At 38.6% G+C, this 144,179-nt stretch overlaps 3 long non-coding RNA genes across 3 annotated transcripts; 1 reads left to right on the top strand and 2 right to left on the bottom strand.

Moving 5' to 3' along the window:
* Positions 1 to 45,477: 45,477 nt before the first annotated feature.
* On the top strand, positions 45,478 to 106,451 carry LOC147578154 (uncharacterized). Its single transcript, XR_015254211.1, has 4 exons — positions 45,478 to 45,579; positions 51,111 to 51,161; positions 95,641 to 95,690; positions 106,241 to 106,451. It is a non-coding gene; the product is annotated as an uncharacterized LOC147578154 (long non-coding RNA).
* LOC147578153 (uncharacterized) lies at positions 48,328 to 106,511 on the bottom strand. Its single transcript, XR_015254212.1, has 5 exons — positions 106,379 to 106,511; positions 106,063 to 106,287; positions 91,213 to 91,355; positions 78,188 to 78,295; positions 48,328 to 48,390 (listed from the first exon to the last, which is right to left on the bottom strand). It is a non-coding gene; the product is annotated as an uncharacterized LOC147578153 (long non-coding RNA).
* Positions 106,512 to 114,306: 7,795 nt separating this feature from the next.
* LOC147578152 (uncharacterized) lies at positions 114,307 to 114,874 on the bottom strand. The gene is made up of 2 exons (XR_015254210.1): positions 114,610 to 114,874; positions 114,307 to 114,518 (listed from the first exon to the last, which is right to left on the bottom strand). It is a non-coding gene; the product is annotated as an uncharacterized LOC147578152 (long non-coding RNA).
* Positions 114,875 to 144,179: the final 29,305 nt, after the last annotated feature.

Genomic DNA, 144,179 nt, shown 5'->3' with positions numbered 1-144,179 from the left:
TAGCCTCAAGGAAACCCAGGTACTTCAGGCTATGTTAGGGCCTTCTGTTGTGTGTGCATATACCACCTTGGCTTTTTGTTTTGTTTTGTTTTTTTTAGCTCAGTTATCACAATCATTACCTAAATGATCATTTATGTCATTTGTTTAATGTCTACTTTCACCATTAGGCTCTAGTGGATTGGTAACATTGGCAACTGGAGTTTTGGGAATTTGTAATTATTTCTCAGTAGAAAGACTTAAGGGATAAATGAAATAAATGGCATTGGTTTTTATATTTTTATGAAGGAAGAAAGGTATGAAAATGTAGCCATGATGTTGATTCCATAGAGTGGGGAAATATGTTTATAAAATAATGAAATAGCTGAATAAAGAGCTACAAAAACATGAAGTATAGGTACTTTTTAATTGTAACTTTAGTTTTTAAAAGACAATTAGGTTAAATTCTTGAATTGTGGATTGACCATTAAGGGTAGCTATGTGAGATTTGATATTCAAAACTCTCCTTTAATCCCATATTATAAAAAAGATTTTCTTGTTAAGGGAGTATATCAAGGAAAGATTGCCACTCTGATTATAACTGTTTAAAGTCAGATTCCCTGGAAAGAAAATTCTGAGATCAGCATGCCGAAAGTTTACTGGGGAGTATTCTTGGGTTAACACCTGTAGGAGAGTGAAGAATGCAGGAGGGGAAGAGGGAAAATGAAAGCTCTGATGTCGAAAACAGACTGCAGCTGACTCTACAGGAGTTCTGGATCTCAAATGGCTGTAAACAAAGGGGATGGGACTTTATACCTTCTTTGATTAGTCAGTGAACCCAAGCTGAAGTCCAATCCTTGTGCCACTCAGGTCTATTTGCCTTGTGTAAGTTCTAGAGATAGCATTTTCAGGGTTTTGGTGGGCCTCTCTTCGTGGGTGGATACTTTGAAGAAGAAAGTAGGATGAACCACAGCTCCCACTGTTGCAGCTGGACAAGGGCCAGTTCATGGTGGGCAGTCCTGACAGCAAGGTTACTATTGCCCTATAGTCAGGCATTCCATTTCTACCAAGGCCCCGTAGCACGCTAAGAGCTGTTTTTATGCTAAGAGCTGTTTTTTTTTTTTGTTGTTGTTGCTATTGTTATTGTTTGTTTTGGTTGTTTTTTGGAAAGATGTCTAATTTTTCACTCCTGATAGGGTGGCTTTGCTTCAGAATCCTAGGACCCTCATACTGGAGTTTCTCATAGACTCCGCAGAGCATCTCCCTCACTCTCCCAGATACCTGTAAACCCACAAGGTCTGTTGTGTCCTCTGGCCTCAGTGGTAAGACTGCTTGTACCATGACCTAGGATCTGCGGCACAGCCTTTCGCAGCTCTGGGATGCACTCAAAGCTGGCAACCTTTCATGTTTCCTGGCATAGGGGTCAGAACAATAGTGCAAGAGTGGATTATGCTTTTCAGGCCTTCAAATACGCCTTCTGGGCATTTTGCCTTTCTTATCTTTACTCACCTGAAGGTTTTGTTTATTACTAAAGCCTCCAACACACTGCTGATTCTCAACATCCAGTCCGATTTGCTTATCACTGATATGGTGGACCAAATGTGATGTTTTGCAGCTGTGCCCAGGTGATCTGGGTCCCTTTAGATCACTTTATGATTAGGGTGAGAGAGTTAGCGTAGCCCTGGGGCATGACTGTGAATGTTCATTGTTGTGAGAACGCTTTCTTTTTTTCTTTCTTTCTTTCTTTCTTTCTTTCTTTCTTTCTTTCTTTCTTTCTTCCTTCCTTCCTTCCTTCCTTCCTTCCTTCCTTCCTTCCTTTCTAACATTTATTTATTTTTGAGAGACAGAGAGAGAAAAAGCACAAGCAGGGAAGGGGCAGAGAGAAAGGGAGACACAGAATCCGGAGCAGGCTCTAAGCTCTGCCTGTCAACACAGAGCCGGATGGCGGGGCTTGAACCCATGAACTGTGAGATCACAACCTGAGCTGAAGTTGGGTGCTTAACGAACTGAGCCACCCACGTGCCCCAGAACCGTTCCTGACAGAGATGGAAAGAATGCATAAGCCAGATCAGTGGCTGCATACCTTGTACCTGAGGCTGTGCTAATGTGCTCTAGCAAAGCTGGCACAGTAACTACAATTGAGATTGCTTGGTTCAGTTTGTGGTAGTCTACTGTTTGATCCTCTGGGATCTATCTGCTTTTGCAGGGACCAGACTTGCAAATTAAATAGAGATATGGTAGGGAACCTCCCCCCCCCCCCCCCAGCCTAAGTCTTTAGGTCTTTAAGGGTGGCACCAACTTCCACCAGTTCCCTCAGGATGTAACGTTGAAGTCTATTTTGGTTTACTATTTTGTCTGGCCAAGAAACCAATGTTGGGGTTGCACCAACTACCAAGAAAGTTTCTTACAATTAGAGGACCTTTTGGTGGGTCCGTGAACTCAGTAGATCTTCTGAGTTGGACCTTTCCTTTCCTTTCCTTTCCTTTCCTTTCCTTTCCTTTCCTTGTGATGTAAATACCCTAAGTATTTAAGGACAATTGGACCTGCCAAATGGTTTTATATGCTTGGCAAATATGAGGCACTAAAGAATTGTTTGTTGCATAAATAGATGAACAAATGATTAAGTGCCTGCTGCATACCTGTGGTCTGTCATGCCCCTAACCACAATGATTGGTGGAGAGCTGAAATTAGATTCAGAAATCATCCAAATAGAGTTATTTGATTTTCAACTCTTCCCTGAGTTAGAATGAAAACATGGAAAGGAAGGTGACTTTGGACTCATTAAACCTGGTTACATGCTTTGACTGTGTTATTCACAAGTTGTGGGAACTGGGGAAAACAGCTTGACTTCCATGAGTTTTGGTCCTTTTATACATATATTCAATATAATAATCCTGTCTTCACAGTTTCTTATGAGAGTGAAGCTGAAACATTAGCAGCTAAAACATTGACAGCTCTAAAACATTATGTAGACATCGGGTATTTATTATTATTATTATCATTATTACTACTAGCAGAATTAGTAGTTCCTTTGCCAGTCATCAGAAGAAGCAGGAGTATGTTGGGGAGCACTATAATAGATAAAACTGGAAGAAGAAAATGAGCTGGGAGTTTGCAGAAGTAACTACAAACTGTGAATCATAAAATATCAGCATGCAAATGTATATTCCTGGCAGATGGTTTCGAGGCCATTTGTTATGTGTTAAGCTCTGTACTAGTGATAAAATAAAAGGATGACCAAATTCCTGATTATTTGGTTAAACACATAGTTGTAATATTTATCTCTGTGTTAGATTGAAATCTTTCACAGTATTTTCTTTTAGGTCTTCTTTATTATTCTCAACTTCTGTTTCTCTCAAGCATCATATATGAGACCTATTGTCCAAAGGGTGTTTATCTGGTGTTGATTTTTATCAGTCTCATTTAATTATTCAGAGATGAGTGTCCCATGCCTGTGTTATGGTACATTATTTCTTTAAACCACACTATTAAGGTTATGGATTTGGGTATCACTGAACATAAAACACCCTCATTGGGGAGGAACTGTTTTATATCCTTGCACAAAGACCTTATGCCATGCAGTAGCAAGTAACAATAAAAATCATTGTTCCAAAAATACTTTTTTTGACCCTGAAGCATAGATGATCTTTGAATGGTCAGTATTCCAAATGTTTTCTTGTTATCTTGTGAGTGTTCAAATTCAACTCATTTAAGCTGTTAGTTGCATGATGGAGCTATAAATAAAACCATATATATATATATATAAAATCATTCATTGCCACGTGTCTGGATTATTAAAAGAAAATTTCTAGAGTCACCTTTTCTGTCCTTGCCCATGTTCCCCCCTTTTGTTCTGAGATGCAGAAATCAGGTGGGAGGACAGAGCTATTCAGTTCGAGTTACAAGCTGGCAAGCTCACTTCAGCCACAGAAATGCATCAGCAACATATCTATTTTCTCAATTTGAATTCCTTCAACCTAAAACGTTCCCTGAAAAAGGAACATGTTCAGTGCAATTTAAGTTCATCACCTATCATGAACACAAACACTAGGAGAGACTGAAAAAATGGGAACTACATGTTCCTATCCTCAGGACCTTAAAACCTGGTAAATGACTAATAAATAACTACAAGGATTGGCAGGGTGATGAGTGCCTTCGGAGGGAGTTTCAACTAATTGTTGTTGGGTTTAAGCTGGAAGGAGTTATTAATTTAAACCATGTGTGGTAGGGGTGAGTGATCTGGGAAAACTTCTTAGTGGAGGTAGAATTTGGGATAAACTTAAAGAGGCATCCTTAGCCTTTTCTTATCCATATTGATCCATTCTCAGAATAATGTTTTGAAACATATTAAATAAGACACAAAAGATTACAATAGAAACCGATTTTGTTGAAATACGGTTGTTGAAATATCAAAAACAATTGTGAAATCGTAATAGGTGTACTTCTTTATAAAGGTATTAAATAGGGGCATCTGGGTGGCTCAGTCAGTTGACTGCTTGACTCTAGATTTTGGCTCAGGTCACGATCCCAGGGTTGTGGGATTGAGCCACGTGTTGGGCTCTGCACTGAGTGTGGAGCCTGCTTAAGATCGTCTCTCCCTCTGCCCCCTCCCCTCATCTTTCTCTCTCTCTGAAAAAAAAAGTTTTAAATAAAAAAAATTCCAATTGCATATCTAATAACTATTGTAATTTTGAAGTAGTGATGAGCATACGTGGTAATTCAAGATATTTGGAGCAACCATAATGTGATGTGGATAGGTCTGATTTCTATTTTACAGAGTCACATGTACTTCTAATGGTTCTATAGTTTGTTCCCTAAATTCATGATAGAAGGAAATGCTACATTTCAGTTAGGAATTAGTGAGAGTCAAGATGTAATTTTTCTTTAATTCAAGTTCACAAATCCCCTTATTTGATCACTGGCCTTTTAAGGATCTGGAGTACAGGTTAAGAAATGCTGGCTTAGAAATATGAGTAAGACATTGACCGGGACATGGAGAGAGAGGAGAGAAGTGAGAGAGGGAGGACTTTCCAGGTAGAACAACTTGAGCAAAGACTTTAGGGATAGGGCATGGAGGGGATTTGAAGAGTAGGTAGGTATGGCTACGTGTGTGTGTGTGTGTGTGTGTGTGTGTGTGTGTGTGTGTGTGGTGCATGCACCATGTGGGATAAAATGAAAAAACGATGGATGACAGGAAAAGGAGAGATAGTGAGGGGCTTGGGGTATCAGGCTGAGGAGTTGGATCAGTGGGGAGCCATCAGTGTTGTTTTAAGCAGGGGACTGATAGGAATATATTTTTGTTTTAGGAAAGTAATTTGCAGCATAGTGGGAATTGGGTTAAAAATGCTGGAAGCAGGAAGCCTTTTAGTAGCTTATTGCATTGGTTAGGAGAAATATATTGAGAGCTTGAAGTAATTCAGTAGAAATGGAAAAGAGAAGACCCACGTGAGAGAGAGAGAGAGAGAGAGAGAGAGAGAGAGAGAGAGAGAGAGGATGGGCAGATTGAAAGGACTTGGCAACCGAATGAACAGGGTAAATAATAGAGTCAGAAAGCTGACTCTAGGTGTTTAGCTTGTCATATGGGGCAGTGGTGGTGGTGGTGGTGGTGGTGACGAATCCAAGCAGAGGACACAGCAAGATGGGTAAATTTGTGGAAAAGGAATTAAAAGGTTTTTTGGGGGGGTATATTGAAATTCAAGGTATTCATGGGCTATTCATGTGGAAATAAATGTTCAGCTGGCTGCTGGGGATGCAAGTCTAGAACTTGGAGAAAAGTTCAGGGCTGGAGTAGATATGGTAATCAGAAGAAAAACAGCTGAAATCAAAGAACTGAAAGAAATTGCCCAAGGAGACTAAGGGTGCTGAAGACCGAATCTTGTGTGACTTCTCAGGCTGTGCAGAGTGCGTTCTAAGAACTGCTTGGCAGTTTTGCATATTTAGTTCTTGCTTCTTCAATGCCACAATGTGAAAAACATAACCTGTTACGTCTCCAATATTTTACTTCCTCAAAGATCAATAAGGCATTGGCCTGCTTTCGAGGAATTCATATTTCTGGTAGAGAAGTCGACATATGGACAAATGAATACAACTTGGTAGAAAAAGTGCCATAACAGAACTATGTCCTCAGTACAGGGAAAGGAATGATTAACTATAACTGTGATGAGGCATAAGGACAGCTTCTTAAAGAAGGCGACATCTGATCTGGGTTTTGAGGGATTAATAGTAGTTTGCCAAATGGGAAAAGCATTTTAAGTAGTGGGAATAGAATGTGCAGAAGCCTGGAGTGCTCAAGAAACTGCCTTCCTTGCATTGTTTTCTATGGTTAATCTTTTCCTGTGTCCTACAACAAGATTTGAGTGTTTACAAGACTTGAAGTCTTATCTCTGTGTGACTCCTTTCTTCTGCTTAAACTTTAAAGAACCCTCAAATTCAACCATGAAACTTTGCTTTATGCTTAATCTAAATCTTTTCAGTTGAAATTTAGCTCTACTTTCTCTGGTTTTATTCTTTTAAATATGGAGATAAGTCAGCAATCATCCTTTGTTAAAAACAAAATTGGTCTGTAAAGTGCCCAGGGAGGGCAAAATTAAAAGTAATGCTATGTTCCATGGAACATAATTTTACCAAGGTCCTCTGTGCCCCAGCTTTTTTTTTTTTTTTTTTTTTGGGTCCTTTCATAGAAATTAAGACCATGTCCGAGCCCCTGTGTTTAACTGAAGCATGTCAGTACTGCTTACGACATATGCCAGCCGGGTAAGCTGAGTTTCAAGATAGAGCCACTGAGTAGTATTTGTTAGATAGATGTTTAATATTAAAACATGAGAAATCCCATCATAAAGTCATAAAACATATTACTTTTGCTACTTTATATCTTTATATTATTGCATCAAGACAAAATTTTCGCCTCCAACTCTTTTGGGCTGGGGTTCTAATCATACTTTCTGGAGCCCTGGCACATACCTATTAATGATGACAGAAGATATTCTTTGGAAAAATAAACAAATCAAAAAGACTCTATAAGCATAACAATGGAGTTCTGCTTTAATATGCAATCAACCACAAGGGAGACTCGTCTTTTACATGTTTAATTCTGAGCTTAGACTAGGAGTGGTTATTCCCCTTCATCTTCTCAATTCTCCTGGAACTGCTAGAGCCATACACAGCTCTAGTGGAGAGAAAACTGCATGGGACCATTTGACTAAAAGCCCATGTCCAAGGCGAAGAGGAAAAAGCCAGGACACTGTGTAGAAGAAGAGTGAGGCATAAATGGAAGGTAAGACAGAGGGACATCACAGAGGAGAGACTCAATTATAGACAGGAAATTCAAGGAGGAAAATGAGTTTTGCAACAACTTCTAGACTTCATGTATAGACCTGTCTATCTTAAAAGATATATAAATTATATATATTACTGTATGTCAGGTATTTTCTTGTTTAGGGGAGACCAGTGCACAAATGCCAATACTTAGAAGGTAGAGAGGAGTGGAATAACTAGCTAATATTTAGGAATAAGCATTCTGTTGCATTTTGTACAGGCCTTGGAGAGAAGAAAATAGCTTTCTCCTGGGAACTCTTTTTTCAGAGATGCAGGGAGAGCCTAGAAATGGACCTTCCTGAGTCCCCTGGTCTGAAATGCTAAACGAGTGGTTCCCATGTTGCTAGAACTAACCAGAGTCTAGTCTAGCTTCTTACTGTCTCCTGTCTTGAATTGATTGATTAAATAATTAAACATTTGTTGAGTTACTCAGCATTCTCCATGTCCCATGTGTACTGTGGGGGCTGGGGGAATAAGGATGGGAATAAACAGAAGAACCTTTTCTTGAGGAGCTCAGGGGTATTCAATATGTAAATGATACCAACTACGCTTCTACCCACTGCAAACAAGAAAAAAATGAAAAAGCCACAAAGCCTTTAGGAGGTGATGCTTTGCAGTGATTGGCTTTTTACTAGTGGGATGCGTAGCTAATAAAACTTCAGATAAGTTTAGAAATCCTAGTATGACTCTTCCTAAGGTCTAGACTTGACTCATTGCTGCTCTCTGGTTCTTAAGTTCTATTAAACAACCTTTTCTTTGCCTATTGGAGATTTTTGAAATCCAAAGTTTAGGCTGCTAGCACTCTGATCTTCCTGGAAGATAGTGACCACTACAAATTTATTTCGAATCATTTATTTCCCCCTCTCCACACCAATACCACTGGAAGGAATTGCATTTACCCCCACTTGTTGGCAAGGATAACAGTGAATGTACGCACTCTTTTGACCCTCATTTCTAGGCCCAGAATCGGGCTTCCTACGTCCAGTTGGTTCTTTCTCTCATCTACCTTATCCACTGCCAAGGTTTCTTAAAAGTTAGGCCCAGTTAGGTTCTCCCATGGGGAATGATCTAATGTCCTTAGCATGGCCTCTGTGCTTTCTACAGTCTGTCTTTCCAGCCTCATCTCCTTGTCCATTGGCCACTCTGGGATACTTGTGCTTTTCCGAGTTCTTTTATGATCTTCACATTTGCTGTTGCTGTTCCCTCCACCTGGAGCAGGCCTCCCTTCTTGGGCTATTAAACACGTCAGGCTGTTAAAGTCCGAGTCATCTTTTAAAACCTGATTTAAGTATCACAAATATTTTGGAAGAGACTTCGTTATTTCCTTTCTTAGTATGAATAACTTTTCTCTGGGTTTTCATCACATTTTACTTATGTTTTCCATAACATTAAGGTAGTACACATTAAACCAAATAGTGTAAAGCACCGTGTTCACCACAGTGAAAGTGTTCAATAAATGTTAGCAATTAGTTTTACTTATCACATTGTCTAAGAGAAACATTTCTATATATGTATAAGTAGTATATAAATAAGTCCTTCACTAGCCCATTAGCTCTTTAAGAATAAAAAAAGACAGTAATTGGGGCACCTGGGTGACTCAGTTGGTTAAGCTACCAGCTCTTGGTTTTGCCTCAGGTCATGGTATCACAGTGTGTGAGTTCGAGCCCCACATGGGACTCTGCCTTTCAGTGCTTGTGATTCTCTCTCCCTCTTTCTCTGCCCCTTCTCCACTGTGTGCATGCGTGCACACACTCTCTCTCAAAATAAATAAATTAAAAAAAAAAATGACAGTAACTCATTTTCGTGCTAAGAATCTTAGACTTGTGCCTTGTTACCTAGAAGTGCAAAAGCATTTGTTGAATACTGACTGCATGAACATTGCTAGAATCTGGAAAAAAAAAAAAAACAAAAACAGAGTGGAACAGCTTTTGACCCTGCTATGTGTCAAGGCATTCTGTTGGGCTTTATATACTTTACCTTATTCAAACTTCAAAACCACCCTGTGAAACATATTGATCTCACTTTACACAGGAGGAAATTGAGACTCAGGGGATTTAAATAATGTACCCTAAGTCAACAGCCAGCTAGAATTTGAGGCCATTATATTTATTTTTTTAATTTATTTTTAAACATTGTTTAATGTTTATTTATTTTTTGAGAGAGAGAGAGACAGAACGTGAGCAGGGGAGGGGCAGACAGAGAGGGAGACACAGAATTTGAAGCAGGTTCCAGGCTTTGAACTGTCAGCACAGAGTCTGATGCGGGGCTCGAACTCACAGACTGTGAGATCATGACCTGAGCGGAACTTGGACACTCAATCGACTGAGCCACCCAGGCACCCCTTTTTGATTTTTTTTAATGTTGATTCATGAGAGAGAGAGAGAGAGAGAGTGAGCAGGAGAGGGGCAGAGAGAGAGGGAGACACAGAATCCAAAGCAGGCTCCAGGCTCTGAGCTGTCAGCACAGAGCCCAACGCAGGGCTCGAACTCACAAACCACGAGATCGTGACTTGAGCCGAAGTCGGAAGCTTAACCGACTGTGCCACCCAGGTGCCCCAAGGCTGTTGTATTTCTCATTCTAGTTCCCAAGCTCTGCTCCCATGCTGCTCTGACACTCAGTGATATCACATTGTCCCTTTAGGGGCTAACATGTGGATGCCAAAATGGCTCTTAGCAAAGATTACTGATATAGTTCTTAGATTACAGGAGGAAACCAATTTGACAATAAATTTCATATTAAAAAAGAAAGAATGATTATAGGCAATTAAAAGAGAAATTAATCATTCTAACCCAAAATTAAATTTCTAGGTTTTTTTTTTTTTTCAGAGATGTCTCCACTCCCTTCAAAACATGTCTTTGGAATGGACCATAAAATGGCATTTAAACTGTAAATTCCCATGGGAACAAATCGACCATTTAGATAGTAACATGAATGAATGTGTTGTCAGAGGACTCTAGATGTGTATAAATCCTTTAATTACCATTTCCAATGCTAATGTATATACTTTAATTAGAGGTATGTAGTAGGCTTCTTTGTTAAAGAAACAAAAAAAAAAAAAAAAAAAAAGAACCCTGGAACCATATGGATATTGCCTCATTTTCATCTGAGCCTTCCAGGGACTGTAAACCTTAAAGTGATGTTGGAACCCAACACTTTTCCATCTGCCAAAAAAGGTGAGAACAATAAGTCTTTGTGCAAAAGCTGCATATACATAAGAGAAGTGTAGCCCTAAACCGCTCTTTCCTTCTACATGCTTTTGCCCCACTTTGCTTTGACTAATTATATAATCTGCCAAGTAGGAAAGCAAGTGATTTTTCCCTAGCTTACTGATGACATGGCTTGTAGTAGGGATGCTTTGGTATGAGGCAGCTTTGAATTTGTCTTAAATGTGGAGCTATAAGGGACTTAAATGTGGAACTATGTCTTAAATGGGAGCCTCCTGAGAGAGAACTCTTGAGAAGCCCAGAGAGAGAGAGAGAGAGAGAGAGAGAGAGAGAGAGAGAGAGAGAAAGAGTGGAAGGGATTCACTTATGGCAATGGCTCAGGCTCTGGGTCTGAATTTCGGTCTGCCGCATACTAGCTCTGCAGTGGGCCTTCAGCAAGGTTTGAACCTCTCTGAAGCTTGGTTTTCTCATCTATAAAATGGGAGTAATAACTACTTCCTTGCCAGGTGATGGTGAGATTCCAAGATAATGTGTGTAAAGTGCCTGGTACTTAGCAGGTATGTGAGAAATATCTGACATAGTTATGATAGATTTTATTTTGTATGGAAAGAGTTTGTCTTCCAGCAGTGTGAGGTCAGAAAAGAATCAGGATGCAGGACAAATCTGATTCATGTTGATGATAACTCTTTTGATGCGTTTTTCTTGTTTCTTTGCCCTTCTCCTGTCCCTGGCTCTCTGCAGGTTAACTTAATGTTCCCAACTCACCCTATCTGCCCCTCTCTTTTGTTTTTTCCTTTTCATTCCTTTAGACAAAGAAACCGGCAGAGCTAGTCAGACCCCATAGTTACAGGCGGGCTTTGTTTGGAAGTCAAAAATTGCTTCTCTTTCTTTTGCCCTGCCCGACTTTCCTCCTCTGGTCTTTTACTCTGTACATGTCAGTAATAAAATGTATTGTGAGACAGATCAACAAATGCATCACCTTGACACGTCGGTGAGTGAAGCATAGATTTGAATAATAGACTTAGCTGAAATGTCTTTCTGGGGGTGTCTAGTTGTGTTATTCACAAAACAATTGCTGTATCGGAAAACAACTGGTAGACACCTCCCCCAAACTGAGTATAATTCTCATAGATGTGGACTAAGGAAGCTATTTTCCTGAGGGATTCATTAGATTTTGATTAGCCTCCAATACATTTGTTCTGAACCACATAGAGGATTTCCCCCAGGCCAGGCTGGGGTTGCCAGCTGTGACAGAGATGGACATTTAATTTGTTTGTGATTGCGTTGTCAGGGCTGGACATTTGTCATCTGAGATTTCTTCTTTACTCCTTTCCCCCAAATCTACTCCTAACAAGGGAAATCTTAAAAATAAGGCAGATTAAAAATTGATGATATGGAGTGTGTACCGGGTTGTTTTCAATTTTATTTTACTTAGTGAAAATCATAATTTTGGGGCCAGCGATTAAAATTCCTGACTATGCTACAGGCAAAGCTCACACTGCTCACAAAACACCCCAGCAATCTCATCCCATTTTTTAGGGAAGATTTAATAGCAGGCCTGTTCAGTGAGGCACACAAGTTCATTACCTTTATAAAACACTCTACAGGAATTTTACTAGTGTCCAAGGCAGTGCAGCTAGTGGTTTCTGGCTACACATTTCTACAAAGGAACAAAAGACAACCTGTCCTGGGTTAGCCTTGCTTTTTGGTCTTTTTACTTCCTTGATAATTTCCTAAATTCAATTATTTATACTGACTCTTGTAATCATTTGTTTTAGTTAGCAACCTGCTCCTACTGTGGTATTTCACCGTCCTTATGGTGAGGGTTGTTTTGAGAATATATTGTCTAAGCTGGAATCTGATCCCATGTGCTTGGTTCATGCAACATTTCCGCTGAGATACAAGCATAGGTTCTGACTTTTATGCTACTGTACAGAAGGTCAACTGAGGTGTGTGTTACTCGGATGTAATTTCTCAAAGGCAAACTGGGCAGGAGCAATGCTGGATGTTTGTTTTAAGGGTCTCTCTGGCCTTCAGCTTGCGTCTTTGGTAGTCTCATGTCAGATATTTATTTGATGAGGTATTGTAGTTTCAGTATCCATATTATTTTTATTTATTTTATATTTTTAGAATTTTAGTATTAGTATTAGTATTTTTGTGAGCTCTACACCCAACGTGGGGCTTGAACTCATGACCCAGAGATCAGAAGCCGCATGCTGTACTGACTGGGCCAGCCAGGTGCCCCTCACCATCCATATTCTTTTCAGAGATTAGACCACGCCTCAAGGAACTTTTAAAGCTGTGATTCTATTTGGAGCCCTTTTTATGGACATGACTTGATGGGGATTCACTCAATGTGCTCTGGGACTGGAAACTTGAGACAGTCACTTCTCTCCCACTCCCTGCTGCCCTGGCATCTGTGTACGTTGGTTCTGAGCTCTGTGTGGAAACGTTTTGAGTTGTAATACTTTTCTTAATTTCAGGGTTTATATTAAGGTTGGTCTGGTTAGGATGGAGGTACTAAATTAAGTAAATATAATTTTAATCTTGCTAGTTTGGAGAAGTTGGCTCTGTGTGGATATCCATATAGAATATAAATGGCCAATCTTTGGCTCCATCACTAACCATTTGAGCGTTCACAGGGCCTGTGGATTTGAAGTATGTACTCAAAGGTCTGGAACCCAGTTTGGTTCCAGACTCAGTCTTCAAAAGAAGAATTTGGCCGAGTTGTAAGCATATATAACAAAGAGCACCCGTGCACACACTGAAATGAGCACATGAGGATGTTACGGTGAGCCCGTGCATATTTTTGCTTCACAAGCAGTTGCTGCAGTGGTGTAGTGGAGGAACATTTCACCTGGAGAAGGAAGTTTCTAGCCACAGCTTTTCCACTAACTAGGTGTGACCTTATATAAGTCATTTAATCTTTCTCAAGCACAGGCTAGATATCTGCCAAGGAGCAAATCTTACTCGATGATTTCAAAGGTTCCTTCTAGCTCTAAAAAAAATCCTATGATATAGGATCATAAAGGGATGTTTTATTTGATTGTGACATTTCATTTGGCACCTAATTCTGTATAGATGTCTTCACTCAGAGTATTTGGTTTTTGTAGATTGACTACACGGAATTTATCATTCTATTAATGTACCTTAGAGTAAAATGCATGCTTGTGTATCTACCTGCTCTCACATTTATAATATATATTACATCTTTTTAATGTACATCATGAGAAATGCCAGTGGATCTAAATGAAATATTACTATTGTTGAATTCATTCTTACCAACTCTGTCAGGCTCGATGAATTAAATAAGGCACGATGTGTGCTACTGAAACTACATTTACCATATACTCAAGTGTCTGCATACAGCATAAACACAGATATTGAATATGCTTTGGGTTTTCTTTACCAAGAGCCAGAAAAGTTCCTAACTTGAAAATAAATTGAAAATCAAATGGATGATTTGATTTTTAAACATGAGGCTGAGCTATTGTTATAGCACCCATTGTCTCGGGCAGACAGCACAGCTGGGGACTTCTCAGTTCCTTTTGTCCTATACTTGGTGATTAAGCCAGTGAGGGGGGGGGGGGTGAGGTAGATGTGAGAGGTACAGGTTATAAGATTATGAATAGTGGTAGGAAGGGTGAACAGAGGATCAAGAAGCCTGTGGGGCCTCCTGAGGATAGAAAAACCAGGGATCTTTGATCTCTATCTCTGTATATCCTTCAGAACATTTTATTTTTCCCCTTTCCTCTGTACCACCATCCCCCCTGCCTTTTTTTTCCCCCCTGCCAGTTGTCCAGACAAGTTCTCATCTTATTTCTTCTCTATAAAAACACTGTAGTCTTTTTTGGAAATCTCACTTTAGCATGCGTGATTCTGGATTTGAAGAGTAAATGCACACCGGGAAAATTCTACCTTGACATCTTTCCACGGGAAGAATGTGAAAGGACTCAGGAGGCAAGGGCCAGAGAGCACAGCATGGATCTCCATTTTGGGAAGTGATGCTTAAAGTTCGCATTAACAGCCCCTGTCCTAGGCTGTCACCTGAAAAATTACGTAGTGATGTCAGAATGTTTTTTTTTTTTCTGCTTTGCGTTTTAACTTTTTAAAAAAGTTGCAAAATAATGTATAGAGAATAAAGCATACAACTCTTAAGTGTGCAGCTCTATAATTACACACACACACACTCCTTGTAATGACTATCAGGTAAAGATTTAGAGTATGATCAGCACCCAGAGGCTACAGTGTGACTCTTCCCAGCATATAAATCCACCGGTGTATATTTCTTAATCTCTTGCAACGTGTTTAAAGGAAGGCTTATAGTTGTTTGACAGACATCGCTAAGAAAAATATACCCCATAGCTTCATTTTAAGAAGCAAAATTCAAGAGGCTCCTGGGTGGCTCAGGTGGTTAAGCATCCAACTCTTGATTTAGGCTCAGGTCATGATCTCAGGATTTGTGAGATCGAACCCTGTGTGGGGCTCTGTACTGACAGCGTGGAGCCTGCTTGGGATTCTCTCTCTCCCTCTCTCTGCTTCTCTCCTACTCAAGCTCTCACTCCCTTTCTCTCTCTCTCTCTCTCTCTCTCTCTCAAAAATAAATAAAAAGCGTTAAAAAAAAAAGCAGCAAAATTCAAGCCCTTGAAAACTTATTTGGATAGCATTGTAAGTGTGGGTACTAGCGATTCACTCTTTCCAGATAGTTCCAAGGGAAACTATTTCCATGATCTACAGGTATCTCTTTATTGAGGGTCATTGCGAGCCACAGAAGAATTCCAACAGACTCATTTACCATCACACTCATCTTCAATAGCCATATTTGTACCTTCGTGTGTAATGAGGTGATTTATCATGGAATGTCAGCCATAGAGAGTTCAGTATAAATGAATTTGGTTTCTTAAAAAAAGGTATTTATATCTAAACACTTTTACAATAATCTGACATTGCCCTTTAAGGGTAAGCACATATTATGTGATTTGCATATGAAGAAACCAGGCATTACTCTTACTTGACTGACTGTCAGCTTCAGCAGCTGCACCTGGTAGTCCCCAGGTCTGTCATTGTTTCCATGATAGAGCTCATTTTTCAAGGGTTAATAACATAGACCTTAACATTCACTTTGGGTTGAAACTTGGCAACTACTATGAGTATACAGCCTACAGAGCTGATTTTAAACAAAAATGGCTTAAATTGATTTACCCTTTTCAAATTAGAGTATGTCACAATAATGGTACTTTGCATCAGCTCTAATGCTTTACATTTATTGAATGTTAAAATTTGTAAGCCGTTATTCCCAGGTAGTGATTTGGGGGAGGCCAGTTATAGGACAAGTTAAATAGAGATTGGTTTCCATTTCCATTGAGAACTCCAAAAGAAATTTGCAAATTTTGACTATTTTTCTTTTGTAATATCATTGCTGCTTTAAAAGAAGAAATGTTATTGCCCTTACCTTTAATAGAAGAGAGCAGTTGTGGGAGTAAGTGCAGTTTGAAAAGAAAGGTGGAGACAAAATGTTGGAAATCACATTTAGTTGTATAACGCCTTGATCTCAGGATGGATTCCTCTCAGCTCAGCTCCTCTGAGTGGTTTTTGAAATGGGCTGAGCTGGGGTGTGTGTAGTTGTTCATGGTCTTTAGTTTTTCAGTTTTAAAAACTCCACATGGAAAAAAAGAGGGAATATTTGTATTCCCACCATCATATAAATTTTTGCTACTGTCTATGCGCATGTCTATTTTATATACATTTATTAAAAGTATGAACTCTTCCATCCTTCTTCCATCCTTCTTACTGAACCAACAGAAGTTAAAACTCCACATTCATTTCTCTTTTTAAAATGACTTAGATGTCAGCATATTTGTATATTTAATGTATAGCCCCATTCTAAGGAAAAAATGCTTCTGGCTATTTCTATACCGAAGGCCTCTTCTCAATGAGAGAAGAACTGGACTAATGAGGACATCGTACTGTCAATTTTAAACTTTGATCAGTTTTTGACTGAGCGTGATATAGACAGAAATTTGGAGAAGAAATTCTCATATGTATTAGATAGTAAGACTGAGTTATCATGCGTCAAAAGATGCAACTTCATTCTTGTACAAAGACATGGCTGAGGAATAAGAAAAGCCTTAAAGTGGTTAGTATTATAGAGTGGAGTGTAATAAATTAAAGACATGAGTTTTGAGGAATGTAGTCTAGATATAGTCATGTTCAGAGGAAATAGCATTCCCCTTGGAGAGGGGCATTTTGGGATTTGAATTATGTTATCATTTATTAGGTCATTTGTGCAGTCTTGAGCATGCTCACTATACCTGTTGATACTCAACAAAGTGTTAACTAACAGCGGGTGCCTTCCAGCCTTTTGGTAAGAATGAAAAATAATGTCTGTAAAGTATTTGTCACATAGTAGTTGCTTAACAAGTGGAATTATTATGATGGTGTTAATTATAAGGATTTAAAAAGAGAGTTCCTGCCAATCATATTATCTCCTTCTGAGAGGTCTCAGGGTACACTTATATCTACAATCTTCTTGGTGGTAACTTCTTCAGAAATCTTCATAATTTCTCTATGTGACTCTCACACCCAGGAAAAGACACTTTACACCTATAAAATAGGCAAAGGGGACAGTGCTGCCCAAAGAAGTATCTATGGTACCTATACAGATGGCATCTGGCCAACCAATCTGATCCTCTCTATGAGAAGTTTACATTCTAATCATATAGAAAATGGTAAGGCAGGAGAGTGGTAAAAGCAGAAAGATGTACAGATGAGAAGGCAGTAAGCCCCTATGGGCTAAAAAGAAGAGTAGAGAGAAGCCATAATATAGTGATAGTAAACAAATCAGTCACGGCAGAAGCACTGAAGCAAAAAACTGGGTCACTGAAATGGTGGAACAATTGAGCCATAAGCAATAGACGCATCTTCTGGAGGAGAAACTGTGAGGATAGTGGAGTGTTCTAGGAGTAATCCTACTCGAGTTGTGGCTGTACTTGGAATGATATTTCAGTTCTCCCACAAACCTGGTTCTATGCTGCCTTTAGAGGGTTTCTGGTTGCTTACTTCTCCAGTTATGTTACAATAAAGGCCCTTTCACTGAGGTAATTTGAGTGTATCTTCCAAAAAGCTCAATAAATACATTGCTTGATCTATAGATCAAAGTCAACTTAGAGAGAGGACCCTAGGGATTTTCCCTAGAGTGCAAGTAAAGTCATGGATGTGTGAAGCAGTGTGGTATTTGAAGAAACTGTGAAAGGTTTGGTGTTCCTGGGCCATAAAATGTGAGTCAGGGAGAAGTGAGAGATGAAGCTGGGGAGGTCAGCAGGGGCAAGCTCTTTAAGACAAAGTAGGAAATGTGAAGGAGCTTGCAAAACATCTTATGGCTGAGGGAGTCACTTAAGAATTTCTAAGAAGGGAAATGATATGATTAGATTTTCTTTAGGCAGAGAAAAAAGGTTGTTCTGTGGAAGATCATTTGAAGGTGACAAGGCTAACTAACGGGAGACAGATGGGGGAAGTACTAAGTGGATGGGCTTCTGATTACCAGGGCTTTAAATAAGGAAGTGGCAGTAGGAATGGAGAGGAGGATATGGTATTCAACAGAATTTTAATTAGGTCAGAAATACTTGGTTAATGTAGAGAATGAAGGGGTCAGTCAAGGGTGGTTCCTAAATTTCTAGTTTGGGTGTCTCCAGGGATTGGGGTGATACCAATGTAGAAAGAGAATACAGGAGGATGAGATGGATTTGAGAGAAGATGGTACACACTATTTTGGACGTGCTGTTTATGATGTCTATGGGACATCCAGGTAGGGTTGTTTAAGAGGTAGTTATATGTATAATATGAAATCAGGGAAGAAGTCAGTGCTGGGGACAGAGAACACATCCCTTTTATGAGGTAGTTGGAGTCACAAGGATGGAAGAAGATATGGAAGGGCAGGGGAGGAATAGCATTCAGAAGGTGAAGAAACACCATGGAAAGGGTAGGCAGAGGAAGGGGAGCCGACATCAAAAGGAGAGAAGGGATAGTCAGAGTGGAATGAAGAAAGTCAGGAGAGGATGGTGGAATTGCTGTCAAGAGAGGATAGAGTTCCATTAAGAAGGAAGTAATGATCAACATAATTTGCTGTGGCCATGAAATACAGAAAGAAGACTACTGAAACGAGGGAAGTTCTGGTGGGAAGGAGGGTTTGGAAGACATTGCAATGGAGCCCCGACCAGAAATGAATGGATACTGCTGTTTTGACAAGTTCAGCTGGAAATACGGTGGGGAGGGGCGAGAGGCTGGGCCGTAGCTGAGGGAGATATGGGGATGAGAGAGATATAGAATCGAGGTAGATTTTCTTTTTCAAATAATGAGAGTTTATAGGCAAAAGAGAAGAGAGAGGAGCTTAATTCGAGATATAACTGAGAGTTTCACTCATTAAATGAGGTCTCAAAGAAGAGAGATGAGTCTTAAAGGTAAAGTCATCTCATTCTCTGAGAATGAGGGAAAGTGTCAATGTGTGTGGCCACTGACACACTTGGCTGTGGTGGCCATAGTGGCGTGGAAAGCCAGAGGGTGAGCTCATGCCTGTGGATTCCATTTTCCCAATGAGGAGGGAGGCAATGTGGACTGCTGTGAGTGAGAGGTACAGGGCTGAGCCTCTAGGGAGACTGGAGAAGGTCTGGAATTCGCAGTTACATTCAGGAGGAAGAGAAGGAGCTGATTATAAGGTGATAAAATGCTTATCAGAGCCTGAAGGCAGAGAAATTCAGAGACCGTGAATACGTGTAGTGATGCCCTTCTGCAAGGTTATAGGAGCTTTTCTCAGGCAGTGCTCAGCTGCCTATAATTAAGTTTATATCTTAAAACTGCATTCAAGTTTTTCATGTGTGGTCATTCGAATATGCATGGTCCTCTTTGGGTTCATTCTGAATGCATTGAAATGAGAATCAGGAGGGCTTCATACTGAGATGGTGGCATTTGGTCTGGACACTGTGGAGTGATCCTTAACCCTATCTCATATTTTGTTTGGTTTTCCAATTCAAGCCACATTCTCTTGGAACGAGAGCACATATATTTGTTTTTTTTTTTTTTTTTTTTTTTTACATAAAGCAAATTCACTTTTGGGGGGAGATATGTTAAAGAATCTACTGTCACTTCTTGGGCACCTTGGATCATCCAAGAACCAAAATCATGGCTGTGGCTGTCTCTGCTTCCTTCCTGCCAGAAAATGTATTCAAGCATTAGCTCAGGCACAAATGCCTGAAACAAGTGGATTTACAGTGTTTAACACTTGGGCCCCACTGATCTGCTGGCTGCGTCATCCTCATTATCTGTGCTAACTCCTAAAGACTTGAGAAGCAGTTTTGTATAAAATAAAGGCTTATCTGAAGCTTTGCTCCCAGCTCCAACTGAATGCCAAATTTCTTTGAGTATGAAAATGCTGGCAGAAATCTTTTCTTGTCAACATGTATCGCTTTTATTCTCTTTTTGCTCCTCCGACTTCTGGCTGGACACGTGAAGAAACGTGAAAACAGCTGTGGAAGAGTTGTGTAGGAGGCAGTAGTGGCTCTTTTAACAGCAGGGAATAGAAAGATCTCAAAAGTGAAGCCTATTGTCAGGAGACTTGCGCCCTCCCTGGCCGACTTCCAAGTGAGAGTTAGTTTGGATTAGACTTGGGTTGGGTAACATTTAATTTCTGAAGTGGAGATTTAAATCAAATTGTTAACCTCTCAAAGTTTAACCACCCACAGGTGATGATGGCACTTTAAAAAAATTACATAAAGATGCCCGATTCTTGGTAATAATTATAACGATACCGCATGTGTTCTTCTCAAATTTTCTGTCCTTGAGCCTTTGCCTTAAAACACTACTCACATTTTTCGTGTGCGGCTGTTTGGAAATAGAGTTCTTTTTTTGGTGTTATTGTGGAATGAAGTAATTACCTACTTAACTTTTGGATGTTCAGTTAGTTTGATTCGAAAACATTCACCAAATAATTTCCCTGTAGATTTCAACTAGTGGAAGACTTATCTGCATTAGCCTTGCAGATGGGGTGCCCAAACTATATTGATTATCAGACTGTAAGGAATTATCTACAGCACAAAGGCCAAACCAAAACAGATAAGTGGCTTGTCATACACACATTTATGAGCCGATGGAATGACAGTCCTCATTTGAAAGCAAACAGTATAAATTTGGCCCATACCACAGTGGGTGTGAAAATTGCAAGGTAAAATAAAACAGATGAGACCATTTAAGTTTGAAATGGAAGAACAGATCACTGGCAACAGCTATTTACTTTCACAGTCACTAAAATAGGGTGTTTTGTTGTGAAAACTATCAATACAGGGTGATGGATACCCTGCTTAAAGTGCCAATATGATGCCATTCTGAACTGCAAAACGATTTCATTACAAGTGTATGGGGAACCTTTAAACATGACATTACGATGCGACTATAATGTAAGATAACAATGGAAAAACAATTTCAGAGTAAGTGTAAGGAGACTATAACCATGCAGTTAGAAGGCCACTGGAATGTGAGATTATAATAGCTCAACATTAAAATGGTGAAAAGGATATGGTCAATTGCTTTTTTTCTTAAACTGGGAATAACCTAGACAACATTTATACTCATGAATAGTATAGTCGTGGGACTATATTTTAGGGAGGAGGAAAACCTGTCACCACTACAACCAGTTCTCATCCCATTCAAAAGTGTATCCCCATCTTATTTCCCTTTCTTGAAGTTAAGACAGTTTTTTCTGACCTTATCATTCTCCTTCAACCATACCACCTTGAGGCTCTGTTGCAAGTTCATAAACATTTTCTTTCTTACTCACATGTAGCCCTATGACTTGGCCTATTAGCCACGTATGGGGTATGATTTGTGTTCACCTAGGCTGGTTTTCTATTGTACACCTTTCCTGTCTGGCCTCTGGTTATCACTGGACCTGAGTGGAAATCTTACCATCAGAAATGCATTCCCTCAGGTCTAAAAGGAATTTTCATTTTCAAGAGCATCTAATGAATGAAAGTTGAAGAAACACTTAATGAATTTCTAAAATTTAAGAACCTGTTTGAGGGGGGTTAACTTGAATAATCTGAGAAGCACAGACTCTGTCATCCGATAGACGTGAGTTCATGTCCCAGCTATTACACTGAGTTGTGTGTGAACCTGAAGACTTTTCCTAGGTCTTGATTTCCTCATCTGTAAAATGGAGCTAACAACAGCACTTAATTCCTAGAGTAACTATAGAGTGAAATATACACTTTGTGTGAAACATTTTGCATGGTACCTTCCCAATAAGAGGGATTCTGGAAATACTCTTTCCATGTAGATATAGAGAAAGATAAAAGAATGGTTTGGGATCTTGGAGAGTGAAGCCAAGGAGAGAGACTGGGACTTAGTGACAGTGTAAGGGAGAGTATTTCCCCCTGATTTCATTTACAATTTCTCTTTGAGCCCCTCTAGTTCAGTTCTGATGGAACAGTCTCTTAGTCTTGATTATCTAAGGCATGCTGGAGTTTTTATATCTTTTCCTGCTATTCTGCACCTTTAGGTTGTAGTTTTTATCCATAATTATACCTCACTTAGTACTGCTTTCTCTAGGATAGTGGAAAATTCTGTCCCTGAGAGATAACGGTGGCCACTGACTATGCTGTGTGTCACTGGGCCTCTTTCCTTTAAGCTTCTGGTTGGCCTGGTGCTACCTTAAATAAAGTTAACTTGTCTTGGATCACAACCTGGAGTTGACATTTATTAACTGCTATTATACAAAAGTATGTAACCAGAAAATTTGGTATGCCCTGGAACCAGTTTTAAATCTGTTCATCAATATCATACCTAAAGGACCGATTCACTAATAAGATCAAACATGATTTGATGAGCATAGAATAAAACCTTTTTTCCTCAGAGTTTTTTTCTGTTAAGAGTCTTGATTTTAACTGTGGTATTATTTTTGTCTAAAGCCCTCATGACATTAACAAAACATTCTCATGAAAGAGTTACTTGGCTCTAAAAATATATTCTTGGATTACTCAGGTTTAATGGCTTCATTTAGTGTACCCTTGGCTTATTTCCTTAAAGGTACTGCTATAGGGATGAGCCGTCAGAGGAAACAACACACTAATCTTGAACTCCTTGAGAGCAGGGCCCATAATACACATACAGTTATGGTCCTAGACCTTAGCAGTGCCAGACATTGAAGGTGATTGAGAAATGAGTTTTGGATAAATTTTATGAAGACTGTAAACCAAACCAGATTATTCAAAGCAGTATAATCTGGGGTGATCTGGAATGCAGTGCAACTGCTTTGTACTCAGCCCTTAATGAGCACCAACTATGTGAAAGAAAGAAATGAAGGTTAGCATTAAGGACATAACATGGAATTGAGATTGGACAAGAACCTTATTTCTTATGTGTCTAATGTGTGTAAGACCTTCACATGCTTCATTGCTTCATTGTTCATTCAATCTTTAAAACAACTCTTAGATATAAGTATTGCTATCCATAATGCTAAGAGAGGCTGTGAGACTTGTCTGAAGTCACATACACGTAAGTGCTAGGTTTTGAACATACCTGTTTGGTTACAAATCCTTTGCTATTTCTGCTCTGTCGTGTTGCTGCTCCTGTGTGAATTTAATTACAGTCTAACAGAAGAGAAGAGACAAGAACATAAAAGACTGATGGCAAAGTAGTCTGTGATAAATATCATTTGAGCAGAATGAAACACACCAAAGGGTCTGAATGAGGAAAAGATCACTTCTGCCTGAGGTTCAGTCCTCATCATGCCTTTTTTTCTCTTTTTTCTTCCATCTGCTTTATTGGGGATGCTGTTTTCCCCAACTGGTATGCCCTCTTTTTCTACAAGCAATGGTCAACACAGACTTTACAACCTGCTTAAATCAATAATTGTTGCATACTAAAAAACACTAGTCCTTAGGCCACTTGCTGTATTCCAGATCTCTTCTCCTTTTCTCCCAGCCTGGATGATCCTCTTTCTCTTTCCAGTGAGAGTTGAAGGTATACTTACTCTTTCGGGTCCAAATCAAATTCACTTTCTGGAAACTCTTCTCCCATCACAGTTAGTACTACCTTCTCTCTTTTTCTGCCAGCACATTGGTCATATATCTACTTGTTACCTACTGTCTAGCAACGTGGAGTATCCTGATGGCAGATCAAGCTGTGTTTTCCTTTGGGATTTGGACATCTCTGAGCATATCTGCCATACTAGCAAAGTGGACTTGTTGGTAGTCCACTCACCTGAGGAATGGAGAAGTCTCTTTGGGTGGCAGGGATAAGGTTGGGAAAACAGAGAATCAGAAACACATACTTTGTCCAAAACATATCACCTTTGTGGTAGGAGGATGGGTTTCCTTGATGATTCCAGACTTCCTTGTGCTCCCATCCAGTTGTGCCTGAGTCAGAAGGTGGTGGGACATGGAAGAGGCTGTAACTAAAACATCTGAGACTGTTTTCATACAAACTATCTGTGAGATGTTTGGGACAAGAAAGTAGCCTCGCTAGAAAGTGACATACAGAGTAACACTGTATGCATATGGTACTAATCTTTCGGCGTTATACAGCAAGTGCATCAGAACTGTGGAGACCACAGTCTGGCTTGAGTTCATCACGGGCTTTAGCAGAGAATATTTGTCCGTGAAGTCTGTAGATTTCTGGGCAAAATGTTAAGCTGTATGGCAAGAGGACCACAATTCCATGTGCACGTGATATTTTGTTGATGGGCAAACTGGTATGTCTCCCAAATGGATGCATTACGTCCCTTCAAATATGTGTAGAAACTATTTCAATGGATGAATACAAGTTTATTGAAAGAATTGCTACATTCATAGCAACTTGTGTCAGTATATACTTTTTCACCTAACATATAAAATATACCTATTTTTGAATAAATGTAAGTGAATATGAAGCTTTTCAGTGTTAGAAAGACATTTCCATACTCACGAATGCTGTGAATGGTGAGGGGTGGAGTTAGTGACACCTGGTGGTGGCAGTTCCTACTAGATGACTTGACTCCATGAAGACTGGTCCTGGCCCTTCTTTACTATTAAACACATAGATATTGGTGCATGGCATTTAGTAAGTCAATACTGACTGAATGAATAAGGGAATGAATGAGTAAAGTTGGGATGACAAATGTCTACCTTTCTACTTCTGAATTCTGACATGTTACATAGAACTCCAGGTTTAGGTTCCCTGAAAATAAGAAAAAATAAAAAGAAAGAAGCTTTCAGTTTTCAGTCAGTTGGTACATAAATATTATGCTAATTAATGTGATGCAGTCATGTGATCTAGTCATACGGATCAGCCCATGTATGATCTTATTCCCATCCAAGGATTCAGTTGAGATGGGAATAATAATTTAATGTAGTGCACCTCATTTGTGACTGTCACAATAAAACCTTGACGTATGTTAGTTGTAAGAAAAAGATCCATGTCATTTGAATTTTCCTTCACTAATTTTAAAATATGAATTATAAAGGCTTTTGACTAAAAATGGAAATACTCTTTATTGAATTCTTCAAAGGGAATAAAACATGTACTCAGGATAATTTTAATTAAAATATTTTCTATGAAGAGGTGTCAGATTTGGCTGTGACGTGAGCCAGGTCTCCTAATCAGCTTTCGTACATGGGCCAGAGATTTTACTCCAAACTCTATGAGTAAAACCAGTACAGGCAATTCCTAAGTTTCTCTTTTCCCTTACCTCTGGGACTGTCAACTCTTAGAAAATCTGAGTAGGTCCTAATTTATAAACTTTCAATTTATGCTCATGCTATCGAAACATCATGGGAGAGATAATAAGAGGAAGCAGAATCATGAAAATCAGAGAATCCCAAATGGTTCAAGTGGAAAAGAAGTTTAGAGATTATCATAGTCCATCCTGTCCACCTTACAGATATAGTCCTAAATACGAAGTGACTGGTACAAGGTCACATATCCAGTTAGTTCTAGAGTTAGATCATCAAGATTATTCTTGCCTCAAAACCTCTACTTGGCAGTGGTCTCCATTAAAAAAAAAACAAAACAACCCCCCACAATGTATCCAGGTTTTAGCTCCAATGTCACCTCTTCTAATGTTCGATAAACCTAATGACTTCCTATAAACATATTTTCCATTTGCCCTTCTAGAGCATCTTTGCACCTGCTCCAGTGAGTCGACCTTTAAGGACAATATCAGTAGGTTCCATTGCCCCCTGACTTCTGGGTTGGGTTTGGCCAATGGGAGACTTGGCATGGTGTTGGTAGGCAGGAGGAAATTGAGGTCAGTGCATTTATTATCATGGTGGCCTGGCAATATGACTATAAGCCATTGGTGGCTGTGTTCACTACTAAAAGCCACAGTTCCTATTGGGAGACCCTCCTTCAGTTATAGCTTTCTCTTTGGGTTCTGGTAACTGCTCCATTCCTTTGTCCATTCAGGCCTAGGCTTAGTATTGGCTCCCACTTTTTATTAGTCCCAAGGTACTTCACTGTTCCTTATTGGCTTATCTTATACTCCCCACACCATTTAAACAGTACCTTTATTAAACTCTCTTCAGTTTCCCCATTGAGTATAAAATTGATTTCCTGCTTGAGCCCTGATTACTATACCCCTCCTCTGTTGGCTTATTTTTTCCCCTCATAGCACAAATGACAAGCTACCTTCAACTTATTGTTTGTTTGTTTGTTTTGTTTGTTTGTTTAATTTCTTTATAATCTGGCCTTCTTAATCAGAATGTGTTTCCATGGCTTGGCACAGTGTCTGACACATAGAAGGTACTTGATAAATGTTTGTTGAATGAATAGATCCAGGTGTACAAAACTTCTAGCTCAAATTTTTTCTCTTTCTTTCTTTCTTTCTTTCTTTCTTTCTTTCTTTCTTTCTTTTAATGTTTATTTAATTTTTTTTTTTAAATTTTTTTTTTCAACGTTTATTTATTTTTGGGACAGAGAGAGACAGAGCATGAACGGGGGAGGGGCAGAGAGAGAGGGAGACACAGAATCGGAAACAGGCTCCAGGCTCTGAGCCATCAGCCCAGAGCCTGACGCGGGGCTCGAACTCACGGACCGCAAGATCGTGACCTGGCTGAAGTCGGACGCTTAACCGACTGCGCCACCCAGGCGCCCCTAATGTTTATTTAATTTTGAGAGAGACAGACAGAGTGTGAGTGTGGGAGGGAGAGAAAGAGAGGGAGATACAGAATCTGAAACAGGCTCCAGACTCCCAGCTGTCAGCAAAGAGCCTGACATGGGGCTCCAACCCATGAACGGTAAGATCATGGCCTGAGCTGAAGTTGAATGCTTACTGACTGAGCCACTCAGGTGCCCCTCAAAAATCTTTCTACACATTATAATGAGAATAACCCTATAGAACTTTTAGGCATGAATCTACTTAAAGGGGAATTTTAATTCATTTCAGCTACAATAGAAATTAACTAGGTTTTTGTGGCTGGTGACTACTATTTAATATATAGCTTCTATGGTAAAGTGTACTTTAGATCAATCCATTATTTTCCATTATACTGTAATTTCATCAAAGCAGGGACCAGGTGGATCTTGCCCATGGTTTATGCCCAAAGCTTTGGACGCTGCCTGGTACAGTGGTAAATTTTACTTGGTGCGAAATACCAAGCTGAACACTGGTGACCTGGAGATACATAAAGTGTAGTGCTACCCTGAGGGACCCATAGTCTTACTGAAGAGACTAACATATGAACAAAATCACAGGTGATGTAATGAGAAAGTGTTTCAGGGTCACAGAGAGAGGAAAAAGGCCAGTGAACTCTTGGCAGATGATCTGGTGGAGGGGGAAGGAGACTTTCTATGATTTTTCCTTTTCTGAAACTACTTATTCAGTAGCATTAATTCAAAACTACAGGTTCTAAAGTGATATTTTGCAACCCAATCCAATCAGGAGCTGGATATTTCATATAAATATGAAGCTTTCCTGCTTCTTGCTGCTGGTTTTATATTTTCCTTCTTTTATCCTTTTATTTTCTTCAGAGAAAAAGTGAAAGAAGTAAAGATCATCTTTGAATATGGATTTCCTGAGTGTTGGCCATGTTCAAAAGATGATAAAATCTTGTTTTTCAAGAGTACTCTTTTAGAGCATCGGGAAACTTATCTGACATTGACTGTAGGGGGAAAAAAATGAACAACAACAAAAAAAAGGAAATAAAGAAAAACTTGTTATATTCCCCACCAGAGGGAGACAATTTTTTTCCTTTTGCGTTTCAAAACCTAAATTCTGATTAACACAGATTTGAAGAGTACAATACAAGGTTTACTAGGGCTGATTAATACCCAGGGGAAAAAACAAACTTACAATCTAATTTGTTTACTTTTGTCTTTTAATATCAAATTATTTTCGAGATCTAAGTTCTGTTCTGCCAGCACAGTAAATGCTACTTAAGATGCATGGAACTTTAAGAGCTACTTGTTATTTCAATGTCGACTTTATCTCTAATTATATTAGTATGGATTCAGATAGGACACTGATAATATAACAACATGGAATAATTTAGCATAATTATTTCCTGTATTAAGACGTTTAGAAATCAACCCTAAACTAATAGAGACGGGGCATGGTGGCGGTGGAGGAGGACGAACTTGTAGCAATGTCTCTTTCTGTTGGCAAGACTATAGATGACGTAATAAGCTGAAGTCGACTCGTCAGTTTTCAATATGCTGCGACTCTTTCAAACTTTTTCAAAAGAAATTGACTCACAGTAGTTGCTAATTTAGGAGAAACAATACATGAGCAGCCACTGCTATCTATGGCATATCTGTGCTTAGGATAATTAAACATTTTGTTGAAAATGTAGAAAATCATGCAAGACCTACTGTACTCTTAAAAGGTCCAATTTCATGCCCAATTTAATAGAGAGAGTGTGAGATCTACATGTCCAGTGTAATTACTTGGACATTTCATTCTTCTCTGTGGTTCTTTTTGGAAACCAGTTCAGTTCTGACCTTGTGTAAGTGTTTTTTAAATGGCTCTGAAACATTTTACAAATCCAATTAGTGCACAGTCAGATCTTCTCAGCTCACCTCATTTGACACAGAGTACTGCCAAAGTAGCCTTACTGCTTATTGTGATCCTTATTTATTTCCTTTCTTTGTCGTTTTTTAGAAATGTGCAGCTAGACTGTGAAATAGTTCTCAGAAGCTCACATTTAAATGTGGGATGATATGGAGGCGTTAGGCAAAATATTTGTCTGGGTAGGAACATGAGTTTCTCATCATAATTCAGTGAAGGTAAATGGATGCTTTGGAAAAGCACAGAGTGTCACTTAAGTTTCGCTTGCCTCAGGTATCATTTAATCAGCAAGCACAGTTAATAATTCTGCTTTTCTATTTGTCAAGATCTCAATATTTTTTCAATATGAGGTCTGCTCCAGTGTACTTTACATGACACTTTATAATTAGTGGTACTTGAGAATTTGGCAGTTTTAAAAATTCATACAACATTCTTAGTTACAATTTATAAATGATTTTAAAGTATAATTAACATTCATCTTTACAAGTTATATGCAAACAAATATGCAAATTCAGAAATAAATATGCAAACATATAAAATGTTTTTGAATTAAGTAGTCCTTAACATTTTTAATGAAATCAATATTTTATTCATATTTTGCACACAATTTTGAGTACTTACTGATTTGAGGGGGTCTACGGCATATAGGCTTTTGCATATTGCAACCTCTAACTACCAGCAACAGGAGGAAATGAGAATGAATTCATTTTTGTGGTTAAAATATGAAAGGATGATTTAGCAGACAAACCTAATAGGTGCTGTTGACTGGATTACTGATGCAACTAAAATGGTCTTTCTGCTCCTTGAACTCGTAACCTTACAAGGAACCTCTCCTTTTTTAGATGACACAAAACCTGTTGGGATCTCAAGAAGATAAAGTTGAGGACATCAACAAAGTGCCCATTTAACTTCTTGGGTTGGTGATTAATAGAGGCTAATAAACTGACTTGTTCCCCATGGATTTTTGATGTATTAAAGCCTGAAAGGAGAAGAATGGAGGGGGCAGTATGAGATGAACAAAGGATTATTGGAAAATGCACTTTCAATGGAGAAGTCACTAAATAAGAGTAGAGATTCAATAAGTTGCTTATGATTTTAAAGAAAATCTATTCAAAACGTTAACCGACTCAAAATTTTAGTTTGCAAACACTCATCTTTAAGGCTTGGCTTCAGTTGTCACTCTTCAAGACAGATTTCTCACTACCAGGGTCTTCCTTCTTTGAATTTATACTGCATTCTAAGTCAATCAGGTGCAGGTTTTTCTACCCTCATTCTGGGCGAGGACTAGACCTGGTGCTACTGGGGGTACAAAGAAGGAGAAGACTTAATAAGTTAGCATCACACAGTTTAGGTCTAAAATGTTCTTCAATTTTTACCATGCTTTATGATTATTTTTGAAATGGCAAATTTCTTGAAGGAAAAGAACATCATTTGTATAAAAAATGGTAAAAGGATTTATTTTGAATGGCCACTCTGATGAATGAGTAGTTGCTCACGGGAATGCTGTGTAAAGAGGGATTCTGAGTTTGTGTCAGTATCGAACCAACACTGCCATGTTTTTGTCATCCTTGCTCAACTTAGAATCTTTTTTTAGTAGTAGCATTTCTTTTATTAGAGAATGAGAGCTTTATGATCCATTTAATTTCCCTTTTTTTAGCTGCCAGAAACTCAGGGGAAAGTTCTAATATAATTTTCTTTATCTCTTTATTACTCAATTTTTTCTTTTATTTTGTGGACTATGTTACTGTATTCTAATGTGTTTTAAACAGCCAATTGCTTTAAATCTTTTTGAAAAAAAATAGATAATTACATATTCTTCTTTCTGTAAACTTTATGGTGCCTAGCATAGGTCCAGGGCCCCAAAGGAAGCATAGAATAGATACACTTTGATTGCATGGAGAACACTGAACTTGATGCTATCGGGGTCTCATATGGTAAATGCATAATGATGTATGAATGAGTGAGTGAATAAATGAATGATTTCAGAGGGAATTCAAAGCATGAGAAGGATCATGATGGGATGTGATTTATCAGGGAAGGCATGAGACTGGAGATGAATCTTGGCTAATACCTTTAAAAAAGGCATAGACTAAAGATTGGAATAGTAGGAAATAGCTTGGTGGAGAATAAAGGTTTAGGAGGAATTTACAATGACAGGAGCCATAATGCAATAATATTGGACTCTTCTTACATGGGCCTATTTGCTTGGGTGGAATGTAAGATTTCAGAGATAAAAACTTAAAAATAAAAATTCATTCGGGACACATTAATGTAGTCATCCAGACAGAATTTCCAGGGTGCTTTTATGTTGTTTGTTGATGAAGATAATCCTGCCACCTACATTTATTTCAAATTCAGAAACAAAAGACACAAGATGTGATGATTTAAACTTGTTGATTTAGGGCAAAATTTTTCATTTACATGCCTCACAAATTAATCCCTTCATAGACTCAGAATAAAGAAGTTGAAATTCTGATTCTCTGCAAACTGCTCCATAATGTCTGTTGGGGACTGGCTTTGTTTATTTGCTGCTGTACGATAGTCTTAGGTAAACAATATATGGTTATAGCCATGTGCATCTGGGTAGGCTTCAACATATTTACTATGCAACTTAAACATTAATAAGCCAGATCTGCTGCACTTAGCAAAATAACTAAATTTCATTCAGTGTAAAACAAACCCCTACCATCTTTTTGTCGAGTAACCTTGGTCTTTACAGACCATCCCTACCCAATCCGTCACTTCCATATGCCTCTCCTTCTTCCTTTATTCTAGGTTTTTTTCTCAACATTTTGTTTCTCTGGGCTGAATTTCATCTCAGTTGATTGCCCAATTCACTTTTCATTCAGTCATAATTGTTTTTTGAATTGTCTTAAATTCTCAAATGGATTATGACAATTTGAAAATTAACAATGGTGCCTTAATTGCTTGGGGCTGTGTGATCCACAAAACCCTGTTGGCTGATGTTTTTCCCCCCACCTGTAATTTTTTTTAACCAAATGTGAAAAGGTAGAAGCACACACACAAGCAGAAAATAGATAGGGTTGTGATTGACAAAAATTCTCGATCTTCCAATATTTGGAAATCAACCACAGATAACTTCAAAACTATTTTAATTCAGAAACAGATAAAAGATAGTTCAATCAGGTTTTCTTTTTTTTAAACTCAGTTTCTTTCTCTCATGGAAGTGGGAACATACACAGGCCGGACAGCATTTTCTGTATGTGTATAGAAATTAAAATCAGAAAAATATAATTATTCTTTAATTATCTGACTTCAGCTGGGCTCTCAATGCAACTTAGCAATCCTCTTACTTGTCCCTGGTTGGCTTCCTCTATTATTCCTCATGAGGCAGCTGTTCTCAACCTTTAAACTTGTGTTATTCTTCTCATTCACAGCCTTTAGCCCTGCTTCATAATTTACAGAGAATGTAGCAGTTTCTAAGCAGTCTCCTTGGACTTTTCATGCTTCTACCTGCAGACTCACCTACAGAAGCACACGTATTTTAGCCATTTCTCCCTCAGTCTTGAGTGACGAGGGTTTTACCTTCCTTCGATACTAACCTTTCAGATGCATTCGATTCCATCTTCTCTGGCCTCTCCTCTACACGCCAGCCTCTTTCTTTCCCTCTCCCCTGGTTCCCTCTCTTCAGCCTATGGACACGATCACCATCTACTACTACCTTAATCTCCCCCACCTCCCGTCTTGTCTTATCCACACTTGGCCCTTTGTGTGCAGCCAACTCTCTTTTCCACCTGCAGCCCCCCCCTCTGAATTCACTGGACACTGGGGATTAGGTGCAAAGGCCACACCTATCTCAGGTAATCACCTGGGAGCTCTTGCCCACTTGTTCTCCCTTCCTAGCTCATCATCCCTGTCTGCTATTTCCTTGTTTTTAACCCTGCCTTTAGAGAACTGTTTCTGTGTCCTCAAATTTTAATCTTCTGTGTTTCCCTGGTTGTAGCTCCCATGTACCTGGGTCCTAATCATATCTGGTGGGCCGAAGTTTGGCCATTTTTTTTTTTTTTTTTTTTTTTTACCACAGAAGGGGGTCTCAGACATTCTCCTGAACTCTGAAGCACTTTGATAACACTGTCTCTACTTCCTCAGCCCCCACTCTCTTCTCATCCCATTGAACCACCTGATCTTGCTAAGATTACTGATGACTTCCCTATTGCTAAATCTAACGCCTGTTTCCAATTTTCAACACTTTCTCAGTTTGTTTGTTTGTTTTTGTTTGTTATTTATTTATTTTTTAGGTAATTTCTAGCCCAACATGGGGCTCAAACTCACAACCCTGAGATCAAGAGTCGCTTTTTCTTTTGACTGAACTAGCCACCATCCCCAACATTTTCTCAGCTTTTAACACTGTTGACTCTTTTGACTTCTTGACACTTGCATTGGCTTCCAGAATGTCTGTCAGTATACCTGTCTTTACTGAATGCCTACTGCTCTAATTTTTGAGATATAAAGGGGAGTAATATGTGGTCTCTGGCCCCAAGGATATTACACTGTAGAGGAGAAGAAAGACAAGTAAACAGGCAAGTACAAATCAGGAAGGAAAGTCTGTGCATGAAAGTGTACTCATTTCTGGGCCTGAAGGGCTGAAGAGGACTTCAAGTCTGAACTGAGGCTTGAGGAATGGCAGAAGCTACCTAGGTAGGATGGGGCCAAGGATAAGAGTCCCAAGTTCCAAAGAAGAGAGAACATGAATGTTTGGTGTCATTGGAGCAGAAGGTTTGGTGAGTGTGTTGTAAGAAATAGAGCTGGACAGGGCAGGGGCCAGGTCATGGAAGGCCATGTGAGCCATTTTAAAGAGTTTGGAAATTATGTAAATACAATGAGAGGCTATTGAAAAATAGTACAGAGAAGAGTGACATGATCTGAGTCACACTTTAGAAGTGACACTCTAGTCTCTGAGTAGATAATGAGTTGAGTGATGGTGGAGGGATGGCAGGAGGCCGGTTTACAGGCTGTGGCAGAAATCTAGCCCCAGATGGCCCTGGACTGATGCCGGGAAGTGGTAATTTGGACAGCAAAAGGTAAAAACTGTGATGGATTCAAGTGGTATTAAGGAGAAAAAATGGAAAAGGCTTGACAATTGATTAAATTATCCTAATTGTCTTCAGTTCCTTGCTATCTCACCATGGCACTTTTACCTATAGAAACTATAGCATTTCTCACTTTTAATTTTATTTTTCTATTACTTACTGGATCTATTACTAGGACTCTGTCTGATTAATCTCAATCTCCTTTGCAATGCATGATTCCTTGTGTATAGCAGTTTGAGTGACTCAAACGCTGGTTGAGTGACTCAACTTCCCTGGGTAATGTTCAGTGTTAATTTCTAGGATACATCTCTGCCAGACTTTCACCCCTACCCCTGCCCCTCTCCCACACATTATACAACCAATAGAGGAGACTGCTTTATCTAAGTTTAAAAAGTTGCAAATCAAACTTTCTTTTACATTTACACTCTTTATAAATGTTTATTTTTAATAATGTGAAGGCAAATACTCTGTTGTCCTTTTATTTGCTTTCTATTGTGGATGTTAAAATTGCCACAAACACAGAGATGCAAAACCACACAATTTTTTTTATCTCTGTACATTAGAAGTCCAGATAGGCTCAACTGGGTTTTATGCTCTGGGTATTACAAAGCTGAAATCAAGATTTCAGCTAAGCTGGACTTCTATGTGGAAACTCTGGAAGAAATTCACTTCCAAGCTCTTTGGGTTGTTGGCCAATTTCAGTTCCTTGCAGTTGTAGGACTGAGGTCTTGGTTTCTTTGCTGGCTGTCAGCAGGGGCTGCTATGGTTGTTGACAGCCACCCTCCATTCCTTTTTTTATGGCCCTTCCATCTTCAAACTGGCAATGCCAGCAATGGTCAATCAGGTCTTTCTTTTTTATTTTTTCCCCAGTTTTATTGAGGTATAATTGACAAATAAAATGATAAGATGTTTATACTTTGATGATTTTATGTACCTATTAATATATATTGATATATATTTTAATATTTCAATATATTTCAATATTTAATATTTTCTACATTTTTATTTTATTAGTATTATTTTTAAATGTTTATTCATTTTAGAGAGGGAGAGAGAGAGAGAGAGAGAGAGGCAGTGAGAAAGGTAGACACAGAAACCGAAGCAGGCTCCAGGCTTTGAGCTATCAGCACAGAGCCCCATGTGGGGCCTGAACTCACAAACCGAGAGATCATGACCTGAGCCAAAGTCAGACGTTTAACCAACACAGCCACCCAGGCGCCCCTGTACATTTTAATTTTTAATTCATTTTATATTTTTGTATATTTTATATTTTTATATAATTTTGTATTTGTATATATTATATACATAATTTTATATTTGTATATATTATATAAAAATAAATGTATAGGTTGTGAAATAATTCCCCCCATTGAGTTAATACACATCGATTATATCACTTTTTTTTTTTGGTGAGAATATCTCGGTTCTATTCTATGTGCACATGCACATTTCTATTATACAATACAGTGTTATCAGCCATAGTCGCCATGTTATACATTAGATCCTCAGACCTTATTCATTTTCTAGCTGTACTTTGAGAACAAAGGAGTAAAATGGCAAAAGAAGGAGAGAAAGGGTGTGGTCATCTCTTTTCATATGGATCACCGTGCTCAGAGAGCTTTCCATACTGATTTTCCTTTCTTCAAAAAGCAGCCTTGAATTCTGGTGGGCTCAAGGAGAGATTCCAAAGAAGGGTTAGCATTTACCAGTTTCACTCATCAGGGTTATAGGCCTCCAGAGGTGGATAGGGTTGGAAAATTACTCTACTTAAACACTAGTGACTTTTTATTTTTCAAAAGGTTTGGCAAAAAGAAAGGGGAAAATCACAAACAATAGTCTAAGGAGAAAGTTTCAAGGATGACTTTAAATATTTAGCTGGCAAAGATCCAGTTTGTTACATGACATATTGGGAACATGACTGGTGACACAAACAGTTAATAGTTCTTTGCTTTTGTGTTCTCACCCTGTTTGGTGTAACTAAGGCCCCTGATGAGTTCCCAAACAATATCAAGGTGTGAATACAAATTGCCAATCTTGAAAAATCAGTTTGACAATCAAATAAAGCAAATTCCCGACTTTGTCTTTCTTTGACACAAAGCAAAGAATGCCCAATGCCATTGAGCTTGTTTGAGAATAAAGATGAGGAAATTGTCAGTCATTAGGTGCAGCACTAGCAAATGAAAATAATGCTTGAGAGGCCATTTATTACCAATTCAATTTAGCTTTATTTGCAGATATAAACATGTTGTGAGTGTTTCTCCATTTCTTCTTCTTCATTTTTTTTTTAAGAAAAACAAACACAAAAACAAAGAAATCCACAACACCTACTGTTATAAGGAGGAGAAAACATTTGTAGCCATGAAGATACTGAGAAAAGGCAACAGATAAATTCATATTTTTGAAACCAGGAATCTTTCTGATGACTGTAGGAAAGGGCAGACATAGAAATAAAACATGACATGCTTTGTGATGAGGATCTAACCCTGGGTCCGTATTACCCCCAGATCTGATAAGCACGAAGAACAACTTGCCACTTCAGCCTTGAATCATTTACTATATGAACTTAGGCAAGTTTCTTATGCTCTTTGAACCCTTAATTAAAAAAAAATGACAAAAAATAATAAAACCCACTTTTTAGAATTGTTACACATATGAAATCAGGTGTCAAATGCTTATTCCATATCATAAATGGAAGCTATTATTGCTATTATTATTGCTTTTGTATAGAATAGCATTTCTGTGTACTTCTCAAACTCTCCCCCAAAAGCTTAAAATGCTTTGGTACATTTATTATTAACTTCAATGCACAGATTGAGAAATTGGGCAAAATATGCAGAACATTGATCCTAAGACACACAGGTGAGAAAATGCCAGGTGTTGTCTTCTTAATCTGTACTTGCAATGCCCTGAAAAGTTCTGAGATGGCCTTAGTGATACATCTTACACTCATGTCAAACATTCTGTTGACATCAGTAGGACTTTTAACTCATGTAAAATGCCCTGACTCAGGCTCTTGGACATGTGCAGCAGACAGGAAGCATTCCAAAAGTGCCCAAGAATCAAGAGGTGTCAAGTGCCCACCAAGAAAGCAAACATCTCTGGGTGCCCATTAGCTGCAATAAACAGTGCATTTGGCAGTGTGAGTTTGACATGGATGTGTAGAATAGATTGCCAAACTATTTTTCTATCATATGAGATGTCAGTGAAAGACAAAAGAGGGGGCTGGTAGTCCCATTATTGGATGATTGTGTAATATTGTATGATGAGGATGGGCCATCTGATATTCAAGATAGAGGCAGCACTTTGGCAGAGGATACGACATTTTTTGACCAACCTTCTAAGCATTGGCTTACACAAAGCCAGTCCTGTGACTTATGGTCCCATTCTGGAGTAAAGAGCCATTGCAGGCTGCCATGTATATAGGTATAAATATTTCTGAGGGCAACTTACTTTAGCAAACTATTAAAAACACTCTTCTTGGAATATTTCTTTTAAACTAGGGCAGTAAGACTGTCTAAAACATATTAATTCAATATCTCTTGATCAGTCTTTTTTTTTTTTTTTAATTTTTTTTTTTTCAACGTTTATTTATTTTTGGGACAGAGAGAGACAGAGCATGAACGGGGGAGGGGCAGAGAGAGAGGGAGACACAGAATCGGAAACAGGCTCCAGGCTCCGAGCCATCAGCCCAGAGCCTGATGCGGGGCTCGAACTCACGGACCGCGAGATCGTGACCTGGCTGAAGTCGGACGCTTAACCGACTGTGCCACCCAGGCGCCCCTCTTGATCAGTCTTAAAAAAAGAAACTGTTTCAAATCAATGTCCTTTTATTTTTATCTTTGCGTTTAATTTCATTTACATATGACTAAGTCTGTTTTCCTTTTGGTAAATTCAGTTTGCTAGAGTTTGGCCCCCAACCCAGAAAGAATGGCACTCTCTGAGGTAGGGCTGCCAAGTAGGGTAAGCAGCATTGCAAGTCAATTTGATCTCTGTACTTTTCAAACTTCTCAGATGTGATCACTGACATTTGGCCTGATGAAGGAAACCCTGGGGACTGCAAAAACACCAAGCTTGCTACTGTCCTGACATGCAAAATGTCTCATAAGCCGTCTTTATCTTTCATGGCTGTGGTGGTCTGGATAAATTAGACCAAATTGAGCTAACTACTGTCCTTGGCTACACTCACATAGCTGTTTTCAAAAGCTAATAGGAGCTGTGTGTGCACATCCAAGGACAGAATTTGGCCCCTTTTGTCTTTGCACAAACAGTCGCTTTAGTTGAGATGATTATTCAGATGATTCTGAGTGACTGTTTCATAAGCAGTGCTTTTGCACAGTTTAAATCTCTTTTCACTTTGTTCTTCAGTCAAGACATTTATGAATATGAAAACGTGACTCAAAATCTTCAGTTTCCCGAAAAATAAAAATCTGTCTGATAAACCTGTGAGTATTGCAAATGAACAGGAAATGAGGCAAAGCAAGTCACATAGATGGTGGCAGAAACAGAAGCAACACTGGGGAAAAGTGCTAACATTCATTAATGGTAGCAATCTGATTAAAATGTTTATAGCACATTGATCCTTGGTCTCTCAAAAGGCTAATCTGTCATTTTCAAGGAAAATATAGACCATCAAATATATTTATTCAGATGCAAAAAAAAAAAACAACCCTGAAATTAACACATAATACAGCTCTTTCCTTCTCACTCAGAAATATATTACATAAATCTCACTTTTTTCCAAAGGCCAAATCTTTTGAGAAAGAAGAGAACTAGGCTGATAGAAAAGTTTTTATTACTACAAATTGCAACCTTGGGTCATCTTTGAATTTCTTTCTAGAAAATCACACATAGAACCAGGGCCTTAAGGTTTTGGAAGGGACTTCTTGCATAAATCAATATAAGATATAAATAATGTGAAAGATAACCTAGAATTTTTTTGACTCTTTGAGGCACTTACAAGGGTTAGCTCATTTCTTTTGTGCTTTGAGCAAATCTCTTTATTTATGGTTTCTTTTTGCCCTTTCTCTGAAGATGATCAATTTAAGAATGTATTTAGTTATATATTAGAACAGGACTTCCAAAACTCATAATTATGTACACTATCCATGCTTTTACCAAGAATGGCATGTTAATTATTTTCACTTTATGCAGCATTAATAATTTATGCAAAAATAATCCCACTGATTTTTTTGAGTGGTTGATAAATTGTCTAAAATAGTAGATTATTATTATTATTATTATTATTTTTTTTACTACCTGCCAATGTGAACAGATTCCAGGTCTTTGAGACCCATCTTATCTCTGCTTGAAACATTTTGAATACCAACTCCAAAAACTCGACATTAATAAAACATTAAAGTTCCAACTTAAGCCCATAAAAGTCAAGAAATCCAGAGTTAAGGTCGACCCAGCTCTCTTAACTCTGTTCTCCTGCATGTATGCATGGGTGATGGGACAGCAGTGCAGGCTGTTGCTTAAATCAGTCTTCCTGCATAATCTGAAAATGTAATTGAATTAGTGTATAAAGTATTTACATACCCTGCAGTGGAGAGCCCCACACACTATATTATCCACATCCCCTCTCTGGGTCCTCATTTTAACTCCTCACTGCAGTGTTCCTGCGAGGCTTCCTCAAACATTCAGAAATTGGACTTGCAAATACAATTTCCCTTCTTTTACGAGGCTTCAAGATGAGTGATGCACACTCAGCTTTCCCAGTTGCCTTTCAGCTTCCGGCCAGACAGATAGAGTTTAGGTAACATTCTGCCTTTTGGTTAACATCCTCAGGGCTTTCTAGCTATTAGACAATGCCATTCTGTGGTTAAGGATTATTTTATGCTCAAATCCAACCAGATGCAGAACAGGTGCCATATTAATATGAAAATGAGAAACATTAGGTGGAGTTTAGGAACATATAGTTGGATACCAGGGTCTTAGGGAGGTTTTTAAGGACTTTGGTTTTAGACAGACCCATGTTCCAACAGAGTCCTTGTTTTACCACCTAACTGTTACTTAAACTTTCCAAGCCTCTGTTTTCTCCTCTATAAAATGGGGGGTAACACTAGTCTTGATTTCTAAGATTCAAGAACACTGTGAAGATTTGAAGAGATGATGTGTATAATGTGCATGAGGTGTAGTAAGCACTTCATTTAAATGGTGGCTGTAATTATTGTCCCTCATTTTGGTAGGAAATAATAATAGCATATTGTTTCAACTCATTCCCTTTTCTTCATCTCTCATTGAATGCGAGATGGGGGCCCCAAAGAGAATTTGTATATTCAGAAATGTGAAAGATGAAATTTAACAATAAGCATAAAAAGATGCTCATCCTCAGCCATGATTCAAAAAAAGTACAATGATACCATTTTTCATCATTCAGATTGTCAAAGACAAAAACAAATGGTAATATCCTATGTTTGGTATGGGGAAACAGGCTTTATTATACACTGCCACTGGTATAAACTGGTATACCATTCTGACAGGCAGTCTGGTAATGTATATAAAAAATTTAAAACATGCATCTTGTTTGACTCAGCAATTCTACCACTAAACATTTATCTTAGGGAAATAATCACATGAATTTTCAAGAATATTCGTAAAAGCCTTATTGAAAAATTGGAGAGAACTGAAATGTTAATATGGGACTGTTAAAATAAATTATGGTGCAATCATACAATGGGATACTATGTAACCATTAAGAATGAATGAATTTTACATGCAATAGGTTTGATTGAGTACGCATAACTTGCAGGGCAGATATTTGAAATGCTTCTATTTTTTTTGCCATAGCTGTTACCACTACTCTATGTGGAACCTCCTTTCTTTCTGAGCAGTGGGTTTCCTTAACCACGTTCTGTTTGTTGAGACCGAAGGCCAACTTCTTGGGCCTGTGACCTCTGCAGTCATACAAGCCTGACACTCAGAAGTTCCTGAACTTGGTTTAATACTTGACTGTAGCTGTCTTGGAAATCTTAAGAATTTTATTTAGTTATTTTTTAAAGGCTTATTTATTTTTGAGAGAGAGAGAGAGAGAGAGAGAGAGAGAGACAGAGCAAGTGGGTTGGGATAGAGAAAGTGGGAGACAGAGGATCTGAAGCAGGCTCCACGCTGACAGCAGACAGCCCGATGTGGGGCTCAAACTCAAGAACTGTGAGGTCATGACCCGAGTCGAAGTCAGATGCTCAACTGACTGAGCCATCCAGGCACCCCAAGAATTTTATTTTTGAATTTGTGTTTTATAAGTGAGATTTGATAAGAGAATGGAGCGTGTGCATGAGCAGAAAAGACAAATGCAGTAAGTGTGCCTGGCATCCTTTCCCACTTCCCATTTTTCCCACCCTTTACCATTTACACATAGCATTCCCAATGCCCCTGAGCATAGAATTCTAGTTAATTCATCATGTGTGGGAGTTTAAGGAGATTCAAGTGAGTATAAGGTAAGGGATTTCCATCTCCAGGTGGGCAGATGGGGGCCCTGATGGCTCCAAGAGGCCATGTGTTCCATGCAAAGCAAAACTTGCTTTGAATGCAGAAAGAAGTAATGGTGTTCTGAGAACCGTGAACGACTGAGAAACCCTACCATATCCTTTCATGCTTGTCTTACGTCTGTGTATTTGCCAACCACTTGTGCCAAAAATGATGGCATAGAAGTACAGGGAGAAGAGAGAAACACATAATTACATTTCCTTTAAGTCTTTCCTAACTCATCCGTAAGCTGCAGGTAGACAGTGTTGTAGAAGGTGCACCTATCAAGAGGTGAAATTAAAGCAATTGAGTTTGTTTCCACTGTTCTGCCTAAGAATGAAATCTGTGTGTAGGTAGGAGCTGCAAAATTCCAGTTGTACAATTTTGGTAATCCATACAGGAGTTAAGAGCTTTGTATCTGCATTCAAAACTGATACAGAAAATATAAATATGAATAATTATATCCATGCTAATAAATTGAATTTTTAATTTTTCTTTACTTAAAACAACATCATATAGTAAAAAACAAACACCATGATCAGTTGACAGGAAGAAGGTAGAAGAGCAAAAATAGTGTTATATTTTAGTACCATTAATGCCACTTTTTTCTTTTTAGGATTTTTTGCAAAATGTTTTTTTTCAACGTTTTTATTTATTTTTGGGACAGAGAGAGACAGAGCACGAACGGGGGAGGGGCAGAGAGAGAGGGAGACACAGAATCGGAAACAGGCTCCAGGCTCCGAGCCATCAGCCCAGAGCCTGACGCGGGGCTCGAACTCACGGACCGCGAGATCGTGACCTGGCTGAAGTCGGACGCTTAACCGACTGCGCCACCCAGGCACCCCGTTTTTAGGATTTTTTGAATATGGATCCCATATTTTCATGGCGAACTGAATCCCACAAATTTTGTAGCTTGCTCTGATGCCTTTGGTGAAAGAAGCGAATGTATTGGGGGTGTTTGTTGCTTTTGTTTATTAGCACTTATTTACTTTTCTGTCAACAGCCCATGATTTTCTGGAGGCATCCACTCTCTGTCCATGTGAACAGGAAGGAGTTGACTTCACAATTGGCTCCAGGGGTTTGTGTGATACTCAATCTTGGTCAATTAGAGCATTTCATTTTCCTGGGTATATTGATTGGTTTGAGGTGATCGTTTGAGCTATGTTGATCCATACAGATCATAAGACTTGTGTAAGAAATAGTAAGAATGGATTTTCCACCTTTTGTTGCTAGAATTTAATCTGAGGACAGGTAAGCCTGGAGCTGTTTGTGGACATGATATGGACCCCAAGAACACTACCAACATGAAGAATGGCAAAGGTGAGAGACAAATAGAAACCAAGTCCTGGTAATATCATTTGAGTCCCTGGATCAAGCTATGCCTGAAACTACCAGGATTCTTTAAGTGATGTGAGACTTTTTTGTGTGCTTAAGATAGCATGCATTAGATTTTGTCTCTTGGAACAGAGTTCTGGCAGAGGATGTACAATATACACTCATTAGTGATTGTGCATAACAGATATCTCTAAAAATATATACCAGACTGGTCACAGTGGATATCCCAGTCAGAGAAAATTATGAAGAGGCCTCTTATTTACAACTTTGTATTTCTCTGGTGTTAGGTTTCTGGAAAGCAGGCATTTATTACTTTAAGAAGCAAAGGCAAAGAAGGTGTTTCCATTTTGGAAAAAAAGGTCAATGCTGCATAATCTTAATGTAATAATTTCTCATATAGACACAAAAGCAGATGTCGTCAAATAGACCTCACATGGATTATTCAGTAACAGGAGCTGGTGTTCCCATGCTAACTTCTATGCAGAATAACATGGGCATGCAGGGCAGGCACAGAGTCATAACACAAGCCTTTTACCAGCATTTTCACTGGTCAGTGCCATGTAATTATATTGCTGAAAACAGCAAATAGGAGAAGATGAATGAGTTGGGCCTTACTAACTTGCCTAGAGGTGAAAAATTTAATTCTCAAGTAGGTAAGTTTTTGTCTTACTGTGTTCTAATGCATGCATATGTGTCTAGAAAAAGAAAATTTGGGTTTGAAGCAGTATCACAAGAGGGCATTGAAAGGCAGAAGGGAGGAAAGTCAAGCAGCTAAGGAAGGTTAGAGCAGCCTCATGGAGAGCTGTCTAAGAACCCTGCAGAAATACTTTCACTAGCCCAGGGTTCTGCCAGGTGCAATTGCTCTACCACATTGAAGGGATGCAGTGACAGTGTTTTATGCGTATCATTGTGCTCAGGGCTCGCGCAGACACCAGCCCCATTGGGAGGGGCTGGGAGTAAGGACCCGGTTTACCCAGCATCCTGTGCAGAGGTGTGCATGGTCAGGCCCGCCTATGCCCCTGGTGGGGTGTCCTCCAGTCCAGGACTCCATCTTCTGCTCATGATCACAGCCCTCCTCTTCCCTGCACAGATATTCCTCTTCCCTCCAAACTGGAACACACACAGGCATCCTCCCCAACCAATTGTGTAATCTAGGAAAATTGGTTTCCAACGGTCTTGACGATGAAGATTTGTGTCGTTCCTTTCAGTTGGACATTGCTTTTGAATGTGTATGTATGAAAGCATGACTGTCATCCTTCATTTGTATTCAGTAGTCAGGTAGTTTCTTGGGCACTTGCTTTAACAGGGTGAGAGTCTAAGGACACTGGTTGCGGTCAAGAGGAAAACAAGTGAGGAGCTGGGCCTCCCGGTGGCAGCCTTGGCTCCTGCGCCATTTTGCTGGTGCTGACCTTTGGGATTGCTTGTCACGGTGCTGGGAGGGCAAACGCTATTTAGCTATCACTACATTTGTTTGTTTTTAAAGTAATACGAACATCAGGTAAAATGTTCAAATGGAACAAAATAGAACCCAGTGAAAAGTAATTCTTCCTGCCACCCCAGCCCTCTTCTTCCATCCCCAGAGGCCGGCACTGCTGGCTGGTGCATTCTTCTGGACAGCCTGGGCCCATTTATGCATGCCTGCCTCGTTCTTCACCTTGGCTTTACCTTGGCTTTGACCTGTTAAATAAGGTCCTAAACTGCAATCAGAAGATGATACTCGGCTCTGCACTTTAGCATTCTTCCCTTGAGCAAAACAATGAATAAAGACACACATACAAGGGCTTGAAAGTCCTCACTCTGGATAGGTGATTAACTCCTGTACCTGTTTTTCACACCTTCTCTTGGCATAAGGCCGAGCAGGTGACTAGTACATTCTCTATTTCTGCAGCATGCGATATTTCCAATTCACTGCAAAACAAAGTTCAAGCTGCTAAAAAAGCTAATTTTTAATTACCTTGAATTACAAGTTGCAAGGAGGCAGCCTGACAGCTCTCATCAATGAGATCAGTAAGCTGTGAAGACAAGTGGCCAGATATGTCTTGTCATTAATATATACAGTGTGATCAGATGCCATCATAATTGTTATTATTACAGGATCATAAAGATTTAAAGTAACAGAAAAAGCAAGCATCTTTGTTTGAAAGGTCAGCCAAAGAAACAGACTGAGCTCATCAATAAAACAGTGGTGCAAAGAGAGATGAGTATTTAAAAGGAATTCTTATGAAAATCAAGTAAGCAGAAACTTTTAACAATAATGTGGGCAAATGAGGCCCTAGTAGATTACTTTGCATTGGACTAAATTTTGAAATAAACACTAGCAATGGTTTTCCAATACTTGTCAGTAACACTGGCTAAGAATATAAATTGGCTTTCTCAGGTAACTGTGTGTATTTGACTAAATTTTCATGACTGAGGTTTTATAATTTTAAACCATGGAAACCATGTAATTATAAAGTTACTGAAGAAATAAGTTTTCTACATAAAGCAATAACAATGCATTTTCCTTTAAAAAAGTGCACGCGCGCGTGTGTGTGTGCGCGTGCACGTGTACTTTCTGCACGCTTTGCCCACAGATCATCACGAGGAGGGCTTTCAAGAGGATCTTTTTCTTGCTGTAGTGTCAGATCTTAAAATAAGATTTAAGGGCTGGAAAGTCTGATTGAGTGGGACTGAGACGTGATTTCTAGTAGGAGCGCTCGCCAGAGCATGGAGAACAGAAAATTCTATTTCTATATGTTGGAGGTTAGATGTTTTTGGACATGTTTTAATCCAGCCTTTTCTTTTGAAATCAAATATATGCTGTAACTATCTTGAGATGTGTAGTTGCTTATTAGAGTTAATGGATTGTTCATCCTCTTTGTCCTTGAGATAATCCTAAGTATGTGCATAAAACTGAGATCATGTTGCCCATAAAAACCAATCAGCCTGGAGTTGGTCCACAACGTGCTGAACACTCACTAGAGCAGATGGAAAAGATAATGTTTAATAAAGAGTTAGAGGATTAGGTGGTACAAAACAAGCTAAGGGAAAGGGACACTTTTATTTCAGGCGAACCTCTGTGACACTTCTTGCACCCCAAGACAGATTAAAATGATCCCAGGGCCATGACATTCAGCTACTTCCCGCCCCCCCCCCCCCCCCATCACTGACCCTGCATACATTGTCAGCTTTCCGCCCTGCCAGCATCAGCACCGGCATCTGTGAATAACTCAACAGATAGTTTTTCAGGTTTATCAAGATGTATGAAGTGAGTCATTCGCAAATTAATATACATATGAGGAAATGACAGAAATCTGCTAAATATGTTTGTATTTGAACAACTGATACATCTGAGCTTGATTTAGGAGGGGATGTTATCAGCTTACAGAAATGACAGTTAAAAAGATAACTGTCACACTGTTTACTGATGAGGTTTCTATTTGTCTTAACGTTTAGACGTTAAATGAAAAACGGATTGTGGATTACAGCCTAAGCGTTTTTGAGGCTGAGTTTAACATAACAACTTGTGGCCAATGGAGGTAGCACTAAAGGTAGAACCAACTAGTCAGAAGTCCTCTGGTGAGGTAAGGTGGTGAGGCCTTTGACAGCTTAAGTACAACCTCATTTATTTTTTACCGTGTTTGCTGAAAAAATTAAATATAGGCTGGAGAGGTGGATTGAAGTACTGTCTCTGACTTGCTGGTCTGGGGTCTGGCGTTCATGCAGAAGGGCCAGAGGTTCCAAATGGCAGCCATGGGCCTCGGAAAGCACTTTGGTTTGTGACCCTGCTGAGGAACAGGATCATTCAGGTGGCTCATCACCGCTCCTGCTCTGTCCTTTGTTCCAGGCCTCGGGCTGTGCCCTTTGCTCTTCAGCTTAGTTTACAACAGACATCAAGAAGCACTTCTCAATTTAGCTTCTCGTGGTCTCAGCTCTCACAGCCCGAAGGAAGTTGCCAAACAAATGTAACCTCTCCTGCTGGCCGAGCTCTCCCACCTGTGTTCGCAGCGAGCTGGCTGTTTGGCAGTGCACTTACACACCGTGGAAATGTGCTCTGGGATGTGTTAAGCGGAATTGGGGAATATTTCAAACCATTTCTTAAATAATAGAATTGAAATGTTGTGCTGCTGAAGTGGCCTGAGATGGAAACTTCTGAGTGAAAAGTTAGATCCTGATTTTTCTTGAAGACAAAATGGAGCCCTGGGGTGTGTGGTTTTCAGGCTTTCTCTATTTGTTAATTTTGGAAATGGACTTTTCACGGTTTTTCTTCCCTTTTGTGTTAAGCCTTTGGTTTTGCTTCTACATGCAACTCTGGCTAGAAAATTTGGGATTTTTTTTTTTTTTACCTTGATTCTAATTAATAGGACCAGAGGTAAAGCAGCAATGGAAAGAGCCATTAAGAACCATAAATAAATATATTAGCTTTTAAGTATAATCAGTGTCCCTGATGTGGTATCGAACATAAAAGAGCAGGGTACCAGGCAAAGGGTCCTGTATTGCCAGAGATTCACAAACCCTGGATCTCAATTAAGAGGCCTGGAAAGAGAAAGATCCAGCCTGCCTGTCTCCCTCCCCCTTTCCTTCCCTCCCCCCTTTCCTTCCTTCCTTCCTTCCTTCCTTCCTTCCTTCCTTCCTTCCTTCCTTCCTTCCTTCCTTCCTTCCTTCCTCCTCTCTTTCTCTCTTTATTTCTTTTCTTCTTGTATCTTAAGTAGATTTTTTTCTCTGAGAGAAAGAGAGAGAGAGAGAGAGAAAGAGAGAGAGAGAGAATCTTAAGCAGGCTCTACACTCAGCGCAGAGCCTGGCACAGGGCTTGATCCCACAAATGTGAGATCATGACCTGAGCAGAAATCAAGAGTCAGACACTTAACCTACTGAGCCACCCAGGTGCCCCGGATTTGTTTTTTTTTTTAAAGCAAAGACATATAACTTTTAGAGGAGTACAAGTACACAAATATCCTGAAGGGGTAATTTCGGTCTGCTATCCAAATCTTACTTTAAGGTCTCAGACAGTATGTCTTAGTTATGAAGGCAAATATCTCACAAAAAGACACCATAGCTTGTGCTCTTTGAATAGAGACACACAAAGAAGGCCAAGCTTTAGGATTCTCAGGCTCAGATAAAATATGATAACTGATCTTACAATAATAAGTATTTGTGCTGTTATAGAACAATGTTTATCAAATAGAGGACGTTCATGAGCATCTTCATGGTGTCTGCCATGACTGAGTACCAGCAGTGCTATCATTAGTATTTTTCTTGAGGGTGATTCAGCATGAGGTGTTCAGGTATTAGGGCTTAGAGGGTAGCCCCTAATGAGGACATGGGTGCACCTTTCATTCCGGTCTGGGGTTAACTCCACTTGCTTCATTTTATTCTAGGTAGGCATAGGGAAGTGACTGTCTTGGGGGACATGAGTCTGCATCTGGGAATTGTTACATAAACTATTACATCTGAAGCAATGACTCTCCTCTGCAAGCACGCTGAGAGAAATTCCTTTATGCACTTGACCAGTTATGGAATAGCTGTTCTAATTCAGACTCCCATGTCAGAGCCAAGGACTCCAGGAAAACTTTCTGCCATGGAGCTTGAAGACTGACTGTACATCTATACATACCAATACCAGATGCCACACAGTTAGTGGAGTCCTCATTATAAATTGAGATAATTTTTAAGTTGTCATCTTCCCTCTTGGTTTTTCTGTTTGAACCAAATGCTATTGCCCAGTTTAATTTCCCAGCCCTTAGTGTGACAGGCTTTGCACACAGGCACTGGATTTTAGAACTACAGCCTTGTAATTCTTCCACGAGCACCTCTAAAATGGAAAGTAATTTTTTTCCCATATAGTTCGGCTTCCAACCGCTCCGTGTAGGAGTTTCCTTAGAACATCCTGACCATCCTGGGTAGCCCCTTATTGGACACTTTCGGTGATGGGGCACTTACCAGTTCTTAGGCTAGTCCTCTCTGTTTCAGCAGCTCTTATTGTAAAGTTTTTCTGTAGAAAACTCAGATCTGCCTCCTGTCCTCTCACCCTTTTGCCTCAGTTCTGCTCTCTAGAGCTACAAATATAGATCTCTTCCCTCTGAAATTAGAATTGCAAAATATTAAAGAGAGTTTTCTTGTTCTCCCTTTATCTTCTTTCCAAGCAAAACTTATATCACTCATTTTTCAAAAAATGTTTATTGTGTAGATACAAATACTGGGTTAGATGGAGTAGGTGACTTGGACAACCGTTTCTCATTGATTTTGCTTACAGAGCTGGTAAGACACTGGCCAACTTCTAGATGGACGTTCTCATCCTTTGTTTCTAGAGTAAGAGCTCCTTAAGGATAGTGACCATGGCTTCTAATGAATATCCCCAGAACCTGCTATTTGACTCACAAATGGATGTCCAATAAACACTTTCTAACTCTCTTTCCTTCCTCTAAAATCAAGGCCCCTATACCTCATCACAGTGTTATTCTCTGGTTTGACTAGTGCTAACCATGGTAGAGGCATGATACTGCTTGAACTGATCCTGACATTGTGTGGGGGCTCATAAGATCTCAGTCCACATAGACTGCTATAAGATTTGGTCTCACATGTCATCTCATTTAAATGGCCTAACAGTCCCGAGAGGTAGATACTGTTATACCCAGTTTTTACATGAGAAAATAGATGGAAATAAGCAAGTTAAATTGATTTAAATCACTGGTGTTCTCTAATTCCATATTCAGGACTTTTTCTTCAAAAAAAATATTTTTTAATGTTTATTTATTTTTGGGGGGGGGCAAGGGCAGAGAGAGAGAGAGAGAGAAAGAGAGAGAGAGAGAGAGAGAGAGAGAATCCGAAGCAGGCTCTAGGCTCTGACCTGTCAGCACAGAGCTCAACTTGGGGCTTGAACTCAGGAATGAAGAGATCATGACCTGAGCCAAAGTCAGATGCTTAACCGACTAAGCCACACAGGTGCCCCTAGGACTTTTTCTAATACAGACCCTAGCTCCTAGTTCTCCATCATTTTCTAAATTTGCACCCAAGTTTTTGATCCCAGTGTAGAACTATACCTTCCTGAATTATCCTTACTAAAGATATCTTGTTAGTTCTGGCCTATACTTCTTGAGTCCTTCTGGAATCTTAACATACTTATTTTACCATCTTCACTAATCCTTTCAGTTTGTATACTTGTTACTAATATGCTGGGCTTATTCTTTTATATAACTTATTGATGAAAAATGCTCTTGGTCCCAAGGCAAAGAGAAACCTTGCTGCAGGATGACATTGAACCATCAATACTGTTTTGGGTACACTCCTTCAACTATTCTATCACATCATCCACAGTTTTCTGTTTTGGCCATAAAGATAACATGGAAGATTTTGTCGAATGAAAGTGTATTTTATCTTAAATCAGATATTTTTCTATATGAGGAGTTCTGCAGTTTTCCACATAATAAGGATACTACACTTAGTTTTTTATTTGCTATCCCAGAGGGTATGATTTGGTCCACATCCCAATTTTATCTCCAAGTGAATAGTGTTTTTGAAAGAGCTATAGTCACTTATGTAAGCTTCATCATGTATTTGTCTCTCATGATATTTTTCCTTTCCTTCCTGCCTCCACATACCTTTATGTACAGTATGTTATAAAGTACGGGGGCAAAGTTGTATTTAAGAGAAAATGAAAGCCTTGATGCAAACAAATACATTTTCCCAAAAGAAACACTTATTTCAGTGTATACATGCAAAACTTTAAAACCTGATTAAGAAATGTATGAAGGAACTCTATCATGTGGAGGATGTTACTTAGGAGCTGAATTACAGGATTTGCTTGTGTCTCTTTTTCTCTCGCCCTGGGCAATCTAGTCTAATTACAAAACTTGCCTTTCATTCTGTTTAGTGTTTTTCAGCTATGCATGAGAAAAGTTAATCAAAAAATAAAATGAAAAACTGTGATGGCTAATCGAAGTTCCATAGATTTCTCTGCTGTTGCCTAGCCCATCCGTGGGGATGAACTCTAAAACGTTACCTTTAAAACATCATCAGATGTACTGTGCCTACTGGCCTCTGCTTCTTTTAAAAAAGAGAAAATTTTCCTTTAATTTCAGAAGTTCCCAAAATTAGAAATGGAAAGAAAATCATGGCTTTTCCTATCTTCATTTATCCCTTACCCACAATTACTGGGAGGTTTTATGATCATAGAAGACACTAGACCAATAATCTCAGAGATGGGTAATCTCGTAAGAGAAGATTGAAAAAGGTAATTTATCAGCCCCATCCTGTCCTCTAGTATGCTCTTGTAGGGGAGGAAAACACCATAAAACCTTGGTTGGCAAGCATAATTTGTTCTGGAAACATGCTTGTAAATCCAAAGCACTTGTATATCAAAGCGAATTTTAAGAGCCATTGGCTCAGTTGTGATCATGTGACATTTGGCATCAGGTACTCCTTGTATTGCAAGATGTCGCTCCTTTATCAAGTTAAAATTTATTAGAAATGTTTGCTCATCAGGGCACCTGAGTGACTCAGTTGGTTGAGCGTCCTACTTCGGCTCAGATCATGATCGTGCAGTTGACGAGTTCGAGCCCTGAGCGGGGTTCTGTGCTGAGAGCTCAGAGCCTGGAGCCTGCTTCAGATTCTGTGTCTCCCTCTCTCTCTGCCTCTCCCCTGCTCATGCTCTGTCTCTCTCTGTCTCAAAAACAAAAGTAAACATTAAAAAAAATAAAAAAAAAAAAAAGAAATGTTTGCTTATCTTGCAGAACACTCACAGAACAAGTTACTTGCAATCCAAGGTTTTACTGTAACTCTCTTTCCCTCTACCCATCTTAGGTGCATTGGTTGGTGCCTTGCAAATTAGACTGACAGAAGACAGATTAACAGGTAAAAAACAAACGGGTTTATTACCAAGTGCGTCTTATGTACACATGGGAGTACTCAGTAATGAATAACTCAAAGGGGTGGTTAGAACTTGGGCATTTAGCGCTTAAGAAAAGAACAATATGCTATACATTTTTAGTGAAGGGACAAGACTAAGGAAAAAGACTTTGAATTTCTAGGGTGGCAAATTGTGGTAAGGTTAATATATGGGGAAACTAATGGCAGATAAGTTCTAGTTAATGGAGTTTATTATCTAGATTCCTCTGGTGCCCCCTCGGGGCTGAAAAGTGTCCAGAATTATCTTCAGTAATGTCTGTCCTTCCTGGTAGAGGGAAGAGTGGACCCCTTTACAAATCTGTATCCTGCTTTTAGGACAATGGGGAGGGGGCAGCAGAGAAGTGTTTCTTCTTAGTTGCCTTCAGTTCAAAGTAATCCTGTGCTAAAGAGGCACTTTGTAGGGTGGCATATTTTGCTCCCCATTACTTTGAAAGGACATTGGATTAAAAGGATTGCTGATTCTTGGCCTATTTTCTTTCTGGCTTCCTTGTCTCGAACATAGATCCAAATGTCAACCACTAGAACCAATCCTGGCTGTGGTTTTGTGTGGGGTTTTTTCTCAAGGGCTGAGATGTCATTTTTGGAACATTTTAAATCCCCTCTGTGACAGCACTACTGCAACCAAACACAATGTGATACAGTTAGTGCCTTTAATTAATATTGTTAACTAACCCTGATAAAATCACAGAATTGTTTCTTTGTTCTTTGGGAGATGAAAGAAAAGGTATGGAGATGGTTGAGTCTTTTTGAGAGCTCTGATTTTTTTTTAAAGGGTTGCTGGCAGCGGTGATGGGTTAATGGTGAACAAAAATAGCATGTTATCAATGCAAGCTTGTGGCATTTTTGTCAGACAATAGGAGATTTCTGGATGGTGTATGTCCATTGCTCCTGTGGCCTAAACCCTGAGTTTCTCAGTCGTTTGAAGTGAGTGGTGTTGAGAAGCAACATATGCTTCTTCTCTTCCATGCAGAGCAATGGAATTTGGAAATATGTGCTAAATAGAAAACAGAGTTTGTCATGACAGTTTATCTCCAAGAAAGGACAACTTCCTGGGATAGTAATAATGGTTGCTAAAACCTCACTGAGAAAAATAATTCAATTGCCCAAATTTGGGCTGAGCTCCTGCTGCAGCTGGCTTAGGAGAGTGGCAAGGTACCATTGATCTGCTTTGGAATGAGGTGTGCTTGGGAATCATGTGGATGGAGCCTCCCTTTAACTGATACTGACTATGATAAAAGAGGCCTGGGGACTTTCAGAGTAACATATACCATTCACATAACCCAGCATCGTGTAAGTCTTATGAAGTTGTTGTTGTCGTTTTTAATGCTTTTTAAACTTTCTTTCAACCTAAACAAACATAACAACCTAAATAAAATGAAAAATATATTAGAATCTATTGAAGAAATCTGTGAATGCTTTATCAATAACAGCAATGTGACCAAAGTCCTATGCACTTGTTTTTTTTTTTTTTTTTTTTTGTAAATATTGAAGTCCAGGCACATAAAGGCATTAAACGTGTAACTTCCTATTTTAAATCCTGGCTGAGACAAATTTGGCATTCCAAATTTTAGCCAGCAGCTGACTCAACAACTGGGAAGCCAATTGACCAAAAGTTCTGCCTTTGACTGTTTCAGGGTCAATATAGGACAGACAAAAGAATTAGAAATGTTTTAGAAAACCATCAACAATATGGAGTGAGAGGCAGAGTCTGGAGCTGCTTTGCACACCAAAAAGAGATATTTTTTAATATAACTGACATACAACATTATATTAGTCTCAGGTGTACAATATAATTATCCAGTATTTGTATATATTGCAAAATGATCACCACAATAAGTCTAGTTAACATCTGTAACCTTACATAGTTACAGAATTTTTTCTTGTGATGAGAACTTTTAAGATTTACTTTCTTAGTAGCCTTCAAATATGCAAAACAGTATTATTAATCTGGAGTCACCATGCTGTATGAGATTTATTTATTTTACTACCAGAAGTCTGTACCTTTTGACTCCCTTCACCAATTTTGGCTACCCTCCACACCACACTCCTGCCTCTGGCAACCACCAGAGAAAACCAACCATGTTTTCTCTGTATCTACAAGATCGGTTTTTTGTTTTCTTTTGTATTGTTGTTCTTTTAGATTCTACATATGAGTGAGATTATATGGTATTTGTCTTTCTTTGACTTCCTTTGCTTAGCTTAATGACTTCAAGGTCCATCTGTGTTGCAGTGGGAAGATTTCGTTATTTTGTATGGCTGAATAATATTCTACTATGGATAGTTGACCATTGAACAATGTGGGGGTTAGGGGCACTGCCCCCACCCCCCGATGCAGTTCAAAATTCATGTATAACTTTTAATTTCTTAAAAATTTAACCACTAATAGCCTACTGTTGACTGGAAGCCTTACTGATAACATAAATAGTCAATTAACACATATTTTGTATGTTAAATTATTACACACTGTATTCTTACACTAAAGTGAGTTACAGAAAAGAAAATGTTATGAAGAAAATCATAAGGAAGAGAAAATACATTTACAGTTCTGTACTGTATTTATTGAAAAAAATCTGCATATAAGTGGGCCTGATCAGTTCAAACCTGTGTTGTTTAAGGGTCAACTATATATATACCACAGTTTCTTTATCTACTTATCCATTGATGGACACTTAGGTTGTTTCTATGTCTTGGTTATTGTAAATAATGCTGCAGTGCACATTAAGGTGCATGTATCTTTCTGAGTTAGTGATTTTGGTTTCTTTGGATAAATACCCAGAAGTGGAATTCCTGGATCATATGGTAGTTCTATTTTTAATTTTTTGAGGAACTTCCATACTGTTTTAAAGAGGCATATTGTATAATTAAGATTCAGTGAGTTGTCCAGGACTCCATCGAGGTCACTTGCTTTATTACTGTGAAAGTTTGGCCACATGAATATAAGATAATGCTAACTTACAAAATCAGCAATGCAGTGTTATGAAAAGATCACTGACTCAGGAATCAGGAGACCTGAGTCTTAGTCCCATTTAATAACCATTAATCATAATCTTCATTTGTGTGCATTACTGTATCACTATATGTCAGGCATCTTGGAATATATTTTCTCTGGCCTGTGCAATCATGCAACCAGGAAGATATTATTATCCCATGTCCAAGCTGAAGAATCAGTTTTGGAGAGTTTAAGTGACTTTCCCAAGGTCACTAAGCTAATAAGTAGCAGAGTTAAGTTTCAAACTTGAAACTGTCTCCCGAGGCTCTGTCTCTGCTGAATGCTCCATACTCTTTTCTGCAGATTTGTCCTTCCTTCTGCCATTCCTGCTTGGAATATCCTTCTTGCTCATCTCAGCGTGTAGGACTTTTGGTCATTCTTCACGCCTGACTTCATCTGCATTTTTAGGAAGGTTTCTAGGAACGCTCCCATCCACTGGTTCCTCCCCATTTTAACCTCACAGCTCTTCCTACTGCTGCTCTGGACATCTGCTTTTATCTCTGGTACATTCTCTGTAGCTTTGGCACTTCCCATTTATTGTGAATGGTGTTTTCAGTGCGACACCTGTCCTCACTCTCCTCTCTCTCATTTATACATTTGGAAGACATTAGGGGGAAAAACCATTAAAATATAGAAAAATGCCATATATCCTACCACCCCAGATTAACAAAATTTACCATTTAAAATTCCTGGCTTCAAATATTTTTCTTTAAATAAAGAAATAGCACCTTACCAATCAAGTTGAATTTCACATTACACATTTTCCAATCCCATTCATCTTCTTTCTCTCCAGAAGTAACCACTAATCTGATTTTGGTACCTAACCTCTCAATCTGTGGTTTTAATTTTTGTTACACATTGTATATTTGTAAGCAATACGTAATGTCATATTATAATCTTTTTTGTTGTTGTAGAGAACATAGTGCAATTATTGCATACATCTTTTGAAAATTTGCTTTTTTCACTCAATATATTTTAAAAAGTAGCCATATTGATGCATTTAAATCTAATTTATTCATTTAAATTGTAGTATTCAATTTCATGGGAATAAATGTCTCCTTTATCTAATTCTCTTTTTATGGACATTGAGGTTCTTACAGGAAGCTATTTCAATGTATTTGTTTCTCCTTTACTATTAGACGCTGAATTCTCTGATTGAGGGACTGTGGATTATGCTTCTTTGGGCTTAGCACTGTAATTGCAACTCAATAAATGTATGCTGAATGAGTTGATGAAAATATCTGGGCAAGTGATGGTCTTCAACTTTGAGAAGGTTAACATGATTGAAAGCAGGCAGAGGGTGACTTCAAAGAAGTTGAAATTGCATTTTTTCTTGTATTTATGGAGATGAAAATATAGGGTAATAAAAAGCTACTCGAAATGATACTGAATTCTGGATGGGTAAGTTAGTAAATTTTTATGATCTTAATGAAATTTGTAAAAGATTAGTAACAGAAAATATGTAAAACAATTGATTAAGCTACAAGCAAAAATGCTTAGAAATGTGCCTACGTGTATTTGTCAAGTCAGTGCTGCTTTATGGCTGGACAGCAAAAGTTCTGTATCTGCTTCTAACTAGAATGTCTCCATAATTCACCTTGGAAAAATCTAATTACCCTGGAATATTTGACCTTCAATGTGTCAACATAAACATTTTCTCAACCTGGCTTCATGGAGATATGGCAGCTGTGCTCAACAGAGATAACATTTTTCTTTAGAAATGTTAAAGGCCATGGTCTGTTTCTTCAGTTTTGTATCTTCCCTTCTGACCCACTTGCACTTTTGTTACTTTCTGATTGTTGTCTAGATGGATCACATCCAATAATGGGGAGAGAAGTGTGAGGTCAGGGGGTGGAGGTTATTGCAAGGAAGAAATGAGTTTATACTTGTGAAACCTCAGAATAATGTCTGTCACAGGGTTAGGTCTCAATAACTGTTAATTACTGCTCTTCTTTTTTATACTTTTTATAGCAGAAATATAAGGTAGCTATCTTATAGGCATTATTTTATGTCTGCCAGGATGAGTACAGAACTCTCCATGTCTCTTCAGCCCAAGATTACAATTTTTTTCTGTGAGTTCAGGTGGATGAAGGGCAAGTGTCTCCACAGTGAGGAGACATGAACTCCAAAGACTCTCTATCGATCACAGATATCAAATGATCAAGAAGGGACAGCAGGATTGGGCATTGATTGTATAATTAGAATGAAGTTGTATTAAGCTTATTATTTCACATGTAGCTTCGTGTGATGTTGGCTATTATCTGATAGTTATAAAACCAGTCTTCCCTATTCACCCATTCAGTGATCTATTGATTCATCATTTGTTAACGAATATAAAATACTTATGAGGTACCGAAGATACTTGAGATACATCGATAAACAAATAAGAAAGGATTCCTGCTATCCCATGGCTTACATTCTGGCATGGGAGGGCAGAAAATGAGCAAAAATTGTAATAAGTAAATTATATAGAACATGAGAAGGTGATAAATGCTATGGAAAAGGGAAAGGTAGATTCAGATAAGAAAGATGAGGAGTGCCTGATCAAGGTAGGATGGTCAAGGTTCATTGCAAAGGCATGAAGTGAGCAAAGGCTTGCAGGAGGTGAGGAAATTTGCTGTGCAGATGTGTGTGAGGCAGAAGAGCTGACACCAAGGCTATGCCTGTTGTGTTTGAGGCAAGAAGGGCTATGTGAGTGCAGTAAAGTGAGCAAGGGAGGCAGTAGTAGGAGGTGAAATCAGAGGGGTTATGGAAGGCCTCTATGATGTAGCACCAGTAGGCCATTGTGAAAACGTTGGTGATCCAATGGAGTGCTTGACATAGTGTTTCAAAGACCACTCTGACTTCTGTGTTGAGAGAAGGTTCTGAGGGGCAAGTATAGAAGCTGGAAAGCCTGTTAAGAAGTTATTGCAGCTCTAGGAGAGAGAGGTAAGAAGTAATTCCATTCTGATACATTTTTAAAACTAGAGTCAGTATCCTAATGGACTAGATGTAGGGTATGAAAGAAATAAAGGGACTAAAATGCCCCCGAAGACTTTTTTTTGACAGAGCATCTGGAAAGATGGAGCTTCCATCAACTGGACTGTCTGGATTAGGTTTGGGCAAGAACATCAGGAATTCTCTTTTTAGAAGCCTGTTAGCCATCTGGATATATCAATCTGGAGTTCAGGAAAGAGGTCTTGGGTAAAGATATAAATTTGTGGGGTTTTTTGGCATATATATAGAATTTAAAATCAAGGGATTGGATAAGATCACCAAGGGAGTGAGTGCACACAAAATATAAGACCAATAAGTCAGTGCTGAGAGCACTCCAACATTAGGGGCTTGAGGTACAGAAGAGAAACCAGCAAAGAAAAATGAGGAGTAACCAGTGAGTTAGGGAGAGAGGTGGGTGAGTCATAGAGGCCCAAATAATAAAGTGTATTAAGGAGGGAATGATAAAATATGTCAAATGCTGATGAGGAGTAAAGTAAGATGAGAAGTAACAGTTGACTAGTGGACCAAACTCTGTGGAAGCCATTTGGTAACATTCATGAGGGCAGTCGTTGGACGTGTGGAGGTGAAGGCCTGTGGGTAAAGGGAGAATGGCAGGAGATGACATGCAGGCAGCAAATAGCCTAATAGTCAAGACTAGTCTAAATGGAACCTGAGCACTTTGGACTCAAGTACTCCTCCGCTTGCTCATTAATGCCCAATGTATGAAAGTCAGAATTTCCTTACTTTCCTTTAGGAGGGCCCCTGTATTCAACCACTGAAAATGTAAGTATCTTGAAACTGGTATCTCAGAGCTACTAACATCGTGGTGTGGATTTATCTGTTTTCACTGAATTCCTGAGGTTACAGTGATATTGTAGAATTTCAGAGCTGTAAGTGATTTTAGATATGACATAGCCCTATTAACAGAGGTGTATATAGGGAAAGTGAGTCTCTCAAGATCACATACTTGATGGATGACAGAGTTGACACAAGGGATCCAGGATTTCTATTCCAGTGCCTTTACAACTGCATAATATTTTATCTTGAATTCAATCCAACATGTATATGGGACAAGTGAAGACACGAGGAGATATTACATAAATGTCTGTTCTGTGAAGGAAGGAATGAATGAACTAATAGATGAGCAAAGACAAGACAAAATTTGAAATGTATGGGAAAACCAGTTGAGGACCCATAAGGCTGATGTTGGGGATTTGCTCTGAGATACAGGAGCAAAAAGCCAGGGTGAGAAAAATGTAACAGCTGAGGGAACAGTAAGTGAGGACCGATCACTGCAACACTAGAGCTTTCTACCTTGAAAGCAGCAGAGATGTTTCAAATTATTTTAAAAGAGCGAGCAAAGTGTTAATGAGGGTTAATGGAAAGGACTGAACATAGAGAAGCTCTTTGCTAACAAGAATTGGGATGATGGCATTTTTCAAAATCCTTGCTGACAACATAAGAAAACTACTGACTTGGCGGCAGCAAGTTTACAACTCCCTGAAAATAACCAGATACAAGAGGTTTCAACTTGCTGGAACTCTTTATTATATGCTTGAATGACTCCTGGAACAAAGGAAAGCTGTGCATGATTGTTTAGGAAAGTGTAAGATAAACAAAGCGTATGTTTTCTAACTTCTACTGACTGTAATCTGATAGTCGTGTTAAATTGGTCTCTGCTCATTTTAAGGTTATGTGATGAAGATGACTTTAGTGGTTCTTATGTTCAGTATATAAATAAATGATGTTAAGACTCCACTTTAACTCATGCCCCTCAATTTTTCATACATATTTGCTGCTTTTCTTTCAGAAAGGAAAATGTACATTACTTGTTCTCTTGGAAGCATTCCATCCTTTTTTATGCTTTTCCTTTCTCTGTTGAAAGATCCCCCTCACACTGCATAAATAGAAATGTCCCCGAGATTCATTTGATTTCATGGATGGCGGAGTACTCATTTCAAATATCTTTGGGAGAACCAGATAAAATAGCTACACTATACTGCATTACCTGATTTAGTGCTGGGGACTGTTAGAGGACTAGATGGCTGTGGAAAATTGTAATGGGAAACTCAAGTTAGTTTTCACTTTTAAGTTCAGCGCTTTGAATCCAGTGGAGTTGAGGGTAGTCAAAAGTCATTACTATCTGATTTGACTGTTCACTGTTCTAAGTGAAATAAGAGTGGTGCCTCTGTTTTGCTGGTAGTGAGGAAAATGCTCCTAACGCCTTGGTGCTAAATGGCAGTTCTTGAGTAGTGTCAGCAGAGAACTGCCTGGGTAAGGTGACTTGTCCTTTCTTTCACGAAGCCAGCATTACTTTGTCAGGGTGAAGGCACAGTGGGGAAGCAGTTGGGGAAGTCTCACACTTCTGCTTATCAGCCTGTATCTAGTCTTCGGAGGAAAAGAAGCCATCTATTTCCAAAGCTGTCAATCTGGTACCCCCAGCCACCACTAAAAGCCACTTCAATTTATTTCTTCAGTTCTTTACACTTTGTAGAGGGTTTATTGTAAAGATGTATTAACCAGTAAGATGCCTTAAGATAAATTATATCCAACTTTGGAAAGAGATAGCAACTTTTGTAAAGGTGCCTGTGGTAGTTTCAGGAGGAGAAAAAAGCAGTGCTTGACACTGCTGGAGGCATCATTATCTCTATCTCAACCATCCATCCGCTCCATTTCTATTAGCATGCGATTTTCATCTCTTATTCTCCCTTCTTCGAGCTAGCTCCCTTTCCTTCGTATTTAGCTTTGTTTTTGGCTTATTTATTTATTTATTTATTTATTTATCTAGTTGTTGTTGTTGTTGTTGTTCCTGTTCCTCTGATTTTTGCTACCTACAAGGAAGAAGTAGGCATGCACATAATAACATTGGACCTTTCCCTCTGTGTTGGATCAGAACCAGAGCTGTCCCAGAGGAGGGACATAACCCTTGATCTTACTAGCTAAGGTTAGTTGATTTCCCTTGGCTTCAAGCTGTTTACATAGAGTTTCAGGGGGAAACTGAGGAGGGGTAGTTTCCCTTGGTGGCTAACCCTAAGCTTGAGGTGGAGAGGAAAATGACTTTTCGTCCCTCTTTCTTTGCAAACACAAAATCATCCATGTGAAGTCTTATCATATGAATTTAAATGAGCTCTGAACGGTATTCCGGGCACTGACAGTATTCTGAGGTCTGACAGCCATGTCTCCAGCCTGGAGAATTACTCACGTAGGAAATTTAAGGTTGGGAATCCCTGGGAATGTATGACCAGTTTTTAAGAACTATGGACAATGTAGTTGATAATCAGTTTCTTTTTTTTGCCAAGTGGAACAATGTAAAATTAGAAAAAAAATTCCTGTGTGCCCTGGCAAACAGTTTTGAGGCTGCTGCCTTAAAAATGGTGGATAAATTAAAAGATGAGAGAAATACATCCAAGTGACTTTAATAGTTGAATGCTGAGCAGTAATTATACATCAAGCCTGAAATCACCAATCTGAAACATAGGCTTGTTTCTTCTTTTTATGTGTAGTCTGATGTTTGTTTAAAATTCTAAAGCATTTTGCAAATTATTGGGAAATGACTACATGTGAAAAAGCAGAGGAAAACCTAAAATGGGCCTCTTTTAGGTGTTTTTCTTTTAGATTTTCTTTAGGTTCTTAGGGAACTTCTGAAATATTTTATTTCTATTATTATTTCTTCCTATGTCACTAGATTTGCTTACTAAGCTTAGAGAATGTCCAAGGGCTACATGACATGGTCATGACACTGAGGTCCTTTTACTGCTGTATCTCTTAGGACTCCAAAATACTATCTGGTAGACATTAGTTTCTTTAATGCCCCTTGAGCAAATCTCAACCCTATGATGTTATCCCATTTTCATAGAACCTTTTCCTACCTTTGCTTCATGGATTGACATCTTCTGATCCTTTAGTCTTCCATTAAACACTTGCTTTCTTCAGAGAATATTTAGTGAATGAGTGAATAAACTGGGTACCATTTTGTAAATAAATCTCAGTCCAGAATTATGAATGACTAGGTGCCAGAATGCCTCCTCCTCTCCTAAATTTCTCCTACTTTTCCCCTTCGACTTGGCTCTTTTTTTCTTTTCTCCTTTCCTTTTTTCAATTCCTGGTATTAGCTTTTACTCTATTATCGCAACTGGAGTAAGAATACAAAGCACAGGGGAATAATAGTATTCAACATCTTTTGTTCATTAATGCAATGTTTTCTGCTTTATATTTGAAAAGCTTCAGTGAATAAATGTAAAGTCTATCTAAAAGACAATCAAGAAATCAAAGACCATTTAAGTGAGGCTGCCAAGATTTAGGGATGAAAAAAACCCCCTCAGTTTTCATTGATGCTGAGGTGAGGAAGAGGGATAGGAATATTTCTGAAAAGTCACTTGGCTTGGTGGAAAGAACATGAGCTTTAGAAGGTACTGGCAGAAGGGGAATCACATCTGAGTATCTTTAATATTCAAGGCACTGTGTTAGGTAGTGCCTCCACCTAATATCAACCCTCTGATGGAGGGGCAATTAATTCTATTTTACAGAAGTAAAATGGAGTCTCAGAGACTCAGTACTTTGCCTAGGGTCACATAGCTAATAAAGAGCAGGACTGAGATTTAAACCTAAGTGTGATCCTGAAACCCATGCTCATTGTTCTCTATCCTAGTCATAACTATATCAAAATATCTGTGGGAGTTAGGTAGGCACAGGTTTGACTCCAACCTTCAAACTTACTAACTTTACCTGTTTAACTGGATAGATTTCTCTGTATATTGACACTGAATGAAGAATAGTTTTAATATTACGTGCATCTTCCCAGAGGGAACTCCAAAAATATTCTGCTAGCATATGCCAGAATTAGAAAGTTGAAGAAAGTTAGATATTAGAATAATTCCCAATAGTCTCAGCAACAACTTCAAGACAAAACATGTCTTATAAAGTTCTACCTTCTATGGTGACTCTGTCTAGAGTTGGGTCTTGGTTGCAGAAAAAGCCTCTAGTTTTTGCCACGTAGAGTTGTAATGTGTTATGTGAGTGATATGTAGACATACCAGTAACCTCTCTTAGAGAATCTTTTTCTCATGAATGGCTGTGGACTCACAATGAGGCCATCGTTGATGAGTATATATAGGAACCACACTTTACTAAGGTTATGGAATGATGGTATAAGTCAAACATGATACAAACTGTGGAGAAATTGAACTGAGGTTACAACACTACATTGGGAGCACTACATGATCTCTGCCTGGGCTTGGCTAACATTTGCTCACTTCCTGATTTCATATTTAATCAGAGAAATCCTTGAGGGGAACGGTCCTAGCCAGGGGCCCCATTTGGTGGAACTCTACTCTGTGAAGTCTAAGAAAGTCTTCAAAAATATTACCATTTCTGCAGTTCTGGATACTTCAATTATCTGGTTGAAATCTTCACTCAGTCAGAATGTGGGCTGTTTGGGGCTCCTTTTTTTTGTTTGCTTGGGATTTTAATCAGTTTGTGTAAAAACATATGGGCCATCATGGCTTAGTTCTGAGATGTCTTAGAGGGAGTGGTGAGGAATATATTCTTTGCTGTTTTCATGTTGGTCTTCAGTTTCATTGTCTGCAAATTGAGGGATTTAGACTACATAAATGGTTCTTAACTTTTGGGGGCCAACTCCTCCTTTTAGAAGCTGATGGAATCTATGGGCACTCTTCTCAAAAAAAAATATACATAGCTGCAATTTTGAGAGGTTGACACACTACCTGAAGGACTTCCAGAAACCCAAAAACCCCTGGTTGGAAAATCTATGGACTAAATGATCTTTTGGGTTCCTTCTAGTTCAAACATTGTATTATTCATATCTTCTATGATGATTTGGATGATTGATGTGATGGTAGTAAAAATGGGATATGAACTCTTTATGTAGGTCTAACTTTTATAGCTTTAAATGGCAAAATGTCATCTGATTATTTCATTTTTTTCCCCCAACAGTCTTCCTGAACCATGACTGCTCTTCAGAATCACCTGGGGAGCTTTTAAAAATTCCAGTGCCTGGCCACACCCCAAATCACTTAAATCAGAGTCTCTGGGGTGGATTCCAGACATCAGTTTATTAAAGCTCCTCAGTTGGTTTCATTGTGCATCCAGGTTGAGAGTCAGTGCTCTGGCAGGATTAAAATATTTTCAGAAGTTCCCTATCACAGGAATATGAACCACCAGCTGAAGATGAAAGGGCATTCTATTCTTTCTCTGCTTTCAAATATCTGCTATTGAATATTGTATTTGTAGCTCAAAATAAGGATTTGAAAACTCTTGTGTGTAGTCATGCCTCCCAATGTGTTACGATCTTGTCTAAGCTGGCAAGTATTAACAAATACTGAATGGCCTTCCTGGTACTGTATGTAGATGTGGGAAGGGCTATATCAGGACATGCTCTGCTCTGCCACAGGCACACATCAGTAGCGATTTGTTTTCAACGTAAGAACAATTACCATTGTCATATTCCAAACTGTGTGCAAATTGTTTTATTATAAACTCACTGTTGGTCCCTATTTAACTGGGAAATCATTTGTTCTAAATTTATCTATTCTCTCTGCATGGCATTGACATTTGCTGGCAATGCCAGACTTGCTTCACTTATAAGAAAAAGATTCCATGGAGAACAGGCAATGCTGATTAATAATCTCTAGAGGATCTTTGGAACTGGCATTTTAACTCTTCCTGCTCTCTTGCTAATTTTGACTTCAATTGAACTCAGAAACACAAACAATGGTTTTCATGAAATGGAGCTGTAAAAGCTTTCTTCATCAGACCAGCTCTCCAAAGAATGCTCGCTGCCAAAGCTTAAAGATGAGAAATGAGATGTGTAATGAAAAGTTGTTTGTTTTCAAGTGTTTTACAAGTCAATTTGGGTTACTTCATCTGCCAATTTTTTATCTCTGTACTAGGCAACCATTACATGTTTTCTGCTTGAAAACAAATTGTCCATCTTTGCTTTCCATGGCATCTGTAGTATGTTCAAACCATTCTGCAATTTAATGCAGACAAAGACTTTCTAAAGTCACATGGTCTGTTCAAGTAATAGGAGTCCATTAAGAATGAACAGAGACATCCTGTATTATAGTGATTTCTCCCTTTGTGGGTTTTGCAATTTTCCTACCAAGCTTTGGTGTTTGAAGGTGACATTTTGAAAATTGTATTTAACTACCTGAGAACCTGTGACATGGAATTGCCAGCAGCCATTTGGTATCCTGGAAGGGTCTTATTTAGTCATGACTATCTGTTTATCACTTCTTTTTAGGATAAAGATAAGCTTCTTCATGAGGATCTCTTGATTTACAGACATCCTTTTTGTTATTTCCTTAGAAGTGCTATTCAAATCTAGAGCTAAGGGAAGTCAGATATGAATCTTCAGAGTCATTAAGTGGCACAATCTGAGTGCAAATTTCATGGCACCAGTGAGGGCTCCAGATCTTGATAGTGACTGTTCTTAATTCAAATATTGCCACTGAAGAAAGGGCACCCATTAATAATTACTATTCTAAACACATGGAAGTACCAGGAAAACCTTTGCTTTAGCCATGGTGTGTTTGAATACAAACAACAATGGCATACATATGTATATGTAATTATTTTCTACATATGTTTCATTTGACAACTAGCTAAAATTTATGTTGCCTACTCTTGATAAAAACTAAAAGAAGTAAACAATTAAAATGAAAGGCAAGCTGATTTAACACTGACTTGCCAAAAGGCTCACTTTTAAGTTGGTATTGTTCACCAGAAAACAAAACACTGTCTATTATTTGGGCTTTGGTTATATAACACAGCACATAGTAGGCTGCCAATAATAAACATAGACAGAATAAAATGAATGAATGAAAGTATCTGTAATGTATATTTGAACATAAGAACCAAATTTTGAATAGAAGATCATATGTGCTTTTTTTTCTTTAAAAATCTATAAAATTTATATCAAACCTCACAATTTTTATTACAAGTTTTTATGATTAAATTATTGCCCCATCTACTCAGGCTGCTTTTAATATTGCCTTTGTTCATGTAACCATAGCAACATCTTTGGTATCTATACTTCAGGTCCTGATCTCTCATTCCACAATGGGTCACTTTGCTCTGCATCATTCATAACAGAAATCATCTGAGGGCACAGGCAGTCTTGGAATGGGATTATATTTTTCATGTCCTTTTTGTTATGGGCTGAGTTGTGTTCCCACCAAATCTATATGTACAAATCCTGTTTTGGAGACAGGGGTTGTTAAAGAGGTATTAAAATGAAGTCATTAGGGTGGGCCCTAATCCAATATGACTAGTATCCTTATAAGAAGAGGACATTCAGACAGAGATATGCGCAGATGAAGGCCATATTGGAGACACAGGTTGAAGATGGCCATCTCCAAGCTAAGGAGACAGGCCTCAGAAGAAACCAACTCTGCAACATCTTGATCTCAGACTTCCAGCCTCTAGATCTGTCGACATTTCTGTCGTTTAAGGCACCAAATCTGTGTTTATAGTAACCTTAGCAAACTAATACAGCTACCTTGATTTTCTAAATTTTTACTCTTCCTTTCCAAATATCACTAGCCCTTGAAAGTTTCAAATATATTCTAAGCTTCACATTTATGCAAATTTTCAAGTTTGTTTGCTTTTCTTGCATCTTCTAGACCATTAATAAATCTGACCATATGATTTTTTTCCCAGACTACCTCCTTCTCTGATATTAACAGTTGCATATTTCCTAGTTTTTATAACATATCAAATAGGAGATCTTTTAGGAAGTTCCTATAAATCAGAAAGGATTTGTTTATCATAGTTTTAGTTAAGCCATCTGAAGAGGAAGATTTTAAATCTATGACATGTAGCTGTATAATTTAAAATGGAACTTGGGGAGGGGCCCTTGAGTGGCTCAGTTGGTTAAGCATCTGACTGTTGATTTCAGTTCAGGTAATGATCTGTTTTGTGGGATCGAGCCTGCGTTGTGCTCTGCACTGACAGCTCAGAGGCTGCTTGAGATTCTCTCTCTCCCTCTCTCTCTGCCCCTCTTCTGCTCCTGCTCTCTCTCCTTCTCAAAATAAATAAATACATTTTAAAATAAATAAAATGGAACTTGTGGAGAGAACACTAATAGATTAGATTCATTTAGACTGTGCACATGCATAGGTTGCACATTATTATTTTTCTGTCTTACAGGCTTGCCCATTCTAGCATTCCATGGCAATGAAGAAATACAAAGATACTGAAACAGATGACTAAAACTTTGTATTTGGCATGGGATCTGGTGTCTGCTAAGATTCAAGTTTGGGGTGGGGGGAATCAAGGTCAACGTGGTAGAGTAGGCAGCATCCAAAGGCTATGAAGAGCTAAGGAGGCCAGGGGAGGCCTTTGTTTTCCAAATCTCTCTTCAACCCACAAGCCAGGGTTAGAAAGGCTGTTGGTGGAGAATTTATGTTTTGGGTCAGGAAAACTTTCAATCATTAAAAATTTCTTTAAAAATCCAGAATATGCTCAGAAGAGCTGAGCAGTATTTGGCCCCATGGTGGTAATGTGATGAAAGTGACTTTATTTGGGGTTATCATTAGTCTGACAAATTGGAAAAACAAATGAAACAGTCCTTTCCTTTGGATGATGTTAGGGGCTACTTGAGGTCATTTCCTAATTAGGGATTAAAAGCAGTAGGTCTCTGGGGATTTGGATGTTAAGCCTGGACTTAATGTGCCACGGAGTTTAAAGGGCAAGTATGATGATGGGCATATCGTGCTCTGTGCACTGAGTAATTTCAAAAGGCTTCATGTGAGGGCAATGTGCAAACAGCCTGTACAATCATGCTTAATGACAAATCATATTTTCATGTATAATCATGAAATGGTTACTTAGATAGTCTTGGAAGTCTGAAATTTGTCATGTTCATGTAGAAAGCAGACACATGTACAGATATATTCCTTGTCATTCCATTAACCATAAATCCCTGTTAATAGGCACTTCTGATATATTGATAATGAAAGCATGACTGATGTTTCTAATGATGACCCTGAGGCATGACAAAATTCTTAAATGCTTTTTGAATCTTCAAAGAGAATAAATTATATTTCTCATGGCCCAAATTTAGTTTTATCATATTCGAGTTCCCCGGAAAGTAGTCATTTGTATATGGCATGGTATACATATTCAACATGGTAAATGCAAAAGTAGGGGTAGGGGCTTTGGAATCGAACAACTTGATTTATATCTTGCCTCTTCATTTGCTAGCCCGGTGAGTTCACAAGAGTTCTGTAACATCACTCACCCTCGGTCTTTGCGTCTGAAAAATGGGCCTAACGATACCTACCTTGCAGGACATCATGAGAACTATGATATGGAATACAATGGAGTGCAGTTGCCACATATAGGTGTTTGAAAATGTTTAATTCCTGTCTCCCTTGACCAACACATTAATCAAAACACCCCGTTTACTGACCACATCAGATGAAGAATTTGCTATACATCTAAACAGATTAGAGGCATGGATGAAAGATCATAATAAGAATAGTAGGAGAGTGTGTCCTTTGTAGGTGGGGCTGCCTTTTACCTAGCCTTGTTTTCAGGGTGCTGGCTGCTGTGGCTTTAATTTGCAGGCTTATTTTCTTTAGGATAATGAATTTTTATTTAAATTTGGTGAATTTCCTTTGAGCTCCTTTTAAGTCATTTGAACACAGGAAACACTTTTTCATGCTTTTAGAGTTTTTCTGATTGACTTTGTTCTCCAAAAAGGGCTGATTTTAATATTCTAAGTGATAAAAAGTGCCTTTGACACGATTGAAGCAATTTAATTAGTAAATCCAGAAATTATAAAGGATTGGAAATCACACCCTCCATGCTTTTAATAAAACAGGGTAGTGAAACTTCTGATAGGTGCATACCATGTGTTGAAAGAATTCTGGTATCACACACATTGAAAGAAATGAAAAAATTGAGTGAACTTTGTGAGAGACCTACTAAGGGAATTACATGACCATGCAATTATGTGATCAGTATACCTCATGGATCAAAACTTCTGTGGCTTCATAATTTACACAGAGTACACGTTAAGCATTTAAGAATGTAAAATAATTAAAACCACACTTTGAAATTCAACATATTAAATAGAAAAAAGGGGCTAGCATAATCGTGAGGCAGTCTAATATTTGAATTAGCTGACCTCAGAGTATCTTCATCCTGGAGAAAGTAATATTCAAAGGATCATTTAATGTTATAGTTAATAGGACTTTTAGTGTCAGGCTGTCCATCTCATGATAGTAGTGTATAAATTATTTCTAGTTAGTTTACTATGAGTACTCTCATAGTATGTCATCACTAAACAGGGAACATGGCTATAACTGCTAGGCATAAACATAATAACATGTTCAACTGTAAAACTATCTACAGTATATAAATACTGATGCTGTACTCAAAAGCGCCATCATTTTTTATTGCTCTGGTAATGGAGTGTTCCAGAGAGGCATGTATATGGATGATTAGTGATTGGTGGATTTTGTTCCGGTATTTTCAAATATTAAAAAGCAACCTTGATCACTAGCAGTTAGAGGAATCAAAGAGTAGCTGATTCCTCTTAAGAAAACAAATTATACGGTCAAACTCTGATAATATTTCACCCTAAATCATAGGTAATGATAAGGAATATCAACAAGCACACTTCAAATATTGTAGGTAAAAACACAGACTAGTACTAATAATACTAATAATATTAGGGCATTAAGAATTATAATGTAATTATTACTCATAATGGTAGCTTATAAAAAATGGGGATAATTGGGTAATTGGATCTTTTTCAATGTTTTTTTTTATTCTTAATTTATTCTTTTTTTAAATATAATTTATTGCCAAATTAGCTAACATACAGTGTGTTAAGTGTGCTCTTGGTTTTTGGGGTAGATTCCCATGATTCATCACTTACATACAACACCCAGTGCTTATCCCAACAAATACTCTCCTCAATGCCCATCACCCATTTCCTCCTCTTCCCCACCCCCCCCATCCACCCTCAGTTTGTTCTCTATATTTAAGAGTCTATTATGGTCTGCCTCCCTCCCTCTCTCTTTGTACCTATTTTTTCCCCCTTCTCTTCCCCCATGGTCTTGTGTTAAGTTTCTCAAGATCCACGTATGAATGAAAATATATGATATCTGTCCTTCTATGACTGACTTATTTCACTCAGCATAATACCTTCCAGTTCCATCCATGTTGCTGCAAATGGCATGATTTCATTCTTTCTCATTGCCAAATAGTATTCCATTGTATATATTTTAATGATTTTTTAATTCAAGATGATAGTGTACTATAATTGATAATAAAGTTTTTGAAATGTAAGATTAATCAATGGTTAGGTAAGTTTAAGAGACACTTGGCAATTTGGAGAGCTAAAAAGTTCAACCAGAGGAAATTAAGCATGTGTGTGGGTTGAGAATCAGAAGAAAATCGTACTAATGAGCCTAAGACACATTGACTTTTGACCCAATTCTTGTTCACAATGATGTTTCCAAGTTTTTGATTTTACACTGAACCAATTTTGCAAAATGTAAGTATTTGGGGATGGAGAACCTTTCAGAGAAAGGTTCACTATAACTTAGTGAGATCAAGTCGATTTTTGTGGCATGTCCTGTATATAAACTTTTTTGTCTCTGTTATATGTTGATAAAAGCTGGTAGATGATTTGCTCATTTGAAGGGTGATTTTTGATGTCATCTGAGCAGAAAATTCCTTTGGATGTTAATTTTTGCTCAGAGATGCCACATTCTCTGTCCACTTTTTTTTTTAACATATATGGAAATTGTGACCCCATATAGATTATTACTACTATTAGAAGGTAGCTTTTGACCCACTACCAATGTTTCAAGCTTTGGTAACGTTGTGGTAATTGTTAAAAATCTCAGCTGTAGTCAAGAGATATAGGCCAACTACTTTGAAGATTCTTGGTAGAGAATGAAGTTTTCTAATCTTGGCAAAATCAAGATGTATCATTTCCCCAAATTTCAAAGAGTACACTGAGTTTTGGGCACTGTCGAGAATAACGTAGAGGTCTTTCACACATGTGAGTGTAAGGTCACTGTAGAAACTGCCTCTAAATAACTGCACAATTTTTTGGTCCCTCACCTTGAGAATAAAAAATTACAATCTATTCATATCACTATTGGCATCTTTGCTGTAGGAACTAAATCCTCTTTAACATGTAGCTATACTTCCATTAATAAAGAATTTGGATGGGACATATGGTTTGCCTAGAGCTGGTTGTTTCATTACTTTTCTTTCTTTCTTTCTTTTTTTTTTCAATGAGCCCTAAAGCCCTAATTTGCTTCAGCTGCTGTAAATTGGTTTCTAGTAATTTTCACATCTTCTTCATCTTGCATTGACATCCATAAATATAAGGGCACATATTAAATCGTTGGTTGTATTTGTGGGAACTTACACATGATCTGCTAGGACTATAGTTTGTGTTAAGGATATCTCTAGGCATATTTCTCCTGGTATTATGCAACAGAAATCAAGAGGGTCCAAGTAGCAGTAAACATTGTCCATTTGGGAAGAGATCAGTTTCAGAGAAATAATCAGACTCTACTTTATGCACTATAATGCAATTATGAAACATATGATGTCCCATGAAATGTCTTTATTATTTTCTAGAGTCCTGAGGGCACTGAAATGACATGAAGGTAAAGAGAAGGGAGTAACTTCTTTGTACTAGGGTGCAGAGTTGACTGTCAGTAAACCTGTGAATTAAGGTAGTATTTAATTTTGGCATCCTCTTACTTCTTCTTTTAGTGCCCCATTTCTCTTTCAAAGTGTTCTCTTCTTTGCTTACAGCTACAATCAATTAAGTTCCACCAGGATTAGCTGAAAATGGTTTGTATTGGAGGACTTTTTTTGCAATTTGGTGAAAGTGTTTTCATGACAAAAAACTTCAAAATAGAAAAAAGAATGAATTTCTAATGGTGGATTTTCAAACTTCATACCTGACACTTCGCTAGAAAGGGAGATAGATACCTGTCAGATAAAATCACTTTGATTACTACCTACTCCAAATGGGCCCTGCTTGGGCAAAGCTACCCACAGGGAACCCAGCATATGCTTTGGAATGGGCATGACCACAGAGGGGACTGAAGAGTTTGTTTTTTCTGTGCTGATTATGGCAGGTTTTAGGCAGGGTGATTATGTAATTTATCATGCAATTAATGGAAGCCTGGCTGTCTTGGCCCACCTGGAGATGGCTTTGGGGGCCATTTTAGACCCAGACTCTCTGTGAGTCTGCCGAGGTTGGTTGGGCCTGCGTGACAGCTTGACTTCTCCCTGCCTGTTTATACTTGCCATCTCACTTCTACAGGTATTGGTACCATGGGGAACTCTGTAGTCAACATCCTGCATGCTAAACTCTATCTCAGAATGTGCTTCCGGGAGAACTAAACTACTGTGGACAAGAAACTGATTTGCCCCACCGGAAATCCTGGAGTTTTTCTGATGGTGGTGGTGGTGGCTGACAAAGGGGACACTCAGCGGTGGGGCAAAGGAGGCACTCAGGGCAGACTTGGAGGAGCTCTGGAAGAGCCCTCAGGAGAAAGAGAAGTGGGGATGATATGTAGCCCATTCAGAAAATGTACATGCCCTGGAACCACACTGCCTTGGTTAAAAAACTGAGTCGGGTGACTCAGTCAATTAAGCTCAACTTTAGCTCAGTTCAGTATCTCACAGTTCGTGAGATCGAGCCCTGCATCAGGCTGTCTGCTATCAGGGCGGAGTCTACTTCTGATTCTCTGTCCCCCACTGTCTCTTCCCCTCCCTTGCTCTCTCTCTCAAAAAATAAATAAACATTAAAAACAAAACAAAACAAAAAAAACTGGCTCTGTGACTTACTAGTCTGGTTAATGGGCAAATTTCTTAACCTCTCAGTGTCTCAATTTCCTTATTAGCACGATGGATAATAATGACGATGATATGAGACTTATATGACTTAATATAAAAGGCTTATAGAGGTTCTTCATACATAGTAAGTGATAAGGAAAAGTCTGCCAATAATTAGGCTGTTATTTTTCTGTAAGTGTTCACACTGGGAAGAGTTCCACAGGAGAGCAATTTCTAGGAGGTAGCTCAGACTCTTGAGCTTTTTTCCTTGCTTTTCCAAATCACTTACAAATGTTACCATTGTTATTTAAATCAGTAAACTTTTAAAACACCTTTTGAGGATGGGGGTTGATAACTTTGATATTTTCCTCAAATGCTACCTCTCAGTTATTGATGGTGTTTTTATGTTGAGTTAACCAGTAACCTGTGCTAGAAAAAGGAAAATCAATAAATGAAAATAGTGTATTTTACTCCTGATTCACTTAGGCTCATTTCAAAGGATTCCAGAGACTTGTGAATGTACATTGTTTTCTTTCTTTAAGCTGAAATCCATATTTTAATCAGACTTCCTTAGTTTATAGCCTGTGTCTTTTTTGTGTTCTAGGATCCCATCCAGGATATCATATTACATTTAGTCATTATGTCTCCTTAGGCTCTTCTTGGCTGTGACAGTTTCTCAGACTTATCTTGTTTTGGATGAGAGTTTGGAGTACTCAAGCCTTTTGTAGACCAGCCGTCAATTGAGATTTGTCTCATGTTTGTCTTATAAATCGATTGGGGTTACAGGTTTTGGGAGAGAAGATTATCAAGGTAAAGTACCATTCTCAACACATCATCTCTCAGAGCATCATCTCAAAGATGTATACTATCAATATGACTCATCACTATTGATATTGACCTTGATCACCTAGCTGAGGGAGTGTTTGTCAGCTTTTTCCACTGTCATGTTATTCTTTTTTTGCCCACTTTCCAAACTGTACTCTTTGGAAGGAAGTTACTATGTATACCCCACAACTTAAGATGTGCAGAGTTATGCTTCATCTCCTTGTGGACAGGATATCTACACAATTTGTTTGGAAAGTTTCTGCATAGGAGATTTGTCTCTTCTCTCTCATTTATTTAATCATTTATTTATATCAATACAGAGCCATGGATATCTGTTTTACATTTTGGATTATAATCTAGTGTTACGTCATTTATTTTGTTGCCCAAATTCATTTTCTTTTTTGATTTTAAGACAAAGGTGTTTAAGTGGAACCAAGATGATTTGTTTTCTGTGTGACTTATGGGTCTCAAAGAACTTAGATAAAGATAGAGAAGGAAGTAATGCATATTGGTGAGTTTTTGGTTTTGTTTTTGTTTTTTTTTTTAGAGAGAGCATGTGAGCAGCAGGGGAGAGCAAAGGGAGAGAGAGAGGGAACCTCAAGCAGGCTCCATGTTCAGTGCAGAGCCCAACACAGGGCTAGATCGCTAGACCCTGGGATCATGACCTGAGCCAAAATCAAGAGTTGGATGTTCAATCAACCAAGCCACCCAGGCTCCCTAGACAACTAGCATTTTTAAATAAAGAAGATAGCTTCTTTTAATTGATAATATTTCTTACTGAATTAGAAACTATTTGTATTTTCTCTGTATAGCTCCAAGGTTTGGCCTGTTGGATTTGAACTGTATTTGAAAGTAGCTTTCTTGGTGTGCAGACATTTTTATTGTTTGGAAGAATTAAGTAGCTTAGGCTTTAGTAAATATTAGGGTAATAATTATGAAGTACTATGATTGAGTCAGTTATCACCCAGGGGTGACTTAAAGTTAAATGTTAAGAGGGATGCTTATGAATTTGATTATGCTTAGTACAATTAACTGGTTTCAGCAGCTACTTTAGAAAGTGTATTATGAACACGTAATTCTAGTCACAGTAGTGCTACAGTTCTGACACAGTCCATGTGCTTGAACATTTGTGTATTGATAATGCAGAAGATATGCATATTTATAAGTGACCCAGGTGGACTCATTGCCACTTTATCAATATCAGTTTTCACACATGCACAAGATTTGTGGAACACCCTGCAATGCTGGTTTTTAATAAAATGTTTTGCACATGGCAGACATATATTCAAGGGTATTTAAGATGAAAAGATATATTCATGAGCATTTAAAATTAAACATGAATGTCTGTTTCTATGAGGAGATAAAGCAAAGCTCAGTTCTGGTGGTTTAGATAAACACAGCTCGCTAGCATTATTTGGAAATTATCCATAACTCTGAGTGGATGAACCTCTTTTGGTTTTATAGATATTGAAGTAGTTACAAGATTTCAGTGCCCCCAAACATTAATGGTAATGACAATAACATTTACTTTTGTTTTTGAGTGTCTTAAGATGTGTTAGGGACTCCTGAGGGCATTTGCAAATGAAATCCCCAATGATAATTCTGCAAAATTGGCATTATTGCTATTTTCATCTCACATCTGAAGACAGTTGTCACTCAGAGAAAAACGCCGAGGCTTTATTTATTTTCTTTAAACACACCAAACTGGTTTCAACTGAGGACCACTGTGCTGTTCTCTTTGCTTTGAATAATCTGCTCCCTCCCAGCCTTTACATGCCTGGCCCTCCGTGTCATTCAGGTCTCACCTGGGGCATCGTCTGCCCTTTGAGGTCTTCACTAACCACCTAAACATATTTCCCACTCCAGCCTCCCTCCACTCACTCTCTGCGGACTTAAGGTTATTTGAAATTATTTTCTTCCTTTATTTGGTTATTTTCTTCTCTCCACTAGAGGGAATTTAACCTAGAGAAGTTAGCCTTCACAAAATAGGGACTTTGGGGGGCGCCTGGGTGGCGTAGTCGGTTAAGCGTCCGACTTCAGCCAGGTCACGATCTCGCGGTCCGTGAGTTCGAGCCCCGCGTCGGGCTCTGGGCTGATGGCTCAGAGCTTGGAGCCTGTTTCCGATTCTGTGTCTCCCTCTCTCTCTGCCCCTCCCCCGTTCATGCTCTGTCTCTCTCTGTCCCAAAAATAAATAAACGTTGAAAAAAAAACAAAATAGGGACTTTGGTCTCATCGCCACCACCGTATCTGCAGCCCAGGGTAGCTGTATGATACATATTTGTTGGCTGAATTAACAGATAAATCCTGTAGACCTAGTGAAGGATGAAGCTGGATTTGAATCCAAATCTGTTTGGCTTCAGGGTCTATCCACTTCCCACTCTAGCACGTTGTTTTCCAGCTGGGCCTAGTGTTTAATATCTGAATAAATAGCAAATATCCAGGCTTGATGCAAGATATTTGATTAAAAACACATTTAAGTTTTGGCAAATAATTGATTCTACTAAAAATAAAAGCGGATTGCTTCAAAGATTCCATAATATTGTGCTTCTCTTTGCCAGTGAATAAGTGACCCCAGTTAACAGTCAACTGTCATGCTAATGTTAAATATTTGTTATATTTTTATAGACTTACCAGATATTTCACTGACTTGGAGCACTTCAAAAACTGATTCTTTGTTAGGTTAATTTGAATTGTTGTAGATATATAATAGTAGGAAAAACAAGTACTTTGTTTTTAAAGAAATCTTTCACAGTCCAGAGTTTTCCCAAATTTGCATTATCTTTCCCAACGCTTAGATGGAATTATTGAGGCTTCACTGACTTTCTAAACTTTTTCTCACCAACAGATGTGTACAGTTGTCTCTTTTTTGGGGGTATGTAAGCCATCATGATTTCAGGAAACAAGGCCATGGTTGAGACATTTGAAGGAAAACAAAGTGTTGAAGAGCAGCTGACTGCATAACTAAGAAATCAATCATTGCCCAGGCTGCTTTATTGGCATAATTGGCAATGATTTATAGAATGATGGCAGGAGTCCAAATGGGCATGTGTATCCTTAATACCATTATAGCACTCTGGCATGGATCTTATTCAACATGACATAACTGGACTGGGGACGAAGTTTTAGAGACACCTATTTAAATTAGCTAATAACCAAGAAGAAGATATTGCCCATGAGTTTATTTTGTCTAATAGTGTGAAAATTTGTGACATATTTTAATGGAATCCTGACCCTGAACTGTGCTTAAAGCAAATCAGTCAGAAAATATCTCTTGAATGCTTGTGTAATATCTAGTGTTTTGCATATATCTAGTGTGATATTGCTTTATTAATCAACATTGCCACATGAAAGAAAGTTATGTCCAGGAAATAATTATGGCTGTTGAGCGCCGAGGACACGGGAAGGGATTTAGAGGCAGTGAGTGTGCAATTGGCCAACTGATAGATTTGGTTCATTTAAAAGGAGTAATGGAAGGTTTATCTACTGTGCTGCATCTTGTAACTTACTTGTTAAATTTATTCAGGAAAGATGGCTTTAGTGATTTTTCTGGAAACTAACTAGTGGGTTGTGAGAGATAATTAACAAAACTTCCTGTTTCTTCTCTTGGAACAGATGGATATTTTTGAAATGCAGCAGAACACTGAGCTCAGTTTGAGGGCATGCATAGTTGAGTTGCTTCTATTTGTATAATGAGGTGCTACTTGCCTGTATTCCAGAGGTCTACAGCCTTTTATCTGCAGAGTCATACAACTGGTTTCCACGGAACTAAGCAGCTAAATGTAGCAGCCAACATTGGCTTCAGAACCTGACTTTTAAGGACACTGCCCCAAAGGAGCTTTTTCTCCCCCTGTTGTTTTTTTCTACCTGATAAAACACATCTCGTCTACCTTATTATCCTAGCTATATGGGTGCCAGCATTTGAAAATGGCCTAGCTCTCTGGATGGAACTTATTGAAAGGGCATATATGAGGCAAACGTTCATTGCTAAAGTGTCAAGGTGTGGAATCTAGAATCAGTAAAATTGTTAAAATACGAGGTGGGGGGAGAGAGAGAGAGAGAAAGGACAGGCTGTGCACAAAAATTTCCCTGTTGATTCAATATTCAGGTGAAAACTGCTCCCTGTGATAAGTCAAGGTTTTGGCAAATGTGGATGATGACAGCAGAAAGCAGGGGATTTTAATGGAGTTTTCATGTTTCTGATAGATTTCTTACACCCAATGTAGGCGCACATTTGGTTAATAACTCTTAAAATACCTTGCATGTTTATATATTTGTCCTTCCTGAGAGGAGAATTTGCCACGAAGCTAATAAAGCTTGGCCCTTTATTTGTGAGGATCCCTTCCAACTTCTTATAAGGAGGAAAGCTAGGAATCTGTATATAATTTTGTATTCTATTTTCTTAAAGAGTCCCTTTCCTCTCCCAAATGAATGAAGTTCATGTCCAAACAAACTGAATCAGCTCCTGTTTGTAAGAAGGAGGTAGAAAGAGTTTCTGGTTTTTAGAAGATAGTGATGTCTCAGTAGTTTCCCTGGGAGAAGGAATGCGGGTCAACTTAACCCACTGTCTTTAACTTAACTTGTTCATTAAATAAGAAGCCCAGAGGAAAGGTTGGAGATATGTACAGCCATGGGATTACCATGAAATTTGATGGCTATTCCATTTCACTGTCATTGAACAGTAGAGAAAAATATGATGGGGGCTTATGAAAACTGCTTTGGGTCGTAACTTTGGACTACGAGCTCCTTGAGGGCAAGTTGAAATGAATGTTCCATTTGTATTTGGAGGAGTGGTGTCCAGCATCAATATTTAAAACAAGCCATTGTGGCTCGTTTAGGTAGCCTAGGTCCTTAATTAACTAAAAGAGAAGTAGAGTTTAAATTGCTTCAAGCCAAGTGATATATTTCCCGACTTGTGCACTGTAATAAAGAGGAGGAATACACATTTTGGGTAAAATGCACACAGAGTCCATTTTCTTGTTCAGAAAACTTGGATAGCATATTTATTATTTAAAGTCCAAGTCCTTACTATGATATAAGCTGTAACATAACTTTTCAGTTTTTTTTAAATTTTTAAAAAAAGTTTATTTATTTGAGAGAGAGAGCAAGCACATGAGCAGGGTAAGGGCAGAGACAGAGGGAGAGAGTGAATCCCAAGCAGTCTTGATGCTGTCAGCACAGAGCCCAATGCCAGGGCTCCATCCCACGAATAGTGAGATCATGACCCGAGCTGAAATCAAGAGTCAGACACTTACCCTACTGAGCCTCAGAGGTGCCCCTGTAACTTTTCAGTTTTATCTTCTGCCACCCAGCACTCCTGCTACCCAGGTTCCCTTCTTACCAGGATACACAGCAGTTCCAAATATTCTGCTCTGTTTTCACACTGATTCCTGAGGCTGAATGCTATTACCTCCTACCGGCCAAGTACAGTATCTTGCACGCAGTGAACCTGTAATGGAAGTTTGTGACATTATTATTTCACCTATGAAAAAAAAAATCAGAACTTGCTCAAAGCGAGTATGAAAGATTTGCTTCTATACTGAGCATAGTTTTTTTTTAATGCTTGTTTCAGAAGGAAGTCCACATTCTTAGATATGGAATACTGGAAATAGTTTTGAATCTAGTCTTTGCTTCCTTCTCCAGTTCCATTTCTTACCATTTTTGCTTGTTGCTCATGACTGCTTCTGCTTCCTGGCCTTCACACGCATTGTTCTGAACACCTGGAATGTTCCTTTTATCCCATCTATCTCAACTTGCTTCCCTTTGCTAATTTGTGCTGGTCCTTTGAGGATCACTCAGTTCAGGAGTCACCTCCTCAGGAAGCTATCTATCACCTAGATTCCCCCTCCGCCTCCATGGGGTTCACTGTTCCATTTATATGCTTTAATGGCATCTTATGGTTACTCTACAATAGCAATGGTGACTTTTTTTTTTTTTTAATTTACTGTTTACTTAATTGTATTTCTTCATTAAACACAATAGTTCCTGAAGGGCATGATGTCTTACTTACTGTGGTATCCCTGGACAAAATATGGTGTTCAGCTCTAATATTTATTGAATAAATATATTTCAGTTATCTATAAACAACTAGTTATGAGAGTTATAGAGAAATATGTTTTGCCTACATATCCTTGAGTTCATCAGAAGAAGCTTGCTAAAGTGGAGAAGTGTTACTATAGAGCACTTATGCTGCCAAAAGTATAAGTTAGATGTCAAGAAAATTCTCATACAAAGTGTAGGCACACATCCCTTCTATGTCTCCTGAGGAAGAAAAAAGCTGTCTCCTGCTGTTGCAACTCTTATAGTAATACGTTAATATCGCAGTGGGTAACATGTCTTAAAAGAATCAGAAATTGGTCCAAGGACACAGGGAAAATTGCTACTGAAAATCATTTAAGTTTTTGTACAGAGAAGCTTTTATGGTATCACCTAAATGAAAAAAAAATGTTTTTAAAGCTATATATCAAGAGCTGCATTCTACATGAAAATGAAAAATAACAACAGAAGAAGAAGAATAGCACTCTGTTCAGTTTTTTTTCAAAGAAAAGAAAACCTGGGTGTATTTTGCCCTTTGTATCCTGTTTTATAGTGATAAAATACTTGAATACTTAAACTTGTGCTTTGGTGTTACTTACGTTGTACAACATATTCTTATATTTAAAAATAGTACTGCTGAGAGTATGGTGCAGCAGTTTAATTTCAACTGTGTTACCCAAGGTAAACTTCAAGTTTTCTAGCAAGATGGCAGACTGAACACACAGGTCTGAAAATAAAATATAGTAAACACAAAAGAATAAACCAAAAGAAAAGGAGGGATGCCATCTGTAGATGAGTTATTTCAACAAATTGCTAAAAGATGAAAGGAGAATAGAAGGCTGTTGATGGCTTTTTTTTCTTTTCCTTTTTTCTTTTTGAGAGAGAGAGGAGCAGAGAGAGAGGGAGAGAGGGAGAGAGAGAATCTTAAGCAGGTGCCATGCCCAGTGCAGAGCCTGACACAGGGCTCAATCCCACAACCCTGGGAATATGACCTGAGCAGAAATCAGGAGTTGGCTTAACTGGTTGAGCCATCCAGGTACCCCCTTTTTCTTTTTTTAATTGAGAAAATACCAACCCAGGACACTTAAGTAGGGACTGTGACAATGGAAAGAACTGACTTGCCAGGAAAAACTCTAAAGGAACTTCAGTTCAGAGTTAGCAAATACAGTGCATCTGTCTAGTTATTTAACCTTAACTAATGGGTGTTTTTGAAAGACAGAACAGAGGGAAGGAAATTAACCAAACATTAGAGGAAAAATATCCAGAGCTGAATATTTGGTCTTGAAGAATCCCACCCAGGGGCACCTGGGTGGCTCAGTTGGCTAAGCGTCTGACCCTTGATCTCAGCTCAGGTCATGATCTCGTGGTTCTTGAGTTTGAGCCCCACCTCAGGCTCTATGCTCACAGCGTGGAGCCTGATTGGAATTTTCTCTTTCTCTCTCTGCCCTAAAGAAAAAAAAAAAGAAAGAAAGAAAGAAAGAAAGAAAGAAAGAAAGAAAGAAAGAAAGAAAGAAAGATCCCACCCAATGTTGAAATGATTGCAAAAAGAACTACCTGTCTAAACATAGCATCATGACACTTCAGATATCAGAAATAACCAGTATGTCTGAGAAGCTTCCAGAAAGAAAATATAGGTCAAAAACAAAGGAAGAGGAATAAGGCTGACAGGTGGCAATCCCAAATGTATGAGGTCTTGAAGACAATAGAGCAATACAAAGCCTGCAATGTTCTGAGAAAAAAAAATTAGAACCAATCAAAGTATGAAGAGAAAACAGACTTCTTCAAACATCTAGGGGCCTGGAACATTTACTTCCAGGCACTCTTCTTGCTTAGAAAATTATGGTGTACTGTAGAAAAATGAGGGTAAATATCCATGAAAGAGAAAAATGGTCATAAAAGAAACTGTGGCGTTACACCAAGAGTCTAGGGAAAAGACATTGCAGCATGACAGTTTGGCTGGAAGCTTCTGAATCGCCCTGGAAGCATGACTCAAGTAGAAGAGACACATTTTAAAGATTAGAATGGGTTAAGAGCTGATGTCATGAATGACCAGGTGAAGCAGGCACATCTCTTCTCTTTTAAGAAAACAGAAAAGAGAATTAGAAAAGGGGAAACCAACCAACCAACAAACAAAAAACAGGAAAGTCACAACCCAAATAGGAAGCACACTAAAATGTAGCATGATTCTATCTCTGTAGAAATAGAAGAATGTAATGCATTTGACTTGTGTGTTATGAATGTTTTCCCTTGAGTTGCCTGGGATATAATACTGGATCCTGTATCATATGGGGTTTGGTTACAAGTAATAGATAAATATCAGAGGTTTAAGGAAGATAGATTTATTTCTCTCTTGCATGGAAGAAGGAACTTTAGGGCTGATACAATAGTCTCAAGATCATTGAGAAACCCATGATCTTTCCATCTTGTTGCTCTGTCAAACTCCACCTATGGGTTCCGTGTAATGGTGATCGCGAGAAAATCTCACATAATAAACTATTAAAAGAGGATGCTTCTGGAATTAGAGCTAAGATGCAGAGTGTCAGAGCAGCAGTTACTTCTTATTATAAACTGTTCATTATATTTTTATTTTTTTTACCATGTACAAGTATTATTTTGATTAAAAGTAATACAGAGGATGAAAGATTAGTAAAGGGAAAGGCTCATTTTATATTCCTTTAGTTCTAATGCTACCTTCTCAAAGAAATCATGCTGATTGCTTTTATGAAATGCCACGAACACTCTAGTTACCACCAAGAAACTCTCCAGTTCATTATCTTGTTTTTATTTTTTTCATTAGCTGTTATCCATATCTGCAATCTTTAAATTTTATTTATGTGTAAATTGACATCTCCTTTAGAATGTAAGTTCTGTAAGGAAAGGGAAATTTTAAAAATTGCTCATTTCTGGGACACTTGGGTGGCTAAGTTCGTTGAGCATCCAACTTAGGCTCAGGTCATGATCTTGCAGTTCGTGAGTTTGAACCCCACATTGGGCTTGCTGCTGTCAGCCTGTCTACTCAGAGTCCACTTCAGATCCTCTGTCCCCCTCTCTCTGCCTGTCCCCCAATTGTACTCTCAAAAAAATTGCTCATTTCTGTGTCTCCAAAGCCCATAATAGTGGTTTGAATATAGTAGGCATTTAATACGTATTCATTGAATAAATAAACTCCCAAACAAATATTTAGACATTAGTAGATTCAGAAGGAGATAAATAAGAAGCCTGGAAAGGAATTTTATCAGTAAGGAACCTATAGTTAACATTGGTATCAAAAAAATATTGTAAGAAATGGCTTAGATCCAAGTTTCACAAGATATTGTTTTGGTTGTTGAGATATTTTTGCAAAATGGTCTCCATGACTGAAACAAGTTTGGAATGCTATATACAACATGCTATATATACCCTAGAAGATTTATAATATATATTGGTATATAAAAAATTCTGATAGGAATTACCATAAATAAATACATTTGCTTAACCCAGCATTGACATGAAACTCTTTTATGTCATAATCATTTTATTAACATGTTGTAGAGCTAGACCTCTATGGAACATATATTCAGAAATGCTGCTTAAATGTGTTACTTAAAGATCATGTAAGGCATACTTTATCTAAGTTTTGAGGAATTCAAAGAAATATGAACAGTACAGATTCAAATGTGGTGGGACAGTGATTGTGGGGTTCTTGTCACTACATGTGAAAAAAATATGAAGTTTTGAATTTGTCCTCATATTTCTGTCTCCGGACCAAGGGTTGTGCTTGGAGAGAAGAATTTTGGGATGGAACTGCATGGCTGGGTGTAGAAAATGGCTCTTCTTTTTCACATATCCAGACTGCATGCTGTCAGCTACTGACTATACTCAGAAGAGAAGCTCAGGGTAGTGCAATGCACAATTTTATCCTTTCATTGTTAAACCCACAACTTGGAGCACACCTAGTACAGTTGAGGCTTTATAAAGACAGGAGAAATTCAAAAGCAATCAGAAATATTTAACCATTGCAGTATACTTCGTACTCCCCAGAAACACTCACAAAGGTCTCCCAAGCCTATGTTTATTCCCAAAGATTATCAAATGAAGTTAATGTGCTTTTAAATTATATGTCTCTTTGATTTTAATTTTCTTAGCATATGGTGGGGTTTTTTGGTGACAATTCAAATAGGTGGTTACCTTGTAAACTCTGCCACAGCCTTATTATTATGTTATACTGATCATAATTCCTAATCATTTTGGTCATGTTTTTGTGGATATCTATTTTATGGATCATAATTATAGTATTAAGTACTTATTAAGTACTGCTTAAGGATTCTTCTCATTACTTCTAACTTCTGGGGTAAATTGAGATTAGTTTGTCCACTTCACAGTTTAGAAAACAAAAATCTTCAACCGTTCCAGTGAAATTTGGTCCATTAAAAAATCCACAACAGCTTTATCCAGTAATATCACATGTCTTCTTAAAGACTGTCCTATTTAAATGTTATTGACTAATTTGCAGAGCAGCTAAAAGACAGCCCAGATAAACAGGCGTTTCTTAGTTGTTTGCTGAAGAACTGAAGTGGTTGACTCACTTAACAGTTAGTGATACTACTTTCCTGGGATTTTACATAAAAACATTATGTACATGGAAAAACCATTTGAATCTTTAGTTAGGGCTCATTCTAGACTGGCCTTGAATCAAATCCCTGACTTGGGTTTTGCAACAAAATTTTTCACTCTGAACAATGCATATATATACAGCCATTTGAAATTCCCATTTTTTTTTGTTGGACAAAACTGGTTGATTCTCAGCAACTTATTATGTCCAACCTAATAGAGGCAGAGTCCAAGAACCCTCTCAGTCCTATCTGTCCCTAGGGCAAACTAGTCTCACATGTCAGCCAGGTCTAGCTGATATCCATTCAGGGAGCATATTTAACAGTTTCATAAGAAAGGAGTGGTAGGACTTCTGGTGTAAAGTGGTAGGTGATTTTCTGAGTTTAGCAAAAAAACAAGAAAACAATGTATTCATTTGGTGGATGAGTGAAAATGGAAGCCTAATGGTGTGACCGACTATCAGATCTTTGAATTGACAAATACCGCTTTTGACTGTTGTGCTGAAAAAACCCAGGTCAAACACCTTAGAGTACTTTAAAGAAAAACTTTCCAAGGCCTATCTTGTCTTTCTTTAGGCTAAAAAATATTTTAAAATCTGATTTGATTGATGAGTTACATTCTGCTTGAATGTCTTGAGTGTGGCAGAAATACTGCTGTGCAAATTCCTCCAAATTCACCGGGGTTGCTGATACGTCTGCACATGGGCTTGACACCAGGTTACATGAAATATGAATGTCCTGTCATGTTATTTTAGCTAACCTCAAGTAGAAAAGCATCTGAAGCATCAATATTTTTGGTCAGCCTTTCCTAAGTTTTGGTCACAGAAGTGAATGTTTCACGGTCCCTCCATAAATTATTCCATACATATCATGTAAATTATTACATAAAATATTACACATTGCAAGACTCCATGAAGCCTTGCAGCTCCACAGAACAAATCTGATGTGTGAAGAGTGGAGAACAATGTCCCTTATTGCTGAACAAGAGAATGGCATAATAAGATCTCAACGGGAGCAGTGAAAATAAGAGACTGAGCCAGAGAGAGATTTGAGCAAGTACGTCAGTGTGGCACATTGTATTTTACAAACATGGAAACAACGATATCTTCCCACCCAGACTTCTTCTATAACCATGCTATGCCCCCATCAAGAGGTGGAGTGCACATTCCTCTTCGCTAGTTCCCCACCCCTAACCTTTGAAACTAGGTGAGTCTCTATGACTTTTTGGACTAATAGAGTTTGGTGAAAGTGACTATGTGACTTCTTAGGACAGGATAGAAAAACGCCATGCCCTGCCCCCATAGGAATCTCGCTCTTGGAATCCAGACGTCATGGTGTGAGGAAATCCAAGAAACCCATAGAGAGGTCCACAAAGGAGAAGAACTGAAGATCATTGCCAGTGGTCCCAGTGTAGCTCCAGCCAATAGCCGGCACCAACTTGCCAGCATGCGAGTGGAGCATTGTGCAAATGGATCACCTGGGGTGAGCTGTTACAGCTGATGCCACACTGAGCCACAAAGAACCATCTTCACTGAAGTCCTGATCAAATTAGAGATTCAGGAGCAAAATAATGAATTATCATTGCTTAAAACACTATGTTTTAGAGTGATTTGCTACATAGCAGTAGATAACCAAAACAGCTAATTTTATTCAGCCTTAATTGAGGCACAGACAGTGTAAAAGGAGCAAACTGTGCATCTTCCTCAGTATCTTTCCCCCTTTGCTTTCTTTCACTGGTCTAAATCATCCCAGTTCTCTTTGCCTTTCCTTATATCACCTACTTATTTTTCATTGTTTTGATTACTCTTCCCTAAATCCCCTCTCAGGTTTTAAGACCCCGAGCTAGACACATTATGTTAATAAAGGCTTGATTAAAGCTGAGAGTAATTAGAGGATTAAGTGTAATTCCTACATTCTATTATCTTATTTATAGAACTTGATGGCAGGCTCTAAATTTCAACAGCAAGTGCTGAATTTAGGACTTAACCTGACACCAAGTTCTTCCAACTTCAACAGGCTTTAACATTTTCTGTTTAAATTAAATATTGCCAGCACCCAAAAAATTATATAAGACATGACAACAAACACTCACCTAGTCTGTCTTGTATCAACTTTTAACCTTCTATAGATTAAAAAGATAATAATGAATTGTAGATACCATTGACTAGACCTCTGTGATACTGTTCCCTCCCCCAGAAAAAATTACTGTTCTAAATCTTTCCCATGAATGTTTCATACAATTATGATATATGTATATATCAATAAATAATATATAATATTGCTTTGTTTTAAACTTAAAAAAATGTGTATTTATTTAGTTTGAGAGAGCGAGACAGTGAGACCGGGAGAAAGAGCAGAGAGAGGAGAGAAACAGAATCCCAGGCAGGCTCTACACCAACAGCATGGAGGCTGATATGGGGTTACATCCCATGAACCGTGAGATCCTGACCTGAGCTGAAATCAAGAGTCAGACACCTAACTGACGGAGCCACCCACGTGCCCCTGTTTTAAACTGTTATAAATGAAATTCTTATACACCCTTCTGTGTCTTAGTTTTTTGATATATCCATTTTAGTGCCTATATACTTTATTATGTGACTATAACCATACTTAATCAAATCTGCTGTTGATGAACATGTAGGTAGAAACAGATTTTTGCTGTTCCAGATCATGCTCTACTGCACGTTCTTGTACATGTCATCTTATGCACACGTGAAGAAGTGTCTCCAAGGTTCTACCTGGAGGATGAATTGCAGAGTATAAGGATGCACACAACTTTGACTTTAGTAGGTATTGACAAATTGTTTTTTTTTAATGTGTTTCTTACAATTCAGTTTCCATCAGAATTGTTGGAAGTTCTTGTTCCTTCAAATTCTTACCAAAGTGTGGGATTATCAGACTAGGAAGTATGATAATTTTTGGCAATCGAATGAGTATGAAATGCAATTTTAAAAGTTTTGCATTTTGGGGCACTTTGGTAGCTCAGTCAGTTTAGAGTCCGACTCTTGATTTTGGCTCAGGTCATGATCTCATGGTCCGTGAGTTCGAGCCCCTCATCAGGCTCTGTGCTGACAGCTCGGAGCCTGGAGCCTGCTTTGGATTCTGTGTCTCCCTCTCTCTGCCCCTTCCCCGCTCATTCTCTGTCTCAAAAATAAACATTAAAAAAATAAAAAAAAAATAAGTTTTGCATTTCTTTGATTACTAATGCTGTTGAGTATTTTTTGTACATTCATGTTCTTTGTCTATTTCTCTAATCGATTTTTGTCCTTTTCCTATTCATTTATAGGATTTGTATACAAATCTTGCATATTAACTTTTTATTCATTATATGCATTGCAAATACTTTCTCTCAGCTTCATAGATTGCATTTTAACTTTGGTGTCTTTTTTTGAACAGAAGTTTTAAAAATTTAATGTCAAATTTATTTATCTTTTCCTTTATGGTTTGTGCTTTTTTCTGTCCTACTAAATGGATCTGTTCCTTCCTGGAAATCATTAATTATCTTCCCTATTTTTTCCCCAATGATTGATTATTTACTTATTCATTATTTATTTATTGAGAGAGGCAGAGAGAAAGTGAGAGAGAGGGAGAGAGAGAATGAGAATGCCCGTGAGTGGGAGAGGGTCAGAGGGAGAGAGAGAATCTTAAGCAGGCTCCATACCTAGCAAGGAGCCTGCTGTGGGCTCAACTTACTACTGTGAGATCATGACCTGAACTGAAATCAAGAGTTGACATTTAACTGACTGAGTCACCCAGGCGCCCCTCCAAATGTTTTGACTATTTACTTTTTACATTTGGATCTTTCATTTTTTTTTCCAATTCATTTTTTTTTTTTTTTTTAATTTTTGGGACAGAGAGAGACAGAGCATGAACGGGGGAGGGGCAGAGAGAGAGGGAGACACAGAATCGGAAACAGGCTCCAGGCTCCGAGCCATCAGCCCAGAGCCCGACGCGGGGCTCGAACTCACGGACCGCGAGATCGTGACCTGGCTGAAGCCGGACGCTTAACCAACTGCGCCACCCAGGCGCCCCTTCCAATTCATTTTTGATATGATGTGAAGTAGGAAGCTATCTTTTTTCCTACTTGGATAACTTATTGGTCTTGATCATGTTTTCTGAATAATTAATCCTTCTTCATTGATTTGTAATACCATCTCAGACACAAACAACATTTCTATGTAAGTGTTTGTTGGTTCTGGTCTCTTTTTTCTGCTCTCCTGTTCTATCTGTCTAGACCTGTATATCTTAATTAATATAACTATTCTAATATATTATAGAATAAGTCTCTACACCTTAGTTTTCAAAATTATGTTAGTGATTCTTGGCTCTTTCCTTTTCTCTTTGAATTTTAGGATCAGCTTGTCATATTCTTTAAAAATACTCCTTGGGATTTTGATGGAATTAATTTGTAGTAAAATTAATATCTTTATAATTCTGAGTCTCCCTATTCATGACCATATTCTATCTCCATTTACTTAGGTCTTTTTTTTTTTTTTTCCTTTGGTCCCCTTATAAGGTTTTATAATTTTATCCATAAATACAGTTGGTCCTCATTATTTGTGGATTTCATATTTGTGAATTTGTCTACTTCCTAAAATTTATTTGTGATCTTCCACATCAATACTCACCGTGCATTCACGGTCATTGGCAAACACGTGCAGAGTAGCAAAAAATTTGAGTTGACTAACATACACCCATGTTCCCAGCTGAGTTCCAGCAAAGCAATGTTTTGTTTTCTTGTTTTAGTTCTCATATTGTAAACATGAGTGTCCTTTCTGCAGTTTATTTAGTGCCATATTTTTCATATTGTTCTGCCCTTTTCCAGTGATTTAACTGTTTAAAATCCCCCTCAAGCATAGTGCTGAAGTGTTATCTAGTGCTCCTAAGGGCAAGAAGGCTGGGATGTGCCTTTCAGAGAAAATACATGTGTTATGTAAGCTTTGTTCAGGGATGAGTTATAGTGCTGTTGGCTGTGAGTTTAGTGTTAATGAATCAACAATATATAGTAACCAAGGTCTTTTAAAACAGAAACACACATGAAACAAAGTTATATATTGATCAGTCAGTGAAAATGTGACCAGAAACTTGCAGGAACCCTTCCCTGTATTTCCCCTAGGAGCAATGGTTCAGTATTTGCTACTTTAGTGTATGTGGCAACTTTATAGAACATAATTACCACGAATAATGAGAATCGACTGTAGCCTAAACATTTTTTATTATATTTATTTTAAGGCATCTTGTATTTTATGTAATTGTAAATAGTATCTGTTTTTACATTACATTTTCTAACTTGTTTTTACTGGTGTTGAGTGTATTGATTTTGGTATGCTGATCTTATGTCCCAGCTTTGTCATTTTACTAGTTGTGTGATTCTTGGCAAGTTTATTAGGTTGGTAGGGCAGCCCTAACAAAGTACCACAATCTGTGTGGCTCAGAACAACAGAAATTTATTATCTCACAGTTCTGGAGGCTAAAAGTCTGAAATCAAACTGTTGGCAGGGTCACATTCCCCCTGAAAACTGCAGGGGACTCCTTCCTTTCCTCTTCCTAGCTTCTGATGGTTGCGAATCATCTTTGGCATTCCTTGGTTTGCAACTGCATGCCTCCACTCTCTGACTTTGTTGTCACATAATGATCTCCCTGTGCGTGTCTGTGCCCCAATTCCCTATTCTTAAAAGGGCATCAATCATGTTGGATTAGAACCCACCCTAACGGTATCATCTTAAATCGATTACATCTGCAAAGATCTGATTTTCAATAGGGTCATATTCACAAGTACCAGGGGTTAGGGCTTCACCGTGTCTTCTGGGGAACACAATTCAACCTCTAACAGTAAGTTCCTTAATCTTTCTGTACATCAGTTTTCTTTGGAAATAGTAATTGTATTATTGTCAGAGGGCTGTTGTATTAGATTAGTTAATGGATTAGTTAATAATATATGGAAAGTACCTAGAACTGTGTTTGGCCCACAATAAGAATATAATATGTGTTAGCTGGTTAAATTACTTTTATCTGTCTGATCACTTTGCTGAACTCTGTTACTGGTTTAAAAAGTTTGTAGATAATTTTGAATATACTCTATAGATAGTCATGTTGGATGGAAACAGCAGTTTTATCTTTCCTAATTTTTATACATTTTATTTTACCTTCTTACCTTATTATTGTAAAACACCCATGATAATATTGTATAGAAGCAGTGATAATAGGATGGTGGGCATCTTGTTTTGTTTGTGATTTAAATCGGAGTTACTCTATAATTTTATCATTAAATATTATGATTGCTCTAGCTTTACAATGATGTCATTACTCAGGTTAAGAAAGTTTATTTCTAGCCATAATTTTCACAGGGTTTTAAAATTAACCTTTGAATAAGTATTAAATACTTTTTAAATGCATTTTTTAAGAAAATTATGTTTCACCCTCCCCCCCTTTAATATCAAGCCTGAAAGGATAGGAATCAGCAGCAAATGAAAGTCTGGGCTATGAGTCAGGAGGTGAATAGAAACCAGTTGGAATTTACCCAAGGGCTACAGGAGTGCTGATGCATAGGGGCACTTGTACCCTAGTGTTTATAGCAGCACTTTCAACAATAGCCAAATTATGGAAAGAACCTAAATGTCCATCAACTGATTAATGGATAAAGAAGTTGTGGTTTATATATACAGTGGAATACTACTTGGCAATGAGAAAGAATGAAATCTTGCCTTTTGTAGCAACGTGGATGGAACTGGAGAGTGTTATGCTAAGTGAAATAAGTCATACAGAGAAAGGCAGATACCATATGTTTTCACTCTTATGTGGATCCTGAGAAACTTAACAGAAGACCATGGGGGAGGGCAAGGGGAAAAAAGTTAGAGAGGGAGGGAGGCAAACCATAAGAGACTCTTAAAAATTGAGAATAAACTGAGGGTTGATGGGCGGGGAGAGGGAGGGGAAAGTGGGTGATGGGCATTGAGGAGGGCACCTGTTGGGATGATCACTGGGTGCTATATGGAAACCAATCTGACAATAAATTTCATATTAAAAAAAAAAAAGAAACCATTTGGAATCAGACTGGGTTGGCAACAAAGGAAGAAACACAAATTATATGAATGGCTGTTTGTCTATATTGTTTTGCAGGTGCAAAGTGTGTGGTTATGGAGGACGAGCTTTAGGTTGGTAATAATAATTAATAGTAATAGTGACAACATGGTAAGTGATAGTTAACAATAACATTCCTTACCAAGTCCTTCCAACACAATGGAAATAAGAAGACATACATTTCTTCTTGTAGTTTACAAACTAGTTATTCTGTGAGCTCTAACAAAGCACCAGTATTAAAAAAAAAATTCTGAAATAATGAAGGAAAAAGTGTTTACAACACTCTGACCCAGGAGATGGTGTAATTTCAATTTCATGCTTAGTCACAAAATCATCCTGAATAGCTTGTTGAATTCAATCTGCAGTGTGGTATGGATTCTGTAGGGGGCAGCTCTTCCCGCCTTCCTCAGGCTCTGTGTGAGTCACAGGAGGCTCACCCTCCCGCCCTGTTCTTTCTTCTAATCAAATAATTTTTATTGTTATTTGAAAGTTCATTGCACTGAGATAGGTCATCTTTCTGGGATACCGACAAGGTAAAAACCTGGCTCCGATCCATATAAAGCATTCTGAAACCTGTTTGTGATGAATGTTTGGACAAGCTTTGTAGCTGATGTGTCTGTTTAGATGACAACTGAGGCCCGGCCTGGACCTTTGCACTCACCTTCTGTTTATACCATCTATGAGTAATCTCCTGTTGTTCACACCTGGGGGGTGGGGTGGGTGCTGCTTGCCTTCAAATCCTCAGAGTGAAAAAAGCAAAGGAGAAGTAAGGAGCTCATGGTATCTGGAGCCGTTTCAGAGTTTCTGTGAAGTGAGGAAAAGTCGGGGTCATTTCCTTTAACTTCGGAGCTATTAGTCTTAGTTGTCGGCAGCCGGGTTACCTGTGATTGAAGGCCACAAGTGCAAATATTCAAAAGGCAATTTAGGCATGTTTCTGGCTGGGTGTGGGACCTGCTTCAATAAATTCCAGTGGAAAAAAGGAATAATGCTGTCTGCTTAACAGCTTGCTTTTCGGGTTCTTAAAATGACTGACAAAAGAGTAAATGCTCAGTAAAAGTTTTAAATTACACCAAAACTCTCTTCCTTTCCTCGTTCCTGCCAACACGCCAACACACACTTCTTAAATTTTTTTTTAATGTTTATTTATCTTTGAGAGAGAAAGAGACAGAGTGTGGGTGGGGGAGGGGCAGAGAGAGAGGGAGACACAGAATCTGAAGCAGGCTTCCAGGCTCCGAGCTGTCAGCAAAGAGCCTGACGTGGGGCTGGAACCCACAAACAGTGAGATCATGACCTGAGCCGAAATCAGATGCTCAACCAACTGAGCCACCCAGGCACCCCTTGCCAACATACACTTCTTAAGTGTCCATTAGATATGTCAGAGATGGATGAGTACAAAGTACTTAGCACAGTTTTCCCGTGGATGGTAAGTACTCAGTGAGTGACGAGTACTTATCCCTATTTAGTACTACTCCCAAGGAGATCATTGCAAATTTTGGTGTGATTTGTCATCTCGTGCAGTGAACGCCTTACCAAGAAGACGTTTTACCATGATGCCTTTTTCTGGTCAGAAGCTGATGTTTGTGATAGCACAGTCCATTCATTGGTCAGAACAATGACAACAACGCATGTATGCGAAATCCGTTTTCTAGGGGTTTCTACAGGGGTGGTGAAACAAAATCTGTCTGAAAGCCTTGATCCAAACATTGGGCTAATGAGGACATGTGGCCTTAGATGATTTGAAGACTGTGTAAAAGGTTAATGGGTTACTATTTAAAACCATACGTAAAGACTTTTTTTCTTCAGTTTGGAGGGCTGCGTTTTCTAAGTTCGCACACAAATTCCTTTTTATAGTGGGTAGGCTGCCTTTCTCAGCTGCATACTGTCATTCCTAAACAATCCTAGAGCTAAAAATTTTAAGTGCTGTCACCCAAAATTGCTAGACAGAACTTACTCTTTAATTTGTCTGTCACTCTGTCTGTCACTCCACTTGCACTTTGTGGTGACGCACTGGTTCAACTGTCATATCCTGTACTCTTTTACAATAATAAAAAAAAAAGAGGCCCCAGTTGTACTCCTGGGATGGCTGGAGCAGTCACCTCCAGCTGCCCAGAGCTCTTCCGACATAAACTTTGGCAGTGAGTCCTGCTGACAAAGTGCAAGTAAAGTAACAAATCTTTACTCTTTTACATGAATGATCCCTCACCTAGAAACTGTCAATTAGTAGCAAAGACTCAAACACTGAGAAGCAGAGGATGGGGAGAGATGTAACAACTGGTCACCCCAACCTTTTACTATAAGTGTACTGTAAGCAAATGACTTGCTGTAGGTGCCAAGCTCAGCAATGCTTCACAGAGGCAGGTAAGAAGTGCATTCACTTGCCTTTTTCTCACTGTCTGAGCACGGGATTTCTGGAGGGAGCTAGTTGGTTCAACTATGGGGATTCTGTTTGGACTCCACATTTCGATTTGAACACTCACTTAGGTGGTGTTCAAGGCCGTGACAGGTTCCAGAGGGGAAGGAGAGATGGTGTCGCAGTCAAGTCTGTGTGATAGGGTCCCAAGAGGAGTCAAAAAGTAAATTTTGGTTTAATCTCTACCTCCTGACCCAAATCCTTTCTGATTACTGCAGGAAGTCTTTGGGCGGGGGTAGAGGTAAAGAAAGAGCATCTCCTGCACTCCAATGTTATGACATGATCTCTTACTGCTCCCAGCTGGGGATCCTTGGCCCCTGTCAGCGTGGAGGCATACCTTCTTCTCACCTGTGTCAGCCCTGGTGTTAGGCCACCAAGCACATTCGGTATGTGTGCTGTATGCTTACAGAGACCTGAGTAATACAGGGCTTTGTTCTATATTGCTTTTCACATACAATATTCTTCTATCTGTGATTTTGGCTTTGACCCAGGGGGAAAGGATGGGGTGCAGGTTGAGGACCATCCTGTTGCTCTTCACTGTGTTGTTCTAAAGCCACCCTCTTTTCTAGCCCCTGCCCTAAGGCTGGAACTTAGCTTGACCCCTGTGCCTCCTTGACCTTCCATCTACACTGTCCTGTTCTCCCCTGAGCTCATCTACATGCTGGGGGATGAAGGGGTGAGGAAGGTGATCTCCAGTCCCACTGCCTATCAGACAGAGCCCCAGATGAGTTTGATTTTGCAACAAATGCACATCTCGGGCCTCTGTTCTGGGACCTCAGCAACAATAATGGCCTGTATCTTTTTTTAGTTTTTTTAAGTGAACAACTCGATTTTAATTTTATTTTTATTTTTGAGAGAAAGAGAGGCAGAGAGAGAGAGAGAGAGAGAGAGAGGGAGAGAGAGAGAGAATCTTAAGCAGGCTCCACGCCCAGCATGAAGCTTGATGTGGGGCTCGATCTCACGACTATGAGATCATGACCTGAGCCAAAATCAAAAGTCAGATGCTTACCTGACTGAGCCACCCAGGCACCCCAACAACTTGATTTTTAAAGGAAAATTATTCAAGGAAAGAATATTAGGAAAGGTTGGAGGATGTAAAACATTTTAAATACTCCATCTACTGATGATTTCCTTTTTTTAAAAAATCTCTGTTAAGTTTTGGAAGTGTGAACAGGGAGACTTTTTCTGGGTCTTTAATGGGAGGATCAACAGTTGGAGAATATATACCTGCCTCTGCAAGTTATTTTTTTGACAATTCTGTGGGAGTTGACGCTATCAATTCTCTGTTAGTCTTTTCATGCAGAAATGTTCCAAAATAGTAGATGATGCCCACAGCTCAGTTTACATCTGTCCCCTGATCTCCCAACCTTCCTCCCCTGTGAGGAGCTACTATTTTTCTGATTGGCTTCCTTTCTCTCCTTCTCCTTGAATTTCAGCTAAAGTCCATTTTGGGAACTTGTGCCTATAGTTTAAAAAACTTTATTGATGAGAGGCTTTGCTCTAATATATAATTAATAAGTCAGAACTTTATGTCCAAGATGCTTTTTAAGTGCCAACAAAGTGTTTTAATTTACATACTAAAGTCTTCATTTTGTTCTGAAACCTTTTGGACTTGCTTAATACATTTATCAAGTATGATTCCGAAAGTTCTTACATGGGCAATGTGCAGTGTGTGCTTAATAGATAACATTAATAAACGCACACTCAATCACAACACTAAAAGCCACTTCCATCTGGATTTACTGGCAATAAAAAGAGACATTACAGAACTTTGGGAATTTGATCAAGGCACCAAATACTAGTCTTAGATTACAAAACTGTAGACTCTAACTACTTGGGAAAACAAAGCAATCAAGGACAGACTTTTGTTAAAAGCTTTGCACTGTAGATTAATAATTAATGTGTTAAATGTACTTTGTAATAAACTCTATCATCATGGATTACTTTTGATAGCTAAATTGGCAATGATACCCCGACGTGGCTTCATTGACTCTGGCTTTCAATTTTACTTGCTAGATTTATCGGGTTAAACGACAACGAACCTATTCTAGGCCTATTTTAACTTGTTTAGAAATCATAATTAATTTAAAAGTATTGACAGAGACCGCAAAAATTATACAAAAATTGGCAAAGTTACAAAAACTAATAATGGGAGAAGGTCTTTAAAAGAGAAAGTGGCATAATCTACTTTTAAGGTAAATAAGTAGCTTTCAGTAGGGGAAAAGCAGTTCAAAGGAACCAATTAATGGTTTTCATTCAAGAGACCATTGAAGGTAGTGTTATCTGATTATTATATATGGATAATAAAGATGAATAATGCAGTAAGTTAGTCTAAAAATAGTCAAATGTTCCGGAAACAAGTAAATGCTAGATTATAATTATATATATTGTATATAATTTATATTATGTAAATTATAAGTTACATCAACTTTGAGGTCAGGAATTAGAAGTAGACTTAAGCATCAAATGTTTAGAAGACTGAGAAAATATCCTTTGTGATGTGTTTAAGTCCAGAACTCTGGGCACTTTTTTCAGAAATTGAATATAAATCCCACCAGAATCCTTTAGAACACACAGAGAATAACAAACCAAATAGACCATCTCTTAGAAAAGTGAATTTTATTTTCCTCAATCTTTGCCTTAACCTTAAGGAAATTGCATTTATTTCTATTTTCATAGGGCACTCCATTTTCAGAAGAGGGATATTCAAGGGTCATGCTGGAGTTAAGGTACAGGGTTACTGCAAAAATCTGTATTTCATCACTTGTTTTGAGAGTCCCTTATTCCCCACCCCCAAGTAACAATAATCTCACAAACACTTAGAACCTTACTTGTTGCAAAGGGTTTTTGTTTTTCAGTTGTATGATGCTGTTCATTATTTAAAAACTCACATGAAACAATAGTGTATTTGTTACAGGTATATGTAAATAGATTATGTGGGAAAAAACATACCATTGACAACGGTGCAGACTTCTGTAGAAGGAATAAAGATTGAGGTCTTCATCGAAGAGGACTGGGCCCACAAAGCACTCTCTCACACACTGTTTCTCTTATCCTTGAAACACGTGTAAGTCCAGTTTGTATAGGAAGTTCCTCTCTATTCATCTCACAAACAGTTGAGAACCTACTGTGTTTCAGCTGCTTGCGATGTATCAGTCAACAAAGCCTGTGACTTCAGAACCAAAACCCTTGTTTGATACTCTTGTTGATAAAAAATAACAGATGTAAAAAAACAAGTAGATTAAATAGGATGTTAGAGGGTGATAATTAGTATAGAAGAAGAAAAATAAATTTGGAAGGAGGTGAGGGCTTATCCATGGGGATATCTGGGTGAAGGGCATTCCCAGATGAGAGCCCAGTCAGTGTGAGATCCTTAGGAGGAATGTGCCTGTCCCTCTGAGGAAATGCAAAATGGCTCATGTGGTTGAAGCAGAGTAACGAAGAAATGAAGTCAGACAGACAATACAGACCACTGTAATGTCTTTGGTTCTTCCTTAAAGGGAAATAGGGAGCTATTGCAAGAGTTTGAGCAACAGAGTGACACAATCTCACGTGAATTTTAGAAGTTCCACGCAGCTGTTGTGTTGAAACAGAGTGTGGATGACAAGGTTCTCAGGCAGACCAGCCAGGAGGCTCACACACTAATTCAGGAGAGTGGTGAGGTGGCTCAGACCCAGGAAGGTCCAGGGGAAGTAGTGAGAAATGGATACAACTTGAACATATTTTGAAGGAATAGCTGACAGGATTTCCTGAGATTGGATGAAGGTAAAAGAGAACGGCATGTGAAGAAGGACTCCAAGGTTCTCTGACCTGAGCGCCTGGAAGGGTGGAGTTGCCATCAATGGGTATGGGGGAAGGCTGCAGGTAGAACAGGTTTTCGGCGGAAGGCTGGAATTCAGAGGTAGATGTGTGAAGTTTGATACTGTCTTTAAGTATATGTAGGCCAACTGCCAAGTAGGAAATTAGATTCCAGAGTCCAGAGTTTGGGAAAGGACTCTGGAGTGGATGTATGCCTGCATCTGGTTTTGGGAATTGTCAGTATGGTGATGGTGTTTAAAACCCTGAGGTGGATGAGACTGCCAAAGTTGTGAGGCTGGAGAGAGACAAGAGGACCAGGGACCAGGCTGTCTTCATGCTTCAGGCATTAAACACATACTTAATGAGCTAAAGATGTAATTGCAATAATGAGAAAGTTCTATGAAGGAAAACCTCATGGGGCTCTGGTGGAAGATGGTCAGCTCAGGGTGAGCCTCCCACAGAAAGTGGCACTAATTCATTCATTCATTCATTCATTCATTCATTCATTCAGAGAGCACAAGTGCCAGTGGGGGAGGGGGGCAGAGGGAGAGAGAGAGAGAATCCTAAGCAGGGGCTCATTGTCAAGCCCAAAGTGAGAGCTTGATCCCACCACCCTGGGATCATGACCCGAGTTGAACACTCAACTGACTAGCCACCCAGATGCCCCAGAAAGTGGTGCTTTCAAGGAGACCTGAAGGAGAAGTAGGAAGGAGTCAGCCAACTAAGACAGAGCAATTGTCTGAGCAGGCAACCTGGGGCGGCCAGGGGCGGGTGCACACTGAACAGAGCATGGGCAATTGGGGCAAGAACATGGTGTGCCATGGGAGGGTGATGTGAAATGCAGTTGAAGGGAAGGTAGGGGCCAGATTGCGTAAGGGGCCACGTGAGGATTTTGAACTCATGAGCAGTGGGAAGCCATTCAAAATGCTAAGAAGAAAAAGACTATAAAACAATGAATTAAAATCTTTTAGCTGGAAAGAAGTGAATAATGAAGGGCTTCAAGGACAGGGTAATGGAAGTTTCTGCTTAAAATGTGTATTAAATACAGGGGAGAAAGCAGGATGAATGAATGGCAGAATTGCAAAACAGGCTCTTGAGGTACAATGACTGAGACCAAAATAAGGTGGGATTGTGAGTAATATTTAATTTTTCAGTCATTTTATTTTAAAAAAAGATAAAAACCTCATAAAAGCTAGAGAGGAATAATAGAAACCAGGTATGGTATGGTTGGCGGTGTGATACCCAGACTGAGAGTTGCAGAAGAATGGAACTGGGCATGTAAAATAATGAATGCTACAGAAGAGACCAGGTGGCCGGACCTGTTTGTCCTTTGCTGTAATGTTAGAACAGGGCATGGTTAACGAGTGGTGACAAGCTATAGTCCGTCTACAATGAAAATCCAAAAAGAAAAAGAAAAGCCTCTACTAAGGATTGAGGGATATCGGAGGAAGAATGTTTTGACATTATAACACATGATAATAAATGTTGTGGGCTTGCCTTTTCTGAAAGTCTTTAGAAGCTGGGCAGACCAAAGGGTGACAATGTTCAAAATTAGTTAACTATGGTGAATCTTAGGGTGCTTTGCTAGTTGGACTTCTTAGTTTTAACTGCCCCTAACCAGGAAACCATTCACGAGGTGAGAGTGATGAGACTTAGTTAGCATAGAGAGACAGGAGAGGGACTTGGCGTTTTGCAGGAAGAGTTACTTGGGGCCAGGATGGGTAGCTGAAAAACAATCATGTATCATTCAGGGAGTTCTGTGGGTTCTCCTCACACAAGATGCATTGTAATTTGCAAATTTGCAAGGCAGATTCTCATCTGCTTGGGAAGGTACTCAAAGGGGGAAGGATACAATTCTAGCCCCTGTTTTTGTGAATACAATGGGCAGCTAATCCTGAATCAAAGGGAATAGTTTAAAGACCTTTTAAGAACTATGAGATTACTTGACAGTCAAATACTAGATAATCTTACAGAAATATTTTAAAGAAATATCTCATTAGCTCACTCATTTGTTCATTCATTCATTCACTTATTCATTCATTCAAAAAATGGTAATCAAGCTCCTCTTTGTGCCAGGAGAAGCACTAAATGCTTGATTGGCCTTTATCCTTACAGAGTCTCTTTTAATGGGGAAAACAAATAGTAAACAAGGAAATGAACAACTTTGATTTGTCCTATGAAAGTAACACACCAGATGGGGAGGTAAGTAATGGGTGTGGCTAGGGCAGGAGAGCCCTCTGAGATCAGGTGTTTGGGGAAGTTTTCTCTGGGGAGGTTATCTGAGCCGCTGATAGTCTGGAGCATTAGATCATCTCCACTCACATGCCCAGTGTTAGGTCAAGGTGTCTTCAATTTAATTTGTCCTTTTCAAAAATCTCCTTATGTGGTGAAGCCTTTATGTCCGTTTATGACAACTTTTAGAAAGCTTAACGCCTCTGCCACTAAAGTTATAGCTTCCATTTACCTGCAGGCATAATTCTTTATTAACATCTATTTTCAACTATGTTAATGCAATGGAAGCTTGGTACCTACAACACTGTAGTTCCCAGGACAGGCTTAAATAGGAAAAGACTCGATTACTAAATAAAATGTTCGCAAACAATTTGCATGTTCAACTGTAGGGGGAGTTAATATAGCTAATAGGAAAAATTCCACTACAAAAATGAATCTAATGGTTACTGGGGATTTGGAAACTTGGAAATATCATCAAAATATAAATATTGGTATAATGCCAAGATTGCATATTATTCTGTATTATTAAATCATAAAAAAACTCAACTTTTATCGCAATCACGTTTGGAATGCTCAACATTCTCTTGCCATTTAACTAGAACACATTTTTCTAGATACAAATGGATATATTAATTTCCATAAAAGTGTTATCTTTTTACAGTATATTTAATTCAGATCCAGTTCTATTTCCACTAAAATAATTGCTTATAATACACAGACTCGATTTTATATGACTAATTAGAACAGTGTATGGGAAAAAATAGGTTTGCAGGTAATATTGAAATTAAATATGTTAATCTGTACCTCTGTGTGCACATTTTATATGAGCTTTAATTTGCCAAATAAATTATAGTTCTGTGTTTATAAGGTGCCCTTGAAAGAGTGTCCTATTTTTGAGCACTAATACCATGGGGAAACAAATATACAAAGCTTTTAGCTATAGGGCTACACTTGCATAAATTAAGGCAAGAGCTGTTGGTTGGTAAGTAGAGCTATGGTATCCTTAGCTTTTTAAACACTCTGAATTGTTAACACATTTTTTTTTTAGTATGGTTACTAATATTAAGATAATAAATAATATTTAGTTTCAATATCGCACCCTTCAGCCAGGGCATAAATTCATTTTGAATGCTGTGTTGAATTAATGTATAATAAACATACTGCAGTTTGCTATCAGGAATTCTCAATGAAATGCAGGAAGTCAGTTCTTTGCTTATGCATTAGCACTGCCAGTCTTGCTCTGTTTAATTTTAGCTATTTATAAAATTGCTCTACTGACAGTCCTCTTTATTTTCACGTGATTGTTTTAAGGTTAACCAGAAATGGTATGGTGTGTTTTCTGAAGTTGGTTATAGTGCTGATGTAGGAAGACGGGTCCTTAACAAAAATCCTTTTCACAATTAGCCACCTGCAGTCGGGACATCCAGCTGCCTAATTGGGTGAATTGTGGGGTTTCCTGTGGGGCAGGTGGGGGCCTGCCAAGGAGCAGTGGAGTGTCTCAGAAGGGAGTTGGAGCACAGGGGACTTGGGAAAATAATGTTGCCAATGGAAGTAGAATCTGGAATCTGATAGCGGTTGTAGCAATTGCCATTTACTTCTGAGACAAATCAGAGCTGTATCTAAAAATGTTATGTATTATTGTCTAATAGATTGGCTCCTTTTTAGGATATCTATTTAAATAACTTCTAGGACTTTTCCCTTAAAAATGGCTCTGAGGCTTGCATCTTGATGGAGTACGGTGAATTCCCCAGTAACACCCAAGTTTGCAACCACAGAAAGTGGTAAGGAAGCCTTCAAAAAGGATATACCTAATGTTACTCTGTATCAGTCAGCTCAGGCTGCCATGACAAAATATTACAGATTGGGTGGCTTGACAGAAATTTGTTTTCTCACAGTTCTCTAGGCTGGAAGTCCAAGGTTAGGCTGCCAGCATGAGACGTTCTGGTAAGAGCTCTCTTTCTGGTTTGCAGATGGCTACCATCTTGCTGTGTCCTCACTAGCAGGGAGAAGGCGTGAGCCCTGGTATCTCTTGTTATAAGGATATTAATGTTATTGAACCAAGGCTCTACTCTTATGACCTCATTTAACCTCAATTACTTCCGTAAAGGCCCCGTCTCCAAATACAGTCACATTGGGGGTTAGGGTTTCAGCATGTGAATTTTGGGGGGACACAATTCAGTCCATAGTATACACTAAATTATTTAAATATGGGGCTTTTAAAATTGGGGTTCATAACTTCTTTTGGTGCCAAAGAGCCCTTTGGCAGTTTGGTAAAGCCTGTGTATGGACTCCCTCTCAGAACAAAGTGTTTAAATGCATGAAGTAAATTATATAGGGTTACAAAGGAATCTAATTATACGGAAACGCAGTTAGAAAATATTAAAATGCTGTGATCTAGAAATATGGTTCTTTTTTATTAACAATTAGTTAACATGCTCTAGTAATGGATAGATATTTTGAAATATTTGCAGTAACTATAATATAATTGGAAAATGTTTGTGTTTTTTATTGGTGACAAAATCACAGGTACTACTAATACTATTGTGGTTGGTTCCTAACATCTGTAATGAAAGGAAATGTAACATTTTAATCAGACCTGGAAATAAAAGTGAAATTTTTGTTTTTATCCAAATTCAAAGACTTTCTTACTTTTATGAATGGACCATAGTCAAGAACCCCTGGATAGGTCACTTTTTGAGATGTGTTTGTAATTTTAAAATCTGTTTTTATATTAGTAATGCTTATAATCATAAAAAATATGTCAGCTTTTATTATACTTAATAACAGACTTATTCATAGTTTTTGTTATAGTGGAATTTGGTTTTAAAGAATATTTTAAAAGTTGTGGTTTTCAGCTGGGGCTAAAACCGGTGTAAATAAGGTTAAAGTGGTAAAATTACTTTAATAACTAACTCCATTTATAAAGAGATTTTACAGGGGCACCTGGGTGGCTCAGTCGGTTAAGTGTCCGGCTTTGGCTCAGGTCATGATCTAGCAGTTTGTGAGTTCGAGCCCCGTGTTGGGCTCTGTGCTGACAGCTCAGAGCCTGGAGCCTGCTTCAGATTCTGTGTCTTCCTCTCTCTCTGCCCTCCCCCACTCACACTCTGTCTCTCTCTCTCCAAAATAAATAAACATTAAAAAAAATTTAAAGGGATTATTACAACATGAGGATCCACTTTTAAATTCACTTGCCAAATACAGGCATACTTCCTTTTTGTGACTGACTGATTTAGGAAAGCCATATATTTTATGGGCATTGCTAAAATTCCCATCAAAGAAAAAAATAAATCTGGGTTCAGGCCATATGAAATAGTGCATCTATGATTTTATCTCACAGTAGTTTCTGAGCTTGGTCCTTTCGGAAAAGGAAAATATGTAAGCAAAAAGCAAAACTATTTTCCTTACTGAAGACAAAAGACTGCTTCCCAAAAAAAGCCAACCTAAGAGGAAGCAGTATCTTCAGGAAGAATGGTTGGAATATTGAGAAGATCTACTTGAGTAAAAGCCCTAACATGCCTCTGGGGAGTTAAGCTCTGGATAAAGAATTCAAGGTACTTAAAACTTTTTCTTAAAAAGCCAGCCCATTTTAAGGGGCAGAAGTTCTGATGATCTGAATCACTTAAGAAATGCTTTAATCCCAGAGGCATACCCAGGCTGCTGTTTCCTATAGCACAAGTTCCAAGATGGGATATATTACAAGAAAAGCAGCCAGGCCTATTCAGGTTAAGTTTGAGGATACAGGGTCTTTTCAGTGAAGTGAGCATTTGGTATTTATGACTTCCTGTTCTGTGTTCCTGTTTCCAGAATCCATAAAAAATATTTGGCTTTTTAGATATTTCATCACCAAATAGAAGAACCTGTCGTTATCATAATGATAGTTTGTAGGACACCCCAAACTTGCTTAAGAAACGTATTTTTACTGTGCTTCCTGGTCAGATGATAAAATTGAGATTTCAGAGGTTTAGTGGTTTGTCCAAGACCACAGCACTGCGGATGTTGTGGTGTTCAGATCAGAACCTAAGTTATTTGTGTCTGAATTTCATGTTCTTTTTACTGGACTCTGTGGCCTTATTAAAATTTTTTTAATGTTTATTTACTTTTGGGAGGGGGAGGGGCAGAGAGAGAGGGAGACACAGAATCCGAAGCAGGATCCAGGCTCTGAGCTGTCAGCACAGAGTCCGATGCGGGGCTCGAACCCTCGGACTGTGAGATCATGACCTGAGCCGAAGTCAGATGCTTAAACTATTGAGCAACACAGGCACCCTTCTGTGGCCTTATTTATAGCCTCTTTAAGGAATGGACAGTGACTCACAAGAAATCACATTTCAATAAATATTCAATAGATCTAATTATTGAATATTTAGTCTACAAATATTAATCAAACGGCTACAGTGTGACAAGGTGATATGCTAGGCACTGACCTTATAATGTGAAGAAAACGGACATGGTCTCTAAGTGAAGCTTACAATCATGTGGGGCAGGCATGAAATGCATCATTATAGTAAAGTGTGATGATGTAAGAGTTTATGGTACTATGTAGGAGGGACTGGGCCTGCTTTCATGTACATCAGTATCTGAGCATACTGGGTTGTGTCCTTCATAGTGTTCTTCATAGTGCATATACACATACCATTCTCATTCAGAATACGAGTATTGGAGTCTTTCTGCCTGGGTTTTTGAGTCCTTGTTTCTTCATGTACTTGGCTTGTGTGATCTTGGTCAAGGTTCTTAACCTCCATGTCCCTCAGCTTCATCATCTGTACAATGGGATAACAGCAGTACCTACCTGAAAGAGTTAGTGTGGAGATGTGAGATGATCGTTCTAAAATGCACAGAATGGGGTTCTTGGGTGACTCAGTCAGTTAAGCGTCTAGCTTCGGCTCAGGTAATGATCTCACGGCTCGGCTCGTGGGTTCAAGCCCTGCATCCGGCTCTGTGCTGACAGCTCAGAGCCTGGAGTCTGCTTCACATTCTGCGTCTCTCTCTCTCTCTGCCCACCCCCCTCATACTCTGTGTGTGTCTCTCTCAAAAATAAATAAACGTTAAAAAAATTTTAAAAATGCACAGAATAGGCGCACCTGGGTGGCTCAGTTCATTGAGTGTCTGACTCTTGATTTTGGCTCGGTCATGATCTCAGGGTTTGTGGGTTCGAGCCCCATGTAGGCTCTGCACTGACAGCGTGGATTCTCTGCATTGGATTCTGTCTCTCTCTCTCTCTGAAAAGTAAACATTAAAAAAAATTTTAAATGCACAGAATAGTCCCTGATACACTGTACGTAAAATGATAGCTGTTATAATTTTTTGTGGTTTATTCCTCCCTTAGTGTGTGACAAGTGTTCCTTTGAACTTGTGCTTACAGCTTGCTGTGGGTTAATGTCCACAATTAATGCTTGTTAATCCTGATGCCATCTGCCACCTTGTCCAGGCCCTGATGTTTTGACTTCAAAGTAGAGTGTCTTTGAGAGTTTTCTATCAGTGTTGATCTGGTCCATTTCATAAAGCTCTGCCTAATACCTGTGTTAAGACTCAGCTTTTCCCCTTTAGTCTTAAAGGAAGCAGAGATGGGCCTCATATCTTTGTTGAAATTCTACAAGGTGCAATTTGAAGTTGGATTGACCTTCAAGCTGACAAAGTAAAATAAACAGTTTTATAAATGAAAATGGCTAATCTGAAATAGATCACAGCTAAGAACTTCATTTTTTATTCATTCTCTTCATACAAGGTTGATATCATACAAGTGAACATCTAATATTGTACTTCATTGTGGGGCTCACCAAAGATGCAGTTAGAGGAAATTGAGGGCACAGTGGACTTGCAGAAAACAGAGAATATGTCTGTAGTCCCTTATTTCAGAGAGTTATTATATTTAAATGTAGATATGCCTAATTAAAAAATAGTTACTAAAATTTTGCTGTTGAATTCTTTTTCTTTTGAACTGTTCTGGATTCCTAGAAATCAACTTAAACTGGCATGTTTTAAAACAGTTTTTTTTTTTTTTTTAAGTATGGCAAAGCATCACATAGTTCAGGAAATCTGCCTGAAGTTGTGGAAGATTAGTTGCTTCAAACTCATGTCCTTTAAAGAGTGCTTTGTAGCAATTTCAGTTTTTTCAGCAAAGAAAATCTATCAATTAAGAACCCACATATTTACCAGAGAAAATATAGTAGAAGAAAAAAATTTTTTAACAGTGTGGGGAATAAATCACAGGATCTATACATCTCCGCATACTTCCTGACAGCTGAATCTAGTGCCTTTGCACAAAGGAGAAGCTTTACTACTGGTAAGGGCTGCTTCCTGAGATTCGCTGAGCAGTCTGAGCAACTGGCCCTTGTTCTGGTTCTGAAGCTCAAGTTCAGGGAAGGCAGTGGCCCCGGCTACATTAGTGGGGAAAGCCTGAGGGTGATAGGTAAGCACTTGCTTGGGGTTGGCTAGACTGTATGGAAACCGTGCACTCATGTTATGTATGGTATAACACCAAGATTGATGGCCTAGAATAGGTGGTCCCCTGAGCATTTCCAGAGCAGCCTCTAAGCCTGTTGCAGATCCTTACACACACATGTATACACATGCATACCTAAAGCTGAGCTTGTAAGAGACCATTTGAACGTTCTAAAGGTCTGAGACCCTATCTCATTCATATATTATCACCTTGGTTCTTGATTTTTGGCTCCAGAAGTTTACAGCTCCCACCGTCCTAGGAAACATTGTTTATCTCTTTGTTCTAATCTTCTTCTGTGTATCTTAGAAATGTAACTCTTCTTGATTTACCCAAGAGGTGCTCACGACTAGTCTTTCTACCAAGCTGAACATCTCAGCATTTTTAGTATGGTAGTTTTGTGACTTTACATATAAAACTTGATAAATAAGGGTTTATTGAATTGAATTATACATGGCTTAAAGTAAAATGGGTTCAAAGGATGCGCCATCTACACCCAGCAGTGTTAAAAGTATATCTAACTACATTAAATCCAAAATGCATAACAATGGAAAAAATAGGGGGAAGTTTTAGAAATGACATCACATATAGAGATGTATCCAGTTATTGACTTAAATTCATATTAAAAGTCCTACCTTCTTATACACTCTTGGTGTTCTTAGAACACTGGGTTCCTGTGATGTGTTGTTTTTTTCCTTTCACTTTTTGTGTTAATGTTCCAAAGGGAGCAACCAAAATATCATCGTTGATTTAAATCTCTCCGGAGACACCCAGTACCACTGATCGTCTCTTTCCTCTGATTCTCCTCTGCAGAAATTCAGTGTCCAGATGTTTCAGAATCCAGATGGCCTATGAATCCTCTATCACCCAGAAAGGAGGAAAATATGCATGAAAGTGGAACACTGAAAAGAAAAAAAATAATTTAGTGTTGGCAATGTAATGGCGACATACAGGGCTCAAGGAAAAGCTTCCTTTCCTAAAGCAGCAACTTAATAAAGTGCATGTTGTAGGCTCTATCAGCAAGCCAGATTTTCATGCCTGCCTCTTCTTTCCATCACCATTAAGAGGCTTGCAGAGATCCACACTGTTTAAAGGGCAGACAGCATGGAGGAACTATCATGTACAATTTAAAGTAGCAGCTAAAATTGGAATGGTCACAAGAAAGCCTGTTTCTTTGCAATTAAATTGACAAGCTGTCTATGATTACCCTAGGGAACTTGGCAGCTGAGTGATAAAAAGACTGCAGAGTGTTGAAAGGTCTAACACAACATACTAGGTGGACAAAGACCACATCTGCTTAATATACTGATTGGGAGAGTTCTGGAATGTACTTGGCTAAATTAGCCGAGGAGGGATACTAATGATACTTTTTCCTCTCTAAGATCCTCTGCTCAGAACCCATTTTAGAAATTACCCACAAATATTTGGAAGCATGCCTTATAAATAGTATAGTGCAATACCTGATGTTATTTAGCATGAACCTATCATTACAAATCACCAGAAGAAATGAGCAGAAGTTTAGAAAGAAATAATAATAAAAAACTCTTCCATCAAATGTTTTTGAAATATGTGTGTACACACACACACACACACACACACACACACACACACACACACACATGTTTTCCTATAAAAATTAGTCTCCCAAAAAAAGATTTATAATGATATCAAGGACTAAAGAGTTGAACAACCATAGGTAATTTAATGCAGAATATTAAGTGAGAATTACATGGTATTTTCATTGTTGAGTGTCCTTTGTGTTGGGCAAAGCTGGAACTTAGGTTACAAAGGAGAAAACAATAACCAGATTTTTGATGGTAGCAATTTGTGAGGACTAACACACCCATTTCAGCAATGTCTTCTTAATTTTAGTTAGTGCATTCCTTAAAGGAGAAAATGCACATACAAATGTGAAGGTTTCTTTGGATACATTTCATAGGTATTAGTAGTACTCGACACTAAATAAATAAGTGATGGCCATATCTACTTGCCCACCTGTCCTTTCTGAAGGCTAAGGACCATTTACCTCAGCAAACTTGGAAAGTAGTTTCCATTTCCACAGTAGGATTACCCTAAACAAAATTTCTGAAGCAGAAGTCCATTGTATACTACCTTGGCACTCACTTAAAAAAACAGAGAATGCCCAATTAGCTTGTTAATGCTGTCTGGTCTTTGAGACCATGTGATACTTCAGCAAAATTATTCAAAGCTCAAAGTCACTCAAAAGCTCAATGACTCCAACATGAGATAAAGATTCTTAGCATCACTAATTATTAGGAAAATGCAAATTGAAATCACAATAAGATATTGTTCACATCTGCCAGAATGACTATTATCAAAAAGGTAGGAAATAACAAGTGTTGGAGAAGATGTGGAAGCAAAGGGAACCTGTGAACACTGTGGGTGGGATTGTGATTGATGTAGCTACTATGGAAAACAGTATGGCGATTCCTCAAAAAAAAAAAAAATTAAGAGTAGAAACACCATATGGTCCAGCTGTTTGACTTCTGGGTATTTATCTGAAGAATATAAAAAAAAACTGATTTGAAAAGATATATGCACCCCTATGTTCATTGCAGCATTACTTACAATAGCCAAGTTATGGAAACAGCCCAAGTGTCCATCAGTAGATGAGATGAATGGATAAAGAAGATGTGGTATATATACACAATGGACTATTACTCAGCCACAGAAAGAGTGAAGTCTTGCCATTTGTGACAGCCTGGATGGACCTTGAGGGTATTATGGTAAACAATATAAGCCAGATGGAGAGAGACAAATACTGTATGCCTTCACTCATAGGTGGGATCTAAAAAAACCCTATGAAAACAAACGAATGAATAAAATAAGACAAAAGCAAACTCATCGATACGGAGAACAGACTAGTGGTTACCAGAGAGGAATGGGTTTGGAGGTGGGCCAAATAGATGAAGGGGTTAACTGTATAGTGGTATTAACTAGACTTGGGGTGGCAATGAGTTTGTAGTGTATACAGACGTTGAATTATAAAGCTGTACACCTGAAACCTATATAATTAGAAAAAAAGAAAAAGAAAGAAAATGCCACTTATGAACTGGTAAGAATCTGTAGAGGAAACATCAATCTAGGGGAGTCCACTCATGAAATTGAATATGGTTCGAATACCATGTTCAAAGATATGGTACAATAAGATAGCTTATTATGACATAGATCTCCATTTGCTGATGTTTGGAAAGTTGTTACAAACAGTATTTATTGTTTGATTGCATTTTTATAAAGCTTTGGGTATATTAAAAAAAGATTCCTCAACAGTATATTTGGATTAATGAAACAATACCTTATATTACTGTAACACATTACACTTTACAGTGGCTTCACAGAGTAGACAGTGTTGCCCCCATTTTAAAGATGAAGGAAAGGAAGCCCAGAAAGGTGAAGTGAGTGATTTTCCCAAGGTCACATCGAAATCGGCAGAGCCGTCTCTTTGTACTTCAGTCAAAGGAAGATTGAGACAGGGTCTGATGTGGGACATAGCGTGAAACATTAAAAAAAAAAAAGTCTTTAATTTGCAAAACTTAAGTCAACACATTTGTGTAAATTGAACATTCAAACTTCCCTTTTGGGATAACTGGATGAGATGATACATGTCGGCTGATGCCTTCAGCCAGACTCCTAAGAATCTGAATCTAATTATTGAGGAAAAAACTACTTGTACTCTTTCCTCCCGTCATGTTGAAGGTTATACACTTATGTACTCATTACTTGCTTTTTCTAAGAAAATGTGCATGTGGTGAGAGGGCTGCTATAACATTCCTTTTTCCAAATGTCCCTAACTGCTACCAGCTAGTACAATGCCTTGCACAAAAGTAGGGTGGAATAAATGCTTTTTGATCTTAATTATGATTTCTGACAGATAGCAACCAAATCTTGCTCCAAAGCAATAGTTTCAGATTTATCCAACTCTTGATTAGCCCTGGAAATAGGGAAATAGCATGGATAATTGAAATCCACAGACAAACAAATCTCATGTTACAAATGGCGTCAATCTCTCCCTCAGCAAACCTTTCACTATAGCTAATAACAAAATTATGTTGACTGGTTTGAGTTTTATCATTCTGCCCCCCTCCCCACTCTGTTCTTGTTGAGGTACTGCTGAGTGGAGAAAGGGTTTACAGAAAATAGGTAACAGGATTAATAAAATCAAGAGTTGATTAGAGTAAAACATCTCTTTGTTTTATTTTGACAACTATGATACATGCATGTGGGTGTTTAACAAATGCTTTTTAATGAGAGTGATATATGATGATAAAAATATATCATCCTGTCTCTTCTTTTATCACTGACCTAGATCACAATTCCTGGGGTTGCTCAGAAACCCTCGTACCTGCCTTGTGTATTAAAGCATTACTTAATGTTATGCATGCATTTATTATAAGCCAGCAAATAAACTTCCAGCAGTAAGGACACAAAGCCTTTAAAAATATAGCATCGTGTGAGGTTAAGATCCAGAATGGAGTATATATCTTTAGTTTTAGAAATATTGGGTGTCTTTAAAAATGGTCAGGCCACTTGACACATTTAGAAAATACTTCCTGTTTGCCCAAGGAAAATGTACTGAGAAAAGGAGATATGGAAATTATTTGATATGTTTATTTTATGACAGTGCTACATTTTATATAAACATAGGGAAGTTGCATGCATTGGGCTGTAGAGCTACACCTTATAGAATTGGAAAGGCTGAATGCATTGGCACCAGTTCTCTACAATATCTGTGTTTTCTTTTTTCCTTATTAAGATAACTTGGATTGGTTTGAGACTGGGCTATGTGCCAGTTAAAATTTCCCACCTCCCCAGATTCTCTTACACCTAAGGTCATGTGACTAGTTCTATTCAATGATACGTGCGCAAACTCTACCAGTGGAGGCTCTTGGCAACCAATTGTTTTCCTATTAAAAGGGACAAACTCAGCTGCTACATACCTTTTGCCATTCCTTCTTTTCACTTGGGATGCAGACACAATGCCTGGAGGTAAAGGGACCATCTTGTGACCATAAGGGGAAAACATACACGCTGAGGATGATAGGAAAGACAGGGGAAATTAAGTCTCTGATGAAATTCAGGGCCATTGAACTAGCCCCCGCCTGCCTCCCCCTAAATGAAAAATTCCTATTTGGTGAAGCCAGTGGAGTAGAGTTCCTGTTACAGACAGGTGAACGATAGAGCGAGATACAACACGTTTGTTAGAGTATGGTCTCTGAGAATATAGGCTCCTAGTACTCTACTTAGGCCGTCACTCCTATGTTTTCTTCACATTTCCCGAAGTATATCATGACGTACTCCAGCCATGGTTTCTTTCAACCAGTAGTCAGACTTGTTGGTCAACGCTCTCAGGCTACAATTTTGTAATACTATGCATAAAGTTTAAGAACTTCCACCAATTCCTAATTGCCTGATAATTTTTATATTTGGTTTTTTAGACCAATCTCTTAACGGCATCTCAAGTCACCATAAGAGTTGAAGTTTCATATCCAGAAGGAAACTTGTATATATTCAGGTATACTCATACACGTATTTAAAATGAATCTCATATTTACAACACTCTAAGGAATCGATGCCATACAGGTCAATATTGAACAAGGTATGCTTGGCATATTTTTTTTTTAACCTAAGTTTTTTTGGAAAGGTGCATTCTATGGGAACATTTAGAATCAGAGCTGTGCTTGCTAATAGCGTACTAGAACTATAAATAAGTGATCCTTTTTAATACCTGGTGGAGATGGGGAATTGCAAGATGATGTCTATGGTTGTAAAAAGACCATCAAAAAGTTGGCAAGGAGATCATGGTCATACCATTTCCCCCATTTTTTTTTCATTTTATGAACACATCCCAGAGTTTCGGGGCTGGACTCAGAGCTTCTGCACTTGCTGCATTATGTAAACATTATAATCTGTGTCCGTGTAGGTATTCCCCAGGTGTCTTTAAGCTCCTGGAGGACGGGGGTTCTATTTATTCACCCCAGTGTCTGTCACATGCTCAGCACAAGCTGATTAAATCCAATATGGTGAGATAGGAAAAGAGCAGGAGTTAAGGAATTTAGAATTGCAGCCTTCTCCTTTATTTCTCTTTTCTCTTGGCTTTCCTGCTAGAGAGAAGGGTAGAGTAAATAGAAATAGGGCAGATGCAGAGCTTTTGACAGAGGTTAGAGTAAATAGAAATAGGGCAGATGCACAGCCTTTGACACTCGTTTTCAGGGGGTTGTAAATAAAGCCTCAAAAATTCTTCACAAACCAGGAATTATAAATAACTTGTGCTTTTTAGCTCGGGAGGAGGGTAGACAGAAAAACTATCATCAAAAAGAATTAATAACCAGTGGGGAAAAATCCCTAATTGTTTAAAATGTCTATATATCCATAAATTATGCTTTAAATGGCTTATGGGTATCCTACTTAAATATTGCTTTCTTTAGTTTATATGCTAATTTTTAAATAATTTCTGACAATTTTAATAAAACTTTCTGTAAGAAAAGTTTAATTGAATGGGAAAACATTTAATAGTTGTGGATAATCGTGACTGGAAAGACTTGCTATTTGGACCAGGGGCTCACAACAAAAAACATCATTATTCACTAGAGATAAATTATTTGGAGGAAATAATAACTCTGGACTGTGTGCAAATTTCGGGATATAAACAGACAGTAAACATCACACAGTATGAATATTTTAATTTGCCAGATTACCAACAATTTCTGCCTATTGCTGCATATCAGGAGAGCTGGCATCTCCTTCAAAGTTTCTACGAATCAGACGCTGGTTTCTAATGCATGTGGTCACCATCGGTTAACCAGAGTATCCAGGCAACCAGAGCATTACATTTTCTACCCACATGGAACTCAGCTAGATTCCTGGCCTCATAAGGACAGCTCTCGAAGGTGATGAAGAGCCATAAAGTATTCCAGAACCCAGGGTTTCAGAAACACTGCTGCCAAGTTCATTTGCTTAGAGTGTTAGGCCCTTGCCCAAACTCGTCAGTCTTTAAAAAAAAATAAGTAACTAAAAAATAAATAAATAAATAAAAAGAGAAAAAAAGAAAAGAAAGAAAAAGAGAGGTCTGAGAGAAAAAACCCAAGGAGTTGGTTAAAAACATCACCTAATTTTTCATAGCTTCAATGTTAGCCAGGAATAGACTAAAGCATACCTGTCCGATTAACTTTTAAGACTGGCAGATTGAAATGAATTTTATTGTCACGTTCTGGTAGCCTAGGCGTTTCCAAAGTGTGGATGTCTTCAAGTGACCATGAGGATTGTTCATTTCTTACACGAGAACTGATAAGCCGAGGAACACCGTAGAACACATTCTTATTTTATACACTAGGGTGATTTGGAACAGGAAACCACAAAGAACCCGGAGGGCCTCTGTTCAGGGCCCTTCCCGAATGCACAATTCCAGGTCTTAACCGGGAGAGTGGTGTCCTCCGCCGGCAGGCACAGATGGGGATCCGGAAGCCTAAATTCTCTCTGCCTGGCATTGGGCTGCTAGGTGACACCTGCTTTTCATCCGAGGACAGCCTGCTTTTCATCCGAGGGCTGATGGTTTTAGGATACTCTGTCTCTGAGCAGATGAAGCACCCTTGCTGTGGGTCAGGCCCTGACATTCTCATCATGCTCTTGGGATGAAACTCAAACAACTGCCTACAATTCACCTTGACTGCAGCCATTCCTTGTGTGTCTCCGATCCTCCACTAGTTCATTCTCATGAGGCAGTTTGTCACCGTTTCTTCCTCAGAAGCACTGCACAGAAAGAATCTTTTGGACACCAGTGCACTTATCCTCTCCTCCTGCCAGTCTACAAACATTCCTGTGGACTTTTCTGTTCTTCTCTTGACCTAGCTTCGACCCCATGTTTGAGACATCTTAAAAACCACTTACTTCCTCTCCACGGTCCTTATTTTGCCAGATTAGTTTTTACACCATCTCTGCCCTTCCCTGGTTCCTCTACCACCATCTGGCTCCTGATTCTTTGACACTCATTTTATCACCTGGATTTATCATTCCTAACCTTTCCCACATCCCATTAATTCTTTACCGCCTTCCCTTGGTTTCCCTGTGTTTCTTGAAATACTGCTCTTGAGTCCCTTTTCAGTTTCCTTCCTTCCATGAGAGGCTGGAGGTGGTGAGAGACCAATGGTCCGGGAGCACAGAGACCTGGAGCTCGCGGTAGGGCCTGTGTGAGAGTGGGCAGTCACTTCACTTCTCTCGGTCTCCGTTTCCTCCCATGTGAATCAAGGAAGTTTCCTCTGGCTCAACATTGTCTGATGCTAGCATTTCTTTGTACTTTTAGAGAGGAGTCAGGGAAAATTACAGTGTAGTCTTTGCACCAGAAAAATTAGTTGCAATGTATGAACCACTTGCTTAGCAAAAAAAGGGAGTTCACAGGTTTATTTGGTGACATGACACTGGGAAAGATGGAGTTTGGGACTCAGGGTGGCATATTGGCTTTTCTGAAGGAAAAGCAAGCTCATGGTTTGTCAAACTGGGTTAAAACTGGTCAAGTAAGATAGAGTCAATTGCGCTCTGCAAATGAAGTAAACAAGAGCTCCTCTCTGTTTTTCCCAACTCAGTACTGGATTTTAAAGATGTGTTCTCAGATGTCTAGTATTGTAGTTTCCACTCTGTAATAATGGAAAATAACCAAGGCCTTTATTTTAAACAAACACCACTGTGGAGGTGGATCCAGGATGCGGACAGAAATAATACATTATTTTACGTAGCTGACATGGTACATTTGAGGGATAAAACACTGCACACACTATAAACAAATGGAAAGCCCCAGTCAGTCCTGTTAGGCCCAAGCTATGATCGATTGCAAACCCAGGGTTGTAAAATAAGTAACAGTCTGGAACCATGGTTTATCAACAGTTTTATTTTCCTGAGACAACTTTATCCTAGAGGGCTGGAAAAGTGCGGCGCCTCGGTTGGAAGAGGATTGTGTGATTTTCAGAGTATTTTCATCTTCTAAGGTTTGCACTCTGCAAAGTTGCTTTCACAAACTCCCGCACGCAATGTATTTGGGCATAACAGCTCTCAGAGGTTTTATTAGCCCCTTGGGTTGGCCCTGAGAAGAATACACTCGAAAATGTAAGTCGCAAACTGGAAAATGCTATTTTGATTAAAAAAAAAAAAAAAATCTGAAATGTCCAGCCTACCTTTGTGGGTTGCTTTCTCTCTTTCTCTCTTTTTTCCTTTTTCCTTCTCTAAGGGAAGGGAATTGGCAGGGTGGGAAGCATTTTTTTATTGTGCCTCCTGATCTTTTCTGAATAGTCATTTAAAAGTGGCATAATAAACTCATCCTTTTCAAGGCCCATTCTTTTTGTGCGTGACGATGGGGAGAGAGGAAGCTGAGCGCCTGCACGTTTACTCAGCCATTCCAGGGTTCCCAGAGAGAGGCTGTTGCCCTCGTGGGCGGACCCGACACCTCTCACCTTCGTTCCCAAACATAAATTCCCAACTGCCCGGAATCCCTATCCCAGCGCCGGCGGTGGGGGGGGGGGCACGCGGCCGACTGGCACTGGAGTCACCCACTCCCTTCCCCACGCGGATTGCGGACGTTTTATTCATTTATTCCGCGTCTAGGCGGTGGGCCGGGGCGCCCCCGCGGAGGCCAGGCGGGAAGCCCCCAGGGCTGGCGATCGGAAGGAGAGGGGGTTGGGGCTGGGGGAAGGGCAGACCCGGGGGCCGGGCAGCCGCGACAAAAGGCAGCGGCGCGGTGGCGGAGCAGCGCACGCGGGCTGCGGGGCGCGGGCGGGCCGGGCGGAGGCGCGCTCCGGCTGAGCGGCGCCCGCGGCAGCCCCAGCGGCAGCTGCGGCGAGAGGAGCGCGGGCGGCGCGGGGAGCGGGCGGGACGCGCCCAGAGACACGCAGAGAAAGGGCAGCGCCGCCGCCTGCTGCCGTCCTCGGCGCGGTTAATCACGCGCTCCCCTCTCGCTGCTGATTTGCAAGAGCAGATTAATCAGAGAGCGCGGCTTGATGAAATTTGCTGTTATTGTGCCCATTTTTAGCAACATCTTTTATTATCTTCATTATTCATTTACAGGGGACCGGCATCAATTATGCAAATGAGTTCACAGACTTTGCAGATTACTTCATTTGCCGCTATTGTTTGTGGAAATTTAATTATTAAATATTATTAAGCTTGCGTTTTCTTCAATTTTCCAAGGCTTAGTTTCATTTGATTTTTCCTCCAGCTGCTCTTCTTTCCTTTCAGTGCCAAAACAGCTCCTCATCAAAGCGGCTCTGGCATGTGAAGACCAAATAAAATCTCCTCAATTTAATAATTTTGATGTTAGTCCCTTGTTCTCAGCTGCTTGCTCAAAGCAATGCAGAGAGGAACGCGGAGCACATTCAATTTAATGAGCAGAAATTGAATTCAAGTTTGTTCGGAATTGACTTCAATTAAGCAGAGTCTTAATGATAAATTAATCTCTTTTCTTTATTCCCTAGAATTTGTTTTTCAAAGTAGGAAATTGGACTACATTGAAAGACCAAATAAAGAATACCAATTTTAACTAGATCATGGAACTGATAGCAAAATTTAATTCTTTATAGTAACGTACTTGGACAAATAGCATTCTTTCTATGGCATGTATTATAATTTATATTCATTGTTACCACTTACACTTCCATGGCATGGATAAAATGGCAGTTGAATTAAATATGGGCTTGTAATAGACTTCAGAGTTTTAATCTTTATTAAGAAACTCTAATTGAATGCATAATTAGCTTTTCAGGCTTTAGGAAATTCGGTTTAGTATCTATGTGAACTGGAAACATTGATCAGGAATTTTAAAGCAATTTTTATGAGTTTATTTTGAGGAGGAATTATCAGGCTGTATATAAAATGTCATTTTAAACTGAATGGCACGGATTGGAGAAGCAAGGAATTAGGTTCATCCTGTGTTGCTGCGGACTCGGAGCCAGGCTTCCTAGGAACCAGGGCCAACACTGGTAATTTTAAGTTCCTTTTATTAAAACCTCTAATGTTCCTTCAGGCCACCAAATCCATTATTCCTGTCCAGACCCTGCTGAAAATCAAACTCACAGCTACTTGGGGATTTTAATGAGGGCGTCCATATTGATTGCATGGTTCTACTGTTTGGGTTTGCTGCCACTGTCAAAAATGTACCTGACATTTTTTTCCATCTGAATCATGGATCATCTTTTCTGGAACATGCAGAGCATAATTCTCCATGCTCCAGTCTGCAAAGCACTCTATCTACATATGCCAAATGTTATTATTGCAGTTCCTTCAGGAGTGACCTTAGAAGAGACGATGTTTGTTCCAAAGAACTTCAAGCTGTTCACTGTGGTATATTCATAGTCACAAATTTAAAATACATCAGTGTGAGAAAATACATTTAGGCTGTGTACTGTTTCACAGAGTGTGTGGGTCCCCTCCCCTCTGCTTCCTGCTCCTTCCATGTGCGCGTTTTATTACTCTTGGCCACTCAGACATGGTGCGTGCAAATTTGACTTTGCCGTGAATTTTAAATTGAATCGCCCGTGATGGAGATTATCTTCTTTGTGTGACAGTACAGTACGTCATTTCCAGTACTTTTCAGGGTCCACCTGCTCTGCGTTCAAATTAAAGATTTATATAATAATAGAATTTTAAACCAACAGGGTGCTTAAAAATCACCTGGTCCAACTCCTATGTTTTATAGATGAGGAAACTGAGGCGCATAAATGTTATGTAAATTTCCCAAGGCCACAGAGTCAAGGCCAGAGGCAGAGCCAGGACTGAAACTTGCAGGTTTAACTAACTTTGGGGCCAAAGAAACTCTTTTTTTCACTGTTCAAGTCTGCTTCCAAGTTGTGTAGTGACATCTTTGAGTAAGTGGAAACTAGTTTAAAAAAGACAGGAATTAATTTATTGTCTTGTTCAAACTGGGAAATATATTGATTAAAGTGCATAAAAGCACACACAAACTCGGTAAGCCTATTTATCTGGAACTTAGACAATTGGGAAGCCTAAATAACGGGATTGCTTTGTGCTCTACTTTAGTGGGAAGGGAACAAATGGAAAGTTAATAAGGTAGTATCAGGGATTTTTTAAAACAAAAAACCAGGAAGCTTTATAGTACCCTGGGCTCCGTGCACATTAAGTCCTATATTCGACAGTGGGGGTGACAACATTTTCAATTAGTATTTCCAGCATTTACTTATCCCATCCCCCATGAAGTGGTGCTATCTCAGACCTCCTTCATTTCATTGCAGTGTTTCATTTGTTCAACCTTAATGAGCTGTGAGTACCGGGCAATTTGCTAGATGTTGAAAATAGAAGAATGATAAGCCTGTAGGAAGTTACAGTTTAGCTAGTGGGGAAAACAGAAAGGAGCCAATAATTATTGTATGAAATAGTAAGTGTTCTAATGTGCACGGAGCACTGGGGGCACATCTAATGCAGAATGGGAGGCCTGGGAAAGTTTTTCCATGCAGTGTTCTCTTGGGCCCTACATCCAAGGGCAAGTCACCAAGGTGGAGAGGTGTTGGTGGTATGGGTTGGAGGGGTGGGGGCAAGGGTGGGAGTCTACCAGGTAGAAGGAAAAGCAGGTGGCATAGCAGGGAGGTATGGGATGGAATGAAAGCTATAGGCTTGTGTGAGGACATGCTGGGAGATTGAACTACAAAGCCAGGGTTAAGGCTAGTAAGTGCTTTGTGTATTGAGGACAAATCATTTCTTCCTTTAGTCTGGAAGGCAACTGTTTGTGCAGCTTCTGCGGGAGTACAAATATTCCTGGAACTGTGGTAATCTCATCTGTGTCTCTTATGAACTAATAATGTCTTAGCTATTACTTCAACAGTGATGAGCTGTAACAAAAAGCAGATTAGAGGAATTTGGAGGATGGAAAGCGCACAGGAAATGGGTGGAAGAAAGAAGAAAGAGATGGAGACATTGATGGGGGGGCAGGTGGAAGGAGGCACTTAAAATGAACTGTGTATTCACATGTTTGCCCAGGACCCAGGTCAACATCAGTCCTTGGGCCTTTAAAAATCACCTGTGCATCTTCTATTTCATAGACGATGGCTAGAATTTTACTTCTCTCTTGGTAAACTGTATAATGAGAACTTGCAATGATGAGTTGTAATGTCTGGAATGATGATTTTCTAAGAAGTCAACACCCAATAAAATTAAAACAGATAAAATCTTATTAAGTCTCATTAGAGTATTGTACCGAGTTTCTGAGGCTCAGTTTCCAACTTATGGTGAGTAGGGGGTAGTTCAATTAATGAAAACATTGAGTTAACCAGAATACCATATTTTTCCACCATTCTAAATAAATTACCTTACTAAATCCATTTTATTTGCAGATCTATAAAATTGGGTTTTCAATACTCTATGTGAGAAAAGTAACATAAATATAAGCATATCATATACAAAAGCATTTCAGATAAAATCAATAACATTTTCTTCCAAATTAAAAGAAAAAATCCTCCAGCAGAATTACGTAATTTCAATGATAAGAGTTTATCACTATGTGTTGAAAAAAATTTTGAAAAATATTTTAAAGCAGTAGAAATCTGAACAAAAGCTGTAAAGAGAAGTGATGTTACCCCATAGTGAAGGTTGCATTTTTTATCTACAGTTGATTCAGTTCAAAGAGAGCTTTATTTGAAGATCTGCACAAACTTCAGTTTAGTGTGGAAAGGGTGGGGATTTTGTTGTATACCTCTCAACTTAAGCTTAATTAAAATACTGGCTAAAATCATTCACGATCTTCAAGATATGGAAATGAACTAAGTGTCCATTAAAGGATGAATGGATAAGAAGATGTTTATATCTCTATCAGATGTTTATATCTCTCTTTCTATCTCTATCTCTATCTCTATCTCTATCTCTATCTCTATCTCTATCTCTATCTCTATCTCTATCTATCTCTATTGAGAAAGGACTATTATTCAGCTTTAAAAGAGAAGGAAATCCTGGGGCACGTGGGTGGCTCAGTCAGTTAAGTGTCTGACTTCTGCTCAGGTCATGATCTCGCGGTCTGTGAGTTTGAGTCCCGTGTTGGGCTCTGTGATGACAGCTCAGGACCTGGAGCCTGCTTCAGATTCTGTGTCTCCCTCTTTCTCTGACCCTCCCCCACTCACACTCTGTCTCTCTCTCTCTCTCTCTCTCTCAAAAATGAATAATGAGAATAAATTAAAAAAAAAGAAGGAAGGAAATCCTGCCCTTTGCAACAACATGGATGGACCTTGAGGACATTATGCCAAGCAAGATAAACCAGACAGAGAAAGACAATACTATATGGGATCACTTACATGTAGAATCTTAAAAAAAAAAAAAAAAGTCAAACTCATAAAAACAGAGAGTGGCAAAGTGGTTACTTGGGGGTGGGGGGAAATGGGGAGAGGCTGGTATAAGGATACAAACTTTCAGTTATAAAATAAAGTCTGAGGAGCTAGTGTAAAACATGGTGACTATAGTTAATAACATTATTGTATAATTCAAATTTGCTAACTGACTATAACTTAAATGCACCCAATAAGTAAATAAGATGATTGGATATGTTAATTAATTAGATAATGGGGAATCCTTTCACAATGTATATGTACATTAACTCACTTTGATGTACACTCTAAATATCTTACAATATTATGTGTCAATTATACAAATTGCACAATTGTACAATTATATAAAGCTGAAAAAATACTGGTCACGAAAAGTTCTACATCTGTCTAAGGCATGTCTGAGTGCAAGATTATAGGCTTTTTAGATGGCCAGTTAATTGTTTATAATGTTAGAACCCCAACTGATAGATGTTGTTTCTTCTCTACCTTTCTCCTGAGGAATTTAGCTGTTGCCTTGTCAGGGTTGGCCAATACACATTTTCTGCCTCATTTATCAACTTTACAATTCCAGATCAACCCACTGGGTTCTTTTGTCCTTGGGTCTCTCATAGGTCCCTCTTGAAAACTTGTTTCTCTTGACCTCAATCTGAAGCAGCATAAGTAATTTTTTTGGATTTAGTGTCTCTTTTCTTCCTGTGATAACCTAGCTGTTTTGCCATTTATTCTTTTAGAACAAGATAGATTTTCTAATTTACCATATTTTGGTGTTCATCTTACTTCAATGCAACCATTTGTTGAACCCCTCTGTATGAGGCATTATATGAAACATCTCAGGAGTTACAAAGATGAGTAGGATGCTTACTCTGTCCTTAAGCCGTTCATATGTGAGGGGTTGAGGTAATGGAGAAGCAAATAATTGTCATCAATGTAATAAATGTTATAATGGAGACAGAGACAGGGCTCTGAGGAAAGAGGTTGAAGGATCACTTAAGTAGGAAGGAAACTTAACCAGAGTGCTAAGGAGTCTTTTGGAGCTAGTCAAGGCGTGGAGGGCAACCATGGAGTAGAGCAGGAAGCGCAGGGGTCTTGGTACGAGATGACCGGGTTAGAATCTGCTATGTACCTGCTGAGCCAGCGATTTCGCCTCTCTGAAACTCAGCCATTTGGGACTGAGAATATCCAGCTTGCAGGGCAGGTGCTCACCTATATGCATCAGGGTATGGCTGCACTCCTTTCCTGGTGTTTTTTTAGATCTCTGGACCTGGGAGGGGAAGAATTCGGCCTCTGGATACTGTCTCCCCTCCCCACCCCCATTGCCTAATTCTTTTTCTTCAATGTGCCTAGAAGAAAGGCCAAGTCTCAGGTGATGTCTACATAGAGGCAAGGACTGGGGACAGGAGGAAAGCAGACGTTCCAATACTTTAGGCCACTCTGTGGTGTATGTGTGTGTGTGTGTGTGTGTGTGTGCGCGCGTGTCTGTGTGTGCGTGTGTGTGTGTGTGCGCGCGCGCGTGTGTGTGTGTGTGTGTGTGTGTGTGTGTGTGTGTGTGTGTGTAGGGGGTTGTCCCTGCTCTTTTGTTTCTTTCTGCACTAGTATCCTCCCAAAGAAAAATAAGGAATAAATTGGAGAGTAAAAAGTAGAAAAACGTTGCTTACAATCCCTCCTTCTGGCAACTAATTGTTTGTATGTTTTCACTTCCTGGCAAACATTAAGCACTCAGTAAATTTATGATGAATAAATATTAAAAAAAAATAAAGGATTTGGGGAACAAGGCAGATGGAATAAAAGGAGTCTAGTTGGAAGAGGTTCTTAGAGCTTTGGCATTTTTTTGAGGGTAAGGATCATGTATTTTATTCCTTACCTCCTTGCTCCCTATCTTTGGCAAATGGCTTTCAAATAAACAGGCACATCATATGAAGATAAAAAGCATTGTAACTTGACTTCCTTTCGTACCCAGAAAGAGTGATATAAAAGAGTTAACTTTGATTAAAAAAATAACAACAGGGAACCCAAATATGCTTACAGTAAACTTCCATGCAATATTGTGACACAGCACTGGAGGAGGGAAGTCATAGGATATGTGTGGAAATGAGAGAAAAAGGGTGATGGAAGAGACAAAGCAGGGGTGTGGGGGAGAGGCAGAGGAAGTCGAGAGAGAAAAATAAACTGGAGAAAATGAACACAGGACAGGAGAAAGAAGGAAAGGGAGAGATGGGGGGACAAAGGAGAGGATCATCGAAGAAAAACGGGGGCAGTGTATGGAGTCTGCCGTTTGGGAAACGTATTCTTTTCATACTCAGGATTCATTTCTGTGGTGGGTTTCACAGTGTTGTCACCTCATCATCCTCCCTCAAAATTCTCATTAACCACTGTTTATAGCTGTTTAACTGCTGCTTACCTTTGGATTTTCAAAGGCTCGACTCATAATGGGCTAGATAATCATAGTAGCCTGTCACAGGGAAATAATTATTCTCTTGGAGCATTATCTCTGGCACATATCTGGGCCCCGAGAAAAGGCTCTTCGTGTTCTTACATTTTAAGAACTTGCAGGTTTTTTGAGATTGCCTCCTTTCAGGAACAGGATTTGATTCCCCCTCCCTCTCCAAGATGCCATCATATCTCAGAATTAGCTGAGCATCATTTTCTGCAACTTGGTCGCATTTTGGAAAAAGTAAATCGTGCTTACTGTGGTATTTCCTCCTGGGGAAAAGTGTTCTTAAGTCACAGGAAAGCAGTGTGCCAGCAGCTCAGAACACTATAAAAGTGAGAGCTGGGGGTGGGGGCCTTTGCAGGAAGGGCATTTATGGAGAGTTACCAGTTTTTAGTTTTTCTTTAGAAATATTCTGTTACATTAATAAGTAAGCTAAAGCAGAATGGAGAAGGAAAATAATACTGAAAAAGGAAAAGAACAGTCTGTTTTATGGAGTTTCATGAATTTTTAGGAAATGCCTGGCAAGGGGCGGGGGAACTGGGTGACTTCAGTGCAGCTTTGAAATGTAGGCTGAAAACATGGAGATTTTTCTGTTTGTTCTTCTGCTTGTTTCCATTTCCATGAATAGCTTTCTACTTCGGGGACCTTCTCCCACTACAGCTTGTGTGCTTGTTTTAGTTGGCTTTTGAATATCGATATCCAAAGATGTTTACTGTCCTTTAATGAAAAAAAAAAATCTTGTGTGTATTTCTTAGGTGGGGAGGGGAGGGTTGCCGACACACAATTTTGGCGCCTGTATTTCAGAAAAAGTTGCCCTTCTTATTTAAAATCGTCCTTCATAATACAAATTGCAAATAAGGCAGCATGCCAGTGCTGAAAACTAATTTCAATTAAAATTCCCAGGGCTGTTCAGGGGCGACACAGGAGTCAGTCTTAACACATTGTCCTTGAATCTGGGCACAGCTTACCTGGAAAGCTTCAAAGAGGGACAAGTAATTTTAGTGTCACCTCCCTGTCCCTTCTGCCTCCCCACCGTCCCTCAAGCCATAAACAAAGAGATGAACACCCATTCCACAAAAAAAGGAGGTTTGGTGATCGTTTGTGTGGAAAAGCAGGTAATGGGCTATTAAATAGTTGTTTGTGAAATCACTGCACAGTACAGTGTTTACTTGTTTCTGCAAAAGTATTTCTGTTTACCCAGTTCTGGATAAAAAGCAGATCATGTGACATGGCCCCAGAGTAAACAATGTCCAGATAGATGGATATTCCCTCCTGTCTTCCGGTTCAGGCCTCTGCATTTTCTGTTGTTACACAAATGAACGAGGGGATGTGTGGATGAACATGCTCTTAGAATCCCAGCAAGTAGGGCTGGTCTGGTGTGTTGGAATATCCTATAGTAAAGGTTGGAATAGCCTGTCCCAAGGGTCCCTCCGCCCCCTGCCCTAAAGTATCTCCCTCAGCACCTTGTCATGGTGTTTAAAAATCACACACTTCTATTCTCCTTTATGTTAGGGAGGCTGGTGAAATCAGGAGTTGCTTTAGAGGAGTGACATTAGACTGACATCATTAACATTTTAGATCAAATAATACTTACATTTACTGAGTGCTTATTTACGAGCCAGGCACTATGCCAGAGATTTTATCCTTACTATTTACCCTCACAAGAATGCTAGGAAGCTGGTACTATTACTATCTTCAGGTTGCAGATGAGGAGACAAAGACACATGAGGGTTAAGTTATTTGACAAGTCTTAGAGTCGGCAAGCAGAGGAGCTAGGTTTTTACCTAGACTATCTGATTGCTGAGCCCGAGTTTCTTCTGACTTGGTGTCAACAGAGAATGACGTCCAGAAAAAACAGAGTATGGGGTTAAACTTTGATGTGGTGGGCCCGGGAGGGTGTTGTCCAGCAGATGAGGGAGTGCGCATAAAAGCGAACACTAATTAGAGGGAAGGTAGATGTCATGAGCTCCTGATCACTGCTGGGGGCTTGGAAGGGAAGGACTTGTGGAAATGAACATGGAAAAAGAGGAGGAGCTAAGGAGGCAGAAAGTTCATTTCACAGATTTGCTTGTGGCCCATTTGATGGAATCATTTTTCTTAGCTGTCTCTTAGATCCTGAAAATGCAGGACTTCTGCCCTTCTTTCGTGTTTGTCAGCTGCATGGCTTGCATGTAGTGCTGCAGCCATGAGATCCCGTGATCCTCAAAGGCATTTGAATTTCCAGTGCAGCCGAGGAACCCAAGAAGCAGAGGATTGCTGGCCAAGGGAAGAGTAGAACCCACGTTGTTGGCTCTGAGGCCAGGCCTCTCTCCAGCACCCCCCTGGTAGCCTCCCATTTACTGCCCTGGGTTGTCCTGCAGGTTGCTTCTCTTTACACTCACACAGAACCCTTTCATTCTCTTTCAGCCTCTTTCATCTCTAGGAGATGGTACAAATTATACACTCAACTCCTCCAATCTCGATTTGGTATTTGGGTTCTGTTAATTCATTGTTATGTGCAGAATGCCTTCAGTGAACACAACAAGCTGCAGAAAATATAATTCTCTCTTAATGTATATTTACTAAGTGTATTTATTATTCATCAGGATGTGCATTTTAAAATGTGAGTCTAGATTCCCTCACTTTTAATCCCAAACAAATGTTAAAAGATTTATTTTTATAATAATCCCGGAATGAGAGCTAAGTAAGCCTCCCTGAACACGGCTTGCCAAGTGGTGGATGTTAGCTGTATATCCACACTAGATGCTCGATCTGCGCTTGCTATTGTCTCTTACCGTTTCTAGTGGCGATGCACAGAAGCGTACTAGCACACCAGGGCCCATCAATGGTTGCAATTTGTTGGCACGGACTCTAGGGAAGAAGTACTGCAAGGGAAAATGTTAGAGTCTCATTTCTTTGCAAGATATAGATAGATATGGTGGGAGAAATAAAGGCAGATGGATGAAGGAAAGGGAATATGTGGGCCAAGAGATAAGAAAATGCGCAAAAATAAACTTCAAAGACCTCAAGGTGCTATCAACATGCAAATGTTTGAATAGTATGTCAAGAATTTAACATGGATGCATTAAACATCCCAGAATGAATGCTCCCTCCTTTCCCATCCTACGAGAAGGGAAGGTTCTAGGGTGCAGGTGCCAGTGTGAGGCTAGAACATCAGGGGATTCCTAGTAATAGTCAAAGGCCAGTTTACATGACAACTCAATGGTGTGATTGCTGTCCTCTCGTTAGGTATGTTGGGGATCCATTTGAACAAGGCTGTTCAGCTGACTTTGGTAAGAATCTTTACTCCTTAGTGGTCTTTATTACAATTCTAAGTGGCATCTCACACATGCCTCAACATCGAGAAGTTTTCTGCTTATCAGTTGCAGAATCTTTTCTCATTTGTAAGGACTAGTGAAGAGCTTCATTCCCACCCAGATGTTTTTGTGTGTGTGAACTCATAATACCCACAATACATTAATAACCAACAGTGAAACATGTGTTAAAATGGTTCTGTTTAAAAAAATAGTTCAAGTGAAGACGTCATTCAGTATAAATCTAGGAATATTTTCTTCTTTGGGGTTGAGCATCACTACATGTAAAACACCATCATGGACAGCTGTACAGCTAGAGTTATAAACATAGAAAGAATAGAAGTTAATAAGAGAGTGGTGCAATAGTTTTATCCGACAATTCTTATTTTCTAACATTGGGTGGAGTCAATGAAACCAAGCAGACACTGATCCCTGTGGTTTTGAACACACTTTCAAAAGACTAGGGGCAGAGATGGATGAAAAGGCATTCTCTTGTCCAAAAGACAGATGCAGATTCCTATAAACCCCATGCTGTGATGATAAATTCTTCAAGTAAAATTTCAATGGAGAGAAATAGTTTGGGGAAATATTTGCATTGCATGAAAACTGTATAGCGCACAATACAGGGAGGGAAATTGAACATGGTTTCTACCTATGTTTCAAATAGAATCCCATTGTGCGTATAGGGCTGGTATAAAATTCGATAATAATTAAGGTTAAAGAGTCAGATTTATCTAAAGAATCACTTTTACTCATGTGATATGACAATTTGAAAAAACAAGTAAAACAGTTTTAAAGAAATAGTAGAAAATAGCCACTTTATAAAAGAAAAGAATGACAGCAAATCAAGTCAGCTGTTGGTAGTGGTTAAATCTTGGCCTCTGTCTCAAGCCTCTCTGTTCAATGCCACCGTTGCTTCTTCTCTAAAAGATTTCCTGTTGACCAATGCTTTCCCAGTTAGCTCATCCTACGGGGAACAAAACCATCCTCCTCGCTGTAAGATACTAAGTGACATGCCCTCTAAATTCTTGCCATAGCCTTTAGCATTTGATAATGAATTAAATAGAAATAATTTGGCATCTTTTGCTGAACTTGATGTCTGTAACAAATGTCACTGGTGTCATACAAAACAACTTATAAATTATTTTGAAAAGAATTGTTTCAACTACAGAGCAGGCAGTGAAGGAGACAAATGGAAAGGATTTGCGAGAGGGCATTTCTCTAATGACATCATAAGAGCCAAGAGGATTTCAGTAGCAATTCTATTCATGCCACAGAGAGGGAGAAAACAAAGCAGTGGGCTCAATGTTTCTATAATTTTTTAATCCTGTTTTCTTTACTTTTTTCCTACCCTGTATTGGGTGATTGGAAAGAAAATAAGAGAGTAGATGGTACAGAGACTTCAAATCAGCTTACAAGTTAGTGTTACTTGTGCGAATTTGTGGCCTACCTATTGAGTTTCGTGAAGCCCCTTTGTTAAGCAACAGAATGGTCTGGGACAAGATGACTTGGATTTTTACAATCCTTTGTTTCAAAATAGTGCAGATGTGGAAATAACAATAGTTAGCATGGCACGCTACACCAAACAGGTTTTACATTTTTAGTAAAATTTTCAAATGAGCATCGTATCACTGAAATATTGTCAAAGGTTATGTTTAGTCCATGAAACAGGCTCAAAAAACAATGGAGTTTTTCCCTCATGCAAATTCCCAAGATGAGAAAAAATTAAAAAAGCAAATTAAGTGGAGAGAAGTAAATGAGACATTATTTCTCCAAAGGTGTTTTATTGCCTGCCAGGAAAATATCTTCAGGAGATGGACTGAATAGGAAAAGACTTTTGTAGTGAGCATCTGAGCCACAGCAGATTTGTGGGTATTATTGGCTCTTTCAGACATCAAAAGCAAACTGTGTGAAAGATGATGGAGGTGCTCAAACAGGAATGGGGAATGAAAATGAGCAAATAGAAGATCATGCTCAATAAAAACACAAAATGATAATCAGAATAAATGAGACTATCAGTGCACAAGTAGAAGAAAATCAACTAGGAACATCTGTTCAGGTGAGGCTGAAATTAAGAGAATAATCAGACTCTGGTCGTGTGCATTTGGAAAAAGTCTATGAAAGATATGATGAGTAGCATCTCATCCTTCGCCCATGTGGAATAATCGTATACTACCTTTGTACTTTCATTGAAATTGGGTTTTGTGGCTCTGGATGTGATACCTTCCAAGAAATGTGGGTTTGCAGCAAAAACGCAATTGGGTGCATGTTGCAGATTAAGAAAATTTTAGCGGTGAAATGAAAATCTTTCAGAGAAATATGCAAAGATATAGTAGTCATGAAAAACATTTCTAAGCAAGCCTCCAAATGAATGAAATCACTAGAGTGTCAGGCCACAAAAATCTTAGGAGAAATAACATACATATAACATAGAGAATGTTAAAATCAAATATGTTGACTTCTGATTCTGGAAAAGACAGGACACACACACTTCTTCCCCTTCTTCTTGCTAAATACTGTTAAAAACTCTGGATATTACATATAAAACAAACATCAGAAAATTCTGAAAGATGGACAGAAGAAGGCAGATTAGTTAGAGGCCTTGGGATCTGAGGAACAACATGGCAATGAGTTCCCTGGGTTTTATTTTTGCCACTTACACCCCAGACTGGGTGCTGGAGAAGCCAGAAACCTAGAAATGCTAAAATTGCAAACAAACACATAGAAAGCCCCAGTAAATGAATGATTTGATCTCCAGCCAAAGGAGCATGGAGGGTCAGCCTAACAAGACAAAAAACTTTTAGAAGATACCCACTCCGTACTCCAGCCAAACACAGTGGGAAAAAAAAATGGTGGCCTGATTCCTTCTCTTGTCAGCAAAGGCTGAATGTGGAACCCGGACATGTACCCTCACCTGGAAGTAATGAGACATCTCTCTCACTCCTCACTGAGATTGTGTCAGAGAGGCTGAATGGGGGAATCTGGGACATGCACCTACTCCCAGAGTTTGTGAGTCCCTTCAACAGTGGTGTCAGTGGAGGCCATGTGTGGGGCAGTGATGAAGCACCTCCCTCTCTCCCAGCCAGGGTGATGTCAGTGGAAGCCTAGTAGGGAGCCTGAACTTGGACTCCCAGCCAGCAGAAATGAGGCAGCTCCCCTCCCCCAGCCACTGCTACATCAGAGGAGATCTGCCAAAACAGAAGACTTAACTAAGATCCAAAGTCTCATAATACACACAATGTGCAGAATACAACAACAACAAAATCATGTGTCATATTGATAACCAGGAAAATATTACCTTGAACAAGAAAAGACAACAGAGGCTAACACAAGGATGACATAAGTGTTGAAATTATCTGACAAAGATTTTAAAGCAGCCATCATAAAATGCTTCCATGAGCATGTAGTTCCATGAATACACTTGAAACAAAGGAAGAAATGGAAAGTGTCAGCAAAGAAATGGGAGATATGAGGAAGAACCAAATGGGAGTACAAGAACTGAAAAATACCATAACCAAAACTAAATCTTATTGGATAGGCTCAACAGTGGAAGGGAGAGAACAGAAGAAAGAATCAACAAACTTGAAAATAGAACAATAGAAATAACTCGGTCTGAACAAAAGAGAGAAAATAGATTGAAAAATAATTAACAGAGCCTCAGGAATCTATGGAACTATAACAAAAGATCTGACAATTCTATCAGCTGGGTCCCAGAAGGAACAGAGGAAAATCGTGGGGCTCAGTACATATTCAAAGATATAATGGCGGAAAAATTTTTAAGTGTGGCAAAGGAAACCTACAGATTTAAGAAGCTGAGTTAATCTCAAACAGTATAAATCCAAAGAAATACACACCAAGACACTCAGAGGAGGCAACCTCAATGAGCAGATTGCTTCAGTGCAAATAAGCTTGCAGAAGCACATGAGCACACGTACAATATCCTTCAGAGACTTCATACGCCGGAAATACTAAATGCTTCACAGGCAAATTTCTGAATTGTGTTATCCCCTACTCTACAGTTGTTAAATAGTACGTAATCTGTGTTGATCACAGTACACAAATGTTTTTAAATGACTTTTTAAACAAAAGGATCTACCTTAAAAAAAAAAAAAAACATCAAATTAAATTATTGTATAGCTCCTATTATGTGCAAGGCATTACGATTGCTCTCGCCTGAATGTTCAGTCTGTTGTTTTTGGGGAAATCTCTGTTTTGCTAGGTCAGGAAGTGAATACTGGTGGTGTTTTGTACTAGAAGCCTCATGTTGTGAAGAAGAAAGTGGGTATAAAGAACAGAATTGAGAGAGGTCACCATTTCAAATTTTGCCCAGCTGTCGTGACTAAAAAGTCTTGCTACAGAATATGATCACTGCAGGAAATTCTCTGCGAAAAAAATGGTAACTGGTACACAAGCCTCTGAAAAAAATCACTATTAAAGCTGTTACATAGTAGATATGCAATAAATATTTTGTGAATGAATAAACAAAGGCAAGAATAAGTGGCACACTTAGACGTAAGGATTTACTTTTTTTTGGACAATACAGTTGTGAAAACTAGACTTGCCTATTGTGTAGGAGTACTCATTTATCTTGTGCCTTACGTTTAAGTATGTACGTGAATTTCTAAAAAAAAAAAAAAAAAAAAAACCCTTTCCTGTCCTCAGGTAATAGACGTTTTCTTCTATATTTTCCCTTAGTTGAGTATTTTGATTGCGTACCTGCCTGGTTTCAGAGTAAACCTTACCTAGCAACTTTCCAAGACTTCATAGAGAACCTCAAGAGTCCCATGCAGGGGCTGGGTCTGTGAGTGACCTCAGTCTATCTACCCATGTGGTTTTCTCAAGCCATTGTGGTGAATGGTAATTGCAATAATGCTAACTTACATTGCAGAGTGTTTTCTAAGATGTGTTCTGAAGAATGCTAGTTGTGTGGGTTATTAATTGATATTACTCAAAACAACACGTGAAATAATGGGATTAAAAGTTAAACCCAGATGTTAATGTAGAAATTATCACCTTTAATAGAGTAGTTTTAAATCCTCTGACATAACCATGCATCAGAAACCCTTCCATACTTCTAAAAAACAGATTTATTGTCCTCAAATCAACAAGTGTATGCTCTTCTCCAGGATGAGTCTGGATCTGGTTGCTGGGTATGTGGGGGTGGAGGTGTGGGATTGTGTGTTCATTTTGATAATTCTCTCCAGGTGATTTTGAAATGTTTCTACCCCTCTCCACCAGTCTCCTCTTCAATCTTGAAAATCACAGTGTTGGTGCGTTAATGTGCCAGTGATTCTCCAACATGGAAAGGTTTCCCAAACTCATGCAAGCTCAGAACCCCATTTTTATGCAGAGCTGGGGCCAATTTATGGAAACATTATTTGGGAGACTCATACAGTGGTTTTAGCTTTGACAAAGTTTTGCTTATATCTAAATTTATTTGATTCTTGCTATCCATGTGATACAAACATTTTTTTATCTCCATGTTAGAAGCAAGGAAACTAAGTTAGAAGTGAGGGGGCTAGGACTCAACTGTAGATCTTTGAAATCTAAGTCTGGATCTCCTTCAGTAGCCAAATCTCAGACTGAGCTAAGCTATTAGTGCAAAATTGGTATGATGGAATCAATAGTGCTAACGGGGCCTTAAACCCACCTCTTCCAGATTTTCATGAAGTTAAAACTCCATGAGTGCTATGGAGAAAAACGATATAGAAGATATACTACAAAGGTTTAGTTAAGTATTACAAAGCCCTATATCAACATGAACTCTATAAAAATTCATCGTTCTCTTCTCAATAATTGAGATCTGTTTTTGAAAGTGCGTATTTATATAAAAAAAGAGAGGAACTCTAAAGCTGGCATAATACTGTCAGCTGTTGGCCATATGGAAAAATTTAAATTGTCATAGAAGCTGGCCAGTTATAAAATGTTTTAGATAGATTTTTTTTTAAGTTACATTTTAAGCGTTTGAGCAATATGCTCAAAAATACATTGGTGAACTCCAGTAGCAATTGCTTTGGCTGTAATTTCCATGGTCCTTCCATATGCAATTATTATTTTTTATCTGACCTGTGTAACAGGCAATGAAATATGTTTTAGATGGGGATAAAGATGTTAAAATGGAAAAATTTCCAAAAATATGTTTCTTAACTTTCATCTGTAGATACCTGTGTGTAGCATTAACTGGATGTAGTTAGGCATCATAATTAGGTATCATTTATTGAACATCTACTATGTGCAAGGCCCTGTGCCAAATCCTGCAATGCCAATGGTCTTATATACATAAAGAGACAGGATAAGAAAATTGTGTTTGAACTTAATTTCAAATCCTGCTTAGTCTGGTTTCAATATATATTTTTTTGTATTTAGCTTTTAAATGAATATCATTAAAATCACCTGACCTCAAGAGCAATGTCTTTTTATTGTAGAAGATTTGGAAAAATATTGAAAAATGGCAATAACAAAATATTGAAAATACATGTCACTTGCAGTCCCACCAGCAAGAAATGACTGCCATTAGTATTGAAAACAATTTTAATGTATGTTTATCATTGAGAGTGAGAGACAGAGCACGAGCAGGGGAGACACAGAATCTGAAGCACACTCCAGGCTCTGAGTGGTCAGCACAGAGCCCAACGTGGGGCTTGAACCCACAAACTATGAGATCATGACCTGAGCTGAAGTAGGACACTTAACTGACGGAGCCATCCAGGCACCCAAGACTGCCATTTGTATTTTGAAGTATTTTCCATTCTTTCTTGTGAATATGCATAATACACTTTTTTTTTTAAAAGGGATCATGCTGTTTTGTGATTTTCTTTTTAATTGACAGTATTTTCAGAACTGCTTTTTCATGTTATTGAATACTTTTTTGACAATTTTTAATAGCTGCATAGTGTTTCATTTTATGATTGTTCCATAATTTAATTAATCACTCCATTACTTTTGGATACATAAAGCATTTCAATTTTTTAGTAGTATAAACAACTCTATTATCTTTGTCAATAAACATTTGTGCCCATCTCTGATTATTTTCATAGAATCAATTGGTAGAAATAGAGTTTTTGGATTCAGGCTTATAATGTATATTGTAAGTTATCATCCAAAAATGTACCAATTTACATTTGTATCAGCAGTAGATGATTCCTTTTTTATTTTTCTACATTTTTACTAACACTGGATATGAAAAAAATTATATATTCACAATTGTTTTATGCTCCCTCTGCACATTCAAATTTCAGGTATCTACATGAAGCATTTTAGATAGTTATCAATCATCCTGAATTTCATTTATTTATTAATTTACTACTAAGACTTCTGTTTAGTTAGTGTGTTTTTGGTGAACCTATGATATGTGCCAGATTCTGTTTTAGGTTCTGGGGATTAAATGGTGAATGAAACAAAGGTTCTGCTCGCAGAAGGAGTACATTCTACCATGCTCATTTTGCTGAAGAATCATTCCTAGTAATATAAAACAGCAAATATTTAATACTTTGGCATATCCCTTATCACGTACAATATCATTTTTAATTTAATCATTGTTTTGCTAAGCAGGGAGATTCATTGTCAAGTCTGAGTTATACAAATGTATAAAAACTAGTGTGATAAATTAGATTATGCCTTGAGTTTAATATAAGGTTGTCAGGAAATGACAAGTCATACTAGAAACAGGTTTCATACATGTTTAGTGGCTTTATAACATGCTTTTCAGTGTTACAAGTTATTTGGTGCATTAGGTGTGCAATTTTAGTTAAAAATATACAGAATCGATGGGAAATTTTAGGCTTTTGCAAAAAGGCAATTTTGGGGCATGAAAAGGAAATAAACAGAAAGTGTCTTAGAGAAAAAGAGAGAAGGGATTCATGAACTTTACAACCTCCTGGTGCTACCGATCAGAACTGTCTGTAACTGGGTCATACCATTTATCATAAATAGGACTCCAGCATGAGAAGAAATCAGGGTATAAGAATGCTGTGGTTTTAGTCTAATGTTGTCTGGCTTAACTAAGTGTTTCCGATTCTACTTTTTATTTTTTATTTAAAAAAAAATTTTTTTTTAACATTTATTTATTTTTGAGACAGAGAGAGAGAGAGAGAGCATGAACAGGGGAGGGTCAGAGAAGGAGGGAGACACAGAATCTGAAACAGGCTCCAGGCTCTGAGCTGTCAGCACAGAGCCCGACGCGGGGCTTGAACTCACGGACCACGAGATCATGACCTGAGCCGAAGTCGGCTGCTTAACCGACTGAGCCACCCAGGTGCCCCTCCAATTCTACTTTTTAAATATCTCTGTGACTAAAATCACATAGGGACATAAAAGGGACAATGACACTGTGAATGTGTTCTATTTTCCCTAACAAGGAAAAAAGAAATCATCATGGACAGAAAGACCTGTCTTTTAATTTGTTTTGTTATTTAAAAAAAAAAAAAATTCCTTTAAAAAAATGTGTCTTCAGAGTGAGAACTAGTTTGTTTTAGGGAAAGAGATCTAATTTGAAGGAAATGTTCCAATGTCTTTGCTACCTTAAAATGTAAAACATGTTTAGCCCTGTTTTCCTACTTTCCTCTACATGTTTGATAAATGCTAGATGGTAAAGTGATGTATTAACTTGGGACCGTATTTTCTATCCCGATGATTTGGCTTCACTCAGCAAACATACTGTACACCAGATTTTACAAACCACAGGAAAACTGGCACAAATTTTGAGTATTTTGCTTTATAAAATGAGACACTGTATTTACTAAAGTTTAAAAAATGTTTTTTTTGATATTGTTTCAATAAATCTCTGGCCTTGAAACAAACGCAAATAAAATGTTTAAGCTTTAAGCATTTGCTATAAGTACAATTTGCTATGCCTTTCAGATAATCAGGGACAATGTGGAGATGGAATTCAATTAAAACCCAGTTACGTCTTTAACATTGCGGATGCAAAAACCATACAAGTCTTGTTTGAACTTAGAAAACGTTATTGAAGTATTTGGTTTATAGATAGAAGTCATGAAAAGATAAGATAAAATTCTGGTGTTGCAGTTATATTTTGAAGACATATCTAATCTGTAGTGGCATGAGAAATGTAGGAGAGGTATATGTTGCTGAAAATCACTGTAGCATCACACTTAAACACTTAGAATCCAAGGCAGTTAATATAATTTATACATACATAAACTAAATTATATCTCTCCTAGAGACTTCTGGATAGAAACACTTTTACCCAGTATTTTAATCAAGTATGCTATCATTTCTGCTCCATTCGATGCATGCAGCACACAAATTTGCTGATATGTGTTTCACTTAATGGATGTAATATGTGTAATGTGCTATTAATGTCTATTAGAAATACATATAATAGTGAGGAGGCACTTTAATCAGAAAGAGTTGCTATTTCTTGAAATCAGAAAGATCACAATAACAGTGAGGTAGGGTTTGTTCTGGTTTTTAAAGGGATAGTGCTCCCGTCTCTGAATTGAATTAGGACCGCACTCCTATTCCTATTCTGCATAAATTTGCATGACTAATTCCCAAAGCTCTAATTTGAAGTAAGTAAAATAAAAGGATGCAAACTTCTTATAACTGTATGTGTGCCCTGATATTTAGAGAAAGCACGCATAACAGACTTTTTAAAGAATTAATTTGTTTACCTTTCAGGTCAAGGGACAAGGGAAAGTAGGAAAAGACTGGGTAAGAGCAAGAGTGAGCGAGGGAGAGAGAAAGCACCAGGGTGCTCATTAATGAGTGTGTGTGTGTGTGTGTGTGTGTGTGTAAAATGGCTTTATTAAGATACAATTCACATACCATAAAATTCACCCTTTAAAAGTGCACAATGCAATGGCTTTTAGTCTACTCACAGTTGTGCAAGAATCGCACTAATTTTAGGGCATTTTTATCATATAACCATTAGAGGTCACTGTCCATTCCCTCCTTCTCCCGGATCTGGGTAACCACTAATCCACTTTCTGTCTCTATTAACTTTAATATATTTTCAGGGAAATATCCAATTTTATTTCACTTCATAGCAATTGGGTCTAAACATTATATTCTGTGGTTCATTATCGATTATATTGATCCCATTATGTTTTGGAAATTTAGTTTTGAGTGGAATTCTGATGTTTATGAAAGTAAAAAAAAATTTCAAGCAAACATCTAAAAGTATTAATAATTATGCTGAAAAGGGTCAACTGTGTTGTTTAATTAAATAGGATAGGGTTCAGTTCAAGCAGTTGATTTGTTATTTTTACCTCTAGTGTCAGCTAAACCTAGGGGATGACAATATTAAGGAGAAAAGAAAGGCCCAATTCTTAAATTTCCCATGGTGTAGACGAAAATGTTATTGGAAGATTTGTAGCTGTTTGTAATTTTGTCAGTCACAAATGATTATCTCCTCTCCCAACCACAATAATCATGCAAAAAGTTATGGGGGAGAAGATGATTAGGCTCCCAAGAGTTCTACAATTTAGGTGAATCTGACTTTACTTTCATTCTTTAAGTACATTTTCCTAAGAATAAAAAAAAAATCTGTAAGAAATTAATACCACTGATAACTGTATTACTCTGAATCTCCTCAGCATTCATTTCTATCTGTATCTACAACCAAATCAGGGGATAAGAAGTTGCTTCTTTGTTTCTCTGTGGTCTATGTTCTTAGAAACTGCATTCATATTTTTTAAAACATTTTATTATAAAATAAAATGCAAGGACAAGAATCGCCAAACACCAAAACACCAAAATATGTAGCTAGTAAATTGTTATAAAGTGAAAACCATTGTGACCACCATCTGAGACAAAAATAGAACTTTCTGGTCACCCCAGGGCCTCTTTACAGCCTCTCCTTTCAAAAGTAGTACTTCTGACTTCTATAATCATCACTTATTTGAACTTTCTTCATGGTTTGCTGACTTCCCCAGACACTATAGGTTAGTCTTGCATGTTAAAAAAAATTGATGTCTTTTGAGTCTCTTTTAATACACAATCAAAATTTGACAATTTACCTTTCTTTGATTTACAATTTATCTATTAAAGAAACTGGGCTTTTGCTAAGGCTCCCACAGTCTGTATTTTTCTGATTGTATACTCATGGAGCATGGAGCACTTGTACACGTTCCTCTGTTCTCTTCTTTTCCTGAATATTGGCAGCTGGATCCAGAGGCTGGAGGATTCACTTTGAATCATTTGGCAATATTACAGGTGTGCTTATATTTCTTTTCATCAGGATGCACATGTTACCTGGTTTTTGCTTTTTTGTTTTTAACTGCCATTGACAACTCAACACCTGAATTCATTAATTCAATGAGGTTTGTAAAATGGTGATATTCTATCAAGTTGTTTTTATTTATGAGTTTGTAATAATTTTATAACGAGATACTTTTACTTATCCATAGTCTACAATCTATTGATACAGATCACATAGAAAACCCAGGATTAATTCTTGGTATTTTCCTTTTATTTGTTTGGTATTCAAGACGATGAATTGATTTCTTGTCACTTGCCAAGGATGATTCAGTTTTTCTGTTAATAAAATTTTTCTGAATTCATGGATTTAAGCATAGTTTATAGATTTCAATCCATTGTAATCTTATCCTCCTTAAATAAAGCTCATTTTTTCCTATCTTTGGATCATTGGCTTCTCCCCTCAAGTTGTCTCTTGAGTTATATAGATACATATCACCCGCTAGTCTGATAATTTTCTCGTGACATGGTATATACGTGTTCCAAGACAACTTTGTACATTTACCATCCTTGAGCCCAAGTTAGCCATTTTTCTAAACAGTCTTAGTTTCATTTAAAGGGAAATGGTATGTTGAGGCTAGAGTCTGGGCTCTAGTGGTGTTCACTGATTCTGGGTTGATACAGATATATGATCTTACAATTCTGGAAGTCAGAAGTCTAGAATGGATCTCACTGGGCTATTATCAAGGTGTCTAGATTCTCTAGGCTGGAATCTGTTTTCCTGCTCATTCTAGCTTCAAGAGGCCACCTGTATTCCTTGGCATGTGGCTCCCTTTCCTTTCTCCGTCTTCAAAGCTATGCAGGTTGAGTCTTTTTTTTTTTAATTTATTTTTGAGAGAGACAGAGAACATGTGTGCACATGAGTCAGGGAGGGGCAGAGAGTGGGAGAGAATCCCAAGCAGGCTTTGCACTGTCAGCGTGGAGCATGACATGGGGCTCGAACTCATGACCTGTGAGATCAAAATCAAGAGTTGGATGCTAAACCGCCTGAGTCACCATGGTGCCCAGGTTAAGTTCTTTTCATGTTTACTCTGATCTCCTCCTCTCCTTCCACATTTCAGGACCCTTGTGATTGCATTGAAGCCGCCTGGAAAATCCAGGACAATCTCCCTATCTTAGTTAAGCTAATTAGCAATATTAATTCCACCTAAACTCTTCTTTCTCCCTTTGTCATGTAATGTAACATATTCCCATTTTCCAGAAGTTAGGACATCACTGGGAAGGGGACAGTATTCTGCCTATCACATGATCTTAATCTCTCTGTGACAAGAATGGTCAGGGAATTTTTTTTATACTTCTTTTTTTTTTTTTTTTTTTGAGGAATTGACATTTACACTGCATCTTGAAGAATGCATGGGGATCTGCTGGGTGAAGAGAAAACAGGAATACAGGTGAGGTTGCAAGAGAGCAAGTGGGAAGCTGTTGTGGTAGTTCAGATGGGAAATGAGGGCGCCTTAGACACAAATGGAGGTTGTGAAATTGGAGCTAAATGGATAGATTCAAGATAGCAATAATCCACCTTCAAGCACTGAAATGTGATCTCATTATCTTCGATTAATGGTGTTTTTGTTTTGATGTTACAACATTCACTTTTCTGCTCTTGTTTCTAAGGGCACGTATAAAGTATTCTCATTTTAGAGACTCTAAAGGCTAATTCTACAAGAATCAAATAGAATCTTCTCCAAAGGAATTATTTCAGACACTTCAGGATGTAGTTAAGAACATGGATTTCAGGGGCGCCTGGGTGGCTCAGTTGGTTACGTGCCTTCAGCTCAGGTCATGATCTCACAGTGAGTTTAAGCCCCACATTGGGCTCTTTGCTGTGTGTGCAAAACCTGCTTCAGGATCCTCTGTCCCCCTCTTTCTCTGCCCCTCCCCTGCTTGCACTCTCTCTCTCTCTCTCTCAAAAATAAATAAACTCAAAAAACATGGATTTCAAATTCTGGGTATATTTCACTTACAGCGGTTACAGGAAGCACAGCTTGGCTTCTGATGTTAAGGGACTTAGGAAGGTTTGGCTCTGTACGTTGATTGCTACACTTCTACATCTAGTAGTTTTGGTTTTCTTTGGTCAACCTGTGATGACCTCTGTATGACAAATCTTTAAAGAGACCAATTACCAGGTTAGTTGTGAGCTGGTGTAGTTTGGGTCTCGTGTTATTTATAATTGAGCACATGGAACTTACAGGACAAGACAGTTTTTTCTAGTCTAGAGGTATTTTGATTGGGTTTTTCCCATATGTGAATTTCTATATATTTTATTATATCCAAGGCTCTGGTTGTACCCTCATTGGCTTTCTCCCATGCCTGGGCTTGAGTGAAACATTGGTAGAGCCTATGGCCCTTAGTGTTGATTTGCATGAAGGACAGAGATTTACAAGCTACTTCTGTTAGAAGTGGACTGGGGTAAGAGGAGTGAGGGAACAGGGGAGGAGGGCATGCAGTTCTTAGAGGAAAGGAGTAGATTAGCTTTCTGCAAAGACCCTAAACCTTGAAGACAGAAATAGTTTTGTTTGAGGCCCAGATGATAGAATGATAAAGGTGTGCATCCTGTCCATTTCTGTGAAAGCCTAGGGAAGCTTCAGTGTAGTGAGGTTTGAAGATAACATAGTCTTGCTTTAGCCCTGTGGCCTTTGGAGTTTTGTATATATGAATTTAAATAGGAGACAGCATTGGGGTGCCTGGGTGGCTCAGTTGGTTAAGCGTCAACCCTTGATTTCAGTTCATGAGTTCGAGCTCCACATCTGTGCTGTCAGTGCAGAACCTGCTTGGGATTCTCTCTCTTTCTCTCTCTCTCTGTCCCTCCCTTGCTCATGCTTTCTTTCTCTCTCGTGATAAATAAATAAACTTAAAAAAAATTATGAATAGGAGACAGCATCCCATGCAGAGAATCTTTGTTTTTAATGATGGCACTGGTAGCAATGTTGGTGAAAATTTCCCTCAAGTGACTTCCCAAGCAGGAGAAACCTAGAGGCAGGGGGTGGACGGTTGAGGCACACTATCAGTACAAGGTGTGGTATTTGTAGGAATGTGTGGGACAGCCCCCAGAACTCCCTGAGATAGCTTGAGAAGACTGATTGGAGGTCTCTGGTTGGAGGTGACAGTGAAATTTGGGTTTGGGTAACCTCATTGTTATCAGCAGTTTGGAGAGGGTTGGGGGACACTTTAAATTACAATTGTTACATCCTGTCTCTTCTCATTCAGAACAAAGGGTCTAAGATTCTACTGAATGGATCATGGCTGGTGCAGATTTGGAGAATAATTTGCACTGCTAGTTAGATGCCTAACATACAGCTAAGATCACCTGGATATTTGAGGAGTTGTGTTCTGAAATTCAGAGGTTGTTGTGATATCCACAGTTTGAGAACTCAGTCGTTTGGGAAAGCAGAAAAGAGAAATTCTGATCCTCTAAGGAATCTAGATGTATCATGTTATCAAAAGAATAGTACCACACTCGGTACTTTTCAAAGCTGTAGCAGAAAATAGGAACTTTTACATATTGTCCTTTTAGTTTACACAACAGCTGCAAAGTAGGTGTTATGTCATTTTCAGATGTGGTAACCGAAAGTCAGAAATAGTCAAAAGTCTTGCTAAAAGTTACACAACTATTAAGACAGGATTCCATCAGGTCTCTGACTCCTTCCATTATTCCCTGTTGCTTCCTCTTTAAGGTAGATCGACAGTGATAGAACAGTGCAGAAAATGACCCTTTCAGATATGGTTCTGATATTCTCCATGCTTTGAAAGAATTGTATTAAGAAATAAATAGAGGGGCACCTATGTGGCTCAGTTGGTTAAGTGTCCAACTCTTGATTTCAGCTCAGGTCATGAGCTCACGGTTTTGTGAGTTTGAGCCCTGTGCTGGGCTCTGAGCGGGCAGTATGGAGCCTGCTTGGGATTCTCTCTCTCCCTCTCTCTCTGCCCCTCCCCCATTTACACTGTCTCTGTCTCAAAATAAATAAACTTAAAAAAAGAGAAACAAATAGAATTAAAACTCTCTCTCCCTCTCTCGTCTTTGTTGGAGTTATTAGTTCTCCTTGGTAGACTTGGTATCTTCATTAGATCTTCAAACCCACACTTCTGGTGTAATCATTGCAAATGGTTTGGAAGCAGTGGTTTCTTTGGCCTTTGAATGCATGCGTCAGCCTACTTTTAACAGAACAGCTACTGAAGTTTTGGGGTTTATTTATTATAGCAACCAGCATTATACCAATTTATATGCCTCCCTTTTAATGATGCATTTGATTTTGGTTCTTTTGGCTATAAAAAACCAGATACGTACTTAGGCTGACTGAAGAAAAAGACTTTTCCCTATGTGGAATGGGATCACAACAGGAAAGCTCAAGTTGTTTCTCTGGTAGCATCTCTACTTCCAACGGAGCAATCATGCTGCTCTTTTCTGACCAACCCTTCTCACCTGATACTGTGTCTCTTCTGTGCTTTCATGTCATTAGCTTCTATATGGCTTTGGCCTACCATGGATCTTACCCGGTCTCATGAATGCAGCTCATTCACATGCAGCTTTATTTCTAACTAATCATGTTTTTTTTTTTTTTCTAATCTTCTCCAAAATGAAATCTGATTTGCCTAGTTTATTTTTTCAGCCCATGTTGGCCATTGGTTCTTGGCTAGTCTATGGATTTTTTTTTTTAACCTGGGGTTGATGCCATTTGCTAACCTAGAATGAGAATAACAGGGTTTATAAACATTTTAGGAGGAGCTAACAGCAGGGATTATACTGGCTCTACTATTTGCCACAAATAAATACCAATTTGTAAGTATCAGAACCTACTATGCCTTATGTTTAAATGTTTCAAAGTGGTCATATGGAAACTTCATAATATTTCTAATAGGTGATCTTTGGAACTGTTGAGAGAAGAGTCTTTCATGACTCAAATAATATATACAGAACTCTCCCCCTTGTCTGGGGTTTCACTTTCCTATTTTAGTTACCTATGGTCAATGCAGCCCAGAAGCAGAAGATGCTTTTTCTGACGTATGGTCAGAAGGTCCATAGTAGCCTAATACTATGTCAAAATGCCTGTGTCCTTTACCTCACTGCATCTCATCACATAGGTATTTAATCATCTTGCATCATCACGAGAAGGGTCAATATAGTATAATAAGGCATTTTAAAAGAGATCGTATTCATGTACTTTTTATTACAGTATATTGTTATAGTTAATCTCTTACTGTGCCTAATTTATAAATTAAACTTTATCATAAGTGTGTATGTACAGGAAAAAACATAGTATATTTAGGATTTGCTATTATCTATGGTTTCAGGCATCCCCTAGGGGGTCTTAGAATGTATTCCCTGTGAATAAGTGGAAGGGGAAGTAGCTATTGGAGACCAGAAAGAGATGACTTAGAAATACAAAGTTGGGTGAAGTGTGGCATCCCTAAGTCTGATGTGAAATTAGTATTTAGTACACAAGTTAAACGGACTTTGGTTTTAACAGTGTCTATCAATGGATTAAAGTGGCAAATATTTACCCAGTGACCCGCTATATCCCTGTAAAGTTATTGGAGTTGAATGCAGAAAGAATTAACAGAAAAATCACATGCCGAGGATTGTTTGAATCATCCAATAAACTGATATTTATTAAGCAGCACTGTGATCCAGTTAGGAGTTAGGTTGCGGTGATAGATGTTAGCTAGCCAGTGTCCTATAATTCATTGGTGGGGAGGAGAGACATCCTGGACATCTTTAGCACAGCGTTATACCTGCAATAATTACATAGAAGCACTGATATTTAGGAAATATAACAAGAAATACCTAAGATAGATTGGGTGAGTCAAGAATAGCTTTTCAGAGCATTTCAGGCCTGAGCTGAGTGTTGAAGGATGAATGGTATAACCAGGTGAGTGTGGGGTTGGAGGAGAACATGAATTTGCATAGATATCTCTGTGTATGCTATACTTTGTGTTATGGAGTTCAAGCTTCACAACTATTATTTTCACCTTACTGGCTAACAGTCAAAAAAAGGAAGATGATTATAGTTTCTGTTAAGGATATCAGTTCAAAACCCAATTTAAGCAGAGCAAGGTCTGGCATTCTAAGTACTTTCCTTATCTCTAGTGGAAAGGTGCCATATTTCATATCTAGATGTGACTTTAAGTGACGATTGTAACTGCAGCATGTTGACTCTGAAAAAATTTTGTGTGCACTTGAAAAAGACCTGAAGGACCTCTCGATCTTTCACATTTATTTATTTATATTTTTTTACTTTTAGTGTTCACTTTCTTTTCATGACTATTTCACTGATTTTTTAAAAAGGTATGTAGTTTTAATAAAGTTCCCCAAGTACTCTTGAGTTCCAAATGGACTTGAATTCATTTTATTTTTATGGGCTGCTGGTCTTTAATCTCTTATCACAGAATCAGAAATGTACCTGTTACATACTGGTAAATTAGTTATCAATCCCTTGGGCAGTCTATTTTAATATCAGTGTTATAGGGAAGATGATATAAATCTTGTGTACAGTATTATTAGCTTAGGCAGCTGCTGACTTAAAAAGGCCAGTTTAACAAGTCGCCACTGTATTATGTTTAATTAGGTACAGTTTATATAATGAGGTGTTCAGTTCTAATGGAAAGACATGCTGTGAGCAGCACATCTGCAGGAATAACTATTACAATCAGCATTGCAGAGACCCGTGGAACTGCAAATTAGACTTACTTATCTAGAAATAAATTACATCCCAATGCCTTCATAAAGCTCATTAATTAATTCCACTGGCATAAAGGTCTTTTTCTTAATTTCATGTTCCATTAGCATAATAAACACAATTTGAGTTACAACAGTATGATCAGTTTAATGGATGCTATTTATTTTAGTTTTTTATTTAAAGTCCCGGTAACGTAGAATTAACATCAATATGCTGCTTGGTCCTTTATTAAAAATTCCCATAGGATAACCAACACAGATGTTCAATACAGCATCATATATTTGCTGCATTTTACAACTCTACTAATTGGCCATATGGAAAGGTGTTGCTTGGGTGTAATTTTTGAAAAAAAACCTGCTAAATTATATGGATTGTAATAATTACAATTAGTTTATATGTAAAGTTGATAGGTTAATACATATTGCCTATTGCAGGCAAATCAGAGTAAACAAACTTTTGGTTCCATGTTTATTTAAAGAAATTCATTTAAAAGAAATTTTGACAATATATTTTTTAAATGATAAAAATAAAAAGATTAACTTTGCGTACATTCTGAAAGTATACAACATGGTCTCCATTTGTGAAGTATGAAGTTTAGACCCTTACAGTTTTTTTTAAAAGTTATTCAGTGCACTTTGTTAATATGTATGCCATTAACATATTTATAATGCTTGTACAATGAAATTCCAGGTTAATTGCACCTGCTAATGTCTAGTATATAATTATCACATGTGGTTTTTGGGTGATCTCTTATATAGTGTCTTACTGATGTCCCACATTAGATCTTACTACTGAAATAAAATGCACTGCAAA

The sequence above is a fragment of the Puma concolor genome, chromosome C1, assembly GCF_028749965.1.
Source record: "Puma concolor isolate L17-30 chromosome C1, mPumCon1.1.hap2, whole genome shotgun sequence".
In the NCBI taxonomy this organism is placed as follows: domain Eukaryota; kingdom Metazoa; phylum Chordata; class Mammalia; order Carnivora; family Felidae; genus Puma; species Puma concolor.
Note: the sequence above shows the minus strand (reverse complement) of the source record. Positions and strands in the feature narration are given on the sequence as shown.